The 121896-nt window shown below is 40.0% G+C and overlaps 6 protein-coding genes and 1 pseudogene across 8 annotated transcripts; 3 read left to right on the top strand and 4 right to left on the bottom strand.

The window, feature by feature from the left end:
* The first annotated feature begins 20508 nt into the window (after positions 1-20508).
* On the top strand, positions 20509-36202 carry LOC130101842 (meprin A subunit beta-like; annotated as a pseudogene).
* Positions 36203-37525: 1323 nt separating this feature from the next.
* On the bottom strand, positions 37526-46596 carry gtpbp10 (GTP-binding protein 10 (putative)). Its single transcript, XM_056267619.1, has 10 exons — positions 46454-46596; positions 45284-45477; positions 42036-42127; positions 41296-41440; positions 40937-41010; positions 39715-39767; positions 39211-39318; positions 39049-39126; positions 38326-38449; positions 37526-37898 (listed from the first exon to the last, which is right to left on the bottom strand). Exons 1-10 carry the CDS (start codon positions 46484-46486, stop codon positions 37666-37668), a joined length of 1134 nt encoding a protein of 377 aa, XP_056123594.1. The 5' UTR covers positions 46487-46596; the 3' UTR covers positions 37526-37665.
* Positions 46597-57916: 11320 nt separating this feature from the next.
* osgin2 (oxidative stress induced growth inhibitor family member 2) lies at positions 57917-63015 on the top strand. Its single transcript, XM_056267611.1, has 6 exons — positions 57917-58102; positions 60289-60381; positions 60577-60713; positions 60838-61029; positions 61254-61345; positions 61728-63015. The coding sequence occupies exons 2-6, from the start codon at positions 60315-60317 to the stop codon at positions 63013-63015; spliced, it is 1776 nt and encodes a 591-aa protein (XP_056123586.1). The 5' UTR covers positions 57917-58102; positions 60289-60314.
* A 1238-nt stretch (positions 63016-64253) lies between these two features.
* Positions 64254-97620, bottom strand: nbn (nibrin). The gene is made up of 17 exons (XM_056267648.1): positions 97502-97620; positions 96476-96597; positions 94690-94817; positions 93539-93698; positions 93011-93114; positions 92771-92888; positions 86016-86206; positions 83439-83536; positions 83033-83171; positions 75300-75375; positions 72490-72764; positions 70478-71102; positions 70324-70386; positions 69995-70159; positions 69771-69884; positions 66043-66092; positions 64254-64427 (listed from the first exon to the last, which is right to left on the bottom strand). The coding sequence occupies exons 1-17, from the start codon at positions 97530-97532 to the stop codon at positions 64394-64396; spliced, it is 2493 nt and encodes an 830-aa protein (XP_056123623.1). The 5' UTR covers positions 97533-97620; the 3' UTR covers positions 64254-64393.
* A 1948-nt stretch (positions 97621-99568) lies between these two features.
* On the bottom strand, positions 99569-111559 carry fam189b (family with sequence similarity 189 member B). Of its 3 annotated transcripts, none has more exons than XM_056267609.1 (14): positions 110362-111559; positions 109832-109888; positions 109628-109735; positions 109398-109514; positions 105448-105555; positions 105184-105344; positions 104754-104853; positions 104053-104125; positions 103557-103782; positions 103116-103441; positions 102813-102881; positions 101206-101375; positions 100358-100492; positions 99569-100250 (listed from the first exon to the last, which is right to left on the bottom strand). In XM_056267609.1, the coding sequence occupies exons 1-14, from the start codon at positions 110587-110589 to the stop codon at positions 99999-100001; spliced, it is 2130 nt and encodes a 709-aa protein (XP_056123584.1). In that variant the 5' UTR covers positions 110590-111559; the 3' UTR covers positions 99569-99998. The 3 variants fall into 3 exon arrangements, with proteins under 3 accessions (XP_056123584.1, XP_056123583.1, XP_056123585.1); XM_056267608.1 differs by having other exon boundaries at positions 103557-103833; positions 110362-111558; XM_056267610.1 differs by lacking the exon at positions 109628-109735 and having other exon boundaries at positions 103557-103833.
* Positions 111560-112259: 700 nt separating this feature from the next.
* rab13 (RAB13, member RAS oncogene family) lies at positions 112260-116828 on the bottom strand. The gene is made up of 8 exons (XM_056267630.1): positions 116287-116828; positions 115694-115754; positions 115124-115184; positions 114873-114950; positions 114333-114422; positions 113719-113784; positions 113307-113357; positions 112260-113063 (listed from the first exon to the last, which is right to left on the bottom strand). The coding sequence occupies exons 1-8, from the start codon at positions 116408-116410 to the stop codon at positions 112992-112994; spliced, it is 603 nt and encodes a 200-aa protein (XP_056123605.1). The 5' UTR covers positions 116411-116828; the 3' UTR covers positions 112260-112991.
* Positions 116829-117571: 743 nt separating this feature from the next.
* On the top strand, positions 117572-121077 carry rps27.2 (ribosomal protein S27, isoform 2). Its single transcript, XM_056267645.1, has 4 exons — positions 117572-117662; positions 118471-118579; positions 119016-119126; positions 120794-121077. The coding sequence occupies exons 1-4, from the start codon at positions 117606-117608 to the stop codon at positions 120820-120822; spliced, it is 306 nt and encodes a 101-aa protein (XP_056123620.1). The 5' UTR covers positions 117572-117605; the 3' UTR covers positions 120823-121077.
* Positions 121078-121896: the final 819 nt, after the last annotated feature.

Genomic DNA, 121896 nt, shown 5'->3' on the forward strand with positions numbered 1-121896 from the left:
GTCTTTGAAGTAACAAAGGCTAAATAATTTGTTACAGTTTTTTTGGAGGGAGGGAGACAAAATTAACTTGCCAAAAAGAGATCCAGCGCGAGAGAGAGGCAAAGAAAAACACATGTTCTTAATTTATGTCGCTTAGGACTATTATCGTTTTGTACTGTTTTTTTTGGCAATACAGATTTAAAATGTTGCAAGAATAAGATTCTGTGTTTCTTATTTTGCATCGCAAAGGAAATAAACTGTAAACTCAATGCAACCCTGTTTAAATGAATAAATTGTTCCGACACTTATGGGGTTTCAAACTTTTAGTGTTTTTACATTTTCATTTGTTTTTATATTGAAAGCAATACTATTTAGTATTATTTAGTTATTTTGTGTAGCCAAGTTAACAAAATCAGTCTTTTCTGATTTGTTCAATGTTTTGAAAAAATTCTTCCGTTGCTATGGCCGGGTAGCCTATCAGTGTTATCTTAATTTCATGACTGATTCACAAAACAATAATTTAGCAGATTAAAGACGAGCTTCATTATTTTCATTTTCTGACGCGATCAGCTAATCTTCCCTCATCAGTTTTGTCGTGCAGCGGCTCTACTGGAATGTAGCAAATTCATGTTGTAGTGTGCCATTAATAATATTAAACAAAAACGCTTGACTTTAAATAAATAAACAGTTAATGAACTCACTAATAAACAATTATCCACGTGTAAGCATTAAGAACGGTAACACATAAACGAAGTCGGCCAACAGCATACGCTGTAGTGAGATTCGATCTCGGATCACTTAAAGCTCCGTGAGATTCATGTTGTTGCGTTAACCACTGAGCTACCGTCTGAACGCTATTAAATTTTGTCTTGTGCTATTCCAAACCCTCAGGTATAGCCTAATATGTTTCTGTTGCAATGTTTTATGTTGAAAGGTTTTCACTATTTATTCAATTTAATTTCAGCAGTGTGATTATGAATTCGTTTAAACAATGTTTCACTTGAATTCATCTGTTACTTACGAGCTTTCAATTTCTCTGAATGAGCCGCGGCACTGCGGCGATTACGCAATAGAGAGAATAAACTGACACTTTTCACAGTCTGTGATTGTAGCGCCTCTTAGCGGTAAAAGGCAGCAAATACACACCCGAATTTTACCGCCGCGGGAGCGGCGGCGGTAAAAGTATTATTCTGGTTGAGTACCCACTGTATAGTCACATTATACGAATTGAGTCTTGAATGTAGCCACAGATGAGATATTTCGAAGTGTAAGGGGTAGTGAATTCCACAATTTTGGAGCATTAACACTAGGCAAGGCAAGGCAAGGCAAGTTTATTTATATAGCACATTTCATACACAATGGCAATTCAAAGTGCTTTACATAGAAGAAATTAAAATAATCAAAACAAGTAAGAATAATTAAAACAGTTTAGAATAAAAAATCAAATAAAGTAGTACTGGTCCACCCCTATCTGAGATGGAAGAGATTGAGCCGGTTTACGGTGCAACTGGACCTCTAGCCCAGGGACGTACTCTGCTGGGGTGGTGCTACACCAGTAATGCCTAGCGGGGCCCCCACAGAGAACGCTTCGTGTGCGCTGTCTGCTGCCGTTACCCTTAACAACGCTCTCAGCGACTTCTTATACAGCAGTATAACTTACTCCTTCACTCACCTCATCGGAGTGAAGACTCTCCCGCTCTCCTTCAAAATCTCTTCCAGAGATTATAAAAATAAATAAATTAGAAATTAGAAAACAAACAAAGACAAAACCAGTACAGTAAAAACAGTCGGACGGACAGTGGCACAGTGCTCATTCAGTAAATGCATAGCTAAACAGATGTGTTTTGAGTCTGGATTTGAAAGTGACTACGTTAGGAGCACATCTGATCTCCTCTGGAAGCTGGTTCCAGCTGCGGCTGGCATAATAGCTAAAAGCAGACTCTCCATGCTTAGAGCGAACCCTTGGTATTTCTAGCTGATGTGATCCTAATGATCTGAGTGATCTGTTAGGTTTATATTCAGTGAGCATATCTGCAATATATTGAGGTCCTAGCCCATTGAATGATTTATATACCAGTAATAATACTTTAAAATCAATCCTAAATGTAACTGGGAGCCAGTGTAAAGACCTGAGGACTGGTGTGATATGTTCAAATTTTCTGGTTCTGCTCAGAATCCTGGCAGCAGCGTTCTGTACGAGCTGCAACTGTCTTATGGTCTTTTTAGGAAGGCCAGTGAGGAGTCCATTACAGTAATCCACCCTGCTGGTGATGAAAGCATGCACAAGTTTCTCTAAGTCTTGATTGGAAACAAAGCATCTAATTCTTGCAATATTTTTCAGATGATAGTATGCTGATTTAGTAATTGCTTTGACATGACTACTGAAACTAAGGTCTGACTCTAGAGACAGATATGGGGGTGCAAGACCATGTAATGCCTTAAACGCTAGAAGCAATACCTTAAAGTGGATACGTGATGCCACGGGTAGCCAGTGAAGGTCGTGAAGCAGAGTAATGTGAGCAGAACACCTGGTGGAGGTGAGAACTCTTGCGGATGAGTTTTGAATGACACGTTATCTGAGTCACACTTAACTTTCCCGCTCTAGCAAAGTACAATTTAGAAATGGTTTCTATACTAAGAATACAATTCATTTTACACAGATTTAATTTAAATCTTCCTCTGAGTTATGGGCAGACAATATACTGGTAGGAAACAAGAAACACTTTCAGTCAACCATTCAATAGTTATAACAATTGCATGAATTATGTGTGAGCATTATAGTCACATATATAGGTTGTAGACATGATATAGAATTATGCAGAAACGATGTTTGGATATAAGTCCGTCCAGCATTGTTTTAATATTATCTGATGCATTTTGATCATGTAAAAGCAGTCTCTGTGGTTTTTTAAGAGATTCCCATGAGAGGTCACTCGGAGGTCTTCAAGAAGAATAAGGTCTGGTTTGTATATCTGTCTTGGGGGGTCAAACAACCTCTGGCGTTATCTTTGTGGGGCTCAACCTGTGCCATCTCCGAACCAATCCATATTTTACAAACTACCTAATTTAGTAATATTCTTCCTTTAGCTAGGCTCATCTCTTTGAAGCTTGCATGGCCATAAAGTACTTAGCTGAGGGGCTTTCTAGTTGGGATTATCTCTATACAAGGTTCGTTGTTTACAGCTGTGGAGTTCTTTAGTTAGCTTTGACTGGATGGCGCGACTTCATTTATGGTCCATTTATGGTCCACTACTGGAGGAAAAGAAGAGTGGCAGGCTCGAAACCACCAAGGAGAAACTGGAGCAGCATGTCAAAGTACAGTGATCCACAAAGGAGCGTCCCTTTAGGAACTCCAGGATACGTGCCCCAGCCGGCCAAGCCAACGGTTGAGTTCAACATCATGCCCCTCAAGCTCAGCGAAGTCAGGCAAGTCGTGGAGAAGGCAAGGTCCTCTTCCGCACCTGGTCCCAATGGGGTCCCCTACAAGTTTTATAAGAACTGCCCCAAGGTACTAGAGCTGCTATGGTATCTGATGAGAACTACCTGGAAAAAGCAAATCATTCCATCTGAGTGGCAAAGAGCGGTAGCAGTCTTCATACCTAAGGAAACGAACTCCAAAGACATTAGCCAATTCCGGAACATTGCACTACTGAATGTAGAAGGAAAGATCTTCTTCTCAGTGCTAGCCAGGAGGATGACTAACTATCTGCTCGAGAATGGCTATGTTGACACCAACAGAAGGCAGGAGTTCCAGGTTTCCCAGGATGTGTAGAGCACTCCACTATGATCTGGGACCAGATCCAGAAGTCCAAGCGGGAGAAGACCGACCTGCATGTCATCTGGCTTGACCTTGCCAACGCGTACGGATCAGTTCCGCATCAGCTGGTCAACTATGCCATGGAATTCTTCCACATGCCCACCTGCGTCAAGAGCCTGGTAGCTCAGTACTTTAGCAACTTGCAGATGTGTTTTTCCCTCCAGGACTTCACCACTGGATGGCAGCGGCTCGAAGTAGGAATCGCGATGGGGTGTACTATTTCTCCAATACTGTTTGTAGCAGCCTTTGAGATAATCCTCATCGGGGCAAGACAAATGGTTGGGGGGATCAAACTCCCAACTGGCAAGAGGCTTCCCCCACTGAGGAGTTACATGGATGATGTCACCAGCCTCCTTCAGACAGCAGCATGCACATCAACACTGCTGAAGAGGATGGACGAATTGATGTCATGGGCAAGAATGAAGATCAAGCCCTCCAAGTCTCGGAGCTTGTCCCTCAGGAGAGGAGTCAGAAATGACAATACCATCTTCGTCATTGGAGGGGAAAAAATCCCACTTCTATCAGAGCAACCGATCAAAAGCCTGGGGAGGCAGTACACTGCAGACCTATCTGACAAACAGATGGGGAAAACCGTCATGAAGCAGCTCTCTGACGGACTGGTAAGGATCGACCAAAGCCAACTCCCTGGGAAGTTTAAGGTCTGGTGCTACCAGTTTACACTCTACAGGAGGGTGATGTGGCCCCTGAAAATGAGTGAGATTCGCTCATCAACTGTAAGTAAGATGGACGGAAAAGCCAACTCATTCATCCGAAAGTGGTTGGGGTTGCCACGGTGCCTATCTGAAACCGGAGAGTTTCAGATAGGCACTGTGGTAGCACCTCATTGAGCTCACTGTACCACTGGAGGAGGGGATCGAGGCCGCCTTCGAACGGAAGAAGGCCAAGTACTCGGAGCTCGCTGCCGAGTGCCGGGAGGCTGGCTGGAAGACGAACATCCACCCAGTGGAGGTCGGATGCCGAGGTTTCCTTGGGGTGTCAACCATACGCCTCTTGAGGGACGCAGGAGTGACCGGAGGGAGGCTAAGGAGGGCAACAAAGGATCTGGCAGAGGAGGCAGAGAAAGGTAGCTTTTGGCTCTGGCTGAGGAGGAAAGATAGGTGTTGGGGGAAGAACATCTAACCCCAGATAACAGCAGCAGGGAGAACACCTATCAGCTGCAGGGGTGACAGGGAGACGTCCCTGTCACTGCTCCGCCACCAGGAGACCTTCCAGAATTAAAGGAGCGAAACGTTGGTGAACGGTGGTTTCTGGCTGATGACCCTGCAGCTGACCCATGGGCACTGGAGGAGGTGCGACAGGCAGCAATGCCCAGCAGGTGGTAACATCTTCCTGTGCAATTACTTGAAAGAATTACTCAGACCTCCCTCCCTCTAGGTGAGGATGGCAGTTCATCTTTCTCCTAATCCTGGCGAACCTACAATTCCATTTGGAATATGGACGCACATTTTTTAGGACTACCTGTTGGCGATTCATGCAGAGGGAGATGACTGGCCTGACACTCGTAAGCGTGCTACATTGCTTCACTGCATCAGAACAGAAGCACAGAGAATTTGCTACACTCTTCCTAACACCGGTAAGACTTATGCATCTGCACTTACGGCTCTCAGGGCGCACTTTGTACCAAAAGTTAATGTCATTGCGGAGAGACAAATTTCGGGAACAAAGGCTTGACGAAAATATTCTGACATGACCTGATCCATTCCTGTGTTCTGATTGACACACCAAGAGGAAGAACATTAGAACCACCTTAGAGTACAATCCTTGTTCAACTACTTAAAGCTGCAGTCCGTAGCTTTTTTGGGGTTAAAAATTATCCAAAATACATATTTGAGAAAATACATAACCAGCCAGTGTTCAAAACTATCTGCTTGCCTTAGCTCGATTCAAAGCGGTAAGCTTGTAATAATGTTTTTAATTCCAGTGGTACTGGTGGATTTCCGCGGGAGATTCGAGCATGTCTTTGCGTCATTACGTCACATCTGTACACATAAAGAAGGAGTCTCGGCTAGTAGGCTATGTTGCGTGAGGATGTTGGAGGTGAGCCTTTTCTCACAGCACTTGATATAATTAAACTTTTCAATTTGATGGCGGATCCAGAAAGGTTCAAACGACAATCACCAGTGACAACTAGAGATGCACCCGCTGTAAAATGCAAAAGACTTCGTTCGGACTTCGGAGTGACTACAGAAGAAGAGACTGCAACCGGAGTCTGGACCCATGCGAAAACAAGGATACATATCGGAAGGACATTACATGTAGTCACGCAATGCTTGCTTACTTTGTTAACATTAACAATTTGAGAACAAAGTATAATTTGCACGGTTTTGCGTGATATGATAGCTTATAAGCGATTGTTAGATTTAATCAGAGCGATTTACTGCAATGTCAGAACCAGAACAAAAGTGGATGTTTCTTACTAGTTCAGAGGACATGTATAACAAATGCTCAGTACATTACATTATCAGTGATAGATATATATATCATTTTTCTTTCACAGTAATGACTGGCTGTAAACGTAAGTGACTTCAAGCATGTCCCATCACACAGACTTGTGGCATTTACAATTCAGTGACACTCAAATCTCAAGTTCTTAACAAAAAGAAAACACACATTTTCAGACTGAATATTTACCTTGAACCCATGGCTCGGATTTTCAGGTGAGATTCTCAAATCATTCAGTTAACGGATGCGCTCTGACTGAGGTAAAGTGTTCAGACTGCAGACTTAGCAACGATTGTTTTAATTATTGTACAGTACAATCATAACATAGTACAGACATGATCTTAATTTCATAATGTCCTTAAACATAACAATATTGCTGGCCATGAACTGAGAAAGTGCGCGTCAGGTGTGCTACACGCGACGCGGCGCTTCTCGTCCGGTGTGCGACCCCCTTAAGCCCAATCTGCAGAATGTGTAGCCACCAACCTTTTTACCCATCTCCGTGTCCATCACCCTGCGGATTACGCTATTTTACAGAGAGTAAATTGCGATTATTTTACTAGTCATGGAATGGGAAATGTGACATTAACCTGTTAACAGCGGGTTTTTGTTTTCATATGTTTAAATAAAGGATGATTATTAAGTACCCCGTTTTCTTTACTCGTCTTATTTTTGTATTTTTGTATTTGCACTTGATTTGTTTTGTTCAAATCTGCATGACTTGCACCGGCGCAACAATAGGTTTAAGACCTTTTCAGTTCTTCAGGAAACATTCAGACAGTGTTTCGCTCCCGTTTGAAACCAGATTCTTAACATGCTTGTCTTACTTCACAAAAATGTGCATTCAAATATAAGAACGCAAGAAGTAAGAATGCGAAAAAAGATAAATTAAATAAACAAAGTAAAAATTAATTTGACTGATTTGACATTTTTCCCCCAAGGTTTCTATAGATATCGCGATATATCGATATCGTGAATTATTTTGGCCACAATAACCGTGGTGTGAAAAATCTAACATCGTGACAGCCCTATGCTTTATATAAACAAAACAAAAAAAGAGCGTCACATACCAAATTTTGCAATGAAGTCATCACGCCGGTATGCCAAACGAAAATAATTAAATGAATAAATGCACATAACGCTCTTTTTTTGTTTTGTTTATAAAAAGCACAAATACGCATTTAAACAATATTAGCAATATCAAGAAAACAACATTGAACAATTCTATAATGCATTTGAAGAAATTAATAAACATAAAATTCACTATAGCCTATATCACAACTACACAACAAAACATACTGCTCACATCTAGGTCCTCACCTCTACTCTCCTTACTTAAAAATACAAAAGTAGCCTACAACCCCATTTCCAGAAAATTTGTAAAATGCAATAAAATTCACAATCTGTGATTTGTTACTTCTCTTGAACCTTTTTTTTAACTGACAAAAGTACAAAGAACAGTTTTCCAATGTTTTCACTGACCAACATACGTGTATTTTGTAAATATAAACAAATTTTGATATTGATGGCTGCAACAACAAAAAAATGAGACAGAGGCAAAATAAAAGTGAAAAGATTATAAAGGTTAGATTATCAAACTCTTTTGAAACAGTCCACCACAAGTAGGTGAATTGGTAATAGGTGAGGGTATCATGTTTGGGTAAAAAAAGGAGCTTCTTAGTCTTTGCAAGCAAAGATGGGTCCTGGCTCATCACTTTGTGCCAAATATCATGAGAGAATTGCCAAACAATTCAAAAATCATCACATTTCTAAATAAAAGATTGCAAAGAATTTATGTCTTTCACCATCTACCACACATAATATTGTGAAAAGATTCAGAGAATCCAGAGAAATCTCAGTCTGTGTATAAGACAGGAGACCTCTTTTGAATGTGTGGGACCTTTGAGCCCTCAGATGGCATTGCATGAGAAACCATCATGCTACTGTGTTAAATACAGCCACATGTACTCGGGAGTACTTTAGAAAACCATTTTCACAGTCTGACGCTGCATCTCTGTTATGCAAGGAGAAAGCTTTACATCAGTTCTATGTGGAGATGCCGGTGAGTTATCTGTGCCCGAGCTCATCTCAGATGGTCTAGAGGACAATAGAAATGTGTGCTGTGGTCAGATGAGTCCATGTTTCAGCTTGTTTTTGGGAAAAACAGACATTGAGTTCTCAGTCCCAAAGACGAAAGGGACCAACCAGACTTTCATCAGTGACAGGTGCAAAAGCAAACATCTGTCCTGGTATTGGGGTGCATCAGTGCAAGCGGTATGTGTGACTTATGGATAACTTGCATTTCTGTGAAGGTACCACTGACATGGCATATATTTGGATTGTACAGAGACATAAACTGCCATCAAGATGACATCTTTCCTGGGAAGCAAGACAATGCCAGGCCTCATTCTGCACATGCTAAAACTGAGTGGTTTCAGACACTCTGCACCACAGAAGGGATGTGCCTGAAGTCCAGATCTGTCTCTTATTGAAAATGTATGACCCATCATGAAAAGGAGAATCAGAACAACGATGAATACAGACTGTTGAGCAGCTGTCTTATCAGACGAGTTTGGGCAAATATTCCACTTGCAAAACTGCAACAATTAGTATCCTCAATTCCCAAATGATTAAAAAGTGTAATTAAAAGGAAAGGTGATGTGACAGTGGTAAACATGCCTCTGTCCCAACTTTTTGTAGTGTGTTGCAGCCATCAAAATCAAAACTTGTTTATTAACAAAATAAATAAGTTGGTCAGTGAAAACATTGGAAATATTTTCTTTGTACATTTGTCAGTTAAATAAAGGTTCAAGAGAATTAACAAATCACAGATTCTTGATTTTATTACATTTTCTCTTTTCTCAGGATTCTCTTTACTTAAAACATTATCCTAAGAGTTAAAAATGGCAATTATGATTATGTGTTAGTGGATACATGTGGTGTGTTATTGAACTTCATGACTCTAGGCACAGCTGTCTTTATATGTCTCATATACTTAACATAAGAACATAAAAATTAATAAAAACGAAACATTAAACTCTAAGAACTCTTGATTCATTTGATTACATGACTGAATGAATTCATTACTAAACAAGTACATATCCCCCCCAACAACAAAAAATATTTATGTAATGATCAACAGAACTCATCAAAATAACGTTTGCAACTTTAAAGGTTTCATTAAGTATTTGTGATGGAATGAAAATGTCACAACAATCCCATACTACATGGGGCCTGCCATTAGAGAAAGTTACTATTTAAAGCTTCCACGTTTAAATGCATGTGACAAAAATCTATTACAGATCTAGTTTAAATATTGTGTGTGAAACTTGATCGATCGACTCAAGGTGATCGCATGTTAAACTTAAAGCCAAGTGTGAATGCAGCATGTTGAAGTGTCGATAAGTGTTTAAATAATTAAGCAACAAACAACCCGCACAAGGAAACCTGATGGGAACTTGTGGTATATTGAAATACATGTATGAACAGTAGGAGTCACTAAGGTACCAGTTGCCTAGTAGGACATAAATGCCACAAAGTAATGTTGCTAGAATGTTGTAATAAAAAGTATATAGATCAACAGCGAGTTCTCTGAAGTTTATTACTGAAATATACTACAGAACTACGCCCCTTTTAAATTCAGCTACAGTATGTTGCTATAATACACATTTCATGATAGTTACATTTATATACTTATATACATTTATATGATGGAGTTTTGGTTCCTTGCCACTGTCGCCTTGCTTTTGGCTTGCTTAGTTGGGGATATTTAATATTCAACAATATTATTGAACTGTGTTGTACTACTTTCATGTTATCACTGTGAAGCTGCTTTGATGCAATCTGTATTGTGAAAAGCGCTATATAAATAAATGTGACTTGACTTGACTTGACTTGGTTACATGTTAAACGGTTTTACAGTTTTTTTCGATCGCTAAACGCCAGTGAGCACAACTGGAGCTACATGTGCAAAACTCTAACTACAGTCTGCACAGCAGCAGTTCATGTGGACCAAACTCTAGTTCGTTTTTCAGTGCTTGAACACAGTTTTCAAAACTCTACACACTTATCCCATGACTTTAACCACAACCTGCCAACACTGTGGATTTACAGAACTTTGTTCAAATGCTAATACACTGCTGTCAAAACTGTGAACCATACATTCAAAACAGAATAGACTCAGCTTTGTGCCTTTCAAACACTGCTGAGTGCAATTTCAGCTGAAAGGCTAAGCAGGTGTCTTGTTTTAGACTTGTTAGTGAACACACACAAATATATATATATATATATATATATATATATATATATATATATATATATATATATATATATATATATATATAGGTAGAGCTCAGAAAGACTAATTTTGGAAATGGAACAAAGAAGACGGGTTCGTGGAGGGAGAAGGGTGGCAGGGAGAGGGTGGGTTCATGGAGGGAGACAAAGAAGACAAAGAGCTGTTATTTCAGATTAAATAAGGGCTACACTTATAGACCATGTCGTGAACCATGGTCTCTCATTGAGAGAGGCAGGGTTGAGGGTGCAACCCAATCTGCAAAGATCCACAGTGGCATCTGTAATGCGAATTTTCCATCGTACAAACAGGTGAGAGTTACATCCTTAAAAAAAAAAAAAAAAACATTACAGGAAACTGTTTTGTATTGCAATTATAGAATATTTACACATACATAGAGGAAGGAATGTTATAGGTCAAAGGGCCACTGTGGAGGTTCCAGGCCAAAGGGAGGGGGGAGGGGGGGGGGGGGGGATATCACCATGTGTGCTGCAATGGCCAATGATGGTTTGCTTCTCAACACACCACTCATTGGCTCATACAACACAGAAAGGCTTATAGCTTTCCTAGAAGAGCTCTATGCTCAGCTAGTGCCAGCAGAACAAGGGGAGCCAGTAAGAAACCCCCATGTGTTTGTCATAGTTTGCGATAACGTTGCTTTTCACCACTCTGCAGCTGTCACAGATTGGTTTGCAGCACATCGCAGATTTATGATTTTGTACCTGCCTGCATATTCACCCTTCCTCAACCCAATAGAGGAGTTTTTCTCTGCCTGGAGGTGGAAAGTGTTTGATCACCACCCACATGACCAAATGTCTCTTTTGGAAGCCATGCGTGCCGGATGTGAGGCCATGAGTCCAGAGGACTGCCAGGGATGGATAAGGCACTCCAGAAGGTTCTTCCTCAGGTGCATGGCAAGAGAGAACATTAGATGTGATGTTGACGAAAACCTGTGGCCTGATGCTGGAGAGAGGCAGGATTAGCCCCTCAATTATTTGTTAGAATTACAGTATGTACTTTTAGTTTCTACCTTTTTTCTCATTACTGTAATTTCGTAAATAACAGTACTACAGACTATTGAAGCAAACTGCTAATTTTCATTTACCTTAAAGAATTGTTATGTTCTAAAAATGTAAATAAATCATGTGAAAGAATGTCAATCTATTCATTGAAGAAAATATTACTTTCTATGAAGTCACTGAAATTGTTCAAACTGTAAAGATGAAAAGTTAGTATTTTCTGTATTGGTGTTTGATGCTAGTGTTTTTACTCTCAGTGTGTTCTGAGTGACAGTGTGTGTTATCTCAGTGAGGGTTGTGCATAGTGTTTGGCTGCACTGAGCCTGTTTTGAGCCATGTGTTAAGAGTTGTGTTGCTTTGAGTGAGTTTTGCAGGTGATGTGAACTGTTTAGCTCAGGGGACTGTTGGTAGTGCATACTGTAGTTAGAGTTTTGCACATGTAGCTCCAGTTGTGCTCACTGTCGTTTAGCGATCGAAAAAAAACTGTAATTATATTGTATACAACATTTGTTTCCCTCGTTTAGTCTGTGTATATATCAGTTTCAGTTGTTTTCTCATCCATGTATGGTTTGGTTTCATGTGCTTCTGAGTTCAAGACTGCTTTGTTTTCATTTAGAGATGTAAATCTAGATCCTCACCTCTACTCTCCTTACTGCAACCAACCTGTGACATTAGCCTAGGGCCCAAAGATGTCACACCCCAACTGCAGTAACTTCCTTATAAGATATACAATGATTTCATTATTTGTTTTTAATTTCAGAGATTTGGTGAGGGTCTTCCAAAATCTTTATAATAATACTGTGATGTGATATTTATTATTTAAATGTAAACAACATTGCTTTAGTAAAAACAATAAATTTAGCCAAAAACATTGAACACAGAACATTTTGCCCATGACACATTACTGGTGCATGTAATAAGATTTAATTGTTTTTTTTTTAAAACACTTACAGTAATACACTGTACTGTGCTGACATGCTGTGAAAATTGGAACCAGTTCTGAAAATAACTGCAGGTCAATCAATCTGTAGTCTGTACATAATTGAATAAACTCAGTTTGGTAGAGATTAACTGCTTTTGCTAATCCAAATTTTATTACAAATGTTAAACCCTCATTTTAGACAAGATGTGTTCTCTGGGGATGAATGAGCTCTCTGTGTGTGTGTGTGTGTGTGTGTGTGTGTGTGTGTGTGTGTGTGTGTGTGTGTGTGTGTGTGTGTGTGTGTGTGTGTGTGCGTGCGTGCGTGCGTGCGTGCGTGCGTGCGTGCGTGCGTGCGTGTGTGCGTGTGCGTGTGTGTGTGTGTGTGTGTGTGTCATTCTCTCCAAGAGGAGCTCAGTATCAGGAAGTACAGAACTGTACTATCTGCATTTTTAAACGGCCTAACTTGTCAAACTTCAAGAGAATCTCACGTGTATACCTGTTTGTTTGTGCGTGTGTGCGTGCGTGTGTGTGTGTCTGTGTGTGTGTCATTCTCTCCAAGAGGAGCTCAGTATGAGGAAGTACAGAACTGTACTATCTGCATATTTAAATAGCCTAACTTGTCAAACTTCAAGAGAATCTCACGTGTATACCTGTTTGTTTGTGCGTGCGTGTCCGTGTGTGTGTGTGCCCTTACGAAAAAGAAGTATACTTCAAGTTCGTTTTATGAAGTATAGTTAAGTATTGTTCAAGTATATTTTAAGTGTACTTTATGTTGTAAGTATACTAATATCAATGTACTAGTAGAAAACTTGTAAGTGTACTATTTCAATACTGATTGGGACTAAATTGGCCCCCTTTTTAGTTATAACAGTATATGTTTAAGTGTACGTGTAACGTCTCAGTTACTTATGTAACCCTCATTCCCTGAGTAGGGAACGGAGACGTTACGTTGTGACGACGAATGGGGTTTCGTTTAGAACAGTGGTTCTCAACTCCAGTCCTCACGACCCACTGCTCTGCATATTGTCCTATTGATCCTAACGAGCTTAGGATCTGAATCAGGTGTGTTAAATAAGGGAGACATACACAATACGCAGGGCAGTGGGTCGCGAGGACTGGAGTTGAGAACCACTGGTTTAGAAAGCCTATCAACTTCGAGTATTACAAAATGAGTCAATGGCAAGGAAATGCTATGGGTCTGTGGAATTTGCATAGCGTAACTCCGCCCCACCTTCACTGCGTTCTGTCTACGTAGGCCCGGAGGGCGCGTACTGGACAGAGCAGTGCCAAGGCTGGGTCTGCCTCCTCCAGGGGCAGCGCTTGCAGGTTCATCACCTTATCTCGAAAGAGAGTGGTGGGAACCTTGGGCACGTATCCAGGCTGGGGTCTCAGGATCACGTGAGAGTTAGGCGGTCAGAATTCCAGGCACGCTTCGTCAACCGAAAATGCCTGCAGGTCCCCTACCCTCTTGATGGAGGCCAGGAGTGCTGTCTTCATAGACAGGAACTTAAGCTCGACTGATTGCAAAGGCGGAGGACGAGGAGGATTCAATCTCCTGGCTCCCCTCAGGAACCTGATGACCAGGTCATGCTTCCCCAAAGACTTACAATCAACTGCATCGTGATGTGCGGTGATAGCGGCAACATACACTTTGAGGGTGGAGGGAGACAGCCTTCGCTCCAACCCGTCTTACAAGAAGGAGAGCATGACACTGATTAGGCATTTTCTGGGGTCTTCTCGGCGAGAAGGTGACGAAGAGGTTCCACTTCAACGCATAGGCATGTCGAGTAGAGAGGGCCCTAGCGGAAGTGGTGGTAGCCACCACCTGAGGTGGTAGGGTAATCAAACTAGCCAGAGGGTGCCCCGTCTCTGAGAAAGGAGGTCCTTCTTCAGAGGAAATGGCCAGGGAGGGGCTGTCGCGAGGAGAACCAAGTCCGGGTGGGTCAATTAGGCGCAACCAAATTGACCTGCTCCTCGTCCTCCCTGAGAAGGCTTACTGGGGAAAACGCATACTTGCTGAGGCCCCGTGGCCAGCTGTGAGCCAGTGCATCCGTCCCTAGGTCAGGGAATAAAACAGAGTGCAATGGGAAGAGTCGTGGGAGGCAAACAGATCTATCTGTGCGTCGCGGAACTGTTCCTAAATCAGCTGAACTGACTTTGGACGGAGTCTCCATTCCCCCGGAAGTGGCTGAAACCGTGAGAGCTCGTAGGCTGCACGGTTCAGTTCTCCCGGAATGTGAACGGCACGAAGCGACCTCAGACGCTTCTGACTCCATATGAGGAGATGCCGGGCGAGTTGCGACATACGGTGGGAGCGTAGACCACCTTGTCGGTTGATCTACTCTACTGTGACCGTGTTGTCTATCCAGACTAGTATGTTTTGGCCCTTGAGCAACGCCCGGAAGCAGTGCAGAGCGAACCATACTGCCAGCAACTCGAGGCAATTGACATGCAGGAGGCGCTGGGGTCCTGTCCAGGAACCCGCAGCAGTATGTCACTTCCACATGGCACCCCAGCCCGTGGTGGAGGCATCTGTTGAGACAACAACATGACTGGAAACTCGTTCTAAGGGTACTCGGGCCCGTAGAAGGGAGTGGTTCGACCACGGGGTAAAGGTCTGACGACAGGTAACTGCAGCAGCCTTCACCCGGGCTGCGACGTGGAGGTAGTCAATAGTGTATGCTGAAGGTCCTGGTCTGAAGGGGCCAACACGACAACAGACAACATCATCCGCAAAGAGCAGAGAAGAAATCGTGTGGTCCCCAAACCTGACACCCTCCGGCCCCTGGCTGCGGTTAGAAATTCTGTCCATAAAAATTATGAACAGAACCGGCAACAAGGGCAGTCCTGCTGGAGTCCAACATGCACCGGGAAGAAGTCTGACTTACTGCCGGCAATGCGAACCAAGCTTCTGCTTCGGTCGTACAGGGACCGGACAGCCCTTAGCAAAGGACCCCGGACCCCATACTCCCGGAGCACCCTCTACAGGCTTCCGCGAGGGACACAGTCGAATGCCTCCTCCAAAATCCACAAAGCACATGTGGATTGGTTGGGCAAACTCCCATGAACCCTCCAGCACCCTGTAGAGGGTATAGAGCTGGTCCAGTGTTCCACGGCCTGGACGAAAACCACACTGTTCCTCCTGAATCCGAGGTTCTACTATCGGCCGTATTCTCCTCTCCAGTATCCTGGCATAGACTTTCCCAGGGAGGCTGAGAAGTGTGATCCCCCTGTAGTTGGAACCAGAGCCGGACAGTAACGGAGTACATTTACTTGAGTACAGTACTTAAGTACAATTTTGAGGGATCTGTACTTTACTCGAGTATCATTTTTGGGGAGTACTCATGACTTTACTCAAGTACATTTGAGAGGCAAATATTGTACTCTTTACTTCGCTACATTTCTATCCATAACTGTGAGTACCCGTTACTACTTCAAAAAAAAAAAAGGAAAAATCTTGGACACCCTCAATTTGTTGTTTCCCTCTCAAACGTGATTGGATTGTGCAGGCACCACTGATTGGGACAGCCTATCAGCAATCACCTTCAGCTTTCCGCCAAAGTCAACTCCATGGTCAGATTTAGGGGGCTTTTACACTAGGCTCGTTTGCTGCGGTCCGAGCCCGAGCGCGTTTGTTCCCGGCGTCCCCCGCAGTGTTGGTCTGGTTTCACACTCAACTTGATTCTATCGAACCATGGTGCGTTTGCGTGCATATTACGTCATTGCAAACGTGCACGGCACATGATAGAAAACAGAACGCGGGTCAATATTGTGTTTTTTATTAATTCGCTGCTATTATGCGCAGTTGAGTGAACAATACAGGTTTACTGTGCGTGTGTCACATAACGTGGCCTTCTGCTGCTTGCAAACGGACTCTTTTGAGGAGACAGAGGATTTCCAAATTTGGTACCCTGATTTCACGCGCAATGCACGAATACACTGCAGGCTCACTCTCGCTCGTATCCAAGGTAAATCATCAACACTATCATCCCTTACAAGTGTTTTATTTAACTGAATACATCACAATGAGCTAAAACGCATGCGCAGGTCACTTTACTTCCTGAACAAGTGCGCACCCGAGTCCGTGCTGCTTTCACATTCACGCGAACCGCGGCACGGTTCGGGTCCGGGAGCAACCGAACTCAGACCACCTCTTCCAGGTAGTCTCGGGTTCGGTACCCCAGTGCGCACCCGGGTCCCATGACAGTGTTCACATTAGCGATTTTTCATGCGAACCGTGCCCCGTTCCGAACTAAACTGCCAGTGTGAAAGCCTCGAGACGAAACCATGGACGAAACAATGGATGGAGACGCAGCAGGTCCATCCTGGGAATGTGCCAACCCGTGGCCCAACCTCGCCAGACAATTGAAATTTTCTGAAATGTTAAATAAAGCAACATGGTAAAAACTAAAGATGAAAATGACTTGATTTTACTTTCAATTCCTTTTACATTCTCCAAGGTATTAACATGAACATTTTTCATAACTTTATATAGGACGTTTTTGTACATAAATGTAAGCACTGTGGCAGTAGTAATGCAATATTTAGAAAATGTACTCTTGTACTCTTGATACTCACGTACTTTTAAAAACAAGTACTTCAGTACTTTTACTTAAGTAGACATCTGACTGTAGTACTTTTACTTGTACTTGAGTAAAATTTAGCAAGGGGTATCTGTACTTTTACTCAAGTAATGAAGCTGTGTACTCTGTCCGCCTCTGGTTGGAACACACCCCCGGTCCCCCTTCTTAAAAAGAGGGACCACCACCCCGGTCTCCCATCACAGAGGCACTGTCCCCGACCGCCACGCGATGCTGCAGAGGCGTGTCAGCCAAGACAGCCCCACAACATCCAGAGACTTGAGGTACTCAGGGTGGATCTCATCCACCCCCGGTGCCTTGCCACCGAGGAGTTTCTTGACTACCTCAGTGATTTCAGCTAGGGTGATGGACGAGTCCACCTCTGAGCCCTCAGCCTCTGCTTCCTCAATGGAAGACGTGACGGCGGGATTGAGGAGATCCTTGAAGTATTCCTTCCACCGTCCGATGACATCCCCAGTTGAGGTCAACAGCTGCCCACCTCCACTGTAAACAGCGTTGGTAGGGCACTGCTTCCCTCTCCTGAGGCGCCGGACGGTTTGCCAGAATCTCTTCGAGGCCAGCCGATCCTTCTCCATGGCCTCACCGAACTCCTCCCAGGCCCGAGTTTTTGCCTCCACAACCACCCGGGCTGCAGTCCGCTTGGCCTGCCAGTACCCGTCAGCTGCCTCAGGAGTCCCACAAGCCAATCAGACCCGATAGGACTCCTTCTTCAGCTTGACGGCATCCTTTACTTCCGGTATCCATCACCAGGTTCGGGGATTGCCACCTCAACAGGCACCGGAGACCTTACGGCCACAGCTCCGAGCGGCCGCTTCGACAATGGAGGTGGAGAACATGGTCCACTCGGAATCAATATCTCCAGCCTCCCTCGGGATCTGGTCGAGGCTCTGCCGGAGGTGGGAGTTGAAGATCTCTCTGACAGGAGACTCAGCCAAACGTCCCCAGCAGACACTTACAGTTCGCTTGGGTCTGCCGAGTCTGTCCAGCTTCCTCCCCCGCCATCGGATCCAACTCACCACCAGGTGGTGATCAGTTGACAGCTCCGCCCCTCTCTTCACCCAAGTGTCCAAGATATACGGCCGCAGGTCAGATGAAACGACCACAAAGTCGATCAGCGACCTACGGCCTAGCACCCTAGGCCGTAGGTCCTGGTGCCACATGCACTGATGGACACCCTTATGCTTGAACATGGTGTTCGTTATGGACAGACTGTAACTAGCACAGAAGTCCAATAACTGAACACCGCTCGGGTTCAGGTCAGGGGGCCGTTCCTCCCAATCACGCCCCTCCAGGTGTCACTGTCGTTGCCCACGTGGGCTTTGAAGTCCCCCAGTAGAACGACGGAGTCCCCAGTCGGAGCACTTTCCAGCACCCCTCCCAGAGACCACAAGAAGGCCGGGTACTCTGCACTGCCGTTTGGCCCGTAGGCACACACGACAGTGAGAGACCTATCCCCGACCCGTAGGCACAGGGAAACGACCCTCTCGTTCACCGGGGTAAACTCCAACACATGGCGGCTAAGCTGAGGGGCTATAAGCAAACCCACACCAGCCCGCCGCCTCTCACCATGGGCAACTCCAGAGTGGTGAAGAGTCCATCCTCTCTCAAGGAATGTGGTTCCAGAGCCCAAGCCGTGCGTAGAGGTGATCCCGACTATCTCTAGTCGGAGCCTCCCAACCTCACGCACAATCTCAGGCTCCTTCCCCGCCAGCGAGGTGACATTCTACGTCCCTAGAGCTAGTTTCTGTGTCCAGGGATCGGGTTGTCGAGGCCCCCGCCTTCGACTGCCGCCCGATCCTCTCAGCACCGGCCCCTTACGGTTCCTCCTGTGGTGAACCCACGGGATGGCGGCCCCACGTCGCTCCTTCGGGCTGAGCCCAACCGGACCCCATGGGGGCAGGCCCGGCGACCAGGCGCTCGCATATGAGCCCCAACCGCAGGACTGGCTCCAGGGTGGGGCCCCGGCTGCGCCATACCGGGCGATGTCACGGTCCTCGATTTACCTTTACTCATAAAGGGTTTTTTTTTAACCGCTCTTAGTCTGACCCATCGCCTAGGACCTGTTTGACTTGGGAGACCCTACCAGGGGCATATAGCCCCGGACAACATAGCTCCTAGGGTCGTTCGGGTACTCAAACCCCTCCACCACGTTAAGGTGGCAGTTCAAGCAGTTCAGTTTTTCTTTCCTGTTTAAGTAAAACTGTGTGAAAATTTAATTCAATACTAGGCTATTCAATCAAAAGATTAAACACAACTACAAAACAAGTATAGGCCTACTTAGAATACTAATTATACTTAAGTATATCTCGATCAAAAGATTGAGTACATGTATAGTGTAAATATAGATCTTTCAGTCAGTATAAGTCAGGTATACTTAAGTGCCATTTTAAGTGTATTTCTGAGAAGTAGGCCTACATAAAAAGTAGACTGAAAATATACTTTCTTGTTATAAGTTTAAAAGAAGTATACTAATAACACACTCGAATAAACTTATTTTTTGTAAAGGTGTGTGAGTGTGTGTGTCATTCTTTACGGTGGGAGCTCAGTATGAGGAAGTATAACTGCTGCATATTTAAATAACTTGTCAAACCTCTAGAGATTCTCACTTGTATACCTGACAAGCTGGCACAAGCAGTTTATGTTGTTTTAACTTAAACTGTTAATGACTAAAAAAACTGGTATTTGTCCCCTTTTATTCAAGAATTTGTAATCCATATTTTGATTGTATTTCAGCATTATTAAATGCTTAAAAATTTCACCTTTCATTTTGATTTCTATGCAGTAAAAAATGCAGTTGTGTGCTTTTTTTCTGCTGAGTTTGGCTTTGGCTCTTTGTCTTGCATCACCAATGGTAAGTTGGATAGTAGAAGGCTTATATTATAATACATTTTTGTTTTAAAAGTGATATACACCTGTCGTTTTTTAAATGTATTTTTCTTAATGTCCGAATATTGATTTTTATATCCCATGTTCTCAGCCTCCACTAGAAACAAATGGTAAGTACAGCACAGTCACTGACATGAATCTGTTGCAATGTTGTAATATGTTTTCAGTGTGCAAGATGTTTTTGATTATTGTCATATCTGTGAGATGTGATTGCTCTTTTTTCTCATTTTACTTTCAGGCTGTTTTACTAAAATTACATTTTTGTCTGCCACTGAATTCTGATTTCACCTCTCTGTCTTCTTGTCTTCATGATATTTTATTCAAAGGCACTGAGGAATGGAAGGACATACCAGATATAAATAAAGGTAAAACCAATATTTTATTTGAAGAACTCAAGTATTTTTATTTAAGCAGTAAGGTAACATATCTATTCGTTTGTACATTTTTACACCTGATTTATTCAAGCATATTAACCTCTAAACAACACTGTTGTTGTATTAGGTTTAAATCTCAAAGAAGGAGACATCATGGTGGTGAGTTTTGTTCCAAGGGCAAGGCATTCTAAAAGTAGAATATTGGACAATTCAAAAATCAGTCAATATGATATTCTCAGGATACTTAAAATAATCATCTGCTTTAAAGCCTAATCAAAGGACTGCCATTCTTGGGAATGAGTACCGGTGGGATATTCCCGTCCCCTATAAGCTGAGTGTGAATCTCAGTAAGAAAACATTGATTATTCACTTGCATTTTAACAAATCAAATTTGAAATATTTAAATGACCTAATATTGTTTTCAATTATTGTTTTCTGATTGTGGTTACAGGACTGAACTATAGAGGAGTCATTTTGAGAGCTTTTGAGCAGTTCAGACTGAAATCATGTATTGACTTTAAGCCCAGAGCAGCAGAAGATTTTTACATCTCTGTGGAGAGTCTTGAAGGGTACAGCATGCTTCTAGTTAGTAATCCACAATATAGGATTTAGCCTAAACTGTGCTAAATTAAATGTGTAGTAAAAAATAAAAAATAAACATTCATGAGTTAATAAACTCTTACCCAGGTAGAAGGTGACGTTCCCGCAACCATGGGTAACGTTTCCTAAAAGTTCTCTAAAGGTGACAAACGTTCCGAACCTTTACAGAACATTAGGGACGTTCCTGAAACGTCCTCTTTTGGTAATGAAAGTGCTGCAGTTCAACGTTCCTTAAATGACTTTAGGGGGACGTTCCGTAATGGTAATCTTATGGTCACATTATAACGTTACAAAGAGGACGTAATAAAAACGTTCTCATATGGGTCTAAGTTGGACCTATTATAACGTTCCTTATAGGACTTTAGGGGGACGTTCCGTAATGGTAATATTATGGTCACATAACAACGTTACAAAGAGGACGTAATCAAAACGTTCTCATATGGGTCTAAGTTGGTCCTATTATAACGTTCCTTATAGGACTTTAGGGGGACGTTCCGTAATGGTAATCTTATGGTCACATAACAACGTTACAAAGAGGACGTAATCAAAACGTTCTCATATGGGTCTAAGTTGGTCCTATTATAACGTTCCTTATAGGACTTTAGGGGGACGTTCCGTAATGGTAATCTTATGGTCACATAACAACGTTACAAAGAGGACATAATCAAAACGTTCTCATATGGGTCTAAGTTGGTCCTATTTTGACGTTCCTTATAGGACTTTAGGGGGACGTTCCGTAATGGTAATCTTATGGTCACATAACAACGTTACAAAGAGGACGTAATCAAAACGTTCTCATATGGGTCTAAGTTGGTCCTATTATAACGTTCCTTATAGGACTTTAGGGGGACGTTCCGTAATGGTAATCTTATGGTCACATAACAATGTTACAAAGAGGACGTAATCAAAACGTTCTCATATGGGTCTAAGTTGGTCCTATTATAACGTTCCTTATAGGACGTTAGGTGGACGTTCCGTAATGGTAATCTTATGGTCACTTAACAACGTTACAAAGAGGACGTAATCAAAACGTTCTCATATGGGTCTAAGTTGGTCCTATTATAACGTTCCTTATAGGACTTTAGGTGGACGTTCCGTAATGGTAATCTTATGGTCACATAACAACGTTACAAAGAGGATGTAATCAAAACGTTCTCATATGGGTCTAAGTTGGTCCTATTATAACGTTCCTTATAGGACTTTAGGGGGACGTTCCGTAATGGTAATCTTATGGTCACATAACAACGTTACAAAGAGGACGTAATCAAAACGTTCTCATATGGGTCTAAGTTGGTCATACAATGACGTTCTTTATGTGACTTTAGGGGAACATTCCATATTGGTTATTTTATGGTCACATAGCAACATTACAAAGGGGACATAATAAGGACGTTCCCATATGGTTCTCTGTTGACCATATGAGAACGTTTTGTGACTAACTTAATGAGAACATTCTAATATGGGTCTAAGTTGGTCATAAAAATAACCTCCCTTATAGGACTTTAGGGCGACATTCCATATTGGTTATTTTATGGTCACACAACAACGTTACAAAGAGGACATAATGTGAGCGTTCGGATATGGTTCTAAGTTGGTCATGTTATAACGTTCCTTATATGACTTTAGGGGGACGTTCCGTAAGGGTAATCTTATGGTCACACAACAACGTTACAAAGAGGATGTAATCAAAACGTTCTCATATGGGTCTAAGTTGGTCATAAAATGACGTTCTTTATGTGACTTTAGGGCAGGGGTGTCAAATTCAAACTCAGTAAGGGCCATGCTGAGGGTTGTGAATAAAATCAGGGGCCGGATATATATTTAGAGGATTTTTCATTTATTGAAATATAAGTGTATTAGTAGGCTAACTGTATAAAAACATCTCAATTCTTTAAACTACATTATCATAACAAGGTTTTATTTTTTAATTTTGAGTAATAACACATTTTTACATATTTCACGAAACATGTGTCAGGAGCAAAGTCTCTGACCAGCATAACTGCATAACAGTAATTTAAAACAGTAACCATAAAACAGTACTTTAAAACAAACAGTACTTTAAAAAAAAAATTCATAAAACTGTTTGATAAAGCAAAATATTCAACAAATGGTAGATAATTATAAATGTATTGATAACAAATGACATCTGAAAATGTTATTATTTGGCTTATTTTGAGTGGGGGTTCAATCTTCAGCTGGCTGGCAGTTGCCAGTCTGAGCCTGGCATGTCACGTGACCTGCCAGTGGCTGCCTAGTTGTCTGGCAGTCTGCCTTTGGCAAGTTTCAGAAACCATTGATTTTTGACAGTTTTTGTGTTTTGTGTTCCTCCCTTTCTAGCTCATTTATTATGCATCTGTTGATATGATTATGTTCTTTAGTATGATTGATGTTTTGAGGACTGTTATCGGGGTGCTTTGGTCTTACTTGGGGGTGCTGAAGCACCTGCTAGCCCCTCCCTAGCGCCGCCCATGCTCTCGCGATAAGTCATTCCAAAAATCATGGTAACGGATGTTGGTAGGTTTATAGCCTATATCACAGCCACCGCACTAGACATTATTATTATTAATGGAAGGAGACGTGGTGTGTTATCCAAGCATTAATGGCAGACCCTTATACTGCGAACGGCACATATAGCCTAAGAGTTCCGGGCTGTTTCTCCCTCATTTCTGCTCCGAGGTCTTGATTGTGGCATTTCTTTGAGGTTTAGAATCCAGTATTCCTGTAATTATTGTTTCTTTTATGAATTTAATAAAGAACTCTGTCTTGTATTATGTCCAAACGGTCAGTGTACTTTTGTGTCCATTCGTTTTTCCTTATTTAACCCGTAATTGCAAAACGAAAAATGAATGGTTGTATTTTTAAAACGCAAAGTTGCACCAAAATTTTTTTTTGAACTGTAGGCTACCTACACACCAAATGCTGCGCAAAAAAATAAATATCGACGAATTTTCAGATTTTTGTTTATGACTTTTTGCCTCTTTATTAAACATTTAAAATATTGACAAATTAATAGAAAACCAGTAAAATCTACATTTTTTCATAAGAACCTGAAAATTATATTTTTCGCGCAGTGCTGAATGAGAAGAGCCATATAACCACAGGTCCACAGCCCACAGAAAGGTGATTTATAGGTGAGTTATAGGCTATAATAAATGTGTCTGAAAAAATAACAAGATATTTTAATTGTTTATTAATCAAAAATCAGTGTCGGCTAAAACATCTCCATCTCCGCTGTATACGGCGGATGCACCTTTGGAGAGAAATGCACCTTTCATACGGATTACATAATCAGAAGGTATTAGCTTTCGATTCGAATTTGTTCGTTTTAAAGTGGACATTTCAAGCTTTAGCTTAGGCTATATTTTGTTTCAGTTCTAGCGCTTCAGTTCACGGAGACCATGAAGCGCGCCTGATTGTTTTATTTTATTTTACAAAAGCACAACGTTTTCTTGTTATTGTGAGTTTACACAAAGTAGTTGCGAATAATGTATTATTATTTTCTGTATGACCAGAAATGATAGAGTATTTTAAGTTGTTTCCACTGTTGATTGCAAGTGTTCGCGCCCACGCCATCCAGTGCGCGCTCCACACTCGCACACACACTTGGATATGGGTCAAAATCTTGTTTAGCCTATTTGTGATAATCTTAGCCCTGTGTTATGAATGAGATGTGGCGAATTGTTTTGTTCCTTTTTTGGATAAAAGAGTCTTCTACATATGTAGCCTAATAAATGTTACCTATTATCCCCGCGTCTTCTAAGTCAGCTGACTGTAAATGCGTAAAACCTGTTTCCATTGCAGTTTTGCGAAATATTCCTTTTTCGAATTGCCTGAAAAACCTCCTCATGCGAGCGTAAAAACTTTTTTGCGATAGGCCTAAACGGGAGTTTTTGCGAAATGGACGTGTTTCCATTGAGCGTATTTTCAATTCGCAATTTCAATTTGCGCAATTTGAAGGGTAATGGAAACGCGGTGTTGTAATATTCACAGACGTATATTTAAACAGCGCACGGGCCACATTAAATTGATCACCAGAATTTGTTGGCGGGCCTGATTAAAAGTCGTGGTAGGCCGTGTTTGGCCCGCGGGCCTTGTAATTGACACATGTGCTTTAGGGGAACGTTCCATATTGGTTATTTTATGGTCACATAGCAACATTACAAAAAGGGAACATAATAAGGACGTTCCCATATGATTCTCTGTTGACCATATGAGAAAGTTTTGTGACTAACTTAATGAGAACATTCTCATATACATCACGTTTTGTGTGCGGTGACGTGGGACGAACCGAGGTTCAACTTCCGTCAACTTCTGTCACGTTTATCTGGTTTGTCTGCGGGCTGGACCCTTCTCGGACGAACAGCGGTCTTTTTCCTGTTTTCTTCACCGACAGCGAGCCAGAAAAAGCCAATGTGATTATCATGTAAAGTTATTTTAATGAACCATTCTCGCGTAGATGGTCAGGCTATATTGGCTTTTTTTTTTAGATAAAAAAGCTAACGTATGCGCTAGGCCTATTCCAATTTGCTTATTTTAACTCTTGTTTACATAGCCTGCAGGGTCTCCTCACGAAATCTAAGCGGCATAAAGTTCAATGCGAGGGTCTTTAGAATATGTTTGTATTATTTTTGTCTCTTTTCTATTATTGTCATGTTTTCCTATTATTTGGTAAAGGCTACACCACTTTTCCACCACTTTTCCATGACGTTCTCAGAATGTTTTGGAAACATTGGATTTCTGAATTAAATATTGTCCTCTAAACGTTCCCAGAACATCCTGAATGTTCCCTGTGTTACGGGTGTGGTGCAGGTTGAAGGAGAGGCAGCAGTCAGCAGATCAAATTCAATAATATTTACTAATATAACTCAAAACAGGAATCCAGGAAACATAACCACACCAAATACAAACGTACCATACACAAACGTACATACGAACGAGAACCGACCAGGAGTGAGGGAGAACACAGGGTTTAAATACACAGAACAGATTAGGAGAACAAGACACAGCTGGGGCAAATAAACTAGACACAGGTGAAGGAACTGAACACAAACGAGGAGCGGGAAAACTAACACAGGACTAAACCAAATCACAATGACGGGGGGAAACACAGGACACACATGTAACATAACGCCCCCTCCAAAAAGGCGCGTCCTCGCGCCGTATAACTTTAAAAGGGGTGGGGGGGCGGGCGCCCTGGAGGCTGACGAGGGCGTGGCCTACCCTGAGCAGGAAGCCTCCAGGGCGGAGCAGGACGTGCAGGAGGCCAGGGCGGAGCAGGATGTGCAGGAGGCCAGGGCGGAGACTTTCCCTCGGGCGGCCAGGGCGGAGACTTTCCCTCGGGCGGCCAGGGCGGAGACTTTCCCTCGGGCGGCCAGGGTGGAGACTTTCCCTCGGGTGGCCAGGGTGGAGAGGCCACTTCAGGTGGCCAGGGTGGAGAGGCCACTTCAGGTGGCCAGGGTGGAGAGGCCACTTCAGGTGGCCAGGGTGGAGAGGCCACATCAGGTGGACAGGGTGGAGACTGTCCCTCGGGTGGCTTATATCCCCCCCCCAAAATTTTCTTGGGGGGAGTGACGGGTTCAGAGACATGCTTGGGGGAACTGGACGGGACCAGCGGAGAAGGCACGGGAGGACTGGACGGGACCAGCGGAGAAGGCTCGGGAGGACTGGACGGGACCAGCAGAGAAGGCCCGGGAGGACTGGACGGGACCAGCGGAGAAGGCTCGGGAGGACTGGACGGGACCAGCAGGGAAGCTCTGGCTCGGCAGGCGTGCGGGGGAGCTCCGGCTCGGCAGGCGTGCGGGGAAGCTCAGGCTCGGCAGGGCTGCAGGGAAGCTCAGGCTCGGCAGGGCTGCAGGGAAGCTCAGGCTCGGCAGGGCTGCAGGGAAGCTCAGGCTCGGCAGGGCTGCAGGGAAGCTCAGGCTCGGCAGGGCTGCAGGGAAGCTCAGGCTCGGCAGGGCTGCAGGGAAGCTCAGGCTCGGCAGGGCTGCAGGGAAGCTCAGGCTCGGCAGGGCTGCAGGGAAGCTCAGGCTCGGCAGGGCTGCAGGGAAGCTCAGGCTCGGCAGGGCTGCAGGGAAGCTCAGGCTCGGCAGGGCTGCAGGGAAGCTCAGGCTCGGCAGGGCTGCAGGGAAGCTCAGGCTCGGCAGGGCTGCAGTGGGGCGCTGGCGGGCAAGCGACGTGAAGCTGCTGTGCAGGCTTGGCTGGGCTGGACGGAACCAGCGGTGAGGGCTTGGCTGGGCTGGACAGAACCAGTGGTGCAGGCTTGGCTGGGCTGGACAGAACCAGTGGTGCAGGCTTGGCTGGGCCGGACGGAACCAGTGGTGCAGGCTTGGCTGGGCTGGACGGAACCAGTGGTGAAGGGTCGGCTGGGCTGCAGGGAAGCTCTGTGTCCCAGTCTATAAGCCAGTCTTCCTCTTTTAGCTCCACCAAAATTCCAACTGGCACGGTGGGCATGACGTGATGCATAGGCATGACGGTCTCGGCAGAACGAGACACTGGACACAGTGGGGAGACAGGAACAGAAGGGAGATCTGGGGTTACATCAACGGTGTAGGACGATCCACTCACCCACAGGATGTTGTCGATATATTCCCTAAGGGAACATGTGGTGGCAGTAGCTGGAAATTGCCCAAAGAGTGGATCGTCCAGACCCATCCAGAAGGAGTGCTTGAGGGCTTCCTCTTTCCAGGACACCTGATGGGCGAGGTGGAGGAATTCCTCGACGTAGGTCTCGATCGGATGGTGATTCTGGGAGAGGCTGAGGAGAAGGTCGGTGGAATCTTGAGGGTAGAGGAAGATGCCCATAATGCTGCTGTAACGGTCGGTTCTTCTGTTACGGGTGTGGTGCAGGTTGAAGGAGAGGCAGCAGTCAGCAGATCAAATTCAATAATATTTACTAATATAACTCAAAACAGGAATCCAGGAAACATAACCACACCAAATACAAACGTACCATACACAAACGTACATACGAACGAGAACCGACCAGGAGTGAGGGAGAACACAGGGTTTAAATACACAGAACAGATTAGGAGAACAAGACACAGCTGGGGCAAATAAACTAGACACAGGTGAAGGAACTGAACACAAACGAGGAGCGGGAAAACTAACACAGGACTAAACCAAATCACAATGACGGGGGGAAACACAGGACACACATGTAACACCCTGAAGGTCCTCCAAATAACGTCCCCAAACCCTTTAAAGAACTCCACATTGTGACTGTCAAGTTTCTTTTCGGATTTCACACATCAGTTCTGTATTTAACTTGAAAAAATGCTTAGTCAACCACGGACACAGGAATCATCTCAAAAATGGATTTTACTTTCACTCTTCATTAAAGTTATTACAATCTTGACTTGCAGTTTTTTACTCTCCATTCATGTCACATTACATTGGAACAGATGAACTTGCAGTTAGATTTTCTTCAAACAGTCAATTCTTTGGTAGAAAGGTTCAAGCTCAAACTAGTTTGATAACCAGCAGCGTCTCGGGTTGATTAGTCACTGATGCGCATCCGATTTCTGTTGTATTTCTCTCTCATACCTCATAACTTCTAGTTACAAAGCTTTCCCCTTTCTTCAAAGGGAAGCAAGCTGGAAACCCCGCAGGACAAGCGTTGTTCTCACCCCTCTCGTTTCTGCCTGTGTTTGGTCTTTACTGCGCTCTTATGATGAATCAACCTCTATCAGGTGCGCTCGCAATCAGAGTTTGGCTTTTTCCGACAGATGCCGGATGACGTCACCCGGAAGACGGCGCTCTTCGTGACTTTCCGTAACACCATCTATGACAGTCATTTCGCCATAAACCTCTTTTCTTCATTAATTTCTCAAGTAATATTTACAGTCACATAAATACGTGTTTTAACTTCACACCTCCCACTTGACCTTCTTGATTCTTGAATCCAAGAGGTCACACTTACTGTCCTTGTACTGTTCTTCCACTGGGATCAATACAACTAATCGCCGAACATCCCTATGAATAATGGTTTGATGGGATTTTAGTGACTTCACATTTGGTGATTTTCCTCGTGCCCGATTTCTCTGGTCCTGAACAAAAGACTGGGTGACTTGAGGAAACTCTTACGTCAACATCTCTCACAATAACTTTAGGATCAGCATTTGCCTTGATGACTCTTCCTAACTTGTATTGACTTCTCAGAGCATTCTGGTCTGCAACCCAGACAATGTCCCCTTCGGTAACATTCCTTTCCCTTGTGTGCCATTTACTCCTTATGAACAGGTTTGGTCCTGCTAACTGGCTCCACCTTTGCCAGAACTTGTTAATTTCTCCTTGGATAACCCTTAACCTCCTGTATGGGTATCCTGCAAAATCGAAATCACCTGGATCTCCTCTTGGGCTTGCTCTTCCCAGCAACAGGGAGTTCGGTGTGACATATTCCAAACAATACTCACGACTTTGAGTTCATGTGTCTATAGGCCTTTCATTTGCCAGATTTGCTGCCATATACAGAAAAGTCTGGAATTCCCCCCACGTGAAGATACCATCACCTCCTAGATTATGAAGAGCTCTTTTCACCACACGAACAGCAGCCTCAGCCGCTCCACTCCTATGGGGTGAGTTAGCTGGATGAAACTTTCAAACCCACTCAGTTCCATGTTTCCCGGCTTCCTCTTTGAATTCTGGTTTCCTTACTCGCTCCAAGAATTCGTACAGATCTTTCAGGGCTGATTGTGCTCCCACAAAGTTCAAGCCTAGGTCTGACCACACTTTTATGGGATGTCCTCTCAAAGCAGTGAACCTCTTGTACGACAACAAGAAACTTTCAGTGGATTGATCGCTTACAACATCTGTATGAACAGCTCTTGAAGCCATGCAACAATACACAATGCCCCAAACCTTCATCCGCACCCTTTTCTTCACTTCATCCTTCACTTCATAAGGGGCGAATAGATCTACCGTAACAAACTCAAAGGGTGCAGCTGGTCCAGTCCTTTCAGGTGGGAGATCACTCATAATCTGCTTGCATTTCTTTGCCCGTGCTTTCCTGCAGATGACACAACTTTCCACCACTTTTTTGGCCAATCTCCGACCTTTCACTACCCATGCTACTCTTCTCATCCTCAGAAGTGTTCCAGCAATCTCTTCATGGTTTACATTATGCGCCTCATGAGCCAGTAGCAATTAAACTCGTTCTTCAATAGGTAATAGTGGAATGGTGAGTCTATCTCTTCCAAAGGCTTCATATCTTCCTCTGCACACAAGAAGTCCTGTGCTTTCTTCTTTAAACACAACCAGTCTGCACAGTGTAGTCTCAGGGAATTGTGTACTCTTTTGTGCCGCCAAAAAGAGTGCCTTCAAAGCGTCCTCTCTTTCCTCCACTGTCAGTACAAATCCACTGATTCCAACTCTATCTTCTTTCCCAGATGGGATTCCTTTTTTCCAGCCATTTTCTTACGCTACGCCACACCCAGCCGATGACTCTTGCCAACCTTGACAGACTACTAAATCTTTCGACATCCACCCGTCCTCCAGTAATTAGTCTGCTCAGCATCTTACAGCGAAACGACTTCTCAGCTACTGATACTTTCTTCCCTTCAGTTATCTTCTCCATGTAGGCTCTAGTCACTGCCGCCGTGAAGACTTTCCTCTGGAGCTTGTTACCACTTTCTCTAGCATTATCAGCAATTTCAGCTGCTGATCTCTTAGGCCATTTGTCCACTGACTCTTTAAGGAACTCTGGTCCATTTTGCCACATAGAGTCTTCATCAAGATCTTTAGAGCTCGCCCCTCGTGTGATAATATCAGCGATGTTCACCTTCCCTGGAATCCACCACCAGTCGTCAATTGCCCCTGTTTTCTGAATCTGTCCGATCCTGTTTGCAAAGAAAGTTTGAAACCCATAGCTGTCACGCTGAATGGCTCCCAGCACCATCTGACTATCCACAAGATGGAATCATTTCTCCACTTTTATTCGTCCATGTTTTTCATAGTATTTCCTCAGACGTATTGCAAAGACTGCGCCACAAACTTCTGGATCTCCCTTCAGTTCTAGTGGTGTCAATTTGGATTTAGACTCCACTAGGCGAACATCCACTCCTTGATCGGTATCCCACCTGAGGTATAGTACTGCACCATAGGTTTTGTCACTCCCATCCGAGAACGTGACTCCCTATGGTTTTCCTTTCCAGTTCGCAGGCGTAAGACTTCTATGGAACTTTATTTTCTGGAGTCGCACATACTCTTCAAACAAATCAATAGCTTCTCTTCGGATTCCCTCAGAGAGCGCAGTGTCCCATGTATGTCTTGTTAGACATCCACTTCCGCCTTCCTGGAATGCTCTCCTAACGAGAATCGGGCCCTTCTGTTTCACTGGTGTGACTAGACCAAGTGGATCGTAGAGTCCTGCTACTTGACTCAAAAGGTTTCTTCTCGTCTAGGTCTTCAACCTAACTTCCTCTTCGGGAAGATCCTGCTCAGTCCTCACTTTCCTTTTCTTTTTGGAAAAATTTACAGAAGTCGTTATATACAATCTATCCTCCTCCGCCAGGTATCCAATTCCCAGGGCTTTCTCATCCCCCTCTACCAGCTGATTAGGAAGCGTTACAATTCTCTCAGGAATCAGGCTTGAAACTTTGCTTGTCTTTTCAGATCCGGACCTCCCACTTCGACCAGACCAGACCCATTCCTTCAATGCGAATCCACCAGCTTCTAGGATTTCCTCAATGCCCTTCACGATCTCAACCAGCCTCGTCCGATCATTTTGAGATGTGAGGATATCATCCACATAGCTGTCTTCTTCTAGGACTCTTCGCTCCTCTTTCAAGTGAGCAAAAGCTGCCAAACCAGCGGTCTCCCTCATTGCTAGCTGCGCGATACAACCTGCCGGACGATCTCCAATGTTAACCCTGGTCATACTCTCCTATTTCTTCCTCAGGTGTGTCTCGCCAAAGAAATCTGTGAAGATGCATTTCTCGTTCTTCCAGCCATACTGAATTATACATCTTTCTGATGTCTCCCAACACTCCCAACACTCCTTTCCTGAATCTGAGCAGGACGGCTCTGATGGAATTCAGGACATCAGGTCCTTTTAACAGAAGGTCGTTCATGCTCAGTCCCCTGAACTTCTGGCTGCTATTCCACACAAGACGCACAGGTGTGGTGACTGAATGTGGGTTTGGTGCAACTAGATGACTTACGTACCAGACCGGACCTGTCCACTTGTCAAGCACTTCCTTTGTTAGTTTTACTGCAGCTTCTCTTTTAACCATCTCATGAACCTGTGCAGTGTAAACTTTCTGGAAGTCTGTCTGAGAACGTTGTGGGAACGTTACCAGGCGACGTCCTTGACACCAGCCGGGACGTTCTCAGAATGTTCTGGGAACATTTGATTTCTGAATTGAATATTGTCCTCTAAACGTTCCCAGAACATCCTGAATGTTCCCTGAAGGTCCTCCAAATAACGTCCCCAAACCCTTTAAAGAACTCCACATCGTGTCTGTCTGGGAACGTTGTGGGAACGTTACCAGGCAAGGTCCTTGACACCAGCGGGGACGTTCTCAGAACGTTCTGGGAACGTAAAATTTCTAGCTGGGTATTCCCTACCTATCAAAACTTGACTATTCCTTCTAAAGGCTTTTGCCAATACAACTTGGGCCAACTTTAAGAGGGGCAAATCAAAAGAGGGATCAGACAGGTGAGGGTTAGACCAGAGAGACAGTCCATACAACAACCAGATCCAGACAGGAGAGGAGTTACAGGCAAGAAGGTCATTACCAGGAGGCTGTATACATATCTATACCAGCATACACTCTAGAAGAAAAGGTTCTGTATATAGAGCCTTAAAGGGTTCTTTTAGACGCTTCTTTTACAGAACCTTCTAGAGATTCCGATCATAAAATATTTTAGTTGTAATTATTTAAAGGGTTAGTTCACCCAAAAATTCTTACCCTCATGTCATTCCAAACCCAAAAGACTTTCGTTCATTTTTGGAACACAAATGAAGGGATTCTGTATAAAACCCTAGGGCTCTTGACTCAATTTTAAAGAACGCTTTATTTCAAAAAGGTTCTATATAAAGAGAAATGTCTTAAATTGTATAATACTTTCATGTTCACTGGGTTATTTTTTCCCCCAAGTGTTTCAAGCTGTTTAATTCATAAAAATTAACTAAATTTAAAAATTAAAAAAAAATTAAAGGGTTATTAGTTAGTTCAAACTTGAGTCCTGAAAAGAAGCACAACAAATATATAAGCATTTAACATTGTTTGGTATATATATATATTATATTTGTGTTATTTGACAGTTTTGGATACTTTTTGTGAAGATTATAATTTTACTTTATAATGTTATTAACGTAACATTATTGCATGTGCTGCGTAAATGTGCTGTTATCTCTCGCTTATTTCGTAGGTGTTGGTCATATGTCGGTCGCTCATCTCCTGGAGGCCAGACTCTTTCCATTGGAAATAACTGTGGAATAAAAGCCATTATCGAGCATGAGTTTCTCCATGCACTGATTTTGGCATGAGCAGTCAAGATATGACAGAGATGATTATGTGACCATCAACTTTGAAAACATCATAAAAGGTTGCCTTGTATTTTTTATTATTTTGTTTTCAACTTTATTTGTTTTTTTTAGGAAAAGAGTAAAAGTTATATACAGACATACACATGCTGATTGCAGTGCCCATTTAAATTAGCACTTAAATAAGCCAAGTCTTTATTTTCAGGGCAGGAGAATAATTTTGTTAAATACAACAAGAATGTGTCCACCACCCAAGGCACCCCATATGATTATTACTCTGTGATGCATTATGATAAAAATGCCTTCAGTAGCGATAATGGGTCCACGATCATCACCAAGCTTCCTGAGTTCCAAGATGTGATTGGTCAACGCCTGGACATCAGTGAATATGATGCGATTGAGCTCAACAAACTCTATAAATGCAGTGAGTATTTTACACACATTGCTTTCATTTGGACTTTTATAGATTTCGTATAGTTTAAGTGGATTCTAAGATTAAAATGTTGCAGTTTGTGGTTGTTAGATATTTCAGTAGGACTTGAAGTCTGATGTAAAGAAGACCAGGGAAACATGTCCTCATGAATGGAAGTTGTAAGGAATTGATTTTGCCTCAGTGTTTGTCTGTTTGCATGACAGATTCCTCCATCTCTTTCCTTGACCACTGCAGTTTTGATGATACATATCTGTGTCAGATGAGTATCTGTTCTGCTGCCGTTTATGGCTGGCAGAGAGTTAAGTCAGTGAGTGGCATCAATGTGACTGACCACACCTACTTGAGCAAAGAACAAAATGGTGAGTTCCGTTTCAGTCAGTCAGCGGAAAGTGTCTGTTTTGATATCACAGGAAGAGACTTTACACTATACTTTACTATTTACTATACTAATTGCCCAAAAAGAAATGCTTCAATTCCATCCACAGTTGCAGTCACTGTACCACCCAGTTCCACTATACACCTGTTTTCATGTCTGCAGGGATGTCTTTTTTCATGCACTTCAGCACTGAGGGGAGAAAGGAAGGGGACACGGCCATAATGGACAGCAAGACAATGACCCCTAAAAGAGACTGCAAAGTCCAATGCCTGCAGTTCTACTACTATCACAGTGGTAATGAGTCTGACCAGCTCAACATCTGGATCCGAGAGTACCAGAATGAAGCAGACAACAGAGGAACTCTCAGACTTATGGATCAGATCACAGGTCGGTCTCTTCTTCAAGTACTGTAATATTACAGGCGGAAAAACACATGTCGGCCTATGCTTTTAAAACGTTCCTAAAATGTTTAATTTTACATTTTAATTTCCATTTCTTGCAGAACTTCCAGGTAATTACTGGAAACTGCATCATGTGTCACTAAATGCAAATAAAACCTTCCAAGTTGTATTTGAAGCCCGTAAAGGAGCTGGAAACTCCAGTGGAGGCTTCTCACTGGATGATATAAATATTTCAGAGACTGAGTGTCCCCACATATGGCAGATAAGGGACTCTGAAAAGGTTTTGAACAATGGGATTTTGGAGAGTCCATTGTATTACTCCAGTGATGGTTATCGCTTTCAGGCTGCATTAAAGGTGGATCAGAATGTTCTTGCCATGTATATTCATCTGGTATCTGGTGCATATGATGACCAGTTGCAGTGGCCTTGTCCATGGAGACAAATAACCTTCCAGATGCTTGACCAGAATCCACACATGCAGAAGCGCATGTCCTTAGAAGAAAGCATCACCACTGACCCTGCTTTGGCATCTTCCAGTGAGAGTCCTATTATTTTTCTGTCAGATGTGTTTTTATGAATCAAAGTTATTATCTGTAGTTTTGAAGGGCCTTTTAAAAGCAACATTTTTTTGTAGCAGACTGGAACAATCCTCGAAACAACGGAAGTCAAGTTGTCATCGGAAATGAGACTGTATTTGTGGGTCCTTGGGTTTCTATATATGGCATAACAAATGATGATCTGACTAGAAGAGAGTTTATCAAGGGTGGTGACATCATATTTCTCCTCACCATGCAAGGTAGGTTTTGTGAAGTAACCTCAGAGAACAAGTTTAACTTGTCTAGTTTAAAGCAAACTGAGCATAATAAGAATGATGACAAGGATTCAGTTGGGCTATTATTTATATTTATAGTGTGACCCACTTTGTCTATAAATGTTGTTTTCCAATCCAGATATCTCAGGGCTTCTTCAGAAAGACTCTCTACCCTGCCCTAAAGTGACAGTGAAGAACTTCAACATTTCTCCTGATGCAAGTGCCCAGCAGGGACCATGTGCTACAAGGTGAATATCTCTTTAACCTCTGTTGTGTCCACAGAAAACTAAAATATTTTTAGGAAGTACTTTAAAAAATAACAGTATTTAAGAAATAATGTATACAGAGTGAATATAGTAACATCTGTAAGGCTGGAAGCTTACACTGCTATTTTGAACTAATAATAGTAACAAAAAGCAGTTGAAGGATGATGTGCATAATTCAGTTATTTTTCTGACTCCAATATGATTAATCTGACTCCATTCAAGTTGTTATCCTTTATCCTCTGATTTTTTTTTTTTTATGTGAAAAAAGAACTGATTGGTTCTATTGCATTAATAATGTGTATCTTCATATTTTTACCTCTCCTCTTTTAGTGATTGTGCCAAGACTGCTTCCTCTCTGATCATCTTGGTGCTTTACTTTCTTTTTCTAGTGAGTTAATCACGAGAAATCACTATTATCACTTCCCTTGTCTGACTACACATGAGTTCAATGCCAAAGAAGTTGAACTACATCTATCTTCAGCTTTCTGGGATATGATAGCTAAATGTGTTTTGTTAATGAAAGGAGCTGAACAGATTAAGTTTATATTCATTTATTTACAATCTATGTTATTCTTAGAGTTAATTATAACAATTTATAAATAAGGCATTTATTGTCAAACTCTTTAATAATGTTTGATTCACACATTCTCTGTGGAGGTTAAGCTAAATATTTGCCATATCTGAGTCTTTTCAATGTTATTAATCACTGCATGTATACTATTGTCTGTAAAATACTAATCTAACCTTGAAATGCTCCATTTACCCAAAAAAAAAAAAAAATCACAAAACCGTGTTTGCAAGTAATCAGTTTAATAAATATGACTAAAATTTTCAAGTGTGTTGAATTTGAATATAAGAGAATATGCATACAAATTGGACAGATGAAAACTCTGCAAACTCCAAAACCACCCAAATCCTGCGTTTATCATTAAAAGGAGCCTATGCACCCTGGTTTGGCCTGCGATTGAAACCACCTGCGAGATTTTAGTTCCATCTAGTGGCATATGGTGGAGCTGCTACTTTTCTGCAGGTGAACAAAAGGACATACACATTTGTATTAGATATGTCTAAAAAAAAAAAAAATAGCTAAACAGCATTACAATAAAATTCACTTGAGAATTCAGAAAGAAATCATTTGCATTAACTTTGGCTTAAGTGCTTGGTCAAGTGGTGATTGGTTTAATAATGCCACGCCACAACCGTTACCATAGAAATAATACAAATAAATTCTATATTTATTGTAACAGTTCTATGAAATTGAAAAATCCCTTTGAACTTACGATTCCAGAATTTCAGCTTGCTGAAATTACAAAACCCACCAGGATTTGGTCAACATGTGACTTTTTTTGCTTCCCAGTTCCCTCTCCCCATCCTTCCATTCCCTCTCACTCTTTGACAATATCTGGTACAGTATAATCTAGTATGAAACAAATCAATCAAGGGATGAGATACCTACATCACAAAAAACAGCTTGAAATCTCAGCAGATGGCAGTAGAGCTCATAAATTTCTCCACAAAATGCAAGACCTCGAAAAACACACGCTAACTTGGTAAAAAGTAATGGATAAAACTCTGGGTGGTCACTCTCAATAGAATTAAATACAATTTAGATGATTGTTAAAGTATAGAACCATGTTCTATAATTTGTGCCTTTTTAGTCTTCCTACCTTGTTGGGGGAAAAAAGTTTAAACCAGCCTAAGATAGTTTGTTTGGTTTTTATTCTGGTCTTCCAGCCACAATTATTTATTCTGGTCTTCCAGCCACAATTTCCCAAAACCCCTTTAAAACCTTATACAACCTAGACTGATTTGTTAAATGAAAACATGCTATGTGTGTTCCTTTTAGCCACACATTGAATATTTCACAGGTCAGCAAATGTTCAACAGTATCTCTGAGGATAGTTTATGGACTGCCATACCTAAACCTGAATATGTGACCTCAGGTTGGTTGAGGAAAACCCCAGCTGGGTACGGGAATCTCCCTTTTCAATTTGAGTAGCTTCTCACTGCGCTGACCCTCAGTTTCTATGACATCCTGCTCCTCAAGTGATTGACGAATGAGGGACTTGAGCAAGGGCAGTCCAAGGCCAGTCGTGGCAGAGACTGGGACGATGTGCATAAAACGCATTCGTGTTTTAGGGGTGACGTCCTCAGGAAAGATGTGGCTTGATTCTAGGGAAAGCAGAGCATCACTCTAAAATTATCAATCAAGGAAAAATGCAGAAAAATGTAAAGGTCAGTGCAGTGGAACAATCACATTAGGCCTGCATTTCAGCAAAATGTACTTGTGGTAGAAAATTGAGACTGCCAAAATGGTCAAGTACAAATCACCATCTTTATAGAATAATTGCAGTACATACTTGTGGGAATGGTCATTTTCAAGAGTGCTTTTAAAACAATTGCATGAAAAATAATGCTACCACTTTATTGATAAAAGCATCCGTGTCATGATATGACATTTCTGACGCACCCGCTATATACCTAAAATAACACAAAACAAAGGCTAAGTCTAAACTAATATACACATCTGTGACTAATATTCATTACATTACCTATTTAATGGTCCCTAAATAGCTTGTTTGCTTCCAATAATACCTACCTTCCTGGTTCTCCAAGTGAGCTTCCAGCTCTCTGAGCCGGCCCTGAGCCTCAGGGAGGTCCATCTTATTTATGACCAGGATGGCTGGCTTGTCTAACAGTTCCTCCTTATACAACTCCAGCTCCTGATCAACAAAAAAAGATCAAGAGCAAGTTATGCAGCAAAATCTTGTATACAGAAGCATTTCGTTGAGAAAAGCAGTAGTGTTTTAATTAGTTCACATGTGACATGGGTTGTGTGTGTATGTGTGTGTGTGTGTAATACTTTTTAAAGGTTTGGGGTTGGTAAGAGTTTTTAAAACATTTTTGAAAGATGTCTCTTTTGCTCACTAAGGCTACATTTATTTTATAAAAAAAATTTGACTGGAAAAAAAAACAGTAAAACAGAAATATTACAATTTAAAATAACTTTTATATTTTAATATATTTGATAATGTAATTTATTTCTGTAATGACAAAGCTGAATTTTCAGCAACTATTATTTGCTTATTTGGATCTCAAGAATATTATTTTCAATATTGAAAACAGTTGTGCTGCCTATTTATTTAGGATTCTTTTATGAAAAGAAAGTTCAAAAGAACAGCATTTATTTGAAATAGCAATCTTTTGTAATATTATAAATGTCTTTATTGCTTTTGATCAATTCAATGCATTCTTATAAATAAAAGTTATAATTTTTTTTATCTTAACCCCCAAACTTAGGAACGGTAGTGTATATGTTTACCTTGGTTAAAAGCAGTACAGTTTCAAATGCAGACCTAAACGGGGTGTTACTAGCTAGCTGAAACCCACAGATATCGACCTGAAACATCAGAACATGAGATTACTATACAACTCTCCCAGTTCTTAACATTAAGTTCACAACATAACAGACTGAACTCAGTACCACAAACATGAGCTGCTTGGTTCTTTCCACATGCTTGAGAAACTTGTGTCCCATGCCTTTATTCACGTGAGCACCTTCAATGAGTCCTGGTAAGTCTGCCATAGAAACCTTCAGAGAAAAATAACTTCTGTAACTCATTCTGACATCAGTCTGAAGAAGTGTGAATTATAAGACACAACATATAACATACAATCACATTTGCTAAAGATCTGTTTATGAAAAATGTAACTGTATATTGTAATTTTTGGTTTAAATCTTGGTTTAACTGTATATTGTAATTTTGGTTTAATTATCTTTATGGAAGAAGGTCAAAACCAAGCTTGTCAATCAGTATGCAGAATAAATCTAATTTAGTTATATCCTTATTAAAAACAAAGACTCTTCACACAATGTGGTCTTCTAAACAGGCATGCCACTGTTGTAACTATATTAAGTAATGACATGATAGCATCCTGAGAATGGATGTTATGAGTTCAGCACATTTTGAAGAGCATATCATCCTACCTGCTTGTGGTCATCATACATGATCTTTCCGATTTCAGGTCTTAAAGTTGTAACTAAGGTGGGGGAAAGGGGATGATTGTAAAAACAGCAATAAATATCATATATGAATCATTCTCCCACTTTCAACTACTTTTTTTCCTGAAAATTTCTTATTATGTGTAAATATTTGTAAGAAAATAAAAAGATTTAACAACTGCGACATAAACCGAACACATTTCACATTTGACGAACAGAAATGAAATGTGTCCCTGAAAGGGAGGCCAATATCAAAAGCAGCAGGGAGTATCTGGTGTGCCTAGCAGATGCTTTAAGAGCTATTAGTGCATCTCATCCTCATGGACTGTGGACTATGGCATGTTCACACAGGTGATTAGGGACCCTGGGCATCTTTCTCCTGGTGTTTTTCCAGAGACAGCGAAAAGGTATCTTTAAAGTTATTGAATTAATGAATGAATGAATGACGCATTTTATATAGCGCTATCATATGTACTACTGTACACCCAAAGCGCTTTACAATCATATCAGGGGATCTCTCCTCAACCACCACCAGTGTGCAGCATTCACTTGGATGATGTGACGGCAGACACAGAACAGCGGCGCCAGTGCATTCACAACACACCAGCTATAGGTGGAGAGGAGAGAATGACAGAGCCAATTAAATGGATGGGGATTATTAGGAGCCAATGGGGGGAATGTGGCCAGGACACCAGGGTTACACCCCTACTCTTTACGAGAAGTGCCATGGGATTTTTAATGACCACAGAGACAGGACCTCGGTTTAACGTCTCATCCGAAGGACTGAACTGCTATTGTAACAGTGACCTTAATTTTCTTTTGGACTTTTCCACAGGTGCATGTGCAAAAATTGTTTATGGTTCACTGAACAAGCATGAAAAACTTTGTTTAAACCCTTTTCAATAAAGATCTGTAAAACTTATTTGGATTTTTACAAAATTATCTTTAAAATACAGTATCCTGAAAAAGGGACATTTCTTTTTTTGCGATAGATAGATAGATAGATAGATAGATAGATAGATAGATAGATAGATAGATAGATAGATAGATAGATAGATAGATAGATAGATAGATAGATAGATAGATAGATAGATAGATAGATAGATAGATAGATAGATAGATAGATAGATAGATAGATAGATAGATAGATAGATAGTTCAACTTTTCACTACATTGGTTTAATTTGTTACTGAGTTTCAGTACTCACAGGGATAGCTGGCAATCATTGGTTTAGCATGAGACAAGGCAGTCAGCAAGGAGGATTTGCCTGCATTGGGAAACCTGTCAAAATAATACAAGCCTATCAAACCTGTAAAAAAATGTTTGATGTGTGTGAGTGAAATACACAGAAAAACAATAACACAAGGAGGGTCACAAAGAATGACACATAGCAGTTTTTTATGACTTACATCACAATCAATAAAGTATTTACATACCAAGTATAGTTGAATTATACATTATATTTTTTGTGCAATTTTCCTACATCATGTTTAGCTCTTTATGTGCTTTACTTTTGACAGCAATACTTCCCACCCCAGTCCACATTCTGTGTAGAGATTCTCTCACCCTACAAGTCCAAGATCTGCAATGAGTTTAAGGTCCAGCCGAATCTGTCTGGTTTGACCTTTACTGGGTAAGAACCCAGAGTGAAGAGAGCCACCATGACCACCTCTAGCCACCAAAAGTCTGTCTCCTTCACAGTTCAACTCCCCTAAAGTGAAAAGAATAAAATGTTCAATGACACAGAGTACACTGTTGCCCCTTTTCCACCAAAGCATTTTGAGAGCCGGTTCGGAGCCGGTGCCTACTTGCGAACCAGTTGTTTGTGTTTCGACAGCCAAAGAACCGGTTCTCGGCCAGGAAAATTGGTTCCAAAGCGGCACCAACTCTTTGCTGGACTACAACCCTTCTTTTACCACGTCATGCTTACGTCGGGGGCTGGGGGCGGGTTACTGTGAACAACAACATGACGGGAATGGGAAAGCTAAGACGTATGGCGACATACACAGTGATGTAACGACGTCATTCGCTGGGCTCTCTAGTCAGTGGAAAAACAAACAGGTTCTGAGAAGGTTCGCAAGTTGAACCAACTTTGAACCAGCACCAGTTCCGAACCAGTTCTTTTTTTGGTGGAAACGAGGTATGTGAAAAGGAACAAACAACACAAATTGGCATTTGATATAAAAGTTCAAATGTGAGAGAAAATGTGTAGAAAAACGTCAAACAAAGAAGTGAAGTGATATGAGGAATGTGAAAGGAAAACACTGGATGATATAGATGTTATAGAGAGGTGTAAATGGAATTACCTAGTATTCTCCCCCCATCCGTTGTGACACTGATCCCAGTAGGTGCGAATACCTGGGTGTCCTCTCCTTTCGCCCCTCTCAGAGCATGAATACTGACAAACACACCACACAAAACTTTACTTAGTCTCTATACTACAAAATCACCACAATCCAAAGATTCAACAGCTCTCAAATTCAGGTTTTAAAAGTCAATAAACAACTTTGTGTGAGAAGAAGTCCAAAAATAAGTGTTTATTTACTGCCTTGTGCACATTCTCTTAAATGAAACATACATATTCTGCACATTTAAATCTGAAATGATAAACATGAAAATTAAAGAAATTGTCCACAGAATCATCTCCTCCTGGTATGCTCAGTGTGCTGATTTTCTGGGTGCATGCAAACAATGAAAACATTCTTGCATTTATCATAATCTGAACAGGTGGAACGCAAAAATATTTAATGAATAACGACAAAGTGTTCCTCACAAAACTTTTAAAGACGTGCAAAGATTTTTGCACTACTTTAATTGATTTATGGAGCATGACATTTGGGTTCGCAGTTTCGTTATATGGAAAAACAAGCTTGGATATTCTGCTAAATATCTTGAAAGTTCAATAGACTATTTGATAGCAACTATTTAAAAGATTGTGAATGCATCCTCTGCATGGAGCTAGTAATCCTTCACAATATCAGAACAATATAGACCTCCTTACATCAGATTCACCAGACAAAAGAATAACACCTACAATGCATCTGTTTTAGATTTCTCACTCCAACACAATCAATCAATAGGAGAGATCACACAATCTATTACTGCAAAAATAGGGCCCTGTGACATGACATACACTCACCTAAAGGATTATTAGGAACACCTGTTCAATTTCTCATTAATGCAATTATCTAATCAACCAATCACATGGCAGTTGCTTCAATGCATTTAGGGGTGTGGTCCTGGTCAAGACAATCTCCTGAACTCCAAACTGAATGTCAGAATGGGAAAGTAAGGTGATTTAAGCAATTTTGAGCGTGGCATGGTTGTTGGCCAGATTGAAAGTGGCAAGAGGGGAAAGAGTATCAGATCATGTATCCGTGTTTACAGGAGAGCTACTAGCAATTATGATAGCAATTAATAAAATAAATGAAATGGGGCTAAGTAAAACTTTAATATGCTCAGATTCAAGTTCAGCCTTGATGTGCCTGGAAGCTCAAAAATCAGATACTAGACAGGATATTGTTTTGGAAATCTTACAGATATTGTTCATAATGCAACAAAAAAATAAGATAGTTAAGTTTTTATGGGTTCCGGCACATACTGGAGTGTCTGGAAATGAAGCAGCAGATAAACTAGCAAAACAGTCTATGGCAAAGGAAAATATAGATATGCAAATTAGGTATAGTAAATTAGAAATCAAATCAATAATTAAACGGGAGATAAATAAAAATTGGCAATCGTATTGGGATAATGAGGAAAAAGGTAGACATTTACATTTAATACAACCATTGGTAGGTAGAGGAAGGAATTCAAGTGGGAGAAGGAAAGAAGACTGTATTATTTCTAGATTAAGACTGGGACATACAGGACTTAATTCAACAATGCAAATAATAGGAAAACATCCTACAGGATTATGTGAATGGTGTGGAATCAGAGAAACAGTGGAACATGTACTTATTAAGTGTAATGAATATTCTGAAGAAAGAAGTAAGTTAATTGAAGAATTTGAGATGAAAGATAATCAACAATTAACATTAAAGATGGTTTTAAACTCAGTAGAGGGGGGTAGGTTAATAATAAAGTTTTTAAATAGAACAAATTTGATCTTTAGAATATAGATAGGCTATTAGTGTTTTTAGTATCAGTATCCCGCTCTGGAAGATGAGGGACTTTGGCTGTAGATGGAGGAGCTGAACACGCAGCAACATTGAAAGCACGAGTCCTGATTGTTCTGGGAGTTGTGATATTGTCTCTGATCTATTACCTACAGTAGATGGCGGTAATGCTCTTTTTAAGAATGCGAACCGCCAATAAGCCCAAAGAAGAAGAAGAAGCATGGTTGTTGGTGCCAGACGGGCCGGTCTGAGTATTTCACAATCTGCTCAGTTACTGGGATTTTCATGCACAACCATTTCTAGGGTTTATAAAGAATGGTGTGAAAAGGTTAGAACATCCAGTATGCGGCAGTCCTGTGGGCGAAAATGCCTTGCTGATGCTAGAGGTCAGAGGAGAATGGGCCGACTGATTCAAGCTGATAGAAGAGCAACTTTGACTGAAATAACCACTCGTTACAACCGAGGTATGCAGCAAAGCATTTGTGAAGCCACAACACGCACAACCTTGAGGCGGATGGGCTACAACAGCAGAAGACCCCACCGGGTACCACTCATCTCCACTACAAATAGGAAAAAGAGGCTACAATTTGCAAGAGCTCACCAAAATTGGACAGTTGAAGACTGGAAAAATGTTGCCTGGTCGGATGAGTCTCGATTTCTGTTAAGACATTCAGAGGGTAGAGTCAGAATTTAGCGTAAACAGAATGAGAATATGGATCCATCATGCCTTGTTACCACTGTGCAGGCTGGTGGTGGTGGTGTAATGGTGTAGGGGATGTTTTCTTGGCACACTTTAGGCCCCTTAGTGCCAATTGGGCATCGTTTAAATGCCACGGCCTACCTGAGCATTGTTTCTGACCATGTCCATCCCTTTATGGCCACCATGTACCCATCCTCTGATGGCTACTTCCAGCAGGATAATGCACCATGTCACAAAGCTCGAATCATTTAAAATTGGTTTCTTGAACATGACAATGAGTTCACTGTACTAAAATGGCCCCCACAGTCACCAGATCTCAACCCAATAGAGCATTTTTGGGATGTGGTGGAACGGGAGCTTCGTGCCCTGGATGTGCATCCCACAAATCTCCATCAACTGCAAGATGCTATCCTATCAATATGGGCCAACATTTCTAAAGAATGCTTTCAGCACCTTGTTGAATCAATGCCACGTAGAATTAAGGCAGTTCTGAAGGCGAAAGGGGGTCAAACACAGTATTAGTATGGTGTTCCTAATAATCCTTTAGGTGAGTGTATATATACATGACACACAAAAATATCTTATTGTGGATTAAAAACATAATAATATATTGAAAAGACAAAAATACTATTATATTATCCATATAATATAAGAAATTCCTACTATTGCCTTTCAGAGGTATTACTGACCATTTCCATTTCTCTCACCCTTATACTCTTTCTAAGAAAAAAGAACTCACCTGCTGTTTGAACCAACACCTGCAGTGAATCGTTTGTTAGGGTGTTTGTCCTTGATTTGCTTCAATGTAGTGCCTTTTTTGGCCACCACACACACGTCTCCACCATTTCCCCCATTTCCCCCTAAACGGGGCAAACCCATTCCTCCGCTTCCACCCCTCACATACAGCCGTATATTATCCACAAAGTTGCCATACTGAAATAAAAGAGATGCCGAATTAAGTTCATGAAACTGTTTATTTCACTTTTGAACGCATGGAAAATTTCAAGCATAAAGATATTTATTTCTCTGGTGTTGACAGTACAAATATCTTCATTTGTGTTCCGAAGATGAACGAAGGTCTTGGTTTGGAATGACATGAGGGTCAGTAATTAATGACAGAAATGTCATTTTTGTGTGAACTAACAATTTAAAGTCACGTTTTGCGTTTGTGGTTCAGATAAATCATACATTTCACATGGCCTACGTGTTTTATGCTGTTGGTGTGTGTTTGTTTATTAAGAATGTTTTATCATAAACCCAACCTAAATGAACCTTCAACAGCATAAGAACAGAGCCCTCAAATGATGTCCCTTTGAAGTGAGACCTGAGTGAGCAGGAAATAGCTACGTCTTGAGTCGAGGGAGGAGCTTAAGACGCATGCCACAAACGCCTCGTCAACATTACGCACGGTGCACTTTGCAGCATACTAAATTTCATTAAAGTGTGTGGTCTGGGCGCATGAGGAAAATTACCTATAGCCTAGGCTACTTACTTATTCACGTCATCACACCGCTGCTAGCCCTAACCCCATAGGGAGATTAGCCAATAAACGCATTCATTTATGAAAATAGTCCTAGGCTTAGGCTATAGCCGACTCTGAAAAAGACAAAATAAGGACTTAAATCAGATGTATGGATAATGTTAATTGGAACAGCATGTGCCAGCTCGATTTCAACTCATTTCACCACAAGATGACAATATGCTAAACATGTTAAGTGTGTTTGTAGTTTTTGTGTCATTAACAGATCGTGTAACAAATTACTATATGACTATTACTGTTACAGTAACAGTAATAATCATATAGTAATTTGTTACACGATCTGTTAATGACACAAAAACTGAGCATGTGAAGGTCGGGCCACCTATGACTTCCTAAATGTCATTCTATAAATTTGCCAACGTTACTAACCTTGCGGAAGCAAGCTCTGCTTGTCCAGACCATCCCGAAACAACTCCTCAAGTCAGATATTGTCCTGACCTGGCACACAATCTATCCGTTTTTAGTTACAACGTTCCTGATTCTGCATTGCTGAAATGAAGGACCAAACACGTGTGTGCTTCCGGAAACATGGCGATGTGTGCCGTGATTGGCTGAAAGTGCTGATGTTTCCGCCTCTCCCTGTCAGAACTAAACTAAAAAGTAAACAATAAATAAATAAAATAAACATTTATTCACCTTTTTTCTCATGGTTTTTCAATATAATTTATAAAATTATATTATATAATAGAATAGCATTGTTCTAATAGGGGCACTTTGTAACGCAGTGTGACAACATGCCCCACCTGCACAACTGGGGTTTAACCCCGGCTAGTCTTCTGCTGGTTAAATAACTATCTCAACTGTTAAATAACAGATATACGTTTAAAATTATTTAAATTTAGACAAATTTGATATTAACACAAAAAAACAGAGATGAAAAATTAACATAAGTAAGAAATTTACTTTTGCTTATAAATGTTCAGTGATGTCTTCCAAAGATTTCTGAATTTTGGCGCATTTTTTTCTTTATATAGTCTTGGTATGGAAACTAGTAAATACACTAAGTTTCGTCATGCTAGCATGTGTGGAAGTATTTAAAACAAGTGTGTTGCAACTAGCCCTGTTAGTTTGTGCCCCGCTCACCCCTAGCTTTTCTTATAACTTGTTTAAAAACAAAACAAATACTTGATTATTTATTTCATAAGGCACATACCTAAAACCTGGCAGTATAAATTATGCCACTGTGTCAGACAAAACTGGCATAAGGTAAATATGAGCAAGCTCCCTTTGAGAGATAATTAATATTATTATAATTACCATTGTTGAAAACTACGACTTAAAAAAAAAAAAAAAAATTTTTTAAATATTGTTGGCCCACTTTGGCTAAATGTGTAAGATAAAGTGGGCATGTGGGATTCAGGTGAAGTCGGCGACCTTTACACTTCATTATACTCAAATTAATTAGGCTAAACAAATTGACATTCACTGGTTATTTTGACATAATATGTCATAAAGTAGATATTATCTACTTTTTAGAAAACAGAATTGAGTGCGCCATTAGGAAATTCAAGTCAGAGATGGAAGAAAGGAAAGAAAGAGCATAGTTATAAGTTAAATATAATTGAATAAATTCAATCTGTGGAGTAAAGAAAAGATGAGAGGAGGAAAATGTAGATGAAGAATATAAAGTTTCATAGTATTTACACAATTTAAGTTAATTTAAAGTGTTTAGAAAAACAGACAGCATTTTTGATAAATCAGGGATTTATCTGATTTATCAATGAATTTTACATGACAATAAATTTGTCTGGATTGCATGATCCTTAAAATGTTTATTTGTATATAGCCTACCTTGCAAATAACACATTATATAAACTGTATTCAAATTGATATATTATATAGCTGGACCTTAAAGTTAACAAAAACAGACTAATAAAAAAAAAGGAAAAAACATAGGTAGGCTATCTAAATTACACGTGTAACAATAAAACTTTACTCACCCTACAAAAAAGAAAAGAAAAAAAGAATAGTATAGGTTAATCATGAGCTCTACGTCTTGTGTTGCTTCGATTGTAATTTAATTATGTTCTTCACGTCAAGATCGAGGTTTTTAGTGTAAGTGGAATGGGCTACGGTCAACAGTATGACGTTTGAAACGTGGGCGCGCAGAGCTTTAAAAGTCTCCAGAAGTCGTTAAACACTCTGTCAAAGCCAATTATTCGCCTCAATGGTACGTCAGGAGACGTGTCTGCAGAACAATCGCAGAAAAGAAACGACTGAACAAACATTGTAAGTAAAATATCTTGAGTAATGTTATATACATGCAGCTATTTCACTTACTGTAATCGGAGAAAAAGGACTTTTGTTGCTTTTCCAAAAGGTTTTGTTTTACGCGGCATATTGTATGGTTCGCATAAACCGCAACAGTTTTCAAGTCCTAAAAGATTTCACTGTTGATTCCATAGGTTCCAATGGAACGATTAATTGGATTCCTTGACGGCCAGTGGTGGCGCCTTCTGTCAGCGTGTCTGCTCATGCTCGCCACCGCATCATCGGTCTCCATACCCAATCTCGAGATGCTGAATACCGAGAGGGCAGGAGGCGGCAAGACTCCCGGTCACCTGGGCGAGATAAACCGTGAATGCTGGGACACATCGTCACTAGCGGTAATACAAGCGCGTAAATTACCCGTTGCCGATACGGTTTCTGGTCTCTGGGACTTCATGACATACTTGAGCGAGTCTAATCAACCCAGACATCAAGGCATGTTCATGGAGCTGGCGCAGGTCTTTTGGGAGCGGTATGTGGACTGTGTGCTCGCTCGCGCGCACGGACTGGGCAGAAGGGCCAGTGCGTCCAGGCAAGAGATCATCAAAGTGCTAACTTATCATTCAAAAGGGATACAAATCTAGTCACTTTACTTTGTTTAAATTTGAATGTCTGTCAAAATGTATAGATTGAATGTATTTTATTCCTTTGTGACTCATATCAAACTTAAGCTAAATTAGCTTGTTAAATGTCGCTAATTCTGGTGCAACGGTGTCAGAATACATGCGAACCCACTATATTAAAACAAAAATCTTTTTAAGAACGTGTTGTCTACTCAGTCTACCTGTCCATGTAGGCCTACAATCTGTCTACCCTGAGACATGTAATTTATAAGTTCAATTCACAAATGAATTCACAAACATGTAAGAAAAAAATGCATAATTGATAAGGCAAAGCTGTTACATTTTACATAGTGCAAAACAACTAAACTCATTTATTGTGATATGGGAGCTGCACAATAATAGTAGGCCTATTTTTTATCATTATTATTGGATACACAACCTATTCGCTTGGATGTCTACAGTCAATTTTACATACCTGAGGCAACAGCAAAATGTCCCTTGAGTTCAGTTAGTCATGTATAACACTATCACTCTGGCGCACAGATCCCATGCAGTGCCACAACAGTCTCAGACAATAAACACAAATTGTGTTTATTGTCTGAGACACTTGTGGCACTGCATGGGATCTGTTAGATCGGCCTGATGACTTCACAATCAATCACAAATCTAATTAAGGTACCAGTTGCTCAATTACAGTCAACAAATACTTTTTTAAAGTGAAAGTGTATAGACCATGTGTCATGAACTGCTCGGTGGAAACAGACAGTGGTGATCCAAATGCAGGCTTTATTGAGAGGACAATCCAGAAACAGGTACGAGACAACAGGCAGATGTCAAAACCAGGTGAGCAGTCCAGATCAGCAAACATATAATGCAAGGATGAGGCAAACGGGAAGACCAGAAACAGGCAGGGAGTCCAGGAACCGTGAAACTAGGAAACACTAAGGAACTAGGAAAACGCTTAGGATGCAGTGAGACACATACAATACTGAGCCATGAACCAAGGGAAAACTCAGGCTTAAGACAGGTGCGCTAAACAAGATAATCAAACACAGGTGCATGAAATCAACCAAAATCAGTCCAGGGTGAAACCTAAAGGAAACAATAAACTAGGAAGGAGTGCCCCCCAGAGGCTCAAGCGGGCACTCCAGCCGCAGATCGTCACATAACCCCCCCTCTAAGGAGCGGCTTCCAGACGCTCCTAAGAGCTCCGGAGGGAGGTCGACGGGGGATGGGATGGAGGGCCAGGCCCGTGGAGAGGCAGGGGGCCAGGCCCATGGAGTGACCTGGGGCCTGGAGACCAGAGCAGGGCAAGAGCAGACTCGGAGGGAGACGAGGGCGGAGCAGACTCAGACGAGGGCGGAGCAGACTCGGAGGGAGACGAGGGCGGAGCAGACTCGGAGGGAGACGAGGGCGGAGCAGACTCAGACGAGGGCGGAGCAGACTCAGACGAGGGCGGAGCAGACTCGGAGGGAGACGAGGGCGGAGCAGACTCAGATGAGGTCCATGTCAGCGTCACCTCCATGGCCCTCACAGAGTACCTACTGCCCCCCCCAAAAAAATACTTGGGGAAATTCACAGGTTCAGGAAAGCCCTCCCGGAGCTTGAAGGGCGCAGGCAGGGCGAGGCGCAGAGGCGGGGCCGGCAGGGCGAGGCGCAGAGGCGGGGCCGGCAGGGCGAGGCGCAGAGGCGGGGCCGGCAGGGCGAGGCGCAGAGGCGGGGCCGGCAGGGCGAGGCGCAGAGGCGGGGCCGGCAGGGCGAGGCGCAGAGGCGGGGCCGGCAGGGCGAGGCGCAGAGGCGGGGCCGGCAGGGCGAGGCGCAGAGGCGGGGCCGGCAGGGCGAGGCGCAGAGGCGGGGCCGGCAGGGCGAGGCGCAGAGGCGGGGCCGGCAGGGCGAGGCGCAGAGGCGGGGCCGGCAGGGCGAGGCGCAGAGGCGGGGCCGGCAGGGCGAGGCGCAGAGGCGGGGCCGGCAGGGCGAGGCATCTGGGAACGCCTTCCGGAGCCTGGCGAGCCAAACGAGTCCTCCTCCTCCTCCTCCTGCGACGGCGCTTCACTGGGTTTGAAACTTTCACTTGGCTGGACTCACTTGACTTGGAACTTGACTCGGCGGCACTTGACTCACTTGACTCACTTGACTCACTGGAAGACTCAGAAGACGATGCACTTGACTCACTGGAAGACTCAGAAGACGATGCACCTGACTCACTGGAAGACTCAGAAGACGATGCACTTGACTCACTGGAAGACTCAGAAGATTCGGCTGGCACGCGCTTAGACTCAGTAGAAAACTCTTGAGGCAGGAATATAACGGAGCTTACGTGAAGTGTTAGAACGTCGGGATTCACATGTTGCGTGGATACGGCGGACCCTTTACGAAGCGCTGGTTCAAGTGGGCTTTCATGTAGCGCAAACTCGGCGGAGCACGTGTGAAGCGCTGATTCACCGGGAGACACTTGATGCGTGGATTCAGTGGGTACCTTGTACAATGGCGAATCGTCGGATCTTTTGTGAAGGAAAAGTTCCAAAAAATCCACAGTAAAAAGCGAACCGCTCATGGAAAAGGCCAGGTCAATATATTGAGTAAGAGTCCAGCTTGAACTCGGAAACGGTATAGCAGAGCCGAGTGGTTCAGACAGTCCTCCCCGAAAGAACATCATCAAACAGAAATCATTCAAGTAGGACTGACGAGCGAGCTTCAAAAAATCTGTCACAAAAACCTTGAGAGGACGTTCTCCTTGACGGAGGCTTACGATCTGCGCTGTGGGATCCATATCGAGGTCCGTGTTCCTCTCAGCCGCTGGATCAGTAGGGGCTCAGTATTCTGTCATGAACTGCTCGGTGGAAACAGACAGTGGTGATCCAAATGCAGGCTTTATTGAGAGGACAATCCAGAAACAGGTACGAGACAACAGGCAGATGTCAAAACCAGGTGAGCAGTCCAGATCAGCAAACATATAATGCAAGGATGAGGCAAACGGGAAGACCAGAAACAGGCAGGGAGTCCAGGAACCGTGAAACTAGGAAACACTAAGGAACTAGGAAAACGCTTAGGATGCAGTGAGACACATACAATACTGAGCCATGAACCAAGGGAAAACTCAGGCTTAAGACAGGTGCGCTAAACAAGATAATCAAACACAGGTGCATGAAATCAACCAAAATCAGTCCAGGGTGAAACCTAAAGGAAACAATAAACTAGGAAGGAGTGCCCCCCAGAGGCTCAAGCGGGCACTCCAGCCGCAGATCGTCACACCATGTAAAAGCTGATTGCATGTTTGCATGAAGTTGATTGAAAAGTGTGAAACGGTCATGTTCTTTTCTGCTACAGATTCATGTTTAGTACATCATGCAGTATACAGGTTTCAGACAGGGTTTTTTAGTTGACTAAAACTAAAACCTTAAAAAAAATCTCTAGGCTACTTAATAACGAGTTAATGTTAACTGAAATAAAATATTACATAGCCTTATTACTATTACTAAACCATTACTAAAACAATATTATCATGGCTTGACAATTGACATTAACACCTGCCAACCCACCAAATTTGGTTGGTTGAATTTTATATATTATATACAGTTAAAAAAGGCATCAGAAATAATAAAATATACGTGCAATGTATGTTGTCAAAAATATAGATTCTTCTATATCAATACATTACTGACATATCTGAAACGCTTCCAATACTCATTTTCACACATAAAATCCCTTCAGTACCAAATTGAGTTCTTTTTCGCTGCTTATGCATTTAAACAGTCAAATACACACAAACTAATGTAAAATCCAGGTCTTGGCGAGTATTCACATGTCAGTTATGTTTTAAGTGAAGGTAAACAGTGGAGAAAGAAAATGCATGTAAACAGTATACCAGATCTGTGCATCAGGTTTTAAAGTGACAGCAGCCTAACTTGCTGACAAATTATGAGATAATATTAATAATATATATATGGCAGTTTTTCCCCATGGTATCGATGTCAAAATTGTGGCCAGTGAAAATGCTGAGTGGCTGGTATAACTTTGAGAAACCACTAGCCACAGTGGCTGGTGAGCAAAAAAGTTAATGTCAAGCCCTGCTGAAAGTTAATGTCAAGCCCTGCTGTATAATATATAGATTTTAATGACATATATTTTAATGACATATTAATGACATTTTAATGACATATATGTGTGTGTGTGTGTGTGTGTGCAGGTGAGATCTGGTTCAATTTTTTTTCCAAAACCGATAAGCAAATGTTCACTATGGTAATCGTACATGTCAATATCATGATAAACCGCCATACGGTATACCGTTACAACCCAAATATAGGATATATATATATATATATATATATATATATATATATATATATATATATATATATATATATATATATATATATAAATTAATTAAAAATATTAATAAAAAACAAAATAGTTGTCTATATCAATGATAGGCTATGTCCTGTCTTTTAAACGTATGGAAATAAACTAATAAATGAAAATGGATGGCAACAAAATAATGCATGTCATTTTTACAGTCCATAGATGATGACACTCGTAGCAGAATATAGCCTACTCAGTGAAAATATACTTTAGTGAGTCTGTTTTTCAACATATTGTTTTAACTAAGGCTATATTGACTCATTTTAATGACATCCAGTCTAATAGGAACAACACCGTTTTGGTTGGTGTTCCAGAAAGGGTTGAGCCTTACTGATTAGGGCTGAGAGGTTACATAACATAGGCTAATGTAAATTAGTTTAGGAAACGATCTCTGACGATCCGCCGAACTGTCCTGGACCTGTTTACCATAGTTTCATCGAAGCAGAAATGCAGTTCCTAGCTGACCTAAATTAATAAGCAGCTTTGTTACGTATGAGAGTCATTTATGATTGCAGCAACGTGTTTGAACCAATCTAGCAAGCAATCTAACGGCGAGGGCACTAAAACCACCCCAGATAGCACACGTACGTCTGCAAGATGTCTGTTAAAGATCACTTCATCTGGAAAGCATCTGCTGTTTTCTAACATCTGATAGACATCTTTAAGATGTCAGTTTAACATACTTTCTAAATCATTACATCTTAAAGACATCTTCTGAACATCTATTTGACATCTGGACAGGAAACGTCCTAAAGACGTATTGCAGATGAGCAAACACTCTAAAAAAATACGTCTTCCAGATGTAAACACACACACATCAAATAGACGTCTCTGTGATGTACCTGTGCTATCAGGGACGCAATGACAGATAATGACGTATTCAGTAGAATTATAGCTATTTTATTAAAATAGCCCAAATGTCGTTTTTAGAATTAAAAACCCACCAATACTCACACATTTACTGAGATAAAACGCAAAAAGGATATTGAATAATAAAAAAAACATTGGCATTTTTGCTAAATAAACACTGACTTTTTTCTTCTTCTTTTTTTTTTTTTTTACATGGGCTGCGATAAGGTGTAATGTTTTTACAAACATGACGCAAGCATCGAGTAATGATCGATTGAGATTCCTCCCGTTTAACGGGAAAAAGTACTGTTATTACTGCCATGTGCACGAGGCAGACTCTGCGTATCTTGGCTCGCACATGCCTGCCGGTGCGGCACGAGGAGCAGATGCTGGATGGAGACTGACTATGGAGCGAATTATGTGCCAAAACCTCACACACACACAAAACGTGTTTTACTCACACCCAATGATTCACAAACAAACTCAATGTGGTTTGTAAATACAAAACATCACTCACAAACTAATGCATATTGTTCTGCAAATAAAAAACGTACCTATCAAACAAATACAGTATGTTTTACATATACATAGAAACATATTTCTTCAATGACAAAAATATCATCCAAGTACAAACTAAAATCTTTCAAGTACAAAACAAAATTCTACAAGTACGAAACAAAATTCTACAAGTACAAAACAAAAACCTTCAAGTACAAAACAAAATTCTACAAGTACAAAACAAAATTCTACAAGTACAAAACAAAATTCTACAAGTACGAAAAACGTCCACAAATGCAGTTGAGCAACTTCCTCTTTTAGAACAGTAGATGGCGCTAAGATAGGGGATCAATTTCGCGCTAGTCTCTCGGGAGAAACACTGATGTGAAACGCGTGCTTGCCTTTGCCCATGGGAAAATGAGCAGTGAACAGGTGTGTTTCTGTCTTACTTTATCTATAATTTACCTTATTGAGGTTTTGGTAAATGTTTATTATATAGCCTAGACAGAAATCCACATTAGCACTTAGTAGCACTCCACTCTAGGATAAGGGAATCTATAAACTGAAAGCTCTGCCATCATGTTGCTTTTTACATTTTTGCAAAAACGTTTCATTTACTGAATGAGTCTATTTCTTTTGTTCTCCATAAATTAATGAGAACATTTCATTTAATTGAAAGGGTCCCACTTATTCATTAATTTAGTTGGAATTCAGTCAGCGTAACTGTTAATGTAATAAAATAATGAATGAACAAAACAAACAATATACAATTGTTTCTTAACTTCCCTGTGACGTATTGCCCAAATTATTATTTTGGACAGACAAATGAAACCCTCCTTTCAATTAAATTAAATGTTCTCATTAATTTATGGAGAACGAAAGAAATAGATTTGTTCAGTGTACATAATCACTAATTTAGTAATTTCACACGCGTCTTATGTAGATTTTTTTTTTTTTTGAAGCAACATAATGATACAGCTTTCAGCTTAGATTCCCCTATAGAGAGAGTGAAGTGCTACTAGCGGTAATATGGATTTTTGTCTAGATGTAATAAACATTTTGCAAAAGAAAACCTCAATAAGGTTAATTAGATAAAGTAAGACATGAAACACACCTGTCCACCGCTCATTTTCCTCAGCTGTAGGCAGTGTTGGGAAAACATAGGCTATTTCGTTACAGAATACATGCCCAAAAATTTAATTTGTAACGTATTCCTTTACATTACTCAATCTGAGGGATTACGTCCGCATTGAATTGCCTTTTATAAATGTAAGAATGCCGCAATCTTATCCTGCTTACTAAACAGGCCTATTCTGGTGGGTGCGGTGGTGCAGCGTGTAGCCTACCATGTAGGGTGGCACTGCCAATAAAGCACCTTAAAGCTGTCACAAAGAACCGGCAAAAGATTATGAATATGTAAAATATAGCAAGGAGATATTTTAATTGTTTATTAATAAACAAGTGTATTCTTTGTCAGTGTGTCGGCTGAAAACATGAAGTTGACGATGCTGACTCGCGATCTTCGCAGTGAACGCGCCAGGATTACATAAGCAGAGAGCAGTCTGTAGTCTTTTTTCTTTCGTTTTGAATTGTTCGTTTAAAAGTAGACATGTCTGTGAGAGAGGCTACCTTATAGTTTGTAGATTGAGTAATGTAACGGAATACGTTACAAATTACATTTTTGGGCATGTATTCTGTAACGAAATAGAACACTGCCTACAGCTGAGGAAAATGAGCGGTGAACAAGTGTGTTTCTGACTTACTTTATCTAATTAACCTTATTGAGGTTTTCTTTTGCAAAATGTTTATTACATCTAGACAAAAATCCATATTACCGCTAGTAGCACTTCACTCTCTCTAGGATAGGGGAATCTAAGCTGAAAGCTCTATCATATGTTGCTTAAAAAAAAAAAAAATCTACATAAGACGCGTGTGAAATTACTAAATTAGTGATTATGTACACTGAACAAATCTATTTTCTTTCGTTCTCCATAAATTAATGAGAACATTTAATTTAATTGAAAGGAGGGTTTCATTTGTCTGTCCAAAATAATAATTTGGGCAATACGTCACAGGGAAGTTAAGAAACAATTATATATTGTTTGTTTTGTTCATTCATTATTACATTAACAGTTACGCTGACTGAATTCCAACTAAATTAATGAATAAGTGGGACCCTTTCAATTAAATGAAATGTTCTCATTAATTTATGGAGAACGAAAGAAATAGACTCATTCAGTAAATGAAACGTTTTTACAAAAATGTAAAAAGCAACATGATGGCAGAGCTTTCAGTTTATAGATTCCCTTATCCGAGTGGAGTGCTACTAAGTGCTAATGTGGATTTCTGTCTAGGCTATATAATAAACATTTACCAAAACCTCAATAAGGTAAATTATAGATAAAGTAAGACAGAAACACACCTGTTCACCGCTCATTTTCCCATGGGCAAAGGCAAGCACGCGTTTCCCATCAGTGTTTCTCCCGAGAGACTAGCGCGAAATTGATCCCCTATCTTAGCGCCATCTACTGTTCTAGAAGAGGAAGTTGCTCAACTGCATTTGTGGACGTTTTTCGTACTTGTAGAATTTTGTTTTGTACTTGTAGAATTTTGTTTTGGACTTGTAGAATTTTGTTTTGTACTTGTAGAATTTTGTTTTGTACTTGTAGAATTTTGTTTTGTACTTGTAGAATTTTGCTTTGTACTTGTAGAATTTTGCTTTGTACTTGAAGGTTTTTGTTTTGTACTTGTAGAATTTTGCTTTGTACTTGAAGGTTTTTGCTTTGTACTTGAAGGTTTTTGCTTTGTACTTGAAGGTTTTTGTTTTGTACTTGTAGAATTTTGCTTTGTACTTGAAGGTTTTTGCTTTGTACTTGAAGGTTTTTGTTTTGTACTTGTAGAATTTTGTTTCGTACTTGTAGAATTTTGTTTCGTACTTGTAGAATTTTGTTTTGTACTTGAAAGATTTTAGTTTGTACTTGGATGATATTTTTGTCATTGAAGAAATACGTTTCTATGTATATGTAAAACATACTGTATTTGTTTGATAGGTACGTTTTTTATTTGCAGAACAATATGCATTAGTTTGTGAGTGATGTTTTGTATTTACAAACCACATTGAGTTTGTTTGTGAATCATTGGGTGTGAGTAAAACACGTTTTGTGTGTGTGTGAGGTTTTGGCACATAATTCGCTCCATAACTGACGCCTGGCAGCTTTCCGTGCTGCTACTCTGGAGTAACGCCTCAACGACGTGCTATTTAAAATATTGTTCACTATCATCATACGTCTTATCAGGCGCTTTCCTAGCGAAAACAGTCGGCAGCATCTTTAGAAAATCATTCGTCCATGTCATCCGATGACTCGGCTTGGAACCTCCCACTAGGGATACGGACTATTTATACCGCGTGCAGCATCCCGAGCCCTGATACGCGAATCCAAAAAAAACAAAAACAACGCTTCTGAAGATCGTTCGCTTGGAGGTAAGAAAATCACTATAGAAACGTCTTTATTACCATTCCGAACAGTAGTCTGCGACTGAAATGTGAAATGTGACCTCAATTATGCAGAATAATATCAAACATCATATTCGCTTCTGATGTTTTGACACGCATTTTAGTCGTAGACTCGCTGTTTAAAGTTAGTCAGTGTTGTCATTTTATCTCTAGCTGAAATTAAGTTTCTACAACGAAAGATTAAAACAACTCCCATTCCTGTGCCGTTAATGTGCTCTAAAGGAAGCTGTTTGGTACTCAGAATTGTATGAATAGATAGGCCATGAAGACAAAAACAGAGGCTATGTAGCATATATTTTTTTAACAGGACGTTATTTATAATGTACTTATTCAGAGAAAGTAACATGTAAAGTATCACTCCATTAGTTAATATCTGAAATGAGTGTTGTCCTAACTGTTCAAACGGTTCTAAATTAAATTGTTTGAAACGGTATTGCCTTATTTGCCAGTCTTTTCAGTGTGCATCTACTATTTTAGGGGCGTATACACAACAGCATACACACTTGCTTTCAGAGACACGTGTACGCATGTACAATACTCACACACAATCCAGATTCCAGTCTAAGCTTTAAACTCACTGATAGCCTGTCTAGATGGCACACACAGACATGACACTAGCTGTAGAACTTTCTTCACACTTTTAATGTACTTTCAGTTATAAGATGCTTATTAGTGTGTCCTGCCATGTCTGATGTTTTGGTTTCCCATCATATGATACCAGATACCAGGTCTTAAGAATTTAAACAACTTGAATATGGAGATTTGAATGTCTAATGTCAATGAAAAAAAGAACTGTTTGTTCACAAAACAGCAGCATCCAATTCTATTGACTTTAGTTATTATCAACAGTTTAATGCAACTGGAACATTCAAAATTGGTATTGGCTTGGCACTGGCTTTGTTAAATATAAAAGGGATTTATAACTGAAAAAAGAAAAAAAAAAATACTCCAAAAGATCAGAACATGAGCACAGCTATAGTAAACATTTGGTTTTCTGGATGAGCGGTCAATTATGGTGTTTTTCCCTAGACAGCACTCATTATTCAGAAATATTTTACTCTGAATTATTTGATTGACCTGTCAGAATCAAGTATTCGAGAGAGAGCAGTGCAATACATGTTATGAGGATTGAATCTTTTTTGAAAACAGAGACAAATGAGTGTGAAAAAACAAGGGGCTGGTCAGCCTCATGTGAGTACCCCTTGTAAATGTGGTCAGGAGACTGTTAAATGGGGCAGTGGGGTGGAAATGCCAGTTCCAAACCCTGCCAATGCTTCTCTCCGCCCCTTACACACCCCGTCCCGCCATTCTCACACCCGGTTATGCCTGGAATCCCACGCACTCTCTCTGAAAAGAGTTAACAACCAGGGTAAAAGAAAAACAGGTTGTGACGGGTGGCTGCGATGTGCCGACTGTCAGCATGCCAAGCCCACTTTTTTGAAAAACATATACGTGGGCAGCATGGATTATAGGCCAAGCTGAGGTGTAATCAGGGGGGATTTACACCCGTCAGGTCGAGACAATGAGTGTGCTCATATAACACTGCCTCACTCCATAAAACTGATTATGATTTGCTTTTGTCAGGAAGCAGTGGCAGTGCTAATGCTAGCATTAGCACAGCAGGGTAGTGTTTGAGCAAGGCCATCTTTGCGTACATAGTTGGTGACATTTTTGTTATTAGAACCTTTTGCATATTTAAGATATGACAAGAGGGGAGAAATTGCTGTAAATTTGGTTCTATGGTTAAAACACTTTCATACATTTTAAGCTCTCACGTGGAAAAGAAATAGCTTGTAAATATGCGACACATCAAAATAGACTTGTGTGCACTCTAAAATTGCATCAGCAATCACTCTAAAGCTTAAAACAAAAACAACAATAGACAGGATAAAAGATTTAGAATAGAATTTACAGGCTATCACAAGTTGGTTACCATGTATTTGTTGTGCATTAATCAATTTCAGATATTCAGTGCGAGTAATAATATGCAAACATCACAACACCATAAGGTAATATTTTAAAGTGGAATGGTTTCTATACAAAGGCTGTTTTAGCAAATATCCACATATATGGCATTACTGTCACATGCTAAGATGTTGCATCCAGGATTCATTTGATGTTGATTGACAGATGTCTTTTTTTGTGTTTATCAGTGCCAGCTCTAATTCTGGCTACCACTATGCCTCTGCTGGAAGAAAGTTCCGTGCCGAGGGACTGTACTCGAACTGTGCCAGTAGTCATCATTGGTGAGTCATCAAGGAGCAAACATTATCAGATTCATCAATAATGAAAGACGGGTGTTTACAGCATCAACCAATAGTGATGGCTCTTAGTATGGATGTAAAGAAATATTTCATAATAATATTATATATTTAAAGAATAAAAGATGCACAAAAATATAACATTCCATAGTTACCTTCTCTCCCGTCTCCCCTTCACAGGTAATGGCCCTTCCGGCATATGCTTGTCATACCTTCTGAATGGGTATACTCCTTATTTAGATCCCATGGCTGTGCACCCAAGCCCCATCCTCTTTCATAAACTACAGGAAGCCAAGCATCTTCCCATCACTGAACAGGTACAAAAATGAGTGGTGAAACAGGTTGTGGAGTTTAACTTAGAAAATTGTGAACAATGAAAACAATCAAAAATGTTACAGTCAACTGTGCAATAAACCTATTGCCCGGTGTGTCTTCTTGTAGGATTTGGAGTATCTTTGCGAAGGGTTAGAGGGGCGTTCAGGAAACCCTGTGGCAGTGCTCTTAGACACACTTCTCCATCCAAATGCAGATTTGGGCTTTGAGTTCCCCTCTGTACTGCAGTGGAGGCTGGAGAAGAAACATCACATTCCTCATCTGGTCTTGGGCAAAGCTACACCTGGCGGTGCATGGCACGTGAGTGATCCTTTTGTAATAGTAGGGTTTATGCTTTTCACTTACAACTGTCCGAGCTGAAAAAAATGGTTAATTGAAAAAATAACCTTCCCTAACTGTTAGGTTAGGTTAGAGTTTTGTCATGCTAGTTATCCAATACAACTTACATAATGTGAAGAAAACCTGGATAGATATTTTTGTCTAAATGTTCTTCATTGACAAACTTTGTCCTTCTGGTCTCCTAGGCAATGGAAGGTTCGATGCTGACCATTAGTCTTGGTATATGGATGGAGTTACCAGGAGTCAACTACAGAGATTTGACTCCGGGCAAACGGAAGTATGCACTATGGAGGAGAACTGCATACATGATTAAGGCAGCTTCCATTAGTACAGGGATGTCAAGTCCCACTCCTGGAGAACCAACTTACTGCAAAGTTTAGTTACAACCCTAATTAAACACACCTGCACTGTCGCTTGTCAAGGTCTTCACTATTACTAGAAATTCCCAGGCAGGTGTGTTGGAACAGGTTGAAGCTAAGCTCTGCAGGAAGGTGGGCCTCCAGGAGCAAGATTGTACGTCTCCGCATAAGTATTTCTCAATGATATCAAGAAGATATTACGGGTCTTATCAAACAGAAATATGGTCTAATTTATTTTAATGTTTTAGTAGGTTCTGAGATTGATGGGTTCCTTTGTATATCTGTGTGATTTTCTCACAGGGTGGTGTCCAATGATCGAGCCACTCCAGATGAGATCTCCTCCTACTACAAAAATTATGTCAAGCTCATGGGTCTCCAGAAGAACTTTGTGGACAATACCTATGTCACCTCTGTTCAAAAACTTCACCGCAGTCAGGAAAACAGTATTGGGAATGAAAAGGACACTGTAAATGGTCAATTGAATGGTGTGAAAAATGGGTTTGATTATTGCAATAAGAACAGCACAGAGAACAGTCAGAATGGAGTGGTAAATGGGTTTAGTAATGAGTTACAAACTGGAATGGAGAATAGCATTAGAAGGGGAGAGATTGGGGAGGAAGATGAAGATAAAAGAGGCAAAGAAGGAATGAAAGAGACTACTGCGGTGTCCCAAGGGCTTTCACAGGGACTCTGGGAGGTCAGGGGCTACCAACAGTTCCAAGGTGACACTCATGTCCCTTTTAGCTTATTTGCAGAGAATGTTGTCTTAGCAACTGGGGCATCTGACTCTCCAGCACGATTGGGAGTAGAGGGGGAGGATCTCCCTTATGTGTTTCACAGTGTGCGTGACCTTGGGGTGGCTGTCAGCTGTCACGGCAAACTGGGCTCTTCCTCTGACCCTGTGCTGGTAGTGGGGGCGGGGCTTAGCGCAGCTGACGCAGTGCTGTGTGCCCTGAACCATAGAGTCTCTGTGTTGCATGCATTCCGAAAGCACACTGATGACCCAGGTCTCATCTTTAAACAGTTGCCAAAGACGCTTTACCCTGAATATCACAGGGTCTACCACATGATGTGTTCCCAAATTTACCCAGCATCCCCTGTTGCAAATCCAACAGCTCCTAGTCCATCTTTGTTTCCCGACTACACCAGCTTCCCTGAGCACTGTGTGCTCTCCTTCCAGCCCGACATGCACTGTGTGATGAAGGGATACAATGGTGTCCTTAGAGTCTTCAAAGTCTCAATGGTGCTAGTTCTGATCGGGACCTATCCCAACTTGTTTTTCTTGAAGGACCAAGGGCAGTACCTTGGCTTGGATCCCAGTAGGCCAATCTCCTGCAGACAGAATCCTGTCGACATAAACCCTTACACCTTTGAGTGCAATGCTGAGCCTGGGCTCTTTGCCATGGGACCCCTAGTTGGTGACAACTTTGTACGCTTCTTGAAGGGGGGCGCTCTTGGCATTGCTAGCTGTTTGCTCAAGAGACTGAAACAGAGGATGAAGAAAAACAGGAAATTGATCGCCGATGAAGGAGGGTGTGGAGGACGGGGAAGAGAAGGAAGTGGGGGTGGAGGAAGAGGATTTGTCTAAGGCTCCATGAGAAGGTGTTTCATGACAGTAGTCATCTTGGGATGCATCTCATCTTTGTATGTATGCAGTGAATACAAATGAATTTTCAACTTTCCTTCCACTTCTAAAATAAAGTACATTTATAAAAATGAGCAGAAGCTAGGAGAAACTACTCTCTTCCCAATGGAGTCTTATGTGGACTCTTACAAAAGCGTTTTTTTTTTTTGCTGGTCAGAAATACAGTAATGCGCCAATATGTCAGTGTCATTTAAAGTCTAGATGGAGTACACTTTACCTCTTGTTGCTGTCAGTTGCCTTGTTATTTGTAATTAGTAATCTGCTCTTACATTACATCACAGACTGCATATCTCTCATTTAATAATCGAAGTGCCTAAAGGGCTGTTCACACTGACAGCAATTTGTAGCGGCAAAGCAACTGAACATCATTCATAGTTGGCGTCACAAGCAACAGACTGTTGCTGTTGAGAAGTGACAAGGTTGAGCAGAGCAAAGAGAAGCAGCCTGAGTTGGATATAGAGGCAGAGTAGGAATTCCTACTAGACACCAAAAGCTCAGAGACTCAGCGATCTTCAGTGATTTATTTGCTGTCAGTGTGAATGCAGCATAAGTCAAGAAGGGAGTCTACAGCAACAGAGCCACAAGTTGATCTGGACAAGTTTGGTATTCAGAAGGATTAGGAGGCCATATTGTAAGACCTGGACTATGTGTATCTTTTCTATCAGACAAGATCCAAACCAACTTTACTCTTTTAACAAGTGCCAAACCTACAGTACATTGTAATTTATAGTAACCATGGTGTGTCTCAGTCCCTAAGGTATTTTATAAGTAAAATAGTTAAATAAGGATTTTCTGATCAGAGAATTCAGATTAATCCAATGTGATATGTTTTGCAACAGGGTTTGACTCCTCAATAAGGTATTTCACAGTACTGAATACTAGTGAAATGTTTTATTTCATACTTATCTATAGTGCCAAATAAATGTTATAATGCTTTGAAATAATAACTTCTAAAGCATTACGTTTTCACCTCAGCCATTCATACTGTAAGTTTAGATTGCTGAGGGTATCCTTGTGTGGAGTGACAGTTTAGACCGCAGATTTCATCAAAAGACATGAAGGTACACTTGAAGGAACCAAAATTTAAGACAAATCTGAGCTGTAAGAAATAAGGAAAGTCCTTTAATTCAGTGCAGAATGATTGAAGCTGCTTCACAAGGAGGTGAAATATAACTGCTCAATTTTGTAAAACTTCAACATTTATTACATATAAGTTTTGTACACAGTATTTTTTATTATAGACAAATAAATCTCTAATAAAAATGGAAATGTGTTTTGCTTGGCAATCTTATCACAGATATTTACCACATTATGAACATTATTATCTTTTTTTCTTTGCAGGTTTAGGGTTGTACCTGAGAGAAAAAGAGAAAAACAAAACAGATTCAACACAATAGCAAGTAACTTACACAGTCCAACCATCATTCCCAGAAAGGCTTTTAACATTCCTGCCCAACGAATGACAATTAGTAACTGATGTCTAAATGATTGAATAACTGAGCAAATTGATATAAACTGGTATGCAGTAAAAATCAGACATTATTTAAAAGTCATAAAACCAGACATCCCCTTCCATAAAACATGTCTGGGACACTTCATTAGCCTGGGGGAGGGAGCTGGAGCAGATTTTAGAAAAACAGGTGCTGTTTTCTTTTCATTCTTATTATTTTCTGTGTGATGTTCCCACCCCATGCATGACTGGCTGAGCAGATTCAGAGATCAAACAGTTGTGTTGGACACAACCACACAGCCGTGACTGTCTGTATATTTGAGGGCCGAGTGTGGGTTTTTCTGCTTTGGCAGGAGAAATGGCACCACTTGAAAGTCCCCCGTTAGCCAGGTTCAGTCTCCAGGCAACAATTCTGTGCCTGACAAGGCCTAACCCTTCTTTCTCTAAGAAGATGCGAGCCTAAAGGCTCGGCCAAAGAAGCATACTTTGAAAGGCTTGCGCACGGAGCGGAACGCAGAAAATTACCGGGCCTTAAGACACAAGATGGTGGCGACGTTTCAGTTGTATGAGGACAAAGTCTACATCAATATCTGAAAGTAAAGTTATGCCAATTATTTGCATTCCATATATATATATATATATATATATAAAAATTTGATATGAGTGAATCTACTAAAGAAATAATCTAAAGACACTGACCACTAACTTAAATCATCACTGTATTTTCTGTCCTAATCACTTAGTGTTTAATCAGCATGAGCTTGTTAGAAATATCAACGGGTCATCACAGCCCAGCGTGACCTCAACTGTGAACAATGACTGTTCAGTTGGGGCAGTTGGGAAATCATTGACGTCATACTTTCCAAGCGTGCTCTGCGAAAATGAAGGATCTGCTAAAAGGAGAAAACACCCCCTTCAAGAACTCATGCGTGATGCCGTGACACTGGTGGATCAGACCTGGTAGCTTATTAGCAGCCAGAACACACAGTTGATGAGTTCATGAATTCAGTTCATAAAAAGTGTGCGTGACTTTACGAAAGAAACTTGCTGCGGTTGAGTGAAGTTTTTCAAAGGTATGTCAAAGCTGTAGAAGTCTACCGCCAAATATCTGAGAGGCTGTCTGACAGAGGATTCAAAGTGGGGCACAATACTGGGAATCGGATCCAATACCTCTGTTCTGCCTGGCCTGCCTCAGTGCGTAACACTATCCCGTTGCTTAAACCGGTCTCAGCCAGTCCACTCCAGGCTAAGCCCATAGTGTGTCAAAACAAAGGTTTTTGTCTCATTGTGAGCCTTGATATCTGGGGTCAGAGGTCGGTGTCTTGTTGAATGTAGTGTTAGTTTAGGCAGGTGGCGACTGTCTGCATGACTGAGAAATGGACTGGGATCAGACAATCTCAGTCAGGGTTCAAAAGAGCACTAAAATTGCTCACGTCGCACTTGACGTCACTCACATTCTGTCTGTTTGATCTATGCCCCACCCCCCCATCCATGTCTGCACAATCACATAGACTGCATACCTGAACAAATCATCTCCCAAAATCTCCTCCCGTTCATTCTGTTTTTCCTCCTAAAAGAGAGAGAATATATGTCAGGGTTTGGCAACCACTAGTAAGGTGAATGTATTTCAATTGGATGAAGACACTAAATCCAAGAAACTACATTTTGAGGTAGTCCTTCCTCTAATTCACACAGCATGTTTTATTTAGGAGCTAGAAATACCATTAAAATGTGAAACTTAAACAGAACAGCTCTAACAATACCTCAATATTTCAAAAACTAAGGAACTGGTCTTTACCTCCCCAAAACCACAGATCCATGCTTCTAGCATTACCATAAACAGAGAGATAGTTGAAAGGGTAGAGTATTTCAAATATCTCGGCATTACTTTGGATCAAAATCTCAACTTCAACCAGCACACTCTAGGGGTTTACAAATGCTGTCAACAAAGACTGACAGCTATTCGTAAACTCAGACACTTGTCTGTTCAGCCACGCCTTCTTCTTCTGTTATATCGCAGTAATATTGGCCCAGTCCTTACCTATGGTGCCATTTGTTTTTTTCATATGCTAACAGTTACCAACAAGAACAAATTCTTAAAGATAACTTATTTAGCAAGTAAAAGTATTGGTATCCCTAATTTATCGGATAGTGTCTCGGCATTCACGTTGCGAAAGGCACAAAAAATCTTAAACGACTCAGATCACCCACTTTCCTTCTGCCCGTAGGTATAGGTTACCGATGTGTAGAAAGGCCAGGTATAGTAAGAGTTTTGCTCCTGTATCTATACAAGCTCTAAATACCTAGGAAATTTGCCATTGATACGTCATGTATGCTCTCTTGTTTTTTTTTTTTTGTGTTTCTCTTTGATGTCAGCAACTATTTCTGTTGGTATTATGATATGTTGATAATTTAACATGTTATCTGTGTTTGTGTTATGTACGCACCTATGGTAGAAACAAATTTCCTCCCGAGGACAATTAAAATCTATCTATCTATCTATCTATCTATCTATCTATCTATCTATCTATCTATCTATCTATCTATCTATCTATCTATCTATCTATCTATCTATCTATCTATCTATCTATCTATCTATCTATCTAACAAAGTGCTTGCACAACCACCTCGAGTTGAGTTTTTGAGTACCTGATAGTACTTAGCCACGTTTCCACTGCAGGGCCAGGGCCGAGCCGTGCTAGTGCGTGCCAGGGCCAGTCGCGTTTCCACTGTCACTTCCGGGGCTTGATCGGGGCTTACTCGGGGCCAACGGCCAGGATTTCTGGCCCATCGAATACCTTGGGCCAAAGCGGGCCAGCTCGGGCTAGAGGCGTGGTCAAGGTAAAAGGCGGAGTTTATCGGTGTTATGGAACGTTATGATCTGAAGCAAGATGCACATTTCACTTTTTTATATCGCGCAAAATAATCGCTGCAAAGCTCTTCTGAGCATTTGGGCAGAAGAAAGGGTACAACGTCAATTTGACGGCGTGTGAAGAAACGAGGACGTTATAAAATACATCGATGCTGAACTTTCTAAGCATGCAGCGAGCAACGCTTCAAGTTCAGGAAAAAAATTAAAAAGTTGCGGGCGCAGTATTGTTCAAGGTGATTAAAACGCACAATGGACAAAGCGGAGCTCAGAAAAGGAACTTTCCATGGTTCGACTTGATGGACGGTGTGCTGGGTCACCGTCCCTCTGTTAGTGACAACTCGCGAGACAATCGGGACACTATTGCAGCCACGGCCGGTGAGTTAATATACATGCTATCTTCCTAACTTAAAAAATAAATGCATTCATAATATCCGCTGAAATGGGTTGGGTTGTATGTATGACGTTTGATCCAGAAAGGCGTGTTAGGGGCGGGGTTTAGGGCAGCGCTGCGGGGCTACTGGCCCGGCAGTGGAAACGCAAGCCCGGTGCTTAAGGCCCGAGGCACATGGGTTGGCTGGCTCGGCTCGGCTCGCTGTTAGCCCTGGCCCAGCCCTAGCCCGGCAGTGGAAACGCGGCTCTTGAAGTGAATTGTACAAGAACTTGTCAACATCCAGATCAGTGACCGCTTTCTGTTTACTGTAATTCACTGTATAAATTAACGAATGCATACTAATTAAAACATGACAAAATACACATCAATTGAAAGCTAAAAAAAACTTATGACCATTTATATCTACTAGCGACTGTGATTTTGTGTCGTTTGTGCTCCAAAGTAAGGATGTAATTTAACAGGTTAAGTCTGTTTCACATCCATTGCACTGCGCGATTGTGTGAATGGATGACAGCTCAGTTTGTTGTGCTATTGTTGCTTTTAGTTTTCAGGGGAAAAAAAAGCTACTGCTCTCAGTGTTGATGTTCAACTCGGTATCCAGGGTGCTTAACATTCCACACACAAATCACAGTGATAGTTATGCGCAAACTACAACATTAGGGGAAAAGATCACATAAATACAGTGGGGTTCAGTAAGGAAATCTGGTATTCAGAAGCTAATCTTATTGATTTAATCTTATTCATGTTTAATCTTGTTACAATTTAAAAGAACAATTTTTTTTTCTATTTTAAAATTCAGCTTATTCCTGTGATGGCAAAGCAAAATTTTTAGCAGTCATTACTACAGTCTTCAGTGTCACATGATCCTTATTGTGGCAAGGGGGGCATGGTTCAGCCAAGGTCTGTGACGAGAGAGAAAGGAGACTAGTGGCGTGTAAGTGGGTCAAGTGCAAATGACAAACACCTGTGTCTCGTTTCAATAATTGGCGTGAAGAGACGGATAAAAGCCACCAGTGGGAGATGTGAAGCGGCAGAGAGGAACTGGCTGAGACTCGTGAACCAAACAAGTGGAAAAAGTTGGAATGGTTGCAAAGCTCTGAAGAGCACTGGTGGAAAGAGTGAAAAACTGAGTTACGAGAAGCGCCCGCTGTGCGCATTTATGTTATTGTATGATTTACTAAAATAAAGTCACGAGTCTCAGACAAGCTGAGCCCGTCTTCTTCCTTCACCTTTAATCTGAATCTTACTACACTTATCCTTAATATTTTTAAGCAAGTAATATTTTTGTGGAAACTGTGATACATTTTTTTAATGCTTTGATGAATAGACAGTTCAAAAGAACAGGATTTATTTAATGTAAAAGTCTTTACTGTCACTTTTGATCAAATGCATTAATTTCTTAACAAATGGGTATGGCACAGTGATTAACAAGGAAAATTAAAATGTCATTTCATGACAAAAGGCTTTCGCACCCTGGCAATCATCTGTATAAAATAGCATTTTATATGGTATGATATAAGCATAAAGCTTTGCACAAGAGTAACTTAAAAATTAAGTAAGGAAAAAAAATATGTCGACTACTGTTTCAATGCAAGCAAAAATAAGCAGATTACTCCAAATTATTAAAATTACAATCCGAAGGGAAATCTTTTTTTTTTTTACTTTACTTTAATGACATGAAAGACAAATATAACCCTGCTAAATAACACCCCTGCTAAATGGTCAATGAAAAACAGCAGCCATTAAAATATATATTATTTATTATTTTAATATAAAAATTAATGATTAAATTATAAGTGATTTTAAAAATAAACTTTAAGTGAGCGTAAAAAATACGAAATAATCGAATTCTAAAAAAGGGGAAATGAGCATGCACAATTAAATATCCAATAACAGGCAATGCCATAAATATAATACAGTCTAAGTATAACGCCCATTTCCCATGGTTTGTTGCCACTCATTTCCTTGCTCCTGTGGTCTCTCACCTCTGTTGCCTGTCTAAGCCATTCCTCCAGTTCAGAGTTCTTGCTGCGATTGTGAGCCACCAGATCCGAGCCTCCGATAATGTTGGGCAGCCCATTAAATCCAGGGACATTTGCCTAAACATGCACACACAGAAGCCATTTAAATGGTCATATACACAGATAAACAGACACTGTGATACTTTGCCATAATATTACAGAAGCGTGCACGAGACACTCGCTCAGACCTTGCGGAACCTTTTGACATTTTTGTCATTGGGGTCACGGGTCTGTAGTGGGCCAGGTCTTGATCTGGAAGAGGAGGTGCTCACAGTCAGGGACTTAAACTGAACCTGTAGGAGACTCCTGGGCAGCTCAGCGTCATTCTCAGATCCAGTTTTGGAGGTTGAGGCCTTCAGATCAACAGAGATTTTATTACACCAACATGTTACAAAACACTCTGAGGGAAAACAGGGTGAACATTGTGATCATGACCTTTGTGAAACCCTGAAAAGATATTATTAGGTAGCATAGGTCAAACCGACTCACAACTATTGTCTGTATTTAAACCTCTCACCTGTATTTCCTGATAGGCTACAGTCTCACTGTGCTGAGAAATGCCATTTTGAGTCCTTGAATTCTGAAAGAAAGAAAAAAACATGGGACTAGCTGTTCTGTAGATAAAAACATAAAATATATTTATAAAAAACAAATGATGGCTGTCTCCGTACCACAACAAAAGACACTTCCTCCTCTTTGACCTCTTCAAGTTCTGGTCTTTTCCCCTTGTTTGCTGACCTATGTGCCGCCAGATCTGGCGTTTGATTGGGTGACCTCTTTGACTGCCTCTCTGAGCCCTGATTTGTTGAAGCTGGGCCTGTTCTGTCCAACTGCAAGTTCTGAATGTTGTTCCTTGAGCCTTTTCTGCTTTTGGACTCAGTGCCCTCTTGCTGATTGGGCAATTGTGGGTTATTGATTGTGCTGTTTGGTCCTGACTCAAGACGTTGTTTTTTATTAGCTGCAGCACACGGAGGCTCATCCATCTCGTCGGACATTATGGATTCAAGCTCTTCAAGTGACATTTCTAAATCAGCAGCTGCTTCAGGTTCCTCAGGGTCTGATGGGACGTCTAGCTCTGGTTCCTTCCTCTTTTTGCTGCCAGAGTTTTGACTGGACCCACAAGCCTGACCCAGACTGGCACTGAACTCAGATCTTGACACTGAGCTGTGTTGGTTTTGGGCAGTATGTGAGTTTTTGGCAGAGGAATTTTGCTGGATCTCGTCTTTTTTATCTTCACTGTCTTTTCTGAAGATTTTGATCTCTGACTGGATAGAATTGGCATTGTCTTCACGGGGCCTGCAATCATAAACAATACATAATCATAAAATAGTTCAAACATCATGCAACCTTTCAAAAGGTACTGTCACATGACCCTGTACACCTGGTTTTAATGTCTATCCTGGGTGATCTGATTATGAGTGGTCAGTTGAGACACATTAGTTGGTTGTACTTAAGGCCATGTGACTTCTTTTAATCACATTTATTAGACTACATGCAGCATTTTCTGTCTCATTACTTTACATATTGATAAAGCACAAACGTAAAAGTAAAAATAAAAACAAACCAAATAAATGAATTAAATCTCACTACGAACATCACTAATTCTAGGCAAGCAACTGTATTAACTTCATTTGTGTGTGCTTCACATGCGTGTGCTTTTCAACACTGATACTATTAAGAAATATTTCTTGAGCATCATCAAATCGGCATATTAGAATGATTTCTGAAGGATCATGAGACTGAAGACTGAAGTAATGGCAGCATAAAATCCAGCTTTGAATAAATTCAATTTTAAAATAGAAAACAGTTATTTTAAAATATCTATGGCTACGTTCACACTGGAGGCAAAATAATAGTCATATCAGAATTCATGCGACATTTATGTTACTCTAGATCGACATTCGTCACAATTCTGAGCTGATGGACATCACTCCAAAGATTTTACATACCGGTAGTTCTTTAGGCAAGAAAAGTAGTTTGTTTAGGCTGGGTTGTATGAATTACAAACCTGCGCACATATTTTAAAAAGCACATAACTATAGAATTCTGAATGAGCATGTGAACGCCGTCAGCGTTAATCACAGGTTCGCGTTTAAAGTCTGATCATTTCGACGGAGGTGAATCAATCAAAGTTAACTTTAGCTGGAAGTAACATTATTCAAGAACCGCTATAACGCCAAAACAATCTGTTACCTTAAATTATATGTTTATCTCTGTAAAGCTGCTTTGAAACAATTCATTGTTAAAAGCGCTATATAAATGAAGATGACTTGACTTGACTTCTTTGAAAATGGAAGACGGCAGCAAAGTTAGTCAGTGGAGGGACGGTGAGCTGTTATACTCATAAGTAATACGGTGACAGCTCTATACAAGCAAAACTTGATGAAAAACTGCACCAAAAAAACTTTACGCTTTCTCCTCATCCTCGTCCAAATTTCGCTGGCTTCCACGGCACATAACCTTATAAATTAATGCGTAAATGGTGACTTCAGTAACCTCCATGTTTATTTCCGTATGACAGTGTGCTGCGTGAAGCCTTTGTTAATGTGCTTTTGGGTATGCGGGTCAGACTGATATTGGCCATATTTAAAAAAAATCGGATCTGAGCAAAAAAATCTGCATTGAGCATTAAAGCTTTCAGTGTGAATGTAGCTTTAGTGATGTGGTGTGGCATCAGACTTGCCTTTTCTTGCCGGCAGGCTGGAAGAAGTTTGTGAGGGCTGTCTGTTTCTGGGGGGACTGTTTTAGTGTGTTGCTGCCATTGAGAGGTGCTGTCCCAGAACCTTCAAATTCAACTTGCCCCCTGCCCGAAGGAGCAGAACCTTTCTTCATCCTCTGCTCAGGCTCAACCATGCTGCAGCTCTCAGATGACCTCACCGTCTCACTGATGATGCGGGAAGTGGAAGGTTCCGGGCCGAGGGATGAGGATTTATTGGTTGCTGATAGTGTGGAGTCCTTCTTAATAATAATAATAATAATGCATTTTATTTAAGGCGCCTTTCAAACCACTCAAGGTCACCATACAACAAGTAGCAGCAATAACAATATTAAAACAGAAAATAACAGTAAATAACAATAGCAATAAAAAAAATTGCAGTAAAAAAGTACTATATTTGAGTGCACAAAGTAGTCATGGAAGATAAGAAATTCTGAATAGATGAGTTTTAAGTTTGACTTTAAATTGAGCTAACGAGTCTGAATTATGGATGTTGACTGCCCTAAGGCCCATGGTGGCTAGGCGAGCAGAAGGTGTATGAAGGAGACCCAATGAAGAGGATTGGAGAGATCAAGAAGGGGTGTAGGGCTGTAAGAGATCTGAAAGGTATGGTGGTGCAAGGTTATGAAGAGATTTGTAAGTGAGGAGGAGAATTTTAAATTCAATCCGGAATTTGATAGGAAGCCAATGTAGCTGCTGGAGTGATGGGGTAATATGTTGAATACATGGAGTCCGGGTTATGATACGAGCTGCAGAATTCTGAATCAGCTGGAGTTTATGAAGAGATTTGTGTGGTAAACCAGATATTACAGTAGAGAATTACAGTAATCAATGCGGCAGGTGACAAGCGAATGAACAAGAATAGCGGAACTACGCAGAGTGAGAAATGGACGGAGGTGAGCAATATTGTGGAGATGAAAATAACAAGACCTGGTTATGTTATTAATGTGAGCTTCAAAAGAAAGGGTGCTGTCGAAGATGACCCCCAAGTTCCGAACCTGGCGGGAAGGAGAAACGGAAGAACCATCAATGGATAACGAAAAAATGCAGGACCTAGAGTGAGTAGAATTAGTGCCAATAAGGAGTACTTCAGTCTTACTACCATTAAGTTTGAGGAAGTTGTCAGAAAACCAGACATTTATTTTGTGAAGGCAGTTGGTAAGACAGGCAGGGGGGAGAATGGAATCAGGGTTTGTAGATATATAAAGCTGTGTATCATCAGCGTAACAGTGGAATTTAATACCGAATTTGGAAAAAATATTACCGAGTGGGAGAAGGTAGATTAGGAACAATAGGGGACTTAGGACAGAACCTTGGGGGACACCATAGCTAACAGAAGAAGGTTGGGAATGAAATGTTTTTAGTAGTACAAACTGTGTACGGTTTGAAAGGTATGAAGTGAACCAGGCATAAGGAATACCAGTGATACCAATATCGGATAAACGGTTCAAGAGAATATTGTGTGAAATTGTGTCGAAAGCTGCACTCAAATCAAGTAAAACAAGAATAGATAAGAACCCGCCATCAGCAGCCATTAACAGATCATTAGTTACTTTCACTAGGGCAGTTTCCGTGCTATGCTTAGAACGAAACCCTGACTGAAAACACTCATACGAGTTATTATTACTAAGGTGAGCATGAACCTGTGCTGTCACTGCTTTTTCAAGAATTTTTTTAATAAATGGAAGATTTGAGATGGGACGGAAATGATCTAGATTGTTAGGGTCTGCACCAAGTTTCTTAAGAACTGGGGTTATGGCAGCTATTTTAAAAGATGATGGAACAATGCCGGAGCTAAGAGACATGTGAATAATACGAGTTATAAGAGAAGAAAGAGAAGGAAAATAGGCCTTTACCAAATGAGTTGGTATAGGATCAAGTAAGAAGAAGAATTAGTGGAAGAATTAGTTTTGTAAATTAACTGAGAAATTTCTTCTGCGGATGGCAAGTTAAAAGAAGAAAGGAGAGGGGAAAATTAATTGAGACTCTGTGTGGCGAACTACAGTAAGGGGTGGCCAAAGAGGCCAATTGTTGGTGGATGGTAGTTATTTTGTCATTGAAGAAAGACATAAATTTATCACATTGAGCAGTGCAGTACAGGTGTGCCAGGAGGTTTCAGAATACGATTTACAGTTGAGAACAGTGCTTTAGTATTACTATCTCCAGACTCAATTAAATGTGAATAAAAAACAATTTTGGCAGCATAAAGTGCATCTTTATAAACATGTTCACAATACAGCTCTCTATGTATCATAAGTCAAGTTCGTTTATAAAGGCGTTCCAATCGCCAGCCTCTGGTTTTGAGGTGGCGAAGTTCAGGAGTAAACCAGGGAGCAGAGTGAGTGAATGATACAGTCCGAGTTTTAAGAGGTGCAAGTGTCAAGGAGCTGCTGTAGTTCAAAGTTATAAAAGGAGACCAAATTGTCAGGAGAAGTGAGATTGTCACTGAGTGGAAGATCAGTAATCGGAGCAGTCAAAACTGAGGGGGTCAATCTTTTTATATTCCGGAATGTCATCAAGCGTTGTTGTTTGGATTTAGAGAGTGTAACATTAGCATTAAAAGAAAGCAATTTATGATCAGATATGGGTATTCAGGGGCGTAGAATTTAGTAGGGACGCTAGGGACGTGTCCCTACCAATATCCAGTGACACTGATATATCCCGAGCAATATTTTCGATCAAAACTTTAAATATATTAAATATTTATGTCCCCGTCCCCACCAATTTCAAAATCAAACCTATGCCACTGTGGGTATTACATCTGCAGTATGTAATACCTTCTTTTCCACGTTCTTTGTGGGACGTGTCTTCTCAGGAGTCTCACCAACTGCACTCATTCCACTTGTAACCATCCTGAAAATATGAACATTGACTTACTTTACAAGACAGGGCCCCTATTCATAAAGATTCTAAGAATCCTCTCAGAAAACTTTTATTTAGCTTAACATTTTTTACATAGGAGTCTTAGCTTAAGAGCGATTCGGGACGGATCTGAGAGCAACTCTGAGTAAGGAAAAGAAGACAAAAACTTTCATCTTAGTGAGGAGGCGGGGCTGACCCCGTTGCCATGAATGACATAGTCTTTTGAAGATTGTGATTGGTTGGTTGTCCAAGAAGGAAAAAAAGAGTGATTTTAACTATAGGGTCTATTCTAAGCCTTCACTTTGAAATTACATGCGTAATTTTTCCTATTTGACCGTTCTCACACACACACACACACACACTATTTATGTGTATATAAATCCTTTTTTAGTGGTGCTTGCCTATGGCAAAGCAACACTAGTGTTATTGTGCATACTTATTATTCTTCTTATTCTTATTCTTCCGGCCACATTTTGACGCGCTACTCCTCCCGCAGTTTTTGTCACAGACCCATGAGTGAGGTGTCAAAACGTGCGGCCTGTTCGGGAATGGTGTGCTATGACTTTTATAAGGGATCGGGGGTACGATGTTCGCCCCAGGGGCGAAAAACCGGCCGAAAAATCCCATAGACTTAACATTGCGTCAAACTTTGACGAGTCGTAGGTCGGAACGAGGATGTCGCAGAAACGTGTAATTTACCACATTTGAAGAGGCTGACAGGCTCTGTAAGAATATACCACACAATGGGGTAAAAGTTGCACCCCTGGGGCGCAGGAGCTGCCCAAATTTTCCCCATTGACTTACTATGGTGTAGGACGGCCCATGAAATGGGCCGTCCTACACCATAGAAACCGCTTTTATATTGAACATAACTCTGGATCACAGTGTCATAGAGACAAGGGGGCGGGCTCATTTTACTCAGACAACCAATCAGTCTCTCAGGATCATTGTGAAGCTATCAAGCCACGCCCTAGCAACCATTTAGAGCTCCTTAGCAACAAGTTCCATAGACTTCCATTGAAACAGATCAAAGGGATATCTCAGGATATAAGAGTCATAGAAACATGAGGGTGGTCTCGTTTGACTCGGGGCAGCAAACAGCCAATCCTGAATCACCTCAACACATCCTAACCCCTCCCTAGCAACCATTGTCGAGCACCTTAGCAACCAAATTCCAAACAGGGATATCTTCCATTCTGAATGTCACAGAGGCATGGGAGTTGGTTTATATCATTTATACTGACAAGCAGCCTTTGGAGTTTCATGATTGGCAGCTGCCAAGCCACTCCCTAGCAACCAAACAGAGTACCCTAGCAACCATTTTGCAAGACCTATATCTCTGCATCAAAACATCGTATAGAGATGGGGGTTGGTTTATACATTCACATTGACTTTGGAGCTTCATGATTGGCAGCTGCCAAGCCACTCCCTAGCAACCAAACAGAGTACCCTAGCAACCGTTTTGCAAGACCTATATCTCTGTATCAGAACATCGTATAGAGATGGGGGTTGGCTCTTTTGACTCATGCTAGCAAACAAGACTTGCTACATCCTACACATGCTAGCAGTGAATAGCTACATGCTAATATTGATTAGCTAAGTGCTAAATCATGCCAATAAAATGCTACAAACTCAACAGTAACCATCTGTGACAACTACCAACCACCTAGTAACACCATAGCAACCACCCAGATTACCCTAGCAACACCTTAGCAACTGCCTAGCAACGCCCTAGCAACCACCCAGAACACCCTAGCAACCGCCTAGCAACCACCCAGGACACCCTAGCAACCGCCTAGCAACGCCCTAGTAACCACCCAGATTACCTTAGCAACCGCCTAGCAACGCCCTAGCAACCGCCTAGCAACCACCCAGAATACCATAGCAACCGACTAGCGACACCCTAGCAACCACCTAGAACACCCTAGCAACCGCCTAGCAACCACCCAAAACACCCTAGCAACCACCCAGAATACCCTAGCAACTGCCTAGCAACACCATACCAACCACCCAGAACACCCTAGCAACCGCCTAGCAACCACCCAAAACACCCTAGCAACCACCCAGAATACCCTAGCAACACCATAGCAACCACCCAGAACACCCTAGCAACCGCCTAGCAACGCCCTAGCAACCACCCATAATACCCTAGCAGCCACCTAGTAACACCTTAGCAACCATGCTAGCATCATGCTAGCAACATGCTAAACATGCTAGCATGATGCTAGCAATATGCTAATCATGCTAGCATCTAGCTAAAACATGTTTGCAACATGCTTATTTTTGCTAGCATTATGCTAGCAACATGCTAATCATGCTAGCATGTTGGTAGCATGATGCTAACAACATGCTAATCATGCTAGCATGATGCTAACAACATGCTAATCATGCTAGCATGATGATAGCAAAATGCTAATCATGCTAGCATCATGCTAGCAACATGCTAGCAACATGCTATTCATGCTAATCATGCTAGCATCATGCTAGCATCATGCTAGCAACATGCTAATAATGCTAACAACATGCTAATCATGCTAGCATGATGCTAGCAACATGCTAATCATGCTAGCTTCTTGCTAAAAACTAGCTAACCGCACGCTAGCAACCGAGCGGCGAGTTTTGCCACTGCAAGCACCACTTCACATTTTCTTCTGGAAATGTACATTCTAGTTTTTATTTACCATGCTGTTAATTTCCTATAAGGTATTTGATTGGCTTAGAATGATACAAATTGTTCCACTCTTTCCAATTACACTGATTGATGGCATGTCTATTTAAGTGGTGGTTTGAATGTTGGTTTTAATGTAACAAACATGGAATCAAAACCAAGAAGGACGAGAAACCCCGACTGGATAGAGGAACAGTGTTTACTGTTAGCCCAGTTAGTGGATGAACACAAGGCCATCCTTAAAGGATAATTCGGGCTGGGTGTCAATCTATAGCGTCTTATTAACTCACTGTCATCTATTGTCTGCAACACATTTCTTCTCCCTCTTCTTCTTTCTGCCATTTTCTCCTCTGCTAAGGAAACTCTTAAGCCTCTTAAAAGTCCTCGTCCATGCTCCTAACAATTTTGACCTTAAGACCTCTTTTAAGGGTTAAGATACTTTCTAAATTACTTTTTTCTTTACTAGGATTTTTTCTTTAATTTTAAGAGTAAACGCCCACATTTCTAAGAATTTTCTTAGAATTTTGTCACTAGGAGATTCACATTAAGATTCTTTATAAATACCGGCCCAGATTTATATTAACACTTCTTATTATCATTATTTGCAAGTGCTGTAAAACAGTGGTTTTTGAACTCTGGTCTGCAGACTGTGAATTGATTGGTTTATTTAAAAAAATACAAATAAAAAAATAAATCCAATAATTATAATTTTAAAAAGGGACCAACACTGGATAGATGGAGTAATCAGCTCATAACAATGAATTAACTGATTGTTTTCTTCACTTTAATTTGTGTTTTGTTGTCTCACTTCCAAAAGTAAAGTCATTTGCTTAAAGCAGAAGTCTAGTTCATTTCAAAGCACAAAAAGCTGTCAAATAAGGCTATTTCTAGTCATAAGGTTTGAACACCACTTAAAATGTTAGGTTATTGTTCTGAGGTTCAGGGGCCAGTTGCACCAGCTGTGCGTAAGTTACAGCTCAGTCTAGTTTAGACTTAAATGGACACTAAAGCCCTTTTCGGACGGGATTAACTTTACAAGGGTAGATGGAGTAATGTAATTTTACCACAGGACGTCTGTAATATTAATGGCCAATTTGCACGGGATAAGATATCTCAATAAAACTAGCAGAAGTGGGAGGGGTAACTCGATTTGTGCATCGCCGTCAACCTCCTGTTGTCATGTTATGTTGCTTCCTGATATCACGTGGCCAAACACATATAACCTGTATTATATTTATATATATATATAAAACAGTTATGTCCGGTAGAACGATGTATTAATTAACTTCAGATTGGATTGTGTTGGTAATAGGCACTTCCTTAACGCTAAAAGATGTTTCGTGCCTCTAACAAGTTCTTTCAATCTTCTTTCTGATCTGAATGGTATGTGGAAAACACTTGAGTTTTGTCACAGACTTGTCCCAGTGTCTAGAACTGAATTCTTTTTCAAGCGTCTCCATACTTGAAAAACTGCGGAAAACTACTTTTAAACACGGAATGAAGACATTTTTACATATATATTTACAGCGGGTCTATTCGCACGTGATTAGTATTACCTGAGGTAATTTTTTACTGATGGTAAAAGTCGCTGTAATCTTTACTGACATTGTCCGTAATAATTACTGAGATAGCACATTCGGACAGGACTAAAATCACAGAGAAGCTCTGGTAATTATTACTTTACCCCTCTCAATGTTAAACTAGTCCCGTCCGAATAGGACTTAAGTTACAACTTACAAACTACTAAATATTTTCACGTTGCACCATTGAAATGTAACTCAATGAATAAACTAAATATTTACAGAAGCCTTCAACCAGGAGTAACAGTTGGAATAAAACAGCAGACTGATTTGCATCAATAAGCTTTTGTTTTACCCGAAAGACTTGAATCCTTTAGACATACAGCATATGATAATGCTGCCATTTACACACTTCTCTTTGTATCAGTATTTATTTATTGATCCTTATTAATTTTAAACACAGTTTCATGTTATTTATATACAAAATATCTATTATGTTATTCATGATTAAATAGTATCATATTTTAATGAAAACCTATTTTAACCATAGTTACGTGAGGCAAGACAAGAGAAAAAAGAATGAAGGATAAAGTGAAATTCAAAGCCTTTAAACACAACTTCTGTTCACGTATTTGAAGGCTGCTGTTGGATCATTAAGGGTAAACGTCATTTTAAGCAACTACGCATTACTTTACGGAGAGCTTACGACCAACTACTTACATTCTGCCTTAAGAAAAAAATGGTGCAACCAAATAAAGTACAGAGTTAGTTACAAACTAGCTAGTAGTTGCTAAGCCTCTAGTGTGGATTTTCCGTTCCAATTTAAAGGGGGGGTGAAATGCTATTTCATGCATAGTGAGTTTTTTACACTGTTAAAGAGTTGGCTTCTCATGCTAAACATGGACAAAGTTTCAAAAATTAAGTTGTACGTTTGATTGAGTATTTCTGTTCTCAAAATACTCCTTCCTGGTTGTCACAAGTTTCGGAAAGTTTTTTTTCGAGTATGGGCGTGTATGACGTCAGATGCGCCGGAATTTCCTTATACGGTCCTAAGGGCACTTCTCTCGGAAGGGCGCGCGTGCAGCTGTAGAGCGATAGCCGTAACCTATGCCCATCAAAGCGCTGTGCATCGGCTGTGCTGCAATATGTCACCAAAGAAGTGTGTTTTCGGTTGCCAAGGCAAGACAACACTGCACAGATTCCCAAATAATCAAGCGTTAAGGGACCAGTGGATGGAGTTTGTTTTTCCAGAACATCAACACAGTTGTGCAAGTGTTCTTGTTTGTTCCATGCATTTCGAGGATGATTTTTTTATAAACAAGGCCCAGTTCGAAGCCGGATTTGCTAATCGTTTAGTTCTCAAGGATGGAGCAGTCCCAACACTAAAGGTTAACGGTCTTGCGTTGGAACCGCAGGCGGTGAGTAGAACCAGAGCAGGGTTCTTGCAGGTTTCAGTTTGTTACATTTAAGACCTTTTTAAGACCTTTTAAGACCATTATGTGTAAAGTTTAAGACCAACACGACACATAAATAGAAACATTAGAATGATCCCAGAAATTCTTAAACATATTTTAAGTTTGTAAAATACACACACTGACTGATGTCTATGGAAGCGGCAATAATAATCCTTTCCATTCTAATAAGACGACACGTTTTATTCATATCAGATACACATTGTGTAAATAGCTTTACATTTTAAACTATTCTTCTCCCAGTTCTCCGGCCACTTTCATGTATTTCGTGAGAAGTTGAGGAATTGACGTGTTGTAAACTAACATGGCGCCGCCCATCGCACAAACAGCTGATTTGTGCTGACACCTTCATAACGATCAACTAACGCGATCGTTATGAAGGTGTTTAAACAACAAAACACATCCACTTGCACATATTTGACAATCGGAATATCAGTGTTTCATGTTATAGCTAATACATTTGTGAATATTTTGAATAGAAAAGGGAAAATGACATCAAAGCAGATCATCATTCATTCAGCACTGTTGTGGTTGCGCTGTGTCACGTGACAAGCAATGACGCGTCATCATGGAAACATTAAAGTGACAGGTTCTAAATAACGGTCGCCTAGAAAAACTCACGCTGGGGGATCAGTTCGAATATTTTAAATTTACGTGTGAAAGGGTTAAATACAAAAACAACAAACAAAAATAAACACAAATTAACAATGGTAAATTATTTAATGTATTTATTCTTTTTAGTAAACTGTTGTTTTTTTGTTAGAAACTCACGCTTACGGATGACGTGGTCGTTGAGCGCCCTCAGGCGACCGTTATGATTACATTCAAATGACTACACAATTTACAGATGATTAACGAATATTTTTAAATCATCCACCAAATTATCATCTCTTTCTTGCAGTTTAATGAGTAAACAACGAACATCAAGACATACGGTCCGCTAATGGTGTTAATTAGATCTCTCTTGATGAAGTCCGCTATACCAAATCTTGCTATATAAGCGATCTTGTTCGGTCCGCACGTAAACGTTTTCGCAATGCTCGAGCGCCTTCACACCCAATGTCCCTAGCTGTATTATCTTCTTGCATATTTTTCAGCGAGCTTCATATCTATTGCTAGGGACAGCTTGTAACCAGCTGCAAAACTCACCCTTATCGAGCCAAGTCATGTTAAACACACACTTCCCCTGTCCCCATGATATTTGAAAACTACGCGCTCGACGACAGCCCCGACTTCCCCGACCTCGACGTTGCAACTTGTCTTGCACGAATTCGGCGGGCAGGTAGCTAGTGAACCAACTTCCTTCACTTTATTGGCGGCGCGGGTTACATACCGCCACCTACTTTACAGGAGTTATACCTGCAGTGATCACGCAATGGGATTATCACATGGGATTATCATCATCACGTAGCCTACTAGAAAACAAAACAACCAACATTTTATTTTCGGCGGACAACGCTTGACCACAATTAACAAAATTAACGAAGGTAAGAATTTTAAGACTTGGGTAAATTAAATTTAAGACCTAAACTTGTGTTTTTTAGACTTTTTAAGGCCTTAAATTTCACTTTCTGAATTTAAGTCTTTTTTAGACTTTTTAAGACTCCGCGGGAACCCTGCAGAGACAATTAGAACTGCTTCAAATGTCTGTGTGTGTCTATCGGCGTGTTAGCTCCGCCCACACGGCACGCCTCCACCCGCTTGGCTTTTTCCGGAAAGACTCGGTACAGCATATCTTTCATTTATAAATATAATAAAACTAAAGACTTTTTGGAGATATGATGGATGCAATATTACTCTATAGGTACTCAAGATTAACATGAGATTGACTGAAACTGAGTGTTTCACCCCCCCTTTAAGAAAGAACTTACGAATGGCTGGTGCAACCCTACCCAGATCTGGAGAAGTTAGGTGGTCCAATTTGCTTTATATTTCTATTCTTGAAGAAGACAGAGGTATTCTGAATGATTCATGGCACAGACTTCTACCTGCTCTGGTCCTGAGAGAGCTCAGTGTTGACCACATAGGCTGTGATATTCTGGGAAGGTGCCGCGAGCGCCGTCTCATCCACAGCAGTGTTCTGAGAAAGTGTTGCTGCAGCAATGACTGGCTTCACTTTCACAGATTCTGTGAAGAAATGTTGAGAAATTGTTATTGATATGTCAGTTTCTGCGTAAAGCCAATCCTTTTGGCCAACAGGAAGTCCACTTCTCAAATTCACTGCCATGAAAAGTCCATTATGCACACAATAAAAAAATAAAGTGCAATCAATCATCATCATATTCATCATTATTCAGTCAGTTAACATACTGAAAAAAAACACTACTAAGAAAGAGTAATGTTCTAAAACAGTCCGTCTGCACTGCATGTGTATGTAAGTGTATGTAAACCCACCAGATTGAATAGAAGAACAGGGATTGCAGTATGTTTGATTATTGACATGAATGGCAGCCAATCCGATCTCAGATTCTGTGATAAAGCGCAAGCCGTTTCTGTGTGAACAAGACAAAACATTAGAAAGAAAAAGATCAACAAATAATTATATCTGCTATCTGAGCTATCTGAGTAGAACAACAAAAATCAGTAAAGTAAAACATTTAATATATTTTTCCATAATGAATGCAAAATAATTTTTTATTATATAACTAATTTAAATAATTATATTTAATAATATATTTCATTTTTTTTTTAAATAATGGCCATTTTTTTACTAATGGTTTTTTACTTCTGGCACAAACAAACAAGGGATACGGCTCAGATTCTGCCATTCTTTGCCGGATGGGCTATCGGTCAGACGAGACCGATCCAAATCCGATATTGTGCGTATACTATTCTGTGTTATTGTTAAGCCTCACAAAAGGCACAAAAACATTACAAAGAACCATCAACTTTTCGTGCACTATATTATAAGTGTTCTAAAGCCATTCAATCGTTTAATGTGACGTAGAGATAAATATTGAAGTCGTCAAATTCAAGTAACGTTAAGTGCTTCCCTCTGCTGCGGTTGTCAGTCATTCTCCATTCAAACAGCGCATCGCGTTCGGTAACGGTATATAATTTACAGTATATATTATACATTTATTTACTTGTTTTTCATGAATGTATTTTACAACAATACAAAGAGCAATGAGAAACATTTGAACAGATTTAGTGCTACACTTATTCTCTTTTATTTGTTCACTAAATGTTTAGATTTCATACAATTATTTTGCTCTCATGATTTTTCTAGAGTAACATTTGCTGCTGAATTTTCAACTAATCTAGTTTATAATAGTATTTTGTCAAAGATTATGATCATATAATTTTTTAATTTATTGTTTTTCTTTATAATGATGTTTAACACATAAAAGAGTAATTATCAGTTTAAAGGTCCCCTGACATGGGGTTATTTTATTATTTTATAATGTTTCCTGGGTTGCCCTTATGATGTTAGTATGTTTTTTAGATAAAAAATAGTCCTAGCCTGATTTTAGCCTCTGATTTGAACGCTCTGTTTGAAGGGGCGTGTCTGCTGTGGGATTCAGTGTAACCGCGGCCACTGCTGTGATTGGCTGACATGCTTGCATATGAAATAGCTACATATTACATGTGAAACTCTCTCGAATACTTTTAATACAGCTTTTTACTATTTTTACTATTACAGCTATCGAGATTAACGAATCGTGAGAAGTTTTTAAAGTATTTAGATCTATTCCCATCACATAAAATATTGCCGTGATGAGCATTGAGCAAGCAGATGACAGTCTGTTGATCGCGAGAATGAAGATCTTATCATTGCAAAGCAGTTTCTGCACTCTCTCTAATGCTTTCACCAATGCAAACACGATGATGTACATACAGTAAGAGCTTCGTTGTGCAGTGTAACGTGCGTCATTGATTTCATAACGAGTTGTCCAGATAAACTCGCGCTGTGTGGAAAGATTGTTCTTTGATCGCTTTCTGTATAATTTGTTCACAATTTAAATAAGATTATTTTCATCCTACTAAAAGAAACGATGTGAAGTTGATATTTTAGTCACTGGCTTGACTAAACAGTATTGAACGATTTTTACCTGTCTGAACTTGAACAATTAGGCTACACATCAGAAAGTGTTGCTTGGTAGCTCAATCGATTTATTTTCAGACGTTCATCGAGGCCAGCTCTGTATTGGCCCAAGTTGAGGAAACAGTCGTCGGTGAAATGTTTGGACCATACAAAACTTTGGGAAGTTGTGTCGGCGCATTTCCAGAAAAAATAAAATTAACCCATTGTTTCTTCACAGGCTCGGATGAAGGAACTAAAAAATACTTTTGTGTTCATTTGTACATCCGAACACTGATCAACTGCCATGCTTCGCTCGTTTGCAAGCCTATCTCTCAAGGAAAAACTCAAATCGCGCTCGTGCGTTCGTACTTCCTAGCTCATTTTCTCATGGGCGAGCCAAATTCTCTGGGAGGGCAAAGCAGAGAAAGGGGAGGTTACCTTTCCTCCGTATGACGTCATACGGAGGAGATTCAAGATCAGCCCGTCTGAGCTTTCATTTTCTCAAAGGCAAAGAAAGATAGCCAAAGCTCGGTTTACACCGATTGAAATTTCTAGCCACTGGGGGACCATATACAGGCTAGGGGAACTCATATTAATGTTTAAAAAAAACAGAAAGTGAAAATTTCATGTCAGGGGACCTTTAACAAACAGAGGTATAGAAATTCTACATTGATTTAAAAAAAACTGCTGATATCGGATCGGTTCTGAAAAAAATGGTATCGGTGCATCCCTAAAACAAACACACAACAAATACATGCTTATACAAAATGGACTCAATCAACAAACAAACGGTAAATATTTTTTTCTTTTTTGAAACAGTAGATGGAACAGAATTATCATATAACTCAATATACAGAATAAGAATATACAGAATATACAGAATGCTATATTGTCTGAACTAATAACAGACAGCATAGACTGCGCATCCACAAAAAATCCACACACACCTGTGCAGAATCTGGGCCACAGAATCCACCCACTTCTTGGAGTTTGGAGGGATCACAGCCTGGGAGTTTCCCGATATCATGTCAACCACACAAGTGCTGCTCGACTCCAAGAGTGAAACGGGCAGAGAGCCCTCGTCCAAAAGCCGAAACACCCCACCTCCACAACTCACTGCCAGACTCAAACGCTTCATCTGAAAAGATACACAAAACATCAGTGACTACAACAATAAAACACTGACTGTAATTCAGATGGGATTACAAGGATTTTCTAAATTGTTTTAACCTAATTACAGCTATGTCCTGCAAGAGAGAAAATTAAACTGCAAATTAAGATTAAACTGATGTAATTGAAGCCTGCTAGCTAATAAAAAGAACAGGATGGGCCTTTTAATTTGTCACACAACAACAAGAAATTGAACATTTGTTTGCTGTAAACATACATTAAAAAAAAATGTTAGTTTTACTTTAGTAAAAATCATTATAGAATTTTTGGTTCATTTAAATTAAGTTGAAATAAAAAAATATATATAAATACCTTGACAACTTTTCTGAAATAAAACAAATATAACTTGATGTACTAAAATTAGTAAAACAAAAAATGAATTTTTTTTTTTAACTATACAGGAAATGGAATATATATATAAAAAAAAACACTAATAAAAAACCAGCACACAACTAAAACTAAAATTAAAATAAGACTATATTTGTAAATAATATTATAACAACACTGTTCCAAATACTACAAAAATAAATTTGAACTTTTGGAAAAAGTTCTTTCTGGGTCTCCAGAGGTTAAAAACTTCTCCCTCAAAAAAGAAAATGACCATGTGACCCCACTGCACTGCTGTAGTTTCTATCAGCAGGTATTCGCTCACAAACGAACCTGCTGGCTTGGCTACAGAGAATATACCAGCTGTTCGACATCACATGGTCTGCTCTTACTCTGAGCTAATCAGCACTCTTTTACACCTCCTGATTAATACAGAACAGCAGGGAGGAACTCCTATGTGACATGATCCAACTTTCACTGTATTTAACAACCTAATGAATTAAGATTTTTCAGAGGAAAAAGATCAAAGATAAAGAATACATGAAATTGGTAAGAAAGGTCAGAGTGCTTGTAACTGGTAATATTGTCCAGCATTACAGAATAATTGATAAATGAAGTAGAAATGAAGGAGTCTTTTCATAAGTTAACAAAAATGAAGATGTCTTAGGAAGAAAAAAAAACTTCTGCACAAACTTGGGTATAAAGGTAACATTTTTCTTATGTAGTAACTGGCCACGTGAACTGATAGGAAACATGAAAGTGAGACAATATCACAATCCTTTGGCCTCATATTTAGTGAAATAGGCCACATCCCAGTGCGATGCCAGCAGCCAAACCAGAATACAGTGGGGCACATACTTTTTTCATCCCCTGCTGATGTTGTAAGTTTGCCCACATTCAAAGAAATGAAGGGTCTATAATCTTTATGGTAGGTTTATTTTAACGGATAGAGATAGAATATCAACCAAAAAATCCAGAAAAACACATTATATAAAGGTTGTAAATTGATTAGCATTTGATCGAGTGAAATAAGTATTTGATCCCCTACCAACCAGCAAGAATTCTGCCTCCCACAGATTGGTTATGTTCCCATGTGGAACACAGATTAGTCCTGTCACTTTAAGAAAGTACTCCTAATGTCCTAATGTCCTAATGTCAGTGGACACCTGTCCACAGAATCTGTATTTTCCATTCCAACCTCTCCACCACCATGGGCAAGACCAAAGAGCTGTCAAACATACCAGATTGTAGACCTGCACAAGGCTGGAATGGGCTACAAGACCATCAGCAAGAAGAGCTTAGAGAGAAGGAGACTTGTTAGTGTGATTATTCAGAAACGGAAGAAATACAAAATGAAAAATCAATCGCCCTCGGTCTGTAGCTCCATGCAAGATCTCGCCTCATGAGAAAGGTGAGAGATCAGCCCAGAACTACACGGGAGGAGCTTGATAATGATCTCAAAGCAGTTGGGACCACAGTCACCAAGCAAACTATTGGTAACACACTACGCCACAATGGATTGAAATCCTGCAGCGCCCGCAAGGTCCCCCTGCTCAAGAATGTACAGGCCCATCTGAAGTTTGCAAAAAAACATTTAATGATTCAGAGAAGCCTTGGGAGGAAGTGCTGTGGTCAGATGAGACCAAAATCGAACTCTTTGGCATCAACTCGCCGTGTTTGGAGGGAGAGAAATGTTGACTATGACCCCAAGAACACCATCCCTACAGTCAAGCACAGAGGTGGAAACATTATTCTTTTGGGCTGTTTCAGGGTACAGGACGACTTCACTGTATTGAGGGGCTGATGGACGGGGCCATGTACTGTCAAATCTTGGATGAGAACTTCCTTCCTTCAGCCAGAACACTGAAGATGGGTCGTGGATGGGTCTTCCAGCATGACAAAGATCCAAAACATACCTCCACAGAAACAAAGGAGTGGCTCAATAAGAAGCATATTAAAGGAGAACTCCGGCGCAAAATGAACCTTTGGTCTAATTACACATTGTTACCTAGTCAACCGTTATCTGAGATTTGTTTTCATGAATATCGAATGTAAATAGTTTTATCTCTAAAAACAGTTTAGCCTATAAAGCTAGTATAATGCTAGTATATTGGGCATCGAGTAATGACAAATAAAAATCGCTTGTTAATACCACTAACAAGGCTCAAAATAGCCCCACACTAGCACGGTAGCATAATGAGGGTCCCTACCTTCAAACCGAAGCATTGAGAACTTTGTCAGTGTCCAGACAGTTTAATAAGAAGATATTTAATACATACAGTCAACTTCGCGTATACAGGCAGAAGCCATCTTTGAAAAGCAGTCTCTACCCGTCGATCTACGAACGCCGATCCAAGCCTGCTGTTCGCGCTCACCTTATCACAACTTATAGCTCGTTCACATCTCACCAGCGCACTTGGATCGGCGTTCGTAGATCAACTGGTAGAGACTCTTTTTCAAAGATGGCTTCTGTCTGTATACGCGAAGTTGACTGTATGTATTAAATATCTTCTTATTAAACTGTCTGGACACTGACAAAGTTCTCAATGATTCGGTTTGAAGGTAGGGACCCTCATTATGCTACCGTGTTAGTGTGGGGCTATTTTCAGCCTTGTTAGTGGTATTAACAAGCGATTTTTATTTGTCATTACTCGATGCCCAATATACTAGCATTATACTAGCTTTATAGGCTAAACTGTTTTTAGAGATAAAACTATTTACATTCGATATTCATGAAAACAAATCTCAGATAACGGTTGACTAGGTAACAATGTGTAATTAGACCAAAGGTTCATTTTGCGCCGGAGTTCTCCTTTAAGGTCTTGGAGTGGCCTAGCCAGTCTCCTGACCTTACTCCTACTGAAAATCTGTGGAGGGAGCCGAAACGTTAAGTTGCCAAGCGACAGCCAAGAAACCTTAAGGATTTAGAGAGTATCTGTAAAGAGGAGTGGACCAAAATCCCCCCTGAGATGTGTGCAAACCTGGTGACCAACTACAAAAAAAGTCTTACCTCTGTGCTTGCCAACAAAGGTTTCACAAGTATGAAGGCATGTTTTGCTTGGGGATCAAATACTTATTTCACTCAGTGAAATGCAAATCAATTTATAACCTTTATATAATGTGTTTTTTTCTGGATTCTTTGGTTGATATTCTTTCTCTATCCGTTAAAATAAACCTACCATAAAAATTTTAGACCCTTCATTTCTTTGTAAGTGGGCGAACTTACAAAATCAGCAGGGGATCAAATGATTATTTCCCCTTCTGTATATATACAGTGGGGAGAACAAGTATTTAATACACTGCCGATTTTGCCGGTTTTCCCACTTACAAGGCATGTAGAAGTCTGTAATTTTTATCATAGGTACTCTTCAACTGTGAGTGATGGAATCTAAAACAAAAATCCAGAAAATCACATTGTATGACTTTTAAGTAATTAGTTTGCATTTTATTGCAAATTAATGATGTATCTGATGTATCAAATTCTGATGTATCAACTAAGTATTTGATACATCAGAAAAGCAGACCTTAATATTTGGTACAGAAACCTTTGTTTGCAATTACAGAGATCATACGTTTCCTGTAGTTCTTGACCAGGTTTGCACACACTGCAGCAGGGATTTTGACCCACTCCTCCATACAGACCTTCTCCAGATCCCTCAGGTTTCGGGGCTGTCGCTGGGCAATACGGACTTTAAGCTCCCTCCAAAGATTTTCTATTGGGTTCAAGTCTGGAGACTGGCTAGGCCACTCCAGGACCTTGAGATGCTTCTTACGGAGCCACACCTTAGTTGCCCTGACTGTGTTTCGGGTCGTTGTCATGCTGGAAGACTCAGACACGACCCATCTTCAATGCTCTTACTGAGGGAAGGAGGTTGTTGGCCAAGATCTCGCGATACATGGCCCCATCCACTCTACCCCTCAATACGGTGCAGTCGTCCTGTCCCCTTTGCAGAAAAGCATCCCCAAAGAATGATGTTTCCATCTCCATGCTTCACGGTTGGGATGGTGTTCTTGGGGTTGTACTCATCCTTCTTCCTCCAAACACGGCGAGTGGAGTTTAGACCAAAAAGCTCTATTTTTGTCTCATCAGACCACATGACCTTCTCCCATTCCTCCTCTGGATCATCCAGATGGTCATTGGCAAACTTCAGACGGGCCTGGACATGCGCTGGCTTGAGCAGGGGGATCTTGCTCGCGCTGCAGGATTTTAATCCTTGACGGCGTAGTGTGTTACTAATGGTTTTCTTTGAGACTGTGGTCCTAGCTCTCTTCAGGTCATTGACCAGGTCCTGCCGTGTAGTTCTGGGCTGATCCCTCACCTTCCTCATGATCATTGATGCCCCACGAGGTGAGATCTTGCATGGAGCCCCAGGACTGAGGGAGATTGACCGTCATCTTGAACTTCTTCCATTTTCTAATGATTGCGCCAACTGTTGTTGCCTTCTCACCAAGCTGCTTGCCTATTAGTGCTGCATGATTAATTGCAACGAAACCGCAACGCGATTTGTGATTTTTTTTATGCACAGCTTGTCAGTCCAATGTGGCTGATCGGTAGTAAATGCTGCTTCATCTGAACGCCAGAGGGCGCTCTCACGCAGACACGCCAAATATGCCCCGCTGCAGAAGTACAATAACACACATCATTCCAGGAAATCCCTATCGGGCATCATCGCTGTAGCTGAATAAACAGAAGATTTAAACACTTTGATTGTTGATTAAACATGACTTATAAATACACGGCTGCCTTATTCTGTGTAAGAAGCCACATCATCTAACAGAAGGATGCTCAACTGTCATTATGAAGTAAGTTTGGAGTAAAGCATGTTATTAAATGTTGTCTTTTGTTGGACAGGAGGTTCATAAATGATTCTCATGTTTAAAAAGATGTTTGACGTGTGTTGCTTTTTCAAATGCACACTATACGTGACTCAAACTCACAGTGCTTTCAGATGGAGCCGCGTTTAAGAGCCGTACATCAATGACAATCTGCGCATAAAAAAAACAATCGCAGCCTTTGCGATTTCAAAATCGTGATAAGCCAAATCAGTTTAAAGTGCGATTACATGGAAATTGAGATTAATCGTGCAGCCCTATTGCCTATTGTCCTGTAGCCCATCCCAGCCTTGTGCAGGTCTACAATTTTATCCCTGATGTCCTTACACAGCTCTCTGGTCTTGGCCATTGTGGAGAGGTTGGGGTCTGTTTGATTGAGTGTGTGGACAGGTGTCTTTTATACAGGTAACGGGTTCAAACAGGTGCAGTTAATACAGGTAATGAGTGGAGAACAGGAGGGCTTCTTAAAGAGAAACTAACAGGTCTGTGAGAGCCGAAATTCTTACTGGTTGGTAGGTGATCAAATACTTTTATCATGCAATAAAATGCAAATGAATGACTTAAAAATCATACAATGTAATTTTCTGGATTTTTGTTTTAAATTCTGTCACTCACAGTTGATAAAAATTACAGACTTCTACATGCTTTGTAAGTGGGAAAACCTGCAAAATCGGCAGTGTATCAAATACTTGTTCTCTCCACTGTATATCCTGCTTTTAATGTATATAAAATATATAAAACTGACCATTCATTTACACGACAACAGCGTTTTGGTGGCCTGAGATCGCAAACTTTGAAGTAGGTTTCAAAGTGCAAGTTTTTGAAAACTATTTTGAAAGCAATACTGTTATCATCTCCGTGTAAACTTCAAAAATGTGAATATGTGAAAACGGTGGAAATTAACATTATAACATTATAGTATGACTTTTTTATATTCCCGTATTCATTGTATTATATGTGGTGTGTTTATGTATTGTACTACCTATGACTAGGTTTTATAATTCATAAATACACTACTGTTCAAATTTAAAGGGTTGGTAAGATTTTTTTCTTTCTTTTTTATATTAAAGTCTCTTATTCACATTTAATCTCCAGTCATCAATGTCACATGATCCTTCAGAAATCATTTTAATATGCTTATTTTGTGATCAGGGTTTTTCAGGATTCTTTAAATAGAAGGTTCAAAAGAACAGCATTTATTTGAAATGGAAATCTCATTTCTTTGCATCCTTGCTGAATAAAAGTTTTCATTTCTCTCCCTCCAAAACAACCCTTTGAATACTAGTGTATAAAAGTCATAATAATATAATGTTAACAGTTACAGTGATGGTATAATTTATAATATTAGTAGTAGTTAAACAATCCCTCTTACCTGTTTAGAGTTCAAAAACAGAAAGGTTTTCCCCTTGAAGAGGCTCTTTCTCTCAGGTCGTGCACTCAGATCCACGTCCTCTTTAGCCAGGCTGGGCTCATCAATCGGAGGCCTAAATCTGATCAACACAAAACACAGCAACATCTGATCTATAATGTCTATTCAAAATATTGCGTCACAGCTATTTAAATGAAAAAGAACAAGCAACTGTGAGCGAGAGAGAAAAGAAACATTCTGTACCTCTCAGCTTTAGGCAGTGGCAGTTTCTGCTGCACAGCCTTGATAAACGCGCTGAAGAATTCAGGCTTTACTATAGACCGACAGCACAGCAACGCACAGATCGTCTGCCAAAAGAGACATTGATTCAGTGAATGTTTAAGTTTACCAGGGAACTGAATAAGCCCTCAGGGATCAAATGAAGTGCTTAAAGGTATACTTCACCCCAAAATGAAAATTCTGAAATCATTTCAGGTGTTACAATTCTGAATAAATTTCTTTGTTTTGCTGAACACAAGGGAAGAAGTTTTTATTTAAGAAAGTTAACCAGGTAACTGTAACCAGGGCACCATTGACTTCCATAGTAGGAAAAAAAGTCAATGGTGCCCCAGAACTGTTCAGTTTCCCACATTCTTCAAAATATCTTCTTTTGTGTTCAACAGACCAAAGAAATGTATACAGGTTTGGAACAACCTGAGGCTGAGTAAATGATGGCATCATTTTTAAATTTTTCGGTGAACTATCCCTTTAAGAGGTCAATGGCTTTCTTACCTTAATGGTAACCTTTACAGTGGGCATGACGAGATGCGTGCATTCAAGTGTCCAGGAGTTGACAAGTCGCCCTCCGATAGAATGCACATCTTGAGAGAGGGAGGCTTTCCCTTCGTTATCGAGACACGATGAACACACCACAATACACTCTTTCTCCAAACTGAGTGGGGAAACGGTGCTTATTATTGGCCTCATAAAACGATACAAAACTAAATACATAAACAAGCATTAAACATAATGAGAGAATAGCCTAAAGCAAATAAAGTAAGCAACAATGTCACATTTGTGAACAAATAATTTTTTTTTAATTGGATCTTTTCAAGAACTGTTTGATCAGAATCACAAAACTGGTCTAATTGATTCGTTCACAAATTGGACTGAAGTGGTTCTCAAATTCAACTTCAGCAAATTTACATTCTCTTCTTCACACAAACCATATGACCACCAAAAAACTGTGCACAAGTCTTATAGACTACTTCTATAATACTGAAAGATTGTGTACTTCAGTTATTTTTAGTCAGATGCATTTACATGCCTCAAATGCAATCAACTGTATTTTTGTTTACAAAAGTGTGACCCAAATGGCCCATAATTAGCCCCTTAGGTCATCAGGTTACAGTATCATTGGCTCTCCATAGGATGTTATTGATTGTTTGTGGAACATTTGTTACCAAGTATAAAGGTCTGGTCTCAAAGACAGTACCATGGGTTTAAGATTATTTGAAGGCAACATGATAACATCTCTGCTGAAGAACTGCTACACTACACCTTTAATCAGTTCTTTTCCCTACAATAACTCTGGTCAAGCTTACTTATTTTATGTATTAGATAATTCGAATACATTGGCGAGCCACCCAAACGACTGCTCGGCCAAATATAGAGACATCTAACAATTCTTTTTGAAGCTCGAAAGCTTCAATAATCATTCATTGTAGCAACAAGGGGGGGAAAGTGTCCAGTCCTCAATTGGTTCTCCATTTGTAGTGCATTCAGAGATTCTCCAATTTTAGTGCACAGACGGAACACCATAGGCTTTTGGAACAACATATGGGTCATTTTTTTTTATTTTTGGCTCAACAATTCCTTTACCACTATCAGCCATTTGTAAAGCATCCTTACATACACAAAGGAATACATAGTCACATACAAACCTGAACTTGCTCTGGAAGACACCAAATGTGATTTTGTCTCCTGTCTGCAGGGTTTTTGTGGAGCCAGTCTCAAGCTTCTCACCATTGATGAAAGTGCCGTATTTAGAGCTGTCCTTCAGAGTGACTGCCTGCCAACAGTATAAAAACAAGAAAGCACCCTGTCAGACTCAAGATTTACCACAAACTACTGTCAACTAATCCATCTAAAATACAGCTGTAAGGGAAACGGGGCCCTCTAGGGCATGAAACCTGCAAGCACGCATTTACAGAATGCAACGCCATCTCAAGTTAAACATGAGGGTATGGGATTTGCAAAACGGCCGGCAGATTTTGAAAATACACAACTCAAAAGGTCCAACCTTCCTTCCTCCAACGCTGGCCCTGACTCCACCCATTCGAAGAACATGAACGCGCAATCATGCATCTGCAAAACTCAGATGCGCGAGAGGGGGGGAGGGGGGTGGGGGGGGGGGTATGGTACGACCGTTTGATTGACGCATTTTCTGTCCAATGATTCTAGGTGGTCTTGGAAATGATTGGCTGGAGTTTTTTTAGTCCTGCCCGTTCCACAGATGATTAAATTGCTTAATTTTAATTTCATTGCTTCTAACTCAGTGGCTCTAAGTGGGTTAGGAATAGGATTTCAAGTGATTTTGAAAAAATGGTCAAAAAAGAAAATCACAAACCCCACCTTTAACTATCAAATCCGGAGCTGGCTTATGAAGGTATTTTTGAAGCAAAACTGTGACATTGGAATTTGAAGTTGTAGAGAATAGCCACACATATTTATCAATACATTTAAAGTCACAGAGAAAAATCTTTTAGGAGTTTTGTTGGATTTTTTTCTTCTCCAACAAACACAACACCTTCTTAAATTCTGCATTGCAGATGCACAAATCCTATTCTTCGAATCACAATCACATACGCTCCCATTTTTGTTTAAAAAAAAGGTATTCAACTGATTATTAAGAGGACAGCACTAAAGTTTGCTTATATTTTCAACACGGTTTGGTATTGTAAATCAATACCGCGGTACTATCATATACCATAGTTTAAAAGATGACAAGTGATCTATCAAAGCAGTACATTAATTAAAATGGACATGTGAAAAAAATGTATCTTTTTTTAATTTCTGACTCTTTTAAAATACCTATATCAAATTACTGTACTTTTTAACATATAAATTTTATTTCTAAATGCATTTAGCAATAAAAATCTATATTCTTAGTTGTTTTCACAGTCAGTACATTTCATTTTCTTCCCCTAAAACTTTCCAACAAGCTATTAGTAATATACTAATATAATTTATTGCATCCTGAATTTAAATAAGGACTCCACAACAAGAATGACTAGGGGAAATAATGACGCACATGATTACTCTTCTGCTGAGTAATTAGCAAAATAACAAAAAAACAAAACAATAAGTAGTAAATTAAAATTATATTACTTTGTGAAATACTTTCCACAATGTTGCCTTTGAGACAATCTCATTAAGCAACCTAAGATATGTATGGACAGACTAAGAAAGCCAAGGAAAAACAAAGCCAAGATGACTTTTGCATGTTTGAAGAAAAGTGCAAATAATGTTTTTGACAATATAAGTCAAAGGCAGTGCTATTCATATTCTCCAATCTGAGTACACCTTTCACTGTGGTGGTTTGGTGTATAAGAATGACAGTGGGAGGATGTACAGAAGCATTCATAGTATTAGTGGGCTTAAACATCTCTTCATTGAAGAAGCTCTTTGTTTTTTTTATTCAACATTATACAGCACAGAGTTACTGACCTGCTCAGTGACAGTGAGGTTGGCATGCACTCGGCTGATGGACTGATCATTGGACAACAGAATCTCACAATTCTTACGGCCGACCACATACTCCTGACCCGGGAACAGAACGACACATTCCCCTAGAAACAGAAAGGAAAGAAGTGAATTAAGGCATCCCAAGCTATCCAGATAATAATTACTGGAAACATGGGGAATTTCTCTTGTTAAATGACAAAATCTTTGTCTGTAAACAATAATAATAAAATTTAATCACATTTGTAACCACCATTTACTTTTGAAGGGTCTAAAAGTGTTGTTGAACTATAGTTGTCCATTAGTTAAAGTGCAGACTGTCTTTATTTCATGTCAACATGTTTTCATGGCAGTCAGAAAGATGATGTCTGGTACACATATCTGGTACATAAAATAATTCAGGGGTCTGTTATTGATGTAGGCCATTATTAAGATTGCTCTGTCTAATATAAATCATAACCATAAAAAATGTAAATGGTGACATTTGTGACAATTGTGAAACCCAGAGCCACGTTTTGAATAAGTAACTGATTGATTCACATTATAAAATCAATTATTCCTACTTCTTATTGAGAAAATGATCAATTTTAACTCTACATTCTAGTCTACAACTAAATAAAACAAACAGGAATAAAACAAATACTCCCACTTACTTTACAAAAAAAAAACTTTTTGCAGTTTGTTTTAATGGGACATCCAATGAGTAAAATACCCTTACCTTGTAGAATTAGATTAGTTAATTTGATGTTAACATAATAAAAGTCTTGACATTAATAACATAGCCTTTTACACAATAATTATGTACTCTGCCTCTCTATGTCTATCCGTGACTGTATACAAGTCTTTAGAAGTCGTCCCATAAATAGGAAGACTTGTTATGTAAACCGGAACTTATTACATTACCATTTTTATTGCTTGGATGGTCTGCAGTTGGTCTGGATTTTAAGTAACTTACTGCCGTAGTACACTAAAAGACCGAAAAACCGAGTCATTTTGCACATAAAACGTTACCTCCAGCTTCGGATGTTTGCAGTTTCCACATTTCAATACTTGTCGCTTTCTAGAGAATGAATACTTCTATGAAAAATATACTGTAGCTGTAAAACTGAACAGTATGAAGTGGCGCGCCACAATTACATCTTCATGTGCGACGTAATCAACTTCAGTTTCAAAATAAAAGTCCTACAGCGCAAGTGATGGAAGGTTCTATTCATGTCTAAGAATCGGTTCTTTCAAACAGTTTGTTTCCAAGAACAGCGATTCTTAACGTCATGACGTATCGTTCAGCACAGGGTTTCCTAAACAGGAGTTCGGGAATGTAACATTAAAATAAATTAATGGGGCTGCACGATTAATTGAAATAAGACTAAAAATCGCGATTATTAAAGCAAATGTATGTGACCTTTAACCGACATCAGAGAACTGTAAACATGCATAAATTAAGTTAGTGAAATATTAACTTGAAAAATATGGCCATACTTTCAGTATATTTTACGTATTAAAGGCTATTTAAATAAAATACAGTCTATGATAAAATGCGAACAAAAAAGTTTCGAAACCTGGTTCTGCCCAGTTTTGTGAACCAGTTCAACCGATTCATTAAAAAGATATGACTCAGGTCATTCACGAAACAGACACCGCCTCTCACCAGAGACTTTTACCTTTCAAACTAAATCTAAATGTATATTTTTCAGTGTTAAAAAAGTAGACACAACGCATGAAGAAATGACAGTGAAATTGATAAATGATTTTAAAACTTTCCAGATGTGTATACATTTATTTATGTGTTCTTTTTTTATATATTACATAACTTGCATTAAAAGTTCATTAAATAGAGCTGTTTTTAAATGTTCTTTTTAGGCATCATATTTACAGAACAACAGTTTTTCGTCAGTAAGTGTAGAGTTTTTTTTGTTTTGTTTTTTATAAATAGCCCATAAAATCCTTAAATTAAAATATTCCACTGGGCCATAACATGTCAGTGTATGCAATAAAAGAGGTAGAATATCAAGCTCTTTTTCAGACTTGGTTTCAGCGCTTGAAAAAGTTGCAGAATGTGTGTGAGCATATAAGGTTCCGTGCATCAAAGTTATTTACATATATAACAATTGTATTAATGCATTATTAAGCAACATCGCTACCGATTTAAAGCCATTAGCATTCCAAAGCACTTCTAAACAATTGACAACTGCAATTATTCCTTTAGATGTACATCCATTTCCGAAGATAACAAAGTAGATACACCAGAAGTCCATGGCTGTCTTTCCAATGTGTTATTCCCAAAGGGTCTAGAATGAAAAAGCCTTGAACATATCAGTTTGACAGTGTTCATTGTCTCACTTCCAGTTCAGTTTTCATAGGTATCTTTCAAAATAAGGTCCCAACTTTCTTTAAAACTTCAAGTTTGACATAACTGTACAAGTATGTTTATTGCCAGATAATCATTTATATTATAAAATCCTAAATTCCCTCACACATTCTTTGCATTCTAGCTTTGGTGTTAAGTCAAAAAGAGAAAACAAGCCTTCTCATTACATGCAGAGGCATTCTGTATGAAACTATTATACAGACTGGGAAGCAAGACTCCACCATGAGAGACAGACAGACGCAAAAAAAACAAAGCTTCAAATGAATGATCTTAGTTGTTTTAAAAAAACATGCACTTAAAAAAAAAAGAAAGAAAAAAAGCCAATGAATCCTAATACATAATTGCTGCATCAACCTCAGCTGTTGTGACAGTATAAGATAAAAAGAACAATTTTATATATGCAAGATGATGTTTGGATATATTTAGCTACGCTAACCAAGATGGTCAATACGTTAAAAGCATTTTGTGGCTGGTTACAACATTTGAGTGTGTGGTGTTCACAGATTCACAATGTGAATTCCAGCACAGGTTAGATATAAGTAGCTGAACATTTTATATCTGACAACTATTTTATGACAGAAATATCCAATGATGCAAACTACTCTTTTTTTGTCAAATTTCGCCATTTCAAATTGAAATAATAGGCTGTATTATGTGCATGATTCATGTAATTCATAACTGAATGTGATTAGAACAGAAACAATTAGCTGTTTTTAAATATTTGTTTGAGACAAGGTTACGGCCATGTATGTTTGTATTTGCATGAGTGCATTGTTATGAGCTGTGAGGATAAGAAGAGGTGTCAGAGGTGCTGCATTCTTTCCATATCCATGTAAACACAGTGAGCAAGAAAAAGAAGCACTAGATGGAACGAAAAAGAAAAGAAAAAACAAAATGGAAGAGAGTTTGTCAGGCACAGAGAGCAGTGGGTATGAAGGGTTAAACTCACAAATATTGGGTGTAGTGTTCAGTCTTTTATTATGGTGAGAACAGCTAAAAACTTCATCAAGGGTAGCTTCGCATAACCCCGTCTGCAAGATAAATTCCTCATCTCAAACCTATTTCCCACCTGTTATTCTTTCCTCAAATTTCCCCTCTCCCTATTCATGCAGTGATTTATTCCAGAATCCGTGGCCCATTTCAGAGGGCAGATTCAGAGTAAAGAGCCCCTGATGATCCGTGCGGCGGTGGGTGGAGCCTGCGCAGTGATGCGACTGATGTTGAGTTGAGGTCTCCGCAGCTACGCAGGTGGATTCCCCCGGCCCTTACAGGGTCATCATCGTGCCGACGGGCGTTATGGCGACTGTCGCTATGGGAGTGGTGGTGTCCACGGCAATGGTGGTGGACGTGCTGCTGCTGCCCCCTGTTGGCTCCTAGAGAGTTACGAAGCACCTTCATAGCAACACAAACATGCAATGGGTTATTTTAGTACTAAATTGTACCATACAAAATTCCATCTGAACTAAATGATTTTATTTATGGTATTGGCTATGTTTTACCTGCTCTAACGGCAGATTTCCATCTCCTCCTGTCCTTCTTTTAGGCCCCTGAGTACAGTTTCCAGCATGCTCAGTTGCAGGGGCCAAGTTACGTTTGGATCTTTGCAGGAAACGTTGAACTAAATTTCTGGTGACCTGAAAGGAAAGGTAAAAAATGAAAATGATAAATGTGAACAGTGCAATATGTCATACAATGTACTCGTGTGGACATGTGAATTATTTACACAATCCAAATTTGAATTGAATTGAAAATGTTTGTCTTCATATTTATACATTTAACATTACAGAAATATGAGGAATGATTTATTTAGCGCTTTACTATGTACTACTGAAAGTGCTTTAAAATCATATCTCCCTCAACCACCACCAGTGTGCATCATCCACCTGAATGATGCGACGGCAGCCACAGAACAGCGGCGCCAGTGTGTTCACACCAGCTATAGGTGGAGAGGAAAGAGAGTGATTGAGCCAATTCAAATGATGGGGATTATTAGGAGGCCATGATTGATAAATGCCAATGGGGGGATTTGGGCCACACACACTACCACACGCACTTTCGAGAAGTGCAATGGGATTTTTAATGACCACAGAGAGTTGGGACCTCGGTTTAACGTCTCATCCGACGTGTCCCCATCACTATATTGGGGCATTAGAAACCACACAGACCACAGGGTGAGCAGAACCCCCTGCTGGCCTCACTAACACCTCTTCCAGCAGCAACCTGGCTTTCCCAGAACGATTCCTATCCTGATACTGACCAGGCTCAACCCTGCTTACTGTAGCTTCAGTGGGCAACCATGCTACAGGGTGATATGGCTGTAGGGGATCAGCATATTTCGGGGTCTAACCTTGAGGTCTCCAAGTGAGCGTGCACAGTCTTTGGGTAAACGCAGCGAGGTGGCTGGAACCTGTTTTGAAGGCAACCGGCTACTTACAGCCTTAATACTGCCCTTTCTGGGCAGGGAAGCAGGAAGGGCCAGAGAGGAGCGAGGTAACAAACCAGCTCCAGACGATACCCCTGGATGACACAAATAAACCAAAGAAAATGTAAATATAGGGGGCAGAGAGACAAATTAATAATAATAATAATGTAATACAATTTTGTACATTATTAATAATAATGTAGAAAAATAATAATATAAAATAAATTGTTTTTACCTTTGCAATGTTATTTTAGTGTTACTATTAATGTTCAAATTTATATTAACTATTTAATATAAATGATTTTATAATTAATAAAATTGTTTTTTAATTAGTAATATGTTTTTTAATTAGTAATATTGTCATTTTTTATTAGTTTAAAAAAAAGAAATATTTCTATTTTTTAAAAAAAAATCAGTTAGTGCCAAGGCAACATTTCTCATTTTCGTTTAGTTTTTTTCATCAAATTATTTCGAATAATTATTTAAAAATATCGCATGAGAAATTAACTCCCTTGCCTTGGATGGAGGTTTGCCGGCAAGTCTAATATAGTTTTTATCTGATCCATCCTTCCACATCAGGGATCTTTAAAAAAAAATCAAATTATAAAACAGATGCATGTTCATAACATTAGCATTCTTCAGAAGGATATGCAGTTTAGCAGGTGCTTCACAAAAAAAACAGCACAAAGTTTGACAAACCACATTCTATTGTTATCGTTATTCAGGAATGATAACATTTATCTAACTTCCTCCTTATTACTGTCATGTCCATGTCTTATTCAGTTTCGTTTTGTTTTCATTGTCACCATTCGCCTGACATCTAGTTCATTCATGTTCGGTTGATGATCTTTCTTTGTGTATACAGAATAAGCCCAATGTTTCTTCTGTTCCTTGTCTTGCATTTACGTTTATGGTGGTTGTGTTTATTAAAGTTTATTTGTATTGATTATCGTAATCCTGCGTCACGCATCTCTTCTTTGAGTTAGGTCATGTTGCTAAACAAGAATAGCTGCTGCTGAAGTGTAAATGAAACTCAGTCTCAATAAATGGTATTTTTGAAATGAAAGCAAGTGATGAGTTTTGAAACTTGAAATTAACTTGAATTTTTTTTATTTCTCATGATATGAACCCTTTAAATTTACTAGGGATAGTTACATGTTTAAAATATACTTTTATTATATGCTACCAGGGTTATTATCATTAACTAAAATTATTTTAAACTTTAAAACAAAATTATTAATTGAAATAAAGCTAAAATACAACATAAATATTAGAAAACTGGAAATAAATAAAAAATAAAGATAAACTCAAACTAAAGCTAACCTAAAAATAAATTAAACCTAAATATTAATATAAAAAAATCTAAAACTAATAAAACCACAAAAAATATACAACTAAATTAATCAGAAAAATTTAAACTGAAAATGTAAAATATTATATAAATAAAATTAGAATAACACTGTGTGCTACTCCTAATCATAATAATTATACATAATAAACGTCTCTGTGGCCTGAGAGTGCTAAACTCTAACCAGTTTCAGATGAGGTCTGCGATCCCCCCTCACTGACTCCTTTACTGCCTCCTAAGAGACTGAAATCACCTGAGGACAGAAGAGCACATGCAAAAACGCACGTGACGTCAGACGCTTTACAAGTAATGTGCATTACATAATCAGATTACTTTTTTGTTGTAACAAATACTTTATAATTTACACTTAAATATTTAAGTTACAAGTATTAAAAAAAGTTTTTAAAAGTAAAAACAGGAACAGACAAAATTCATGTTTTCACATCAATCTCAGACAATGCAGTTTGTTAAATATGTATGTTTATACCAGTGTCAGTCGAAGAGCTAAGCCCTGGTTCACTGTGTGACCTCAAAAGGGGTAAAAACCCATCGCTGTCTTTCCGATCCCGTCCAAATTGCTCACGTAAGCATGGCCTCAGAAGGAGCGGTCCAGGAGTGTGGTCCGTGCAGTCTTCAGCAGGACCTGATAGGGCTGTGGTAGGTGGGTTGCGAAATGCGGATGAAGAGTCCCGTCGGGAGGGCGTGCAGAGCCGAACTCGGATTTCCGGGATAAAGGAATGCTGAGATCCCGCTAAAAACTCTAACTGAGAGCAGCTACTAGCCAACAGAGCTTGACGCCTCAGCAATGGAGACCTATGGAGAAAATAATTAGTGATTTTAAAATAATTTTTAAACAAAGTGATTTTAAAATAATTAGTAAACAAAGTGATTTTGTTTAACAATTTTTAATGATTTAACTCTTTCCGACCTGTAGGTAGAGGTGTTGTATGAGCTGGGGGAGGAGCAGGAGTTCGATCTCTCGCCTCTGAAACAATGCCTGCCGGAAGGAGCGGCCACCATTCCCTCAGGATGCTGTGTGGAACGGAAGCTGGCGTACTCTCCCCCCTCCCCTCCCTCGCTGTCCCCCCGTGGTCGTGCCCGCACACCGACACCCACTTCCATGAGGCAGGAGTCCTCGGATGGGGAGCTGTCATCTGGAATATCCACAATCTCAGACATCAACAGAGAGCCACTGTCCATTGACACTGAGAGAGAGAATATACAAAATGTGCACATATACACATGGATTCGATCATTCAATAGTATTCATACGCACTCGGCACACCAGTGAAAGAGATGGAGGATTACATAAAAGATGGGATGTTTTGACAAAAATTTATCACAGAAGACACATTTGAACTGAATGTCACTGAAAACACATCTTAACACAAGGTGTAAACAGGGCCTGTTTCCTGAAGGCTCACCTTCAGCACTGAAAGCCGTGGATGTTCCTCTCTCTCCAGACAGCTCACCAGCTTGAGTGTCAAACACTGTGGCCTATAAATAGTGAGAGTGTCATCATGACCACAGTATTACAAGATAATGATGATGATTACAAAGCATGATGATAAAATATGAAATTTGGACTTAATATACACTACTATTCAAAAGTTTGGGGTCAGTGAATTTTTTTTTTTTAAAGAAATTAATACTTTTATTCAACAAGAATGCATAATATAAAAATAATCATTTGTTACATTAATATAGCGCTTCTCTCGGCACTCAAAGTGCTATACATATGGAAGGGGGAACCTCCTTAACCACCACCAATGTGCAGCATCCACCTGGATGATGCGACGGCAGCCATATTGCGCCAGAACGCCCACCACACACCGGCTTATTGGTGGAGAGGACACAGAGTGATGAAGCCAATCATTATGGGGATGATTAGGAGGCCATGATGATGGACAGGAGCCAAATGGCAAGTTTGGCAAGTAATCAAAGATGAGTCAACTCGATGCTCAACAAGGCTGCATTTATTTAATCAGAAATACTGTAAAAACTGCAATATTGTTACAATTTAAAGTCCCTTAAAGACCCCTTAGGGATACAATTATTGACTACAGGGGGACTTTAAATTGACTAAAATTGACTACATGGGGACTTTTTTTTTTTTTTTAAGTACCTGACTAGAAGCCCTTTGACCCATCACTGCCTCATAAGGAGGAGGACAGTCAGTAGGGTACAGAGGCACTGGACTCTCCATTGATCCATTATACGTGACACTGCAGGTACACACAGAAAAACAAGGCATGAGAAAAAAAAAAGAAAAAAAGAAAAGGCATGACACGGAAGGAGTGTAGTTAAAATGAGCAGATGCCTATAGAAATATAAACAATATTTTCAGAGTGATAAAGAACATTTACCTGAAAAAAACTGAGAACCATTTAATGGAACAATACTCTACCAGAGCATTTACCAGAGCATCTCGTATGTAAGCCTCACTAAACATGTTTTTAAAGGTTTTCCTAAAAGTTTTGTAGGGTTAGGATATTGTATTAGCTCAGTATGAAAAAACCAAAATGATGGAAAAACAAATGTGTGTGTGTTTTCACCTCTGTGCATCGGTCTCAGAGCTGCAGGTGTATTCAGGAGGGTAGTAAGGTGGTGGGGGAATGGGTGGAACAAACTCCTCAAAGTCCATCATGTTACTGAGAAATGCATCCTGAGGAGTGGTGCATTCTGGGTTTACAGAACGGGAGCGATGAGGAGCCAGCTACAACAAACAAAGTTGGATGATAGAAACATGTTACATTGTAACATTATACTATTAGTAAACCTAGTGTTTCAGTGTAAAGATTTTGTGCATTTTGTCTCACAAGATGCAGCAGGTCCAGAGAGAAGATATGAATGCTGCAGGTGACCGTGGACAGAGTGCAGATAATGGTGGAGAGAATACTGAGACCACAGGCACTGAACAGCAAGTCCTGCACACACATATGCAGTAATATTATGGTTAAATTCATTCTTATTCAGGCACCTGAGCTATTTGTTTGATTTGGGGGTCTGGGAGCATCAAGTTAAAGGATGTCCATAAAAACAAAAAACTATACTACTATACTCCACTATGCTACTTTTGGCCATCTCAACGTGCAGTCACACTTACTGTTGTTTGGCAAATTTTCACAGGCGAAATCCAAATGTTGCGGGAGAGGGTGATATATTTCCCAGAGCAGATTTCGAATCGGGTTGGTCAACCAAATTCGCTGTGTTGACCAATAAGAAAGCTGCTTGGTTTGAAAGTGACTAATATGTAAGTCCTGCTTCATACATTACTACACCATTGACAACAGACAATGGACCTTTATGCCTGCAAACTTTTGCTGAAATTTCGCTAATGTGACCACATCTTAAACATTGGCAACATTGGGTTTTGTTCACTAACCGTGCGTATGCATGAATTTGTGAGTGAAACATGCGTACAAATGTCTTCACGAACAAATCATTCAAATTGACTCTTCAATAACTTTTGTACTAAAATGTATTCTAAATTTATGGGGGGGAAATTACTGAAACCATACAAATATTAAAATACTGATGAAACTTTAAACATATTATATTGTTATACATAACATATACATAACATACATAACATATACAATATATTTTTGTGTCTTGAGAGAATGTCAAATGTTTGCTAAGATTGACAAAAAAAAAAAGGCTGCGCAGAAAGTCCATAAATAGACACCTACCTACACATTGTGAATAAGGTGGAAATTTTTTGTGAGAATTTCTCCTGGTGGCCGGTTGCATAAACGGCTTAGACTAGTCTTAAAGGGTTAGTTCACCCAAAAATGAAAATTATGTCATTAATGACTCACCCTCAACTCGTTCCAAGCCCGTAAGACCTCCGTTCATCTTTAGTTTAAGATATTTTAGATTTAGTCCGAGAGCTTTCTGTCCCTCCATTGAAAATGTATACACGGTATACTGTCCTTGTCCAGAAAGGAAATAAAGACATCATCAAAGTAGTCCATGTGACATCAGTTCGTTAGTTAGAATTTTTTGAAGCATCGAAAATACATTTTGGTCCAAACATAACAAAAACTACGACTTTATTCAGCATTGTATTGTCTTCCGGTTCTTTTGTCAATCCGCGTTCATGAGTCCACAGTGACGCTGCTGACGTGTATCTGGTGCGTCCGTGTATTCGGGTTCAAATAAATATGGCTGGGCAAAAAAATGCACGTCTTCCTCTGTGTCGAAATCCTTAGACATGTTTGCGAAGATTGTTTTGTTTACAGCGTGCGTCTCCCTCAGACTGTGAACGAAGCTCGGGCGCACCAGATAACACGTCAGCAGTGTCTTACATCATCAGCATCACTGAACGCGGATTGACAACAGAACCGGAAGAGAATACAATGCTGAATAAAGTCGTAGTTTTTGTTATTTTTGGACCAAAATGTATTTTCGATGCTTCAAAACATTCTAACTAACCCACTGATGTCACATGGACTACTTTGATGATGTCTTTATTTCCTTTCTGGACAAGGACAGTATACCGTACATACATTTTCAGTGGAGGGACAGAAAGCTCTCGGACTAAATCTAAAATATCTTAAACTGTGTTCCGAAGATGAACGGAGGTCTTACGGGCTTGGGACGACATGAGGGTGAGTCATTAATGACATAATTTTCATTTTTGGGTGAACTAACCCTTTAAAAGTTAGTCATCTGGGGGCGTATTACAGAAACTTTCTATCTCAAGTCTTAAGTTAAGATCTGACAAGTTAATTTAGGATTTTTTACAAATTCGTATTACAGAAGCAAATCTTAAATTGATTTAAGATTCTTATCCTATCTTACAAAATCTCATCTTATCTTAAACCCCTCCATCGAGTTCGGTAATCAACTCTCAGGTCTGTTACCAAGCAACCAACGAGTGCAAACAACTGCTGTGAAGTAAAACGGAAAAACTGGAGAATGGAAAAACAAAATAAGTGGTGCTTTGCTTTTCATTAAGTGAAGTTTTGATCAGCTTGGTAGAAAAGGCAAAGCCTAATCCTTTTATTTCATAGGAGTCTGTAATTATTTAAGTCTTTCTTCATCTTGTATCATTAATAAATGTGACGTCATTCTCAGACAGGGCTATCATTATGTGATTTGGCTTCCAGTTGGCAGTTGGCTTACAGATTATGTATAGCTGGCTTTCAAATAATTTTGAAGTTAGGACACCATTGGGGTTGTCCTAAAGTTAAGACAGTTTTTAGGATGTTTTGTGGAGTTAGGATGCTTCTATAATACCCTTTTCCTATCCGTAGTTAGGATAAGATTATGCAATTAAGAAATGTCCTTCTGTAATAGCTTTTGTCCTAAATGAGGTCCTAACTAAAATTGCCATGGTTACCAAACATATAAGATAGGATTCTTAAAGGGGTCATATAATGGTACATGCACTTTTACAAGTTGATTGTACTGAAATGTGTGTTGGCAGTGCCTGTACACAAACATCATAAAATGATAAAAATCCATCCAGTGTTTTTGTTTTAATCTCCTTATATGTTTTTCCCTGTCTCAAATCAAGCTGTTCGACCGTGTGACGTCACACGCTCGGACGCCCCTCCCGCGATTGTTGATTGACAGCCGGGTTTCAACACAGACCCGCCCTTGCTCGTGAGCCAGCTGTCAATCATAGTCTGCGCGGACCGGCGCGGTCATTGTTGATATGCTGGAGCACTGTCTATGAGCAGAATGGCGTCTAAGTGATTGTGGTGTTCTGTTCTTGGGTGTAATAACGAACACAGTCATTTTAATGTTCCTAAATCCGAACCGCTGAAGACGCAGTGGCTGAGTTTGTTTTCGAAGGGAATATTCCCCATGAGCAACATCAATGCTTTCATATTTGCGCGAATCATTTCACACACCAGACTGATTATAAACGAGGAGGGTCAGTATAAAGCTGGTTTTGCTAAGAAGCTGCTCCTGGACCGGTACCAACTATTCGTGTTCCTGCTGAACCTCCAAAATAACTGAAGTGAGTGTAACGTTTTATTAATCTTTAATATTTATATTAATCTTTGCAAATCGCTAGATGCACGCTTCACAATGAATGCGTCTAAGGTTTACACTCAGGGTACATTACGGCATGTTTTCTATGTACGATGTTCTCAATATAATTCATAATCCCACGTCTATAATAAACAACGCGTTATGGTTATTGTGTTACAAACGGTGTACACAGAACAGAGAGGCGGGGTGAGCAAAGCTCATTAGCATTTAAAGTCATATGCACTGAAACGGCGTGCTGTAAACAGAGCTGTTTTTGACCAGGTAAAATAAGTGTTTTCTTACAATACTAATGAGAATTTTTAATTAAAGTATATTACAAAGTTTTAATTTAGACTCTAAAGAATCATATTAGCTTGTACAAAAATGGCATTATATGACCCCTTTAAGTTAGGATCTTTCTGTAATGCGCCCCCTGGGTTTTTTTCTTATTTTTTTTTTCTTAAAGACTGATCCTATTCTTTTAAAGTCAGTTACATATAATGGTAGTTTGGTGTAATTTGCATTGGAAAATTAAAAATGATTACCTCTTGTCTAACTGCTAGTTGGTTAAACTAGTTCTTAAGACAGTCTTACCTTAGTAATCTTTAACTTCTTTAACACCCTTAACTTGGGGGTCTCATTTTGTATTTCATAACATAAAAAAAAAAAAAAAAAAAGTCACTGATTACACTGACATATCATTTTCATTTGTTAAACTTTTCATTTGTGACTTGAAATAAAAAATGTGCAAATCTTGTTTACAATCTTAAAAAGCAGATACCTTGAGCTGGTGACGCACAGCGTGGCAATCTGAATGTTGGTAGAGCACTAGAGTCTCATCTTCTGTTGGAGAGCACGTCTGCTTTGGGTCACAGCAAAGACACAGGCGATTCTCCATCTGGAACAAACACAGATATTATTTGAAGAGAAGAGAAGAGAAGAGAAGAGAAGAGAAGAGAAGAGAAGAGAAGAGAAGAGAAGAGAAGAGAAGAGAAGAGAAGAGAAGACTACCTGACAGGTAACATAAGACTTGACCATCTGTGCATTCTGACATGACAGCATGGAACCAGCCAGACTGAGAATCACACACACTGCAGACAGCAGCATGAACAGCGACACCTGAACGAAACAAAAACATCATCACTGCAAAAACTAAAGACGAGCAGACAAATGCACACAATTAAGAGATCATGTCGAGATGATAAAGGTACATACGACAAGAGTGAAGGGCCTCCTCCAAGATATCACACCCACTACTCCTGATGCCACAACCTGTAAAAAGGTATACTAGATCAAGGGATAGATTTTCTGTCCAATGTCCAAAAGTCCAATGGAGCAATTTATGTTTTTACGGAGCCAGGCCCAGAGCCAAGTTTTCTTTTTTTCTTTTTTTTTGGAGCTCAAATGAACCCACACCTCAATTTCATTATGTTGAAAAGAGTTGCCAGTATATATTATTTTTTTAAAAATCTACAGATTTTTTTTTTAGATAGATAGATCAGAAATATTAGATAGATAGATAGATAGATAGATAGATAGATAGATAGATAGATAGATAGATAGATAGATAGATAGATAGATAGAAACATTATTCCATGTTTAGTTTCTTATTATAATAGGAGTTTTAAAAAAACAGTGTCCATAATAATAATAATAATATAAAACAGTACATTAAATATAGCATGATCCACTGAAGGAAACTGCTGACATGTCATGCCATTGTTAATATATTCAAAGAAACTTACGAAGAAGCCAGCCCAGAAAGGACAGGACTGTCTGACACGGGGTGATGAGGTGAAGGCCAGGCTTGTGAAGCTGAAGGCCAGCACCATGGCCCCAAGCGCAAGGTGACACAAGCCCAGGTACAGCAGCAGGCGCGCACTGGTCCTCCCAGACATTCCTCGGCGACTACCAGACAAAGCTCGAGACCCTGACATTGAGGCCACGCTACTGGAGTCCGACGGTGAAGGCATGATGGCTACTGAAATACCTCCTAAATTATGGGACTATGTGACAGTTCAAAAGATATGGTATGTGAATGAAGATGCTTCTTTAAATATACAGTTAGGGTCTATAGGGTCCTAAAATGAATCCCACAGCTGTTAAAACTGAACTTGACACACATATGTGGTGTTAACATTTATTCTTGGCGTCGTACATCTGCATTCTCCAATCCTTGATCTCGCTCGCTCCATCGCCCACCTGCCGTCTCTCTCCCCCCGTTCCCGCGGCATTGCGGTACCCAGAGCCTTTAGCAGGCCGAGTGTCTGCTGCATCCGCAGGCCAGAGAAGCAGCTTTGGCCTTCTGGCTACTCCGCGGAGCAGGACGCGCGGAACAGGACTAAAGAAACAATCCCAGTCCAGCTCACATCGAAGTGTATCTTCCCCGGGTTTCCACTAGAGATCCTCACATTCCCCGCCTGAGCTCGGAAGAGACGTCTCATGAAGCAGAACAGTATCAGGAGAGGAAAGGGAACGATCGACAGAAAAAGGAAATAAAATTTACGAGGACAAACTCGCTCACTCGCTATGTTGTTCCCATGATGCATCCGTTTGTTTTGTATAATAATTATAACGCCATGGTGTTCCAGGCTGTGAGGGAGTTTGATCCTAGATCCAGTCTCCCCGTTTTCCTCCCGCAGTCACGAGGACACCCGTCCCGTTCGTATCCCGGACATGAGCATCACTACGTAATCGCGCCAGACTTGTAAGTGTCTTAGCTTACGTTGTTATTCACGCCTAATATATTTACGTCACGTAAACGTTATCCGACGCCATTTCAGCGTGACTCAGTTTTAGAAAGATAAAATAGACAGCGCATTGTGGTAGCACGTGTCCCTAATATTTGTTCAATGCGGCACCGCATTAACCCTACGCGAGGTGCTGATGCTGCACTGAATAGGCGGTTGCTTGGCAACCTACTTCGACAGTCGCAACGGTTGGCGATCTTTCCGCGCATGCGCAACATATATAGCTTTGCACTTGCATCGAAGAAGAGGTGAGAAATACGGGAGTGGCCAAAGGGGATGTCCGGCCCAGGATTGACATCTTCAATCTACGAAATATTAATAACTGATTATGTTGAAGTGGCTGTTTTAAACGTGCTTTATAAATAAAAGTGCCTTGCCTTGAAGTCAATGTATGCTTTTTCCAATGAGCTTTTTGTTTGTATGTCTTTTTGTTTAGTTTATGCTTTTTTAACAGGTTTTTAAATAAAACCTGTAGCTGTTGCTTGCCTTTTTTTGCTTAATAATTTTGTCATACAAGTACCTTTGTTTTGTTCTTCCCTCATATTTAAAGTTTGAAAAATATTTATTTAAAATATTTTAAAAAAATATAAATTATTTCCTCATATTTTGATGGACTAATTAAACTTGTATATGGTAAATGGACTGCATTTATATAGCGCTTTCACAGACCCAATGGCCACCAAAGCGCTTTACATATTGCCTCACATTCACCCATTCACTCACTCATTCATACACCGGTCATTAAAATAGGGTCATTCATATAAGGTCATTAAAAACAAATATCCCCTCCGGACATCGCTTCTGGCCACAACTGTACATACAATTTTGATATTTGATATTCTATTTTTTTAATCAAACTATTACCAGTAAAAAGAAAAAAAATTCACAAAATGTTGAACATTGTTCACTTTATTAAAAGCAGTTCATTGTACATTTTCCGAGAAATATGCTGTGTCAAAGAATATTAAAAAGTGTAATAATGCAGAAAGACAGAAACTTTATGCAAACAATTATGCAAAACCAAACATGCATTGTGTCTGATCATAATCCCTTTGGAGAAACACACTGTGAATTTTCAGTAGAATATTATTATATTCCCACCCACAATCCATCAATTCTTTTCTCACACAACTCATTTAACATCCTAAATTCTCTTATCCATCCATTTGAAGAGGTCACAGTCTATAAAAATTGAAGTTATTCACCTTTTATAGCAGCGACCATTCAAACCATTTGTCAGAAAGTGCAGATTAGCTGTCAAACTGGACTATATTTTTAACAAAAAGACCTATCATGCCTATCTACACCTGAAATAATGCTGAAGAGAGCAAAACTAGGACTTGTGCAAGTAAAACCAACATTGTCACCATTGTAGCCTAGTCACTGTTTGTGTAGTGCGCAAATATAAACATTAAAATAAAAAAGGTGATTTTCCTCTACATGAAAGCTGTACCCTGTTTTGTATATCATTTAATGTATTTCATATCTTACTACTGCCATCTTTCTTGGAAATCACTTCCTATTAGCATTCCATGATCACTTTACAAATAACATTCAGGAATTAACAAAGCAGTTCTTTGTAAGTGTGTGTGTGTAGTGAGCATGTCCTCTGGGTAAAGGCATATCTAAAGAAGAAGACATTTGGAGGACTTTTTCTCTGTGCTGTTGGTAATTTTAACCTCTTGGCCAGATGAACCCTGTAAAACCAGAACATATTAAATCTAACACAAGGCCTACAGCTTTACAGTTCATGCGAATTTATTCTTTAGATCTGTCTGATAAAAAAAAAAAAAAAAACGTGATACCAGTCGAGATGAAATCTACAAATAAGTTTAGTACTTCAAAACTTTCAAAACTGATTGTGTGTTTGTTTCAGTATTAACATGCACAGAAAATAAGCATAATTGTTCATTTTCTCTATGTACACACTGGAAACTTACCGACTTCTTATTTGACTTCAGCCAAATGTCTCGAGCAAGAGAAGCAAAAGACTATGGAGAGAAAGGTAAATCTTGTCAAAAAGTAGACCAATTATATTAAATTCAACTTATTAAAATGCACAGATTTAGTATTTTTAAGGAAGTTTCTGCCACTGAAACTCATAAAAAAATATATATATTTCAAAACAATCATTATGTTATACATTTGTAAGAACATATAAGAATACTGATATTATATCATATCTGAGGCTACTCAGCCTTTATATCATATATAAAGGCTACTACTACTACTGAGTAACAGATAAAGATCGACTGTCCCTATAAACAAATCATACTAATAAAAATAGCATTTCTTTGTTTGCCTGCTAATTTCTTTGCTAAGTGAACATATCATGAATCAGCCAATTCATACCTCCTCAACGTTGATGCTCGATTTTGCACTAGTCTCAAAAAATCGAATACCATGTTCCTTTGCAAGCTATAAAGAAAGAAAAATGACAATAATTTGTTTTATGATGAAAATGATTTAAAGGGATAGTTCATCCAAAAATGAAAACGGTCATCATTTACTCACCCTCAAGTTGTTCCAAACCTGTATGAAATTCTTTCTTCTGCTAAACACAAAAGAAGATATTTCGAAGAACATGGGTAACCAAACAGTTGATGGGTCCCATAGTATGAAAAACAAATACTATGGAAGGCAATGGCTAATGTCAACTGTTTGGTTACTGACATTCTTCATTCTATCTTCTTTTGTGTTCAGCAGAAAAAAAAACTCATACAGGTTTGGAACAACTTGAGGGAGAGTAAATGATGACAGAGTTTTCATTTTTGGGTGAAATATCCCTTTAAGTTTGCTGTCAACTGAAAAAAAAAAAAAAAAAAAAACAGTATGTAGTGATATGTAAATCATATGACTAAAATGTCATTCAAAGCAAAAACAAAACTCCTTGTACGCACCTGGATGGACAAAGAAAGGCATCTTTTCTCAAACCACATACTGGTAGTGTGTATGACAGCACTCACCTTCTCACCCACCTCCGTTGACACTTTCCGCTTGGCCTCGATATCACACTTGTTACCCAGTAACATCCGACTTACACCTGCGGATGCATTCTGGGAAACACAAAAAATAAGCATGTACTCACTTCCTTATTTTGTTCAAAACTGATACTTGTTTTAACGAAAGGCCCCATGTATTTATAGTGCGTCTCAGTTCTGGTAACCTGTGCAGGATCTGCTTCCTATGGCATCTTATCAAGAACTGAAACTCACATTTAATAAAGCCTGTTTCATTTTATATGCTTTTCTGAAGGTTGACAGAAAAATCTGATTATAATCACTGTGTATACGATAGTAAGAATAAATTGTTATGCTGTAGATAAAAATAAAAAAACACCCAAAACAATACACCTTAGATTAGTTGTCCTAACAAAAGGAGTCAAGTTGTCCAAACTAATTAGGGACGGGACAGAGAAAAATGTTAAAGGTACTATGTCGACCTTTAGGCTACTTATAAAACTCCTATGATGACTGACAGGTTTTATTTTCCTCTTTCTCTCTTACTTCTTTGATGCCCTTCATCCAGTTCTGAATATTCTCAAAAGATTTTTCATCAGTGATGTCATACACAAGGATGATGCCCTGAAAGAGATGATCAAAATAAAACACCATTAACATTATGTGTATGATTTGCCATATCTAAATAACTGTCGAATTAATCTTGGTTTCGCAATAATCACATAATAAGTTTATGGCTATTTAAGATACAGGACCAAGAAGATTAGATTTGTTAACATTTGTGTTTCTTGTCTCACCATTGCCCCTCTGTAGTATGCAGTAGTGATGGTCTTAAACCTCTCCTGTCCCGCTGTGTCCCTAGCAAATAAAACCAGTTGCACACATAAGACATTTTAGCTGTCAGAAAGCTTGTCAGTAAAAAAAACCGATGTGACTTATGTAACAACAATCTCATTTTGGCATGTTTAATATACATATTTTATAGCAACTGGACTCTGTACTTCCGGCTGTCACTGCCGTTAGACATTAATGACTTTATTGAGTCAGGTCTGGGACTGGGACTAAACTCGACAATCAGACTCCACCTTTGGCACATTTACACCAAACATACTGTTTTAACAGCCAGCTGTCAAACAGAAACACACACTGAAGATTTCTTGTGTACATAACACTGCCACCATATTTACCCAGACATTCTGTACACATGTAGAATAGAAATGTCTGAATAGACGTGAATAATTTAACTTCTCCGATTTATCAAACAAACAAGACTCACAGCAAAACATTTATAAATAAATAAATGTGCATTTAATTTTTATATATAATATATATATACATATATAATGTTGTTGTTGTTGTTTTTTTACCAGACTTGCAGTTTAACTTTCTTCCCCTCAACCTCAATAGTCTTCACTTTGAAGTCAATACCTAGGAAAAAGAGGGAAAAAAGGAAATGGATAAATAGGAGGGGCAGGAAGGAAGGATGGACATGTTTTAACCCCAAGAGGCTCAATAAAAGTGGACTAATGCTGCTGCATATGTTTGCTACATTCAGAAACACAGGAGCAGGCATAATGAGATACAAGCACTGCTCTAATGGTTTAATAAACACCCTGGTTTGTTTTTCAGTGAATTAGGATGAGGGAGGGAGGGGGTCTTTTGAAGATCTGGGTGAATGCACTAAATGCCAACTCGTGGACGTGAGATTGGGGAAATGAGATACAGAGAGGGACATGGAAGAAATAAAGTAGTGCGAGGGGGCCGGAAATGCAATCAGGGAGGAGGAGGATCCGCAGGACTGATTGACTTATATACTGGAATGAGATGACGTTTAGACTAGTACTGACATGAACAAACACTTGGGGTAGCACTTGCTTTGCGAGGTAAAAAACTGAGCGGTAGAGCGAAACATCTTGCCTTATCAAACAGTATTACACACAGTTTCATTGTGTATACTTACCGATGGTTGATATGTACGTTGAATTAAAATTGTCTTCTGCGAAACGGATGATCAGACAGGTCTTGCCAACACCACTATCGCCAATAAGCAATAATTTATAGAGGAAGTCGTATTTCTTTGCCATTGCTAATTTCGCCTATAGCTTTAATCACGTTTCAAAAGACTTCCCTCCCGTTTTTGTTAACAATCAGTCACGCGCAGCGTTTTAAAATCCTTCCGACTGAAAAGTTTCCTCGTTTGAAACTTCATGGGTTTTCTTTCCTTGGAAAAATGTCACCGGTAAAATCAGTTTTGCTTGGTTGCCTTTGTCCGTCCAGATAATAGGTAAAAATTCCATTAAAGTAGAAACGTTTTCTTACAGCCCTTTTTCAGTGCGGATGCCACGCATTTCCCATTTCTGGCTACGCTGCGCTAGTTTTCTCTCTTGTACGATATACTTAAAGGTATTCATCCATACATAGACAACAGGAGACTTTTTTTTCTCCCTAAACTTTCCCTTGCCCGAGTTCCCAAAAGCTGACGTCGAGGGAGGGAGAGGTTTAATAAAAGCACTGCTGACGAGAACCGATCAGCGTCTATCAAGCTATCAACAGAGGGCGCCATTGGCACACAACAAGATGCTGAAACGAAGCACCCGTTGAACTCTTCTGTTTTTAGGTCATTTTTGGTCTGTTTGTGACGTCGTCAAAATATTTAAACAATATTTTTAGTATATATATATATATATTAATATTATTATATGATGAGGTAAGTGGGTCTATACCTTTTACAGTCTATGGTCTACTCCTCAGATTAAATTTTCCCAAAAAACACACTACCCCCTGCATCACAGACCAGGCTTAAGTCTTTAATTTTAGTTTAGGTTTTAGTAATTTTGTTATGTGCTTTTGTCATTTTAATTTAATTTGATAATATTTCTATTTAGCTTTAGTTTAGTCATTTTAATATGCTTTTTTTTTCAGATAAACGATTTTAATAATTTGAAATTCCATTGCATTAATTGGCAAAAGTATTGAAATTATCACAAATATATGTTAATCATATTATTATAATTATTATTTAATTATAATAAGCATGTTTTATACAATATAATACACCAAATTATGCTTTTGAATGCCGCCTTTATTTATTAAAGGTTCCCTTTATGTAAGCATGATATGTGAGAGTCTATGTCACAATTCAACATTCCAACATAACCCACAGCCTGTCTTAGCTCAATACTTAGTTAATATCATAGGTTAATATGGGTTAAGAAGAAATGCGTTTATTAAATATGAAGTATTTCCTGCCCCTGCTCACGAGCCCCGTTCATATACGCCATGTATTTCCGCTCGCCCCCCCTTTTCGGCTGCTGCTCCGCTGTCGCCAACATGCCTGTAAGTGCGTGCTATTACAATCAAGTCCATTTAAAACGTAATCACACCTGGTATGTGGATTACATCGCATCGATCGATTAGGGGAGGCTTTTGTCTTCATGATCTTACTGGCCACGTTAAATTAATTTCACATATTTTGAGGTTAAAACTTAGTAGAAAAGGGCGAAGCGCGTGCTATGTGTATATGAACGACAAGATGGCCGCGTGCATGTGTTAGAAATTCGTGGAGAGCATCGCGCTTGTCATACAAATAAAACCGTCACTATTATATGTTGTTGAGATTTAGTAAATAAATAATACGTTAAATAGAATTAGTACGTCGAGTAGTGCGTTGATGTGCCTCTTATAGTTTGTTAGACGGAAGTGTGTCATGAATCAGATCACCCTTTGTAGTGGCAGTGTTGACAATCAGCTGATCAGCTCTATCATCAAGCTTATGCTATTGTTATGTAAAAAACGCTTTTTTCCCCCTGCTCATATTGTATTATCGTTGTAGCTGAGTTAAAATGCCATAACATGGCTGCGTCCTGCACTCTTAAAAATAAAGGTTCTTTGTTGTCATTGATGGTTCTATGAAGAACCTTTAACAACCATAACCTTGCCATTGCACAAAAACAGGGTTTTTTTAAGAACTGTTCACTGAAGGGTTCTTTGGGGGACCTAAAATGTTTTTGTTTTATTATAGGGCATCACTCTGAAAATCTGCTTTTTTACCTTTTATTTCTAAGAGTTTAGAATAAATCTATTATAGCTGAGTTTCTCTACGCCAGTTGGCAAAGGTGATTGACACATCTCTCATCACTTTCAGCTCGCGAAGGACTTGTTGCACCCAACGCCAGAGGAGGAGAAGAGAAGACACAAGAAGAAGCGTCTCGTACAGAGTCCCAACTCTTATTTTATGGATGTCAAATGCCCAGGTAACATATGCAGTCTTGGTGGTCTGTGTAAGCAAGCAGGTCCACTATGAGACATTGGTTCTCATGGGGAACAGGACTAAAATTGTCATCAGCCTTTGTTCTGGGATTTTAAATAAAAGTCTTTATTAAAGAGTTATAAGCCATGAACCAAACCAGCCAGCTATGAAGTGAATCGCAACAATACAGGATTTGATCTGAAGCAAAGTAGAATTTGACAAGTAGACAAAAATAAATGTACAAAATTGTGTACTTAACAGCTTTAATGAGGCATTAACTATGACATGGAGCATCGTGAGTGACAATCAAAATAACAATTCTGTATGAGCTATTTATTTGTGTGTATAAAACAACACTGTAAAATTGTGTTCCACATACAATAGACATTGATTTGTGAATTACAGTATGTTGGAACCTATTCGCCATTCTCTCTTTGCAGGCTGTTATAAGATCACTACGGTGTTCAGTCACGCACAGACGGTGGTCTTATGTGTAGGATGCTCTACAGTGCTGTGCCAGCCTACCGGAGGAAAGGCACGCCTCACAGAAGGTATCGCCAGTGCACAGACACCACCCAAAGCATGAAAGAGCCTAGTTTATCAATCTAGTGGTCGCATGGATTCTTGATAATTATCTCTTAAGCAGAATCTCACAGTGGGATTTTCTTTATTCCTGCAGCAGAGCATTCAGAACATGTCACATTAAAAGACGGCCTTCAGAAGATGACTAATGAATTCATGTTTTCGTGTGGGAGAAATATGGCTAGAAATGCACTCATAGATCAGAGATACACATACATGCGCTTGTAAATGTAGCAGCGCCATGGCAACACGCCGACACAGACCAACCTAGTGTTTCCCACTTGATCATTGTTCTCTTCTTGAGCTGAAGCTTGATTGGTGAAGCTCTGAAACTCGCTGCCCTGCTGGCGCACAGTTCAGAAGAAAGCCAATGATTCAGGCCATGTTTACACGGAAACGATCTGAAGAGAAAACGCAAAAGTGGCGTTTCGTTTTCACTTTTTATTCTGCGTTTAGACGAGCGTTATGGGGGGGAAATCTTCGTGCATATGGAGACGCAAAAGTGTTAGAAATGCGATGTAGTATGCACTCCAGGCGGCTAGGTGGCAATGTGAAGCACTGGCACACAACAACAACAAGTCCGTGCGCCTGCGTACAACCTTCCTTCTACTTCTCTCCCTAGTAGCGCGAAATTGAAAAGACTCTTGGACGTTTATCAGAGCTGCTAGGGCAACTTGAAGGTCCGATGTATGGAAATAATCCGACATGTTGGTTGTTATTTTCCTGTACTGGCGCATGCCTGTGACGTAAATGCGTACGCGACGAGAGCCGCCATGAGCAGATTTGCGTTTTTACCCGTTTAGACGGAAACGCGACGGTGGAGCGTTTTTAAGATTTCCACTTTGGAGGGTGGTTTCACTTTTTTGCTGTTTTAAGCCCCAAAAACGCCGTCGCCGTGTAAACGAAAGGCACATCCGATTAAAATATTATTACGTTTTTACCCGGAATCGTTTTCGTGTAAACAGGGCCTAAGTGGCAGATTACTGTCTCAATGATTCAACACTATCTCATAGTTTGGTTCCCTGTCCAAAAAATAGACATATGTTCTATTATATAAAGATTTTTAATAAGTACTTTAAAGCACAAATTTATAAAGCTGAACGACTTTTATAATTTTTTGAGAATTTTGCAGCAGCTAACAATTATTTTGAGAATTTATTTGTTGTGGGGATTTTTAAAGAGAGAAACAAATGTACATCTTAGGCAATGTTCTTGGCCAAACTGTGTAAATTGAAGGATATATATATATATAATATGAATGTATTCTGTTTGTCGCACTCTCTTGTTCTGTTGAATGAAGTCTTTGAAGTTCAAAAGCCCTGTCAGGAATGATATGTTTTTTTAAAATGAAACGACTTGCTTGAATTTCTAACATTTATAGATAAGAAAATAACTGTAAAATGTAAGCAATCCACTGGTGAAAACACCTCAAGCGCATTAAACAAGCACTCGCTAGCAACTAACATGGAATGATATGCTTATGACCTTGTTTAAAACGTTTAAGCGTCTTGGACACCTTTTCCTTGCTCTGCTTTTTCAAAGTGCTTTTTTTCCCCATAGAAATGCATTTTCCGCTACTGTGAAGTGTGACGAAATATAGAATTAGTTTCTGACTGAATTGTTTCTCTGTTAACAGGATGCTCGTTCAGGAGAAAGCAGCACTAGTCTCTCATTAACCAGTATGCAAGGATGAGAGAGACCACGGGAGGAGAGACAGGATTGGCCACTCCACAGGGATTTCAGTGACTCCACCCACAACGAGGCCGTGTTTCTTATCTATAATGAGATGAAAGCTAAACCGAGAAGAGTGCTAGAAAACTGTCAAAGTGCTGTCTGAACACAGAGCGTGTGAGGTGTAAAACCACCAAACCTGTCTCTCTCTCCCTCTCTTACTTTAAATAAAGGTTCATTTTTCATTTATGTGTGTGTTGTGGTAGATCATTTGCCAGCCAATCTGCATCGTCACAGCTACATAAATACTATGGCCTGGTTTCACAGACAAGGCTTAGATTAAGCCAGGATTAGGCCTTAGTTTAATTAGGACATTTAAATAGCTTTTATAAACGTTCCTTAAAAAACATCACTGAGCATCAAAACAAGAGCACTGATTTTTTTTTTTTAAGATTCTGTGCAAATTGCTTTGTTCATTTTAGTCCGGGACTAGGCTTAAGCTTTGTCTGTAAAACCAGGGGAAAATGTACGAAATTTAGCTTGATGAGGTTCCGCGTCATGCTTGCCTGTTGACTTGATCTCATCACGAGGTAATACAAATATTTTTCTCTGAAAATATTGTCTGTTGTTTAGATGGGTGAAATTCAGATTGTACACATGTAACTATAGCATTATATACTATTGATCTAAAGTGTGGGGTCAGTAAGAGGTTTTTAATATTTTTCTCTTAATAAGTCTCTTATGCTCACCAAGGCAGCCATTGTTTGATAAAAAATGCAGTAAAAACATTAATACTGTAAAATAATTAGTTACACTATAAAATGTGTTCTATTTAAAATGGTATGTATTCCTGTGATGGCAAAGCTGACTTTTCAGCATCTTTACTCCAGTCCAAAGTGTCGCATGATCCTTCATAAATCATGTTGATTTGCTGCATTTCTTTGAAAACAGTTGTGCTGCTCAATATTTTTGTAATACTTTTTTTTTTTCTTGATTCTTTGATTAATATAAGGTGAAAAGAACGGCATTTATTTGAAATAAAAATATTTTGTAACATTATACATTTCT

The sequence above is a fragment of the Rhinichthys klamathensis genome, unplaced genomic scaffold (assembly GCF_029890125.1).
Source record: "Rhinichthys klamathensis goyatoka isolate OS25496 unplaced genomic scaffold, OSU_Roscu_1.1 h1tg000262l_1, whole genome shotgun sequence".
Taxonomy (NCBI): domain Eukaryota; kingdom Metazoa; phylum Chordata; class Actinopteri; order Cypriniformes; family Leuciscidae; genus Rhinichthys; species Rhinichthys klamathensis.

What these genes read in the sequence shown, in the direction of transcription:
- nbn (XM_056267648.1), bottom strand. Translation starts at nt 97,532, where the DNA reads ATGTGGAAACTGCAAACATCCGAAGCTGGAG. An exon ending in CAGCCTGCCGGCAAGAAAAG is followed by an intron (nt 71,103 to 72,489) that starts GCAAGTCTGATG and finishes TTATGATTGCAG; the next exon opens with GCCCCGTGAAGACAATGCCA. An exon ending in TTGGGAGATGATTTGTTCAG is followed by an intron (nt 64,428 to 66,042) that starts GTATGCAGTCTA and finishes TTTTTCTCTCAG; the next exon opens with GTACAACCCTAAACCTGCAA.
- osgin2 (XM_056267611.1), top strand. Translation starts at nt 60,315, where the DNA reads ATGCCTCTGCTGGAAGAAAGTTCCGTGCCGAGGGACTGTACTCGAACT. An exon ending in ATCTTCCCATCACTGAACAG is followed by an intron (nt 60,714 to 60,837) that starts GTACAAAAATGA and finishes GTCTTCTTGTAG; the next exon opens with GATTTGGAGTATCTTTGCGA. An exon ending in CACCTGGCGGTGCATGGCAC is followed by an intron (nt 61,030 to 61,253) that starts GTGAGTGATCCT and finishes CTGGTCTCCTAG; the next exon opens with GCAATGGAAGGTTCGATGCT.
- gtpbp10 (XM_056267619.1), bottom strand. Translation starts at nt 46,486, where the DNA reads ATGGTCTGGACAAGCAGAGCTTGCTTCCGCAAG. An exon ending in CCAAGCAGCTCATGTTTGTG is followed by an intron (nt 39,127 to 39,210) that starts GTACTGAGTTCA and finishes CTGATGTTTCAG; the next exon opens with GTCGATATCTGTGGGTTTCA. An exon ending in TCACTTGGAGAACCAGGAAG is followed by an intron (nt 37,899 to 38,325) that starts GTAGGTATTATT and finishes TGCTTTCCCTAG; the next exon opens with AATCAAGCCACATCTTTCCT.
- rps27.2 (XM_056267645.1), top strand. Translation starts at nt 117,606, where the DNA reads ATGTATTTCCGCTCGCCCCCCCTTTTCGGCTGCTGCTCCGCTGTCGCC. An exon ending in CCGCTGTCGCCAACATGCCT is followed by an intron (nt 117,663 to 118,470) that starts GTAAGTGCGTGC and finishes CATCACTTTCAG; the next exon opens with CTCGCGAAGGACTTGTTGCA. An exon ending in AAAGGCACGCCTCACAGAAG is followed by an intron (nt 119,127 to 120,793) that starts GTATCGCCAGTG and finishes CTCTGTTAACAG; the next exon opens with GATGCTCGTTCAGGAGAAAG.
- rab13 (XM_056267630.1), bottom strand. Translation starts at nt 116,410, where the DNA reads ATGGCAAAGAAATACGACTTCCTCTATAAATTATTGCTTATTGGCGAT. An exon ending in CATACTACAGAGGGGCAATG is followed by an intron (nt 114,951 to 115,123) that starts GTGAGACAAGAA and finishes CATCTCTTTCAG; the next exon opens with GGCATCATCCTTGTGTATGA. An exon ending in GGATGAAGGGCATCAAAGAA is followed by an intron (nt 114,423 to 114,872) that starts GTAAGAGAGAAA and finishes TGTGTTTCCCAG; the next exon opens with AATGCATCCGCAGGTGTAAG.
- fam189b (XM_056267608.1), bottom strand. Translation starts at nt 110,589, where the DNA reads ATGCCTTCACCGTCGGACTCCAGTAGCGTGGCCTCAATGTCAGGGTCT. An exon ending in CTTTCTGGGCTGGCTTCTTC is followed by an intron (nt 109,889 to 110,361) that starts GTAAGTTTCTTT and finishes ACCTTTTTACAG; the next exon opens with GTTGTGGCATCAGGAGTAGT. An exon ending in CACGGCTTTCAGTGCTGAAG is followed by an intron (nt 103,834 to 104,052) that starts GTGAGCCTTCAG and finishes TCTCTCTCTCAG; the next exon opens with TGTCAATGGACAGTGGCTCT.